The sequence below is a fragment of the Vanellus vanellus genome (assembly GCF_965231255.1).
Source record: "Vanellus vanellus genome assembly, chromosome: 28".
Lineage (NCBI taxonomy): Eukaryota > Metazoa > Chordata > Aves > Charadriiformes > Charadriidae > Vanellus > Vanellus vanellus.
In genome coordinates this window covers 183089-306013 of record NC_138933.1, presented here as the reverse complement: position 1 = coordinate 306013, position 122925 = coordinate 183089, and the positions used below count along the sequence as shown (strand labels likewise).

Here is a 122925-nt window from a genome sequence, read left to right as displayed (position 1 = left end):
CCGACAACAGGAAGGGTGGCTGCTGGCCCTCAATGGCCAGGTGAGCTGTTTCTTGGCTCGCAATGAATTGGTACCACAGCGACTATAGGCTGGGCAGAGGCTGAGTAGGAGGGGGGAGGACTCGGTGCTTGTGCTCAAGAGGAGGTGGGTGCTGGCACAGCCTGTACCATGACTAACGCCAACACTCATGCCTGCCTCTGCCATGTCGCTGCATGGAGGTTTCTCCCCCGTTGGCGGCGCTTCTGCCCATCGGCCCTGCATGATGCACTGAAACGTCTTTATTTGCACGTCTCGCACACCTCCCGGTGCGGTGTGGAGCTCTGTGCAGAGGGAGGACATCTCTGGGTTGGCTTCTTGGTGGCTCACGTTGCTCCGGAGTTGGTCCCTGGATGCCTGGGACTCTCCAGCAAAGTGGTGGAAAACCTCCTGGAGATGGGTTTTGCTGCCCCATGTTGCTTGGGGCTTTCTGGGGAGAGTTGACGTGCAGCAATATCCCTCTGGGGTGCTTTCCCATCTTCCCTGTGGTTTGCCTGGCTTTCTTTTTCATCTCTCATCCTGTTTTTCAACGCGCGGGACCAGGCATTGCTCTGCTTTGTTCTCCAGGTGAACCCAACCTTGTGCTTTTCATGTGAAGTCAGAAACCGCAGCTTTGGGCAAAACACTTAAGGCTGCAAAATACCGTGCAGGTATTTTGGTAGCGGGGTAGCAGGGTAAGAGGGGGTGCGCTTCCAAATTGTGGAGCATTATTGCTTCTCGCTTGGGGCAGAGTGACGGAGGGAGGTGGGGGTGAGCCTTCGCAGGGGGCTGAAGCAAAGAGGTGCCTGAGAAAATTGAGAAAGTCTTTGTTTAATTGCGATATTGCCACTGGGTCTCGCTTCTCCTCAAGCCCCTGGTTCCTTCCCCTGTCTCTGCAATGGCCCAGCAAGCTTGTGTTTGAGGGACATCAACTGATGCGCAAACAGAGCTGCTAAAGCCCTTCCTTAAATAGACTGAGAGCCCTTTGATGTGTAAAAAGAAAAAAGGTTTCTAGATTGTTACAACATGTGAAAATAGTTGGGCTTTTCCTCGCTGCCAGGAGGGAAAAAAAAAAAAAAAAAAAAGAAATTTTTAAAGCTGCGCAGTAATTACTGCTAATGGAAAAGATACTCAGGAATAAGAAATAGTCTGTGAAATCCTCTTAGTGCAAAGAAATTGCTCATAGGCATGTTTAGGAAATAACCGCATCCATTCCCCCCGCCCTCCTTCTTAATTACAGCAAATATGTCCAAGAATTGTATGCTGAGGTGCTTTGCTGTAATAGTTTTACCTGGTGATATAGGTGATAAAATAGGAAAAAAAAAAAATAGCAGATAATACAAAGCTCCAATATAGTTCACTTTTCTAAACCAAAGCCGGGCTGGATGTGCACGGCCGTAGGGAGGTGTGGGATGGGGCTGTGCTGAGACACTGCTCTGACACGGAAACCCCCGTTTTGAGGGAGAAGCTGGGAAAACGAGCGTGGCGCAGCTGTGACTGCGTTATTGTGCGCTACAGGTAAATCTGGTTGGAATGCGCAGGGATTAGATCAGCCCTTGCCGTGGCTGCTGAAATAAAGGTGTTTCTTTTCCTGTGAAATGGCTATTTCTGCTGAGGGAGCATTGAAAGGTTGGTTGGTCAGCGGTAACGACCTCATTAAAAACAGGGTTGGAGAAGCTTGAATGTTTAAAAAATAATTTTCTGTTTGTTTGAAAGCGCTGCTGTTTCTGGGCAGGTGAGAACAGGCAGGAGGACCTCAGGGTTTCCCAGCCCGGACCTGGGCTCCGTCCCGGCAAAGACAAGGTCACGGCGCTTGCTGGATGCCAGGGTTTGGTCGGGATTAAATGCCGTTTCTCTGCCTGGATTAAACACAAACTCTCTGCCTGGATTAAACGCAACACGGACGGGCGAGAAGCTGGCTGGGGAAGGGGTGCTGGGGCTCGTGCTGAGCACCAGACCTCTGCACTGGGTAGGGATGCTGCTGGCCTCGCTGGTGGGCTCCGACCCGCCTTTACCCTGTGGTTTGGGGTCTGCCCCTGCCTGTGCATGGGGGAAGGGGATGAAATGCCAATGTCCCCTCCTTCCCACTGACCCCAGCCCTGCCTGGGACCATCCTGCCCCTGTTTTTGAGGCAGGTCCTGGATGTTCTTTGTGCTGCCGCACAGCTGCTGCCGCAGGATCCTCTGATTCATCCCCAGGGAGGGCTCACACCCAGGCTGGGTTTCTCCTCCTGGCTGTTGATCGTACCGGTGTGGGATGGGCCCCCCCCCATGGGGGTGCTGTGGTGGTCCCCAATTCCCACTATGGGATGGGGTGTGGGACACCCCGGGACTCCTGGACCTCTTCTCTGGTGATCCAGAGAGGGTGGATGGGATTTAGAGCAGCAAAGCAAGGAGGATGCTCAGGGTTCCCTGCTCTGGGGGGAGTCTGAACGCACCTTTGGGTGCATCTGCAGGGTCTACGGGTGCGGTGGAGGGAGACCGGGGGACGAAGCTTTGGGGGATGCTGACCTGCCCCAGCCCTGTGCTTTGCTGCGGGTCGCTCCGAGGGGGCTCTGTGGGATCTGGAGGTGCTTTAATGTTTCCCTGGGACTGGCGGCTGCAGAGCATCTCCTGCGCCACGTGAGCGTGCTGCCCTTTCCCCAGGAGAAAGGGGCTTAATAGTCTTCTCCCTTATGGAAGGGGAAACTGAGGCACGGGAGGATCGTCGCTCTCAGCCCATCCCCGAGGAGGGGTGAGGTGGGAGGGTTAAGGCAGGCTGCAGGGTTGCAAGGGGTTTTCCGCCTCCTTTTTTCCTCCCGCTTGTCACCAACCTCTTCTGTTGACAACCGGAGGGGCAAAGGAAAAGGAGGGAAAAGGCTCTGCTGCTACCCGGGCCCGTGCGGTGCCACAGCCTGGGCTGCAGATCTGCTTCAGAACGCTAAAATGTCGGTGATGACGCTTATCCTCCCTGGCGCCGCCGGGCAACGGCGGCATAACCCGTCTGATGGGGATTGAGCTGCATCCGGGATCGGGGAGCTGCCAGGAGAGCATCTCCCACCCCCTTGGGGGTCCGCACTCAGCAAAAACCTCATCTTTGCGGTGAGAAGAGGGAAGAAGATGGAAGAGGTTTTGCACGGGGCTGGATTTAAGGAGCTGCTAGGATGGTGCCACACACGGTGTCCCTGTGCCTAGGTCAGGAGCGTGGCGCTTTTTGGCAGAGCGTTGTGGCAGAACTGGAAGAGCAGGGCTACGGCAGAAGGTCAGGGCGAAGGTGTGGGTTTGGGGGAGTGTTGTGGGTCAGTTTTTGAGGGCACCTGTGGAGCTGTCTGGGAGAACTGGTATAGCAGAAAGCCGTGCCTGAGTCAAACCGGTGAAGTGTGTGAAGGATCGCCCGCGGGCTCCTCCCAGCTCCCGCCACCCCTGGAGATGGGCTTCAAACCGCCCTGATCCTGGCACCCTGTCATGGGCCACCTCCTGCTCTCGCCCCACTCCACCACTAGTCCCCATTTCTCGTTCTTGGGACTAATGGGCATCGCCTCCCCAACCACCCATGCGTGGTGCCAGCTGCCCTGGGATTTGGGGACCGAGCGCTTGCTCTTGCGCTGGCTTTTTGGGATGGCCCTGCATCCAGCTTCACCCATTTTTTGCTCCTAAAGTCTGACACCCAAACAGATTTGTGCCCCTCACTTTTTTTTTTTTTTAAATTTCCTTTATTCACAATAAATAATATATTACAAAGATCTCAACACAAAATCCAAAAAAAATCATGTCCTTTCTACAGCCACCAATAAATAGGACGCACCAGCTAATGCATGAAAGAGCATCTATGAGCAGCGTGGGCCCTGTGGCGGGGAGAAAGCGGGGGATTTTTGCTGCACCCACCTGCCCGAAGCGGTCATTCTTCTTTGCTGGTATCTACACGGTGGTTCCATCCCCTGGGCCACCAGACGCAGGGGTGAAATCCTGCGTGCGCCACAACGCACGGTCTCGGGCCTCTGAAAATGACGCAAAACTTGCACCTAGGCGGGCAGGGACACGGCTGAGAGGGTGTAAAACCACCGCTGAGGGGCTGCCCTGGGCTGAGACTCCTTCGCTGGGCTTAGCTGGCTGCAGTTAAGCTAGGAGAGGTTCTAGCGCTCGCGCTCACGTAGAGGGATTATATACACAGACACTGCAATACTCCTTTCTTTCTTAGTCACAGATGGTCTTTGAGTTATAAGACTTTTGCTTAAGAGTCTACTGTAGCTGGATGTGTTCATTGTCTGGCTTTGCTGCACACATGAGCCCATGTGTGGGGCTTCTTCCCCTCTTTTTGCTTGTTTTTTCCAACTGTTCCTACGGCGGGGTCAGCTCCATGGACTTCTTCCTCTCCTCTCTGTGCTCTTCCCACTCCTCCTCTGACTCGTAGGTGCCCTTGACGATGGCGACCCTATCTGACATGTTCATGCAGTAGGGGACGAGGATGTAGAAGTACAGCAGAGCGGCCAAGCAAGCCCCAAGGATGGGTCCAACCCAGAACACCTAGAAAGCAACAGGGGAGAAGGTGAGAGCAGGGCTTGGAGGCTGGCGCACCGGGTCTGACCGTCACACTAGCATCCCTCGCTACTCCACATCTCCTAACACATAGAGAGATGCAAATACCAGTTCCGGGACACTTCTTGGGCTGAAATGCCCTCAGCTTTTGCTTGCTGAAGACATTGAGCTCTTCATGAGCGCCGAGATGGGGTGTGCTGGAAAGGAGGCACCAAGCCTGCTCTGCAAGGCTGGGTCTGAGCTTGCAGGCAGCGCTGGGCGAGTGGAAAGCCTAAGCTGGGCTTCTCTCTGGGATTTATAAACCTCAGATGATGCCCTAGCTCAGTGTGCGCCATCGCGTGGGGGGTTTATGCTTGTCCCCTTGCTGGCTCTGTGCCATGGGGCTAACCTGTTCCCCATGCATCGAGGCGGGGACAACCTCCCTCGTTCTCCAGCCCCATTTTATCCTTCCAGGCCTGGGATGGACTCTGAAACACCCAACCCTGTAGTCCCCATGGCAATCGCTGCCCTCTCCCCTCGTTGCCCGCATCTGGCCCTGGTAGCCTCCCGGCCAGTCCGTCCCGGCGCGCTGCCGATGCTCACCCAATGTGCTGGGCTGAACTTCCTCACAATGACCGCGGGCCCGAAGGACCGGGCTGGATTCATGGAGCAGCCGGTGAAGTAGATCTGTCAATATGGAAAGGAGACCAGGTTAAGGCCTATCACGTTGCTTAGTAGATACGAGCAACTCTTCAGAAGCAGGGAACGAAATGGTCCCTGATGCCATCTCTCTTGCAGAGAGGTGCTGATCGCCCCATCACCTTGGAGAAGCCCCAGTATGTCCCGTGTCGGCTCTTCCAATGCAGCTCCCTCTGGGACCAACCGCACAAGAGTATTTTGGGGAGCCCTGTCCTCCTCCCTGGACACTCACCCCCACCAAGTGGCCTACGGCGACGGAGAGGCCGATGGACAGTGCCGGGGAGCCCACGTTGCCGTTCCTCCGGTTGTCCGTGGATGCAAAGATGCATGCAGCCAGCTGGAAGGTGAGGATGATCTCTACCACAAGGGCTTGCCCCGGGGTCGTGTTGTTGTTGAGCTGCGAACCATCGAGAGCGACAATAATTAACCATCCCTGGGGCTCAGCACCACTGGGAGGGCTCTTAGGGGCTTTGCTGGTGGATTTGAGTCGGCAAAGTCATGTGCGACCCTCGGTCCCCTGCCCAGCCCTGGGGCACAAAGTGCTGGGCTGACCACTGTTCGGGCTCGCAGGTCCTTTCCCTCAAAGAGAAGAAATGATCTTTCTTTCTGCTTAATGCTCCAAAAATCTGTCTCTGCCACAAACCCCACCCTTCCCGGGAGCTCTCCACATCTCCCCTTGCTTGTCTCCACAACACTCAGCGCTTTCCAACCAAATCCCACACCAATTTGCCTCTCTTTTCCTGCATTTCTTTCCCCCTTGATCCTTGCAAGCTGTCGTATCCTGACTCTTCTCCCCTCTGCTTTGTGGACCATCTCCCCAGGAGGCTGAGGAGCAGCCGGCAGCCACCACGGAGGGGCACAGGACTAAGGGTGAGGGTTGGGATGAAGGTTGGGGTGCAGTCATGGGGGGTAAGATGGGCTGTTGTCCCAGTGCCTCTGCACCAACCACTGGGGACCGTCAGATGGACTCGACCCCACTGGGCATGGGAAGGGCAAAGCGACTCGAGCCACTGCAGCTTGTTTTTTTAGCTAAAGCTGACTGGGTTTGGATGGGGAGCCTGTGGGAATAAGATGCATTGCAGCACCTCGTCCTAGTGACCGACCCCTCTGCAATGTGTCAGCACTGCTCCGGGGGGTTCCAGAACCTGGCCCTGGTTGGAGCGGTAGCTCCACCGCTCCCATTTCAGGTGGTTTCCCAGCACTGCCCCAAGGGTTTGAGATGTGCTCCTCATCCCTGCTTATCTCAGAGGGCCCCACTGTCTCCCCTCCTCCTCCAAGAGCAGCCCCTGCCACCCACAGCCTCTCCGCACCCTCCCGCGCCTTGCTCCTTCTTCAGCTCTTCTCCACCGCCTCTCTCCATCCACCTCTGTTTCCCAGCTCCCCCAATGCACTGGTTACAGTGGGCTTCTGCTCCCCCTGCCCATACTGGTTTGACTGGTCTCTGCTCCCTGCCCTCCCCTCTCCGTCCTGGCACAGCTCCTATCCCAGCACTAATCTCCAGGTGGAGAGGCTGCAGTCAAGAACATCCCAATGGTGTGGGTGACTCACTCGGGCCCTTAGGATAAAGGAAGCACTTATTAAGGAGGAAAAAACTATGCCATTCATTACCCCGCACAATAAAGCTGTCATGTCAATACTCTGCTGGCTATGCCGGTGTTTGCTTCTATCCCATCCCTGCGCATGCAGGATGATGTGCCGAGACCAACCAACCTTATGGATTTGTCTCTCCGGCTTGGTGCCGGCACCAGCTCCTCGCTCGGAAGGAAAGGAAAGCCCGCACGGCAAGGTGAACTATCTCCAGGTAGGGAGACTTACCGCGTTGATGGCCAAGTTGCCACGGGTATTGACGGGCGTCACACCATAGAGGATACCAGCCCCAGCGATGGCCCCGACCAGTTGGGCGATCACGTAGAAGAGTGTCCGGAGGAAGGAGATCTGGTTCCCGACAAAGAAGGCGATGGTCACCGCCGGGTTGATGTGGGCGCCGCTGATGTGGCCAAACGCCTGCACTAAGGTACCGATGGCCAGGCCGAACGCCAGCGAGATCTGAAGAATGCTGGGGAGGGCGGATGGCCACTTCAGGGCTGAGCCGAGGCCGATGAAGACGAAGATGAGCGTGGAGATGAACTCGACAAAGACGGATCGAGCGAAGGCCAGGGTTAATATTTCCTTCTTCATGGTGGGAGTGGGTGGAGGGCAGCTAGGAAGGAAGAAAGTTGAGGTTTCCTCTGTCTCCAGGCTCTTCTGTCTGCACCCAGTTGTAGGGCCATACCTATCTATATATGCAAGAGCAGCAGGGAGCTGTGTTACAAGGCGGTGGGTGGAGCCAGGGAATTAGCCAGCCCTCCCAAATTATCATGTGAAACTGGAAAAGTTTCCATCTGAAAATAACTTCGGAGCCTCTTGGTGAACCAGTGACTCAGATATTGGTGGCATTTCTTTCTCCTTCCCTCTGCAAACAAAGAGCCCCTATAGGGTGTCTCTGTGGTCGTTAGATAACGCGGTTGCATAACGATGCTGTGCTCCCTCCTCTGATTTTCCCTTTTACTGCCTCTCGCCAGGTGCTGGGTGTTTCGTTAGCAGAGGTGTAGTTAATATTCCCTTCCTCTGTTGTCCTTGCAGACTGGAGAGTGTTTCTGTTTGAGAAGTCCTGTTGCTGGAGGAGCTCTGCCAGGGCAGCGCTCCCACTGCGTTTGATTCGACATGGGATGTCGAAATGTAAAGCAAAGTTAAGGACCTGGAGCTGCTCCCAGGCTGCCAAGACAGCTCCTCTCCAGGAACCAAGTGGCTTACGATGGTCCTGGGAGCAGGGCAGGGTTTGGGGGACGCTTTGCCTGGCCAAGGAGCTGTAGGCAAGACAGGGCTTCTTCGAGACGCCTGGATGGAGGCTGAGCGGGACGGCGTGGCTCGGATAAGGAGGGCTGATCGCTGCAGAGCCCGGCTGGGGACCTCTCTGCTGCCTTCCTGCTTTGCTGCTCTTTACAGAGCACCGGTCGTGGTTTTTGCCAGCGTGGGGGTTGGCGGTCGGAGGGTGCTCGCCCCCTGTGGCGGGGGAGGGTGTCTCCTACCCCTGTCATCTCCGGCCCTTTTCTTTTCTTTTCGCCTTTTAAGCTATTGCTCAACGAGGTCAATGATTTCGCTCTTGGGAATGCCAAGCATAAAGCCACAGGCTTTGCATGGACACGGGCCATGTTTGCATGTCTCCTTTCATGTTCCCGTGGTGCTGCCTTCCATCCTAAATCTGTCCAGCTGCAAACCCTTGGCTGGCAGGGAGCGGAGGGGGGGAGGCTCTCCACACTGGGCAACGCGGAGCTGTCAGGGACTGAGGTTTTGGGGCGGAAAAAGGCTCCAGTGACACTGAACAATGAATTCTTGGTTCCCTCGTAGTCCTTGCAGCCTTGTGCCAGGATTAAATTTATTTTTTTTTAAAAATGGGTTTGGGTGCCAGATCTCCTCTCCTCGCTTGATTGATCACATCTTGCCTTTCTCAAGCGATGCCATCTCTCCATGCCTAACAGGGTGAGCCTGGGTTGGGGTTACCTCGTCTGCCTCTGCAGAAGCGGTCGCACTCCAGCACGCGGTGAGCAAAGCTCTACATGCAGGAGATTGGTAAAATCATTCCAATCCCTCTTCATATTTAAAAAGCTGCATTCACTGCTGCCTTCTGGTGGGTGCAGTCAGACCTGCACGTGCCCTGTGGGGTCAACAGCTGGGAGGGATTCCTCTTCAGAGCAAGAAGAGGGGACTTCTTCTTCCAGAGCCGAAAATAAATGAGCCTTTCTCCTCCAGCCGTACCCAAAGTCCTGAGCTCAGCAAACAGACCCGGAGAGTCTCGAGGGACTGAGGATCCGTTACAGAATTAATTCCTGATAATGGTTTTCTCCTGGTCCTGCTGATCCTGGGGAAGATTGCAGAGTTAAAGACCAGATCTATTATCCTAGAAACACCTGGTCCGTTGGCATGTTTTGGTGAAAGTTTTGCAAGCTGGTATTTCAAGACACCCTGGACAGACTCCAGCTGGAGTAATTGCTTGCCGTTTCCCTTCAGCCCTGCCTGTGGCTCCAGCCAGATAAAACGCGCCTTGTTCCCATCCTCCAAACCCTTTTGTAAGGCGCCCGCCACGGATCTCCCTCCAAGGTGGCCGCGTTTTCCTGGCAGCTCCTCCGCCACACGCCTGGCTTTAGCTGAAAAGCAGCGGTGAGCCAAAAGATGCTCCTCTGGGTTCCCAGCTGCGGGTAACAACCTCCTAGCAAAATCCTCCAGCAGACTAGGAGATATGATCAAATGGGGTCAGAAATTATGGGGAAAACTTCCGGAGAGAAACAAGGTGTTTCTCTAACAACACACCATGCAAAACCTATTTTCCTGAGGCTGTTTGTTAGACTTTCCTCTCCGGGGCATTCCTGCCGGGCTGACCGTGTTGGGCAGGTGTTGGGACGGCTCCTGTTCCTCTCCCCAGCCGCATGCCCTCCAAGGATCTCGTACCAACTGAAAGTGCCTTTGATGTGTCAAATGGAATTGCATTGGGCAAGATGTTAAGCAGGCGTTGCGACGGTGCCTGCTGACAGACGGACACCTACGTGGTGGGGTCACCCACGCCTTGTTTCACCCCTAGGCTTTTGGAGGAAAGCAGGCAAGGAGGCTTTTTGCAAGGAGGACAGGTCCAGCCATCCTCCTCTTCCTCCTCCTCGCTGCCGTCGGCACACAAACGAGACAACCAAAGCCCACCCATGTCTACCGCTCAACTGTGGGGCCGCACGGTTTGGGGGCGATGCGCTGGAGGGGGATAGGGACCCGAGCCCACCGCTGGGTTGGGGTGAAGGATGCCCGGGTGGGAGGAAGGCAGCTGGTGCCTCATCCTCGCCCGGGGCCCTTCCGAGGCTCTGCCTCACCCACGGAGGCGTGTGTTATTAACTGAATACGTGTGTCAGTCCCTGTCGTCCCCAGTTTGCCCGTTTCATTTTCTGAGCCCGCACGGGGCTGCTATTAATTTGTCACTTCCGCGGCAGCCCAGGTTTCTGAAGAGTTCAGCTCTGTGTTGGACCTCAAAGCCTGGCAGATGGTATCGCAGGCGGCCAAATTCAGATTATAAATGCTGCTGAGACCCAGACCAGCCCGGCTTTTGTTTTCTGACCCTCCCCCCGCTTTCACCTGGCTTTGTATCTTGATGAAAACTGGCACAATAATACAAGCACGAATAATAATAGTAACAGCAGACAACTCCTTCCGCTGGAATCTGGGATTAGTTGGGATTAGGTGGCCAGAGGAGAAAGTTTCGTTTAGTTTGCTTTTAAGAGAAAGGGTGTTTCTTGCTGGCTCAGCTTTGGGAGTTTGCAGCAAGGAAAAAAAGGAAAAAAAAAAACCAAACCCAAACAACCTACTGGGAATGAGAAGGAGAGCAAGAAGTGGCAAGCTTCACCCTCCTCGTACTCAGTTCCTGGGGCTGCTCCTTGCTGTGGTGGTAGGGAAAGTGGTGGGATTAGCGCAAAGCCTCGCCGCTTTCTAGTGCAAGGCGATGTCTCTGTACAGGTGTTGCGGAGGGGGTTTTCAAGGATTTCTCGTCCCTAACCCACCTCTCTGCGCTCTCTTCAAGGGTGAGGGATTCCTCTGCCGGCCTGAGGCTGATGGTGTTTCCACCTTCTCCTGCCCTGGAGCAACGAGGCTTTTGCTTCCCCTTACAGCCTGACCCAGCTTTGGCGCACACACCCCCCCCGACCCCGAGACTGATTTTGGGGGTGTCTCCATGTCCCTCGCTGCTGTCCCACCGCTTTGGCTTGAGAAGCCGGTCCTGAAGCTGTCCTCCAGCCCTGGGTGGCTTCTGCGCTGAGCTGGGTGGTCACCGTGACCTTGTAACCCGTGAGTCTGTAAACAGCGATGATGCTATTTAAATGCTGAATAGTGTTCATGTTTAATTACAGCACTGCTCTGCTCTTCGTTTAGAAATTACTTGACGGTCTCTAAGGTGTACAAATGGATGCAAACGCTTTGGAGCCGGTCTGCAAGGGAAATGCCATCACCCTTAATAATTAATTTGCATTGAAATCGTCATTAAATCGTCGCATGGGGATAATAATGTGTAGCAGGGAAAGCAAAGGGCCGGTTATAAAAAAAAAAAAGACCCGTAGGAGATCACAGAGTGGGATAGCCTGGTTTGAAACCCCGGTGTCCTGATTTTCAGGTCTAACCCTTTCCAGCAAAGCCACCTGCATCAGCGACATTAAGAGGCTGCTTTTCTGCTCATCTAGAGAAATACTTTGAATTCTTATGGGCCAGTGGCCATTTACTGGTGTCCGATATCGGCGTTTGCCATGGAAACGTCGTCTTTGCCCATGCAGTCTCCTTTCAGGAGTGCAAAGAGCACATGCGGGCATAAACGCTGCAATGATGCGGGGAGGGAGCTGCCACCGGGAGAGCGATGTCCCCTCTTCGCCTTGGCAATGCCACCCCGCTGTGCGTCTGCTGGGAAGGCAGGGAGCTGGCTGGAGAGACGGGGCCAGCCCTGGGGTGGAGGTGGTTGAGTTGCATCAAGGCAGAGGGGAACTGAAGGCTCAACCAGGCTCCAAAGCACCTATAAACACCATAAATAACATAACAGAGAGGAATCTGGAAGCTCTTAAAAGCTCAAATTCTTGCATAATCACCTGGCTCCGAGAGCCCAAGACTTTGCAAAACAAAATATTGGTGGCAACACGTGGAAAGCTGGTTACCTCGGTGAACAGGAAAATCAGTTTTTCACCCCATTCTGCCTCTGAGACCCAGAGCAAATGCATCAAGAAATCTCTCCAATTAAAAATGTAGATAATATATATTGATAAGGAATTAAAGAGACTGGTGGCGACAGCATCCCTTGTTGCATCAGACCCGGAGCTAAAGACACTTGCACTTGGTGGCCTCTGGAGAAACATTTGATTTTTCTTTAGGTTGTTTGTATTCCTGGAAAATCAGGCTGAAAATTGAAGCAGAGCCTCTGGTCTTGGACCCAGACCCTTCGGCGGAGCCTTGTGAAAGGGGACTCACTGAAAACCTTGAAGATAAAGGAACGAGCTGGGTGTTTGGCTTCCCCTGTGGAACACCAGCCACCTTCTGAGGTCTGTGGTTCTTTCCCAGACCATACCTGGCCATACCTCCTCCTCTTGCTCTCCTGGATGGATTTGGCCTCCTGACGCCTCTCCTCAAGGAAAACATGATTGGGAAATATTTCTACATATATAAATAGATCCATAAAAATAATGATGTGCCCGCATCCTAGGTAGGCCATGCCATGCTGGTCCTTCACAGGATGCTGGTCCCAGTAGCCTCTCCAGATCTCCAGGTCTTGAGACACAGCAGTATTTGGGCTGTGTAGTCTTGGACCCCTGGAGACCCGGTGGGATGAGGAGCTTACCAGAGCTTTCCTCTTAGGGAACCGTGTGACTGTGGCCTGGGTGACAACCCAGTGGTCCAAATGATGTTTCTGTGAAATCACATATTTCTGCTGAAGATGTACAGTATTATGGCATTAAATTGGTATCTTAAAGCAATGGGATGGGCTGAATATGGCAGCCAAGCAGCAAAGTCAAGGAAAGGGATCTGGGTGTTTCCAAAAGCTCTTGAATTTTCACAGCACCCCAAGGATTCTGTAGGGCTTTGCAGAATGACCACCCCAAACCTGCTCATGCTGAGGACCTCCAGAACTCAGAGGTGGGACAATGGGAGGTGAAGGAAAGCCTTGTGGTCTCAAGTGACGGCAGGACGTAAGAAGTAATGTGACCTGAGACACATTGTACAGCGATCTTAATTTTGATTTCATGATCATACCATTTACCCCAGGTCCATGATGAACCCAATAAAGCTTAATGGATGGTGCAATAGATATTGCAGATATTTATTGTGGAAAGTCATGAGCTCATGGGCAGGCATGGCTGGCTGGTTTCAAATCCTGGCTCAAAGCATTCCTGCTGAGGTCTAATATACAAAGTGTTATCAATTTAGTGAGGTTTTAGGTTGGTCTGTGGCAGCTCTGATCTCTGGGTTGCTGATCCTGCCCTTTAATTCGAGTTGTGCCGGTGTAAATCTGGAATGACGGGCTTGGTTTCCTGACGGTGCAAGTTTTGGAAGTGTCATTGAAGGCAATGACGCAACCCTGCAGAGAAGGTGATTTTGCGTTAGGTCGGTCCGGGAGGACTTCAGCTGCTTGAGCCATCCAAAAATCTGGTTTAGTGAGATGGTTTGGTGTTAACGTTGGCGTGCCAAGGGCAGAATCCGGCTGGGGTCAGAAATCGGAGCATCCAAGGGACGCTGAAGCGGGGAGGGTCTTTATTTTGTGGGTCCCTCTTTTGGAGACAGGGGTTGTTCTTTTAATGTCACTTTTGCACATCGAGAGGTTCTTGGCACGAGGCAGCTGCACTCGAAGCTGGACTCGAAGCACTGCACCGGTGGCTGTGGGATTTAGGGTCTGGGAGGTTAATTTATATGAGTGTATATTATATGACCATAAATGTCTCATTATTTGATTCAGATATACTAATTCAGCGGATAGAAGTGAATTGAAAGCACTTTATTTGAAAGAGTACAGTAATTACTAGACATCAAAACTCGTTTTGGGGCCCTGTGCAGTTTATGTGAGCTTTAAACGTTGTCGGGGTAAATAATAAATTAAATGCTTAGATCTGAAGGGGAAGAGGTATGTAATTAACTTGAATGTTGGCACAAAAAAAAAAAAAAGATTCAGCTGTATGGCATTTTATACAGCAGATCTCAGGGACAGCAAATGAGCTCTGGTGCTCTCAGCCTCACTCGGTGCGGTGAAATGAAGACCACGATAACACCTTGTCTGGGTCAGATCAAAGCTTTTTTTTACTCCTTTTCTCTCCAGCAATAGCTGTTAGCACATGTTTGAGGAAGAGCAGAGTGAGGAACAGAGGAAATTATCAATTCAAAAGGAGGAGGAGACTGGTAGAAGCAGAGCACAGTGGATAAAGAGGAAGAGAAGAGCATCATTTGGTGGTAGTTCATGTCAAAAAAGTCAGAGGGAGGAAAATGATCAGTAATGTCCCTTATGATTTGGAACTGGGTCCAATCTTATGGAATATTTCCATTAACAGCCTTAGCAGAAAAAGCCTGGATGTGGTGAGGACATTTTGAGATGGTGCAATGCTGGGGAGCAGCATCAGCTGCAGAAAGAAGCGCTAGGATGTCATGCCAGAAATGTATGGCTTTTAGGCTAAGTAACAGAAACAGGATTAAATTAGTGGTTGAAAGAGCAAAGTTGCATCCCAAAGACAAACCCAAAGTCTTTGACTGAGCTGGAGGCCGTAACCAGGTCCTGACGTAGCAGAAGAAAGGGGTGGGATGGTTAGGAGGCTTTGGTGTGATGCAGCCATGAAAAAGGTCTGGGCTGTAGGAAGCAAGTGATGGAGAAGATCACACCTGAAACGCTTTGTGTTACTCATCTATGAATCAGAGCTGAACAGGAACAGAGGAATGAAAGCAAAAACCAGGGAGAGGTGAAGCATCGAAGATAAAGGACAACACTGGTCCAAGAACAAATGAGCTGTGGATGACTTTGGGATGAAAATCAGGAGGTTTCTCATTGTCACAGGAGAGAGCTGTTGCAAGAGCTCCCCAACGGGGTCAACAGGGACTCAAGGACATGCTTTCAGTCCTGTCTTCTCAGCAAAGCCTCCACGCGAGAGAAGGACATCTGCATCCCATGGGTGGTTGTAAATGGCAGCAGCAAAACTTGCAGTTTGTAAGATACTTGTGGTGGGGAGTGAGCGCTCCTGTGTGCAAACAGCCGAGCAGTGAGAAGAGATGGGAGACAGGTGAGCGGAATTCAACAGCAATGAGGCATCGGGTGGCAACCTCCACACCCAGCAAATGGCTGTAATAACAACTCTCGGCAGTGCCTCGGAGCTCTTCGTGAAGGGCAACAAACTCCACCGAGTGCTAAATTCTGCAAGGGGGACATGGAAGGAACCGGCCCAGGGTAGGAACCCAGTGTCCTTGTTCCTGTTGTTACCCTGGTGGTTTTGATTTAATGACATTTTCCCCCAATATCAGAAAACCGTCGGCCATGGGGAGGGCTGGGTGACAGAAGGTGGGTTGGGTCATCACAGCGCATCTCCCCAGGAGATGAGTCAACATTAGTCCCTCGGCAAAAATGAAGGGAGAGAGGGGAGAGGTGAAATTCTCATCTGAGCACGCACCGTCTCTAAAACGGATGCCAGAGTTTTCCCCAGCTCCTCTTTCAGCCTGGGAGGAGGTTCAGCTACACCTTCTCAGACATCCCCCTCGGCAGGGTCTGTGGGGAGTGAAGCTCCACCGACTGCCGCCGACGGACCTCGCGCTCTGCCCAGTCCTCCTCCGGCTCGAAGCCTTTGAAGATGGCGAGTCTCTCTGAGAAGGTTTTGGCTTGTGGGAAGAGGATGTAATTGTAGATGATGGAGGCTGCTGCTGCCCCAACCAGGGGACCCACCCAGAAGACCTGGGGAAAAGGGAAAGAGAATAGGGTGAGCAAAAACCAGCCTGAGTTTGGAGGACGCAGAGGAACCAGGGTATCTGAAGAGCATTGCAGGGGGCTTATGCTCCTTCCTACCCTGTGCGCACTGGGAGCAAAATGCAGAAGCCAGCTCTGCTTTGGCCATTGATGTTGACCTCAACTCTCATCCATTGCTGTCATGCCTGAATATACCTAACCAACTTTGTCTTTCCTCCTCTGTTGAGAGCTGTGTGATCTTCACTAACGATAGACCCATCATGAGCACATGGAGAAGTGTCTTCCTACCCATTTACACATCACTATGGAGAGGAGGAAGCTACCAGCTTGGGCTGGACACCTCTGATCACGTCAGCCTGAACCACCACAGCTCTGGCTCAGAATGTTCTCTTTGCAGATGGAAATGCCTGGGGGTGTTCCCCAAGGAGCTGGTGGAAAACGTGTGTCCAGATCCAACTGGAACCAGGAAAGGTTCCCAGGACCGGCAAGAAGAGCTCCATGCTCCAATGGTTTTCCTTCTTTTGTTAGGTCATGGTCAACAAATCACACACCCTTTTCCTGTTGTAATGCACCCTGCCTAGATAAGCCAATTAAGCACCCAGCAGCCCCACCTCTTTTTGCTAATCTCTACATCTCTCCTCCAGCTGGGAGGTGGCATGGAAATGCCACGAATCTGGCTGGCTCTGTGGGTTTCTAGGAATATTGGTAATTTTGGGGGGGCTCATTCCACCAAAACACCCCATAGACTCGACTTCTTACCCAGTGGTCACTGAAGTCGCCGACTATCACAGCAGGGGCGAAAGATCTGGCTGGATTCATGGAGCAGCCGGTGTAACGGATCTGCCGAGAAACACCACGCATTGTTAGCGTTAAGCCCTTTTAGCACATTTTAAAAAATCCCGGCGTGTTATTAGCACGATTCATTCACTGAGCTGCTGTTTCACCCTCCAGCATGCCTGTTCCAGGAAAAGGGATGCTAACAGCTCCCAGCACCTGAGTCAACATGGATGAGTTGTCTGTATTAGCACATCTTTGGTGCGAGCACATGTGTCCTGTGCACCGTGCAGCTCAGCTGCAGGCTGGGTGACGTGACCGGGACCGCAGGGACAAGCTCCTGCTGTGCCTCTTCCTGGAGCAAATCACTCCTCCTTGCCACCGAGGATGGGAGAAGAATAGTCCCATAGACACATGTGCTTGCAGATCGTTAAGGATGGAAGATGTGGTGTGAACATCGCTGTTTTCAAGCGTGCATGGGGAGGCTGGGAGGGTCGGGGGCTGCTTTGGTCTGTCACCCAGGAGGGATTTCCCTGGGTGTCCATCCCAGTCTTATCATGGTCTTGACTGCCTCAGTTGCTGACACATTCACTGCAGGATAGAAGACCCTACTGATCCCCAGCAGCTCCCTACGGCTCTCCAGGAGCAGCAGAGCCCAGCAGGTTAAGTTTTTTTCATGCCAAATAAAAGATGAGCTCAGGCTATGGCTCTGTTATGCCTTTGGTGGGATTTTTCTCCTCTATCCGCTGGAAATCCATGGGAACCACATCACCTGTCCACCCTGGAGCACGCGACCAAGCAGGCTTTGGGCATAAAGGCAAAGACAACCTAACAAGAGCTGTGTTTTAGCCTGTTCTACGCACCCCAAGGAGATGTCCCACGGCAACAGAAAGGCCAATGGACAGGGCAGGAGAGCCCAGGTTGTCCTCCCGGCGTTCGTCAGTAGAAGCGAAGATGCACAGGACCAGCTGGAAGGTGAGGAAGAGCTCAACGGTCACCGCCTGCCCCGTCGTTGTCTCGTTGTGCAGCTGGAAGGGGAGAAAAAAAGGTGTCTCAGGGACAGGGAAGTTTGGGGAACTGTGTTGGAAATGTGGAGGGGGAAACCCAAATCAAAGAGAACCAAAAAGGACATAGGAAATAGGTGGGATTTTTGGCACCAATATGAAGAGGAGGAAAAATTTCCCAGGTAAAAGGAAAATTGGGTCAATAGGTAATACTTGACTGACATGGCAGGAAAAGTTTTAGTTGCATTTCTTTGGGTATTTTTTTCCACTCTTCTTTTACCCACCAGGGATTTATTATTTTTTTTTTTCTTTTCCCCAAACTTAAAATGCAAAATGCCTTTTGGAAAAGTTTACAAATTGCATTTTGAAAATGTCAAAAAGAAATGTTTGGACATTTAAAAAAAAAAAAAAATCCCTTCCCACACTTTTTTTAACTGAAAAACCTCCACTCCTTGGTGGTTTTTCATCCAGATCTGGACGGATCTGGCAGCGCTGTCGGCGTAATCTGCAGCTGCAGATGGGAGACCTGCCTGCGGTCTCCCGTCGCTGCCCCTTCCCTCAGCCTGTCCTGGCACATCTCTGCCATTTCTTTCCCTGTGTCACTCCTGGTTTGGACACCGTGCATCCTCCCAAATGCTGATCCCAAGGCCACTTCGCTCGGTGACATCATGAAGGTGGCAGATGTTCTCCTTGCCAAGATCCAGAGGCGGATCATGCTTGCTCTCCTCTCTCTGATATTCCCTCCCCACCCCCACCCCCTTTTTTTTTTTTTTTTTATGGGTAATCTGTGCAGGCAGCTACAAGATGAACAGCCCACGGGGGAAAAAAATATCAAAATCCCTATTCCCTCTTTTAGGTGGTTTAAGCCGCAAAATAACAGAGCTAGGCGTTGCGAAAGTCTCTCTTAAAACTCCTACTTGCTTTGTTGGGTTTATTAAACATCAGCTATTATCGGTCTAAATAGTCTTGTTCAGATTAATCCGCAATCCCTTTTTCAACCCTCTTAATCTCTTTGGCAGCGAAGCCGGGTCCTGGCAGTGCCTCCCTGCTGCAAGAAAGGAGATTTCCATGTGCCGCTTCCTAAAACATGCTGCCCGCCTCCTCCCTCCCCACTCGGCTGTGGTTCGGGTGATGCTGGTCCCAGTCTCTACAGGAGACAGAGCTGCCTGTGTCCGTCTGAAGAGGAGTGGTGGGGCATGGAGGAAAGAGAGGGGATAGTGAACCCTGTGGCTTTTAAATATGTTTTTCCCCTCTTTTTTATTACGTGCCTGCGTGGGGAAGGGGATGTCGGAGGTTGGGATACCACTGCATTCTCCAAGGTTGTTTTTTCCCCCTGCATGTGTGAACCCAGTTTGGAATCCTTGTGATGGTTCTGGCACTGTGCGGTGGCACTGCCCAGGCACCTGTGTGTGGTGGGCATTGGGATGAACCAGCTGGACCTGCTGTGGCCATCCCTTCGCAGCTTGGCGAGCGGTGTATCTAATGAAAAGCTGGGATTTAGATGCCCCATCACCACCACCACCACTCTGGTGCAGCATCTCCGTTGCTGGGAACCTGGCACGGCAGCCTGTAAATAGTGCCATGGTGTAACACAGAGGGGAGAAAAGCCACACCAAGACTGGAAAGTAGGACAACCTTGGGGCAAGAGGAATGGAGAGGTGATGCTTTTGGTTCTGTCCTCCCCTAAATGCCTGGGTCTCCTCCAAATCCATCTCCTCCACAATACAGCCCTGAGATGATGGTGGCTTTGTCTTCTAAGGGTTGTGGCCATCTAAGTTGATGTGGCCACCTGGATCATACCTCTGGTTTTTGCCTTAAAGAGCAGAGGAGCCAGCCTGGACTCCTGCCTTCATCCCTGCTCCTGGAAGGACCCTTCATGCAGCAAGTTCATGGTGCTGGGCTGCAGCTGACAGTGGCTTCCTACCCAACCCGAAATAAAGAGGGGTCCTTGCTGGCCACAAACCCCTTCTTCACATCCCTCAGCCTTCCCAAAAGCCTTGCCCGATCTTGCCTGCTCCCTTCCAAGCCCATCCATGGGCTGAAGTCTTACCTTGTTGATGGCCAAGCCTTCCCGGGAGTCTGCAGGGGTGATCTCGTGTAAGATGGCAGCCCCCACAACACCCCCCAGGAGCTGGGCCACCACGTAGAAGACCGCGCGGAGGAAGGAGACTTGGGAGCCGATGAGGCAAGCCACCGTCACTGCTGGGTTGATGTGGGCTCCACTGATGTGCCCCAGGGCTTGGACAAGCGTGCCGATGGCCAAGCCAAAAGCCAGCGCTATTTGAAGGATGCTGGGGGTGGAAGCTGAGGGCCAGTTCAGAGCAGAGCCCAGGCCAAAGAGGACAAAGACCAAAGTTGCCAGAAATTCTGCAAAGACAGCCCGGGTGAAGGCTACGGATCGCAGTTCCCACATCATGGAGTGGCGGCTGTTGGAGGCTGCAAGGACTGACCCTGCCTGTGGTGCCTTCAGACAATTGCGACCGCGGCTACTGTGTCCATAGAGGGTGACAGGGGGACAACATGTATATATATATGGACGAGGGGGGGCGAAGGATCACCTGCTGAAGGAGGTGGGATTGTGGTCCTAGGAAATCTGATGCTTTTTTTTTTTCATTTGTGTTCCAGCTGAGGGAATATCTGACCCTGCCCCCTCTATTAAAGCTGCGGAATGCAGCATTCGCCACCCTTGGGAGGTCATAAATCAGCCTCGAGCAATGCCATGAAGCACTGCTCCTTTTCTCCTGTCCTCTCTCTTACTCGGAGTCTGATCCCCAGAGGTGCTCGTTGCTCCTCTCTTTGAGCTCCACCACCTGCAGCACGGAGAGGAGAGCAAGGGGGGGTCTGTAGGGCCAGAGATGGAGCTGAGGTGGGGTTGTGTTGAAAAGCAAGATGTGGGCTGTGATTAAATAACCAGGCAAAACCGGATACAAAGGAGTCTCTCAGAGGCACAGAACTCCAAGTGACTTACTACGGCTTAATTCCTCAGAGTACCAGAATTTTACAGCCTGGGCACAGATTTCCTACCCAGAAAAATGGGAACCAGCCCCAAGAAATGACTGTCAGGAAAGAAATTCTACTGTGAAAAAATGACATGTACAGCTGGAGTACCAGCTGTGCTCTAATTATGGGGATTTTGGCCAACTCAGCTTCTTGGTGATAATCTTCGAGAGAAGAACGATATTTTCTTCTCTGGAGCATGGTTCGTCACATCAAACCATCCAACAAGTCCATTTTCCTTTTTCTTCCATTGCTTAGGGCACATTTGCCCATTCCTGGGTGATGTCTGTAAAGACTTTTGCTCCCTGTGTCACTGGGGTGAGTTGGTTTGCTGGAAAGATAGCACGTTTCTTTTTTTCCCCTTGTTAGCAGACTCTGTAGTTTCCCTAAAGCACAGCAAGCTGGGAGGAGCGCTCCCCCAGGGTAGAGCTGGAGTTGAAAGGACCATTTATTTTAGAGGGACGCAGAACACCAGAACTGAGAGTCAATTTTTTGGCTCTGACAAAAGCTGCTGCTGTGGGATAAACCAAATATTTTTCCCTTCCAGAGGAACCGTGAGAGTGTCACCGAACTGATGTGAAATGTTGGTGCAAAATATTCCATATTGCTCAAATCATGTCACAGAATCATAGAATATCTCAAGTTGGAAGGGACTCATAAGGACATGTGAAGGCCTGTTCTTTCCTCCACAAAAGGCGGGTAACAATAAGTGTCAGTTGGACTAGATGATCGCTGTAGGTCCTTTCCAACTGAACTATTCTGCTTCGCTTCTCTCTTCTCTTCTCTTCTCTTCTCTTCTCTTCTCTTCTCTTCTCTTCTCTTCTCTTCTCTTCTCTTCTCTTCTCTTCTCTTCTCTTCTCTTCTCTTCTCTTCTCTTCTCTTCTCTTCTCTTCTCTTCTCTTCTCTTCTCTTCTCTTCTCTTCTCTTCTCTTCTCTTCTCTCCTCTCCTCTCCTCTCCTCTCCTCTCCTCTCCTCTCCTCTCCTCTCCTCTCCTCTCCCTCTCCTCTCCTCTCCTCTCCTCTCCTCTCCTCTCCTCTCCTCTCCTCTCCTCTCCTTTTCTCAAAAAGATGCTTATGGGGACATTGCTTTTAACAAGGGAGAGACTGTGGTGAGAACAAGCCCTGTCTGTGGATGAATCTGGAGCCTGGAAGACTTGTATTCGACTTTTTCCTTTGAAAATCCTTCTCTTGGTCTTCCTCGGGGACTGTGGCCCATCACGGCACCACTCTAACCTCCAGTTTTCCAACAATGAAGCCAATCTCACAAAACAAGTTGTGAGGCTAAATATATTTGGGGTGCTGATGAGCCAGGAAACATGGTCACATCCAGTCTGTAGGCTCTTCTCCTGCCTACCTGGTGCAGATTTGGGAGCTTAGCGTTCCTCAAGAACTAGTTACGTCTGGGACCGATTACGAACGCAGGTTGTTATTAGTGCAGCGAATGACAGAGAACGAATACGGGCAATTAACTGGAGTTGATACCCTACTTGATTAATGGTTATTCATGGCACGCAAGTTGTGATGTATCAGCACTTAACGAAGACTAATTAAAAGGAAAGAGAAGTAAGCAGGATTAGCTCTGAGCAGTTTAATAATCTAACACAGCCTCATGGTCCTCACTTCTATCTGGCAACGCGCACGTTCTTCGCAGCTCTTGTTCACGCTGCGTTTTGAGAGGTTTGTGCTACGGACGGTGGGTTTCTGCTGCGCACGCGATGAAAGGACCGGGGTGGCACCATCTGGCTGAAGGGAGCTCTGCTATCGGGGTCTTTGCCGCAGGGCCAAGCAAATTATTGCTGTGGGATGCTGCTTTCCAGCAAGAGCAATAACACACCACAGCTTTCACCCAGAGACCTCCAGCACTGTGGTTATGGAAATCCTTCTGGTTTTACAGAGAGGGGGTCCATGGCATGACGTTGGTAACACCAGGCAGTGAGTCAGGGGCAGAGCCGTGGCCACGCGTCCTGCCATGTGCCTGGGAACTGGAGAAAGAGGAGACCAAGCAAGCTGAAGAGCTTGGTACTGGGTTGCTGAAGCTCTGCTCAACTCCAGGAGGGGTTCCTGGAGCCTCTGGTGTTGACGGTAACGTGGCTTTACACCTTACGCCGTGTGCTGCAGCTTTGGGAGCACATTGCGGCCCTGTGGCAAAGCCATCTGAGGTGGGAAAGTGTGTTATTTTACATTTTAATCCACAGCCCTCGGAGTGCAAGGACGTTATCAGCCCTCCCCTGGGATCAAATGCAAATGGTCATTAAGAGTGTGTTGGCGCCTGCGGAGGGTTGATACACTGCGCTTCCTCTCGATGGCGGAACATGGCCTGGTAATGTGTTTTTGAAGAACATTTTGCAAGCAAGGGAACCGTGCTTGCACAACAACTTGCTTCTCGAGTGACTTAGATGGCTCAGATATCTTTGCTTCCCTGGCTTTCAGGAAAGTATAAACATCTTTAAGGTATCTCCATTCCATCTAAAATACCTCCAAGCCACAGAGAATAAAAGATTTATTGCATAAACAACAGTGAGTTTTCCTGCTTGGATCCGATCCGTCGCAGGAGGTGTGTGCGCTGCCCAGACCTTGCTGGAAGCTCCGTTTTTTGCTCTTTTCTGTGACTAGAGAGGGCCTGCAGACAGCTCTCCCCTCCTCTCCCGCAGCCGAACAGCCGGCTCGAGCCCATGCTTCACATGGCAGCAAATGCCCTTTTTATTAGACACCAGAGAATCCACAGGAGGACACTAAGTCTTGGGAGAAAACTTTATACAAGCCCAGCTATTACTGGTTCTGCTGTTTGTTGAAATAAATGTTTTCTTTCCAAGAAAGGAGGTGTAAAATTGAAAATGCTACCTCTGAGAGTTCTGTAGGGGAAACCTTTAAAAGAAGCCAAAGGATAAGAAGGAAAAAAAAAAATTAAAAAAAATCTTTATTTTAATATTGTGACTAATCTTCTTGTTTCTCAGTTGAGGTTTTCCGCTTGCCACCCGGATCAATGCGTGTGCCGGTGCATTTGGCCCCATCCACGGCCCCCAGTGGAGTGCAGGGGACGGGAGCCATGGACTGCCAGGATGCGTGAGGAAGCGGAGCAGATGAGAACAAGGGGATGGAGATGTTTGTGCCAGGATCGGCAGGGGCAGAAACACCTCAGCTGACTTTGCACCCAGGAATTGGAGCTTCTGCAGCATTAATTTGGCTCCAGGGACCTTTCCACCCTGAACATCCCGACCCTCGTGGGCATCACCCAGGCAGGTGGGTCGGTGGGTGTGGGTCCCGCTGGCAGGGAGAGGACCAAACACGGGTCCCTCAGCTTCTTCGAGTCTGAGTTTGTTAACCATTGGGTTCCCGCTGCCCATTGCAGCACGGGGCGTACAGAGACGGCTGCTCCCAGGGAGGTGCAAAGCATCGCAGGGGGTGGTTTAAGACCCCTTTTAGCTCCAGGCTGGTTCGTGATGGGACGCAGCAGCACAGCTCCTGCTGCAATGCGAACCCAGGCACGTTTTAAACTGCATTTTGTAAATGTCCCAGGAAAGCCTTACCTCTCCCCCACTGCTGGTGGGAGAACAGAGAGAGCAGAGGATAATGTCTGTATTCCCCACAGCAAGGTGACCATCAGGAAAAATTATACTCTCCCATTGTCATATGACATCAAAAGGACATTCACCCAGAGGAGCAAAATGGAAAAAAAATCAACACCTTTTCCGGCATTTCAGGCCAAATCCTAAATCCCTATTCATGCACAACTTCTGCTGGCTCTTGCGGTGTTTATTGTTCTTGTTTTAATTGAAGCAGAAGGATTAATGCAGCCCTGATTTCCTTCACTGACTTCAATGAATTGAGCTTGAGCACGGGCCAGGAGCCGGGCCCGGTCTTAGGAGAAGGCTTCATTTTATTTTTTTGTCCCATCTCAAGGACTTGCAAGTTGGGTCCTGAATGTTTGCCCAGGGTCTTGCCCAGTCAAGGCAGACGGTGAAACTCTGGCATCGGTGGAGCTGGGCTATGGATCACCTCAGGATCAGCCCACGTTTCTGGTGGCTGTATAAAGCCCTGACATCCATGAAGACCGCGAAACCTTCCACCCCAGCCTGGTCTGGTTCTCTACAGCAACTCGGCAGGGATTTAACTATTTCCTCCTGTGATTTGCAGGAAAATACATTTTTTCTTTTGCTAACAACAGGATAAAGAGACCCAGAGGAATGCCCAGAACCGGGGAGAGGGAGAAACTGTGCTTTCTGCATCTGCAGAGAGACTTAATAGACAAGATTATGGCCAATCCCAACATCCTGCAAGGTCAGGGACAGGGCTGAGGTAGGCGATGACCTCCCTTTAATCACGCCTGAAGGGGCGAAGAAAGGAGAGCGTCATTCCCTTGTTTGAGTGCTGAAGTTAAAGGCCAGGGCACGGCATATTTTGCATAAACATTTATAAGAAAATAATTAATGTTTTTTCCCCTTGATTCCATGAAACAAAGCCAGACACCATGAGATCCATATAGCTAGCAGATTCTGAAGTGAGATAGACCCCGTGGCCTCACCAGGTCTTGTAAGCTCCATGCGACTTACCCAGGCATGAATATTACATTAGTTAAAATCAATCAGGTTGCAACATCGTCCTCAGGTGACAGAACTGAGCGGGAGACCTCAGCTTCACCCTTTGCCGGATACCCAGTGTTATGGTTGCAATACAAATCACATCTAATGAGCCAAACTCCCAGCGGGTGTAAAGTTGGGACGTGGCTTTGACATCACCGCAGTGACATTGACCGAGAGCAGCCACTCTCTGGCCTTTGCACTATTTTCCTCATTTTAATGTAAATCAGAAGTAATCAAGCTGAAGCCCATGAAGGAGAAGTAAAGGAGCTCAATTCAGACGCCTTTCTCTAGGTAATTCTCCTGGATTTAAGAAAACCCCCAAAACGCTAGGTTAGATACTTCCAGGAATTGGTCCTGCTGGTGGCTCTAGAAGCAATGTCCCCTGTCCCCTCCCGTCCCATCTTCTGCAGCCCTGTGGATGGGAGATGGTCATTGCTCTAAGGGATTGCAGAGCCAGGACTGTTGCAATATGTTGTCTATGTACCATAGAATCACAGAATCATAGAATGGTTTAGGTTGGAAAGGACCTTGAAGATCATCGAGCTCCAACCCCCCTGCCATAGGCAGGGACACCTCCCACCAGACCAGGTTGCCCAAGGCCACATCCAGCCTGGCCTTGAACACCTCCAGGGATAGGGCCTCAACAACCTCTCTGGGCAACCTGTCCCAGAGCCACACCACCCTCAAAGTGAAAAATTTCTTCCTAATGTTTAATCTAAACCTGCCCTCTTCCAGTTTGAAGCCATTCCCCCTCGTCCTATCACTACATGCCCCAGTAAAAAGTCCTTCCCCATCAATCTGTGTGCTGACTGCTCACCGGTGCTGCTGGACTTTTTTGGCTGCTATCTCTTGACCTTTGCTGGGAGGGACGCGGGACTGTGTCCAGCAACTTTACTTTCCAGAAGAGGCTGTTGTCCCAGCATCTTTCCCTGGGAGCTGCTGGTGCAGAGTGCTGGTGAGGAGTGAATGGTGCACAGATGAAAGTAGGTTATTGTGAAAATCCCTCTAACCACCAGCTGGGATTGATGGAGAAAGAAAAAAAATGTGCTTAGCTTCTGAAAACAGCATCTTTCATCTGAGACCAAGGTCAGTGCTGTGGTCCTCATTGTACAGATAAGGGGAGTAGTGCAAGAAACTTTGCGGTCACAGGGGGAAAAGAAGGATCACTTTCAGGCTGAAGTGGCAGCAATCACAGAGAGAAAGCCAGATGAGATGTCAGATTACATTAAATCCCTCCCAGCTGTTAAACCGAACAGTCATTTTAAAATCAACTATTGAGTATGAAGCTGCTTCTGCCTCTGCTTTGGTGGAGCACGGAGCTGAGGTCTGGGTATGGAGGCGGGTGGCTGCAACTGCTCAGTGGCGTCTTCAACTCAGAGTCTCAGCACAACGCTAAAAATGTGAAGCCCACCACATGCAATCTCCCTGGCAGCCCAGAGCTGCTGTGTGGTCATGAAGTGGTGCCGTGTGCCCCGTAACTCGCAGAGTTATGGAAGACTCCCAGCTGCGGTGGGCTTGTCCTCCACCCTGGGCTTTCCAGTGCTCAGTGCCCAAAGGCCTGTGGGGTTTGTGCAGAACCAGTTGAACGATTAACAGAGAGTTGGGTTCCCACCCTCGATGGGCTCCAGGGAAAAGCAGTGCAGCAGGTGAATGGGATGGTTGGCCCAGAACCGTGAGGGCAAGAACGGCTGTGTGGGTTAATGGCTTTGCCCAAGGGCCATGGGCATCCACCAGCTTCCCTCTGGCCTGAAATTATCGTTACAGGGGCTTGGAGACTGGCTTGGAAACAATTACTCCATTCTGGGACAGCATCAGGAACAAGGTTAAGACCTTGGTGTAAGTTCCCAGAAGGTCCTCTCCGCCGAGCTGCTAGCAGAGAGCTGCTTTGGTGATGATCATTTTCATATCAAACATAACCTTTATGTTTTTCATGTTTTCCGCATTGGTTCAGGATGTTCCTCCCACCCCAGATGGAGATTTATGTTGAATCCGGGAAGGTGGGAAAAGGAGGGAGAGGAGCAAAACAGTTGAATAGATTGGATACCACTCATGAAAAGGCCTCAAGAGCCTTCACAGCTGGTCCTTGGCCCTTTCCACCATGCTGGACTCTGCAGAGGTCTCCTTTGGTCCATGGGATCAACATATGCTGGGAAACAGCTAGGACAGACTCCAAAACTGCTCCTAAAACTTTTACGTAAGTCATGTAGCTAGGAGAAGATGAAACCTATTTCTTTAAAATTTTAAAGGGTTTCTTCTCTCCTTGTATCCTTTTTCATCTCGGTCTGTCTGTCTATCACCTTTCATCCTCTTTTTCCCCTGTGTGCCTCTTTCTCTCCCTGCGTTATGGTGCTGCCCAGACACCAGCTTCCGCGCCGAGGCTGCGACAGTGAGGCAACCGCAAAGTTGGTTTCATATAAGCCTCTGGCTCTTTCCCACTTCTGAGCATTAAGGTTCAGCGTGGGATATTTTTGTTTGTGGTTAGTTACTTGATTTCTGTGTGGGTTTTTGGGTGCGGCACAGGGATTGGGCTGACAGCAGCGTGAATTGCCATCCTACTTTTGTAGAACAACTTTTTGAGGACTTTTTTTTTTTTTTTTTTTTTAATTCTGGGCTATTGCACTAATTTCCGTTGATGCCCATGTTGATGGGATCTGGCCCTGGGGTGTCAGCACAATTTGCTTCGCTTTCTTGAATTGTATGAAGTGGAGAGGAGCATTGGCAGCTCTTCTGAGACCTCGCCAGCGAAGTCCAGCATGTGGAAGGCATCGCTGTCTCCTGGGTGGGACTGAGCTGCCCAGAGAGTTCTGCCTTTCTTTTTGCTGATCCGATGGAGCACGTAAATTTGTTGCAGTGGGAATCCAAGAGGGGTCAAGTCTCCTTTTGAGGGGTGTGTGGGGGTGAGTGTGGTCATACACCAGAAATCGTGAAAATCACGCTCAACGAGTGCACACCGAGCCTGCAAACCTTCAACCTCGGGTTACTGTGGAGCGCGAGATCCCTCATCTCAGATGGGGACAGCCGACAGGAGGAAACAATAGCGCGAATCAGGTCGCTCGTGATACACAGTGGGAGAGGAATCTGTAGACGGACGGGCAAGTTTGAGGAAAAGAAGGTACTTTCAGCAAGGCAGACGTCAATCTCCTGACCCGGCAAAGTCACATGTGCGGGGATGTTCCGGGAGAGATATGTTTTAAGGACGAAAGGGAAGAAAGAGGCAGCTCCCTGGGAACTCTGAAGCTGCGCAAAGGAGGAACTTAAAGTGTTTGCTCGCTTAGGGACGTAGGCAGATGTCGTGGGTTTGGAGGACAGGGGACACACTACCAGCTATTGCTGGGACATCACTGGGGCAGATGGGAAGCGCCCTCACTTCTAACTTTGAGCTTCCAGGGCAAAGACAGAGGCTCCTTCCAGGATAGCACCACAAATAGTGGATTTTAGGCCAGTTTCAATACTGGAAATTGGGGCTCTGAAAAGCAGCAAAGCTCTTTCCTCCATCTCTGCTCCCTGCGGATGGGTCCCGGCGCGGGGCTGCTGCGTCAGGCCGTGGGTCACTCATTGCACAGGCTCTTAAGAATTTAAAAAATTCCTGCGCACATCCCTGGGCCGTATTATATAAAGTTCCTTCATAATAGTTTAAAGAAGAAACTGCACAGTGGCATGAAGGTGCCACTCGAAGTGTTACTCAAACCTGTTCTGTTCCCCCACTCCCAGTGAGGCGAGTTTGCATACTTGTGCAATTCCTTTCGTTTAACAGCATCAAATGCACACGATGGTGGTAAGAACATGTTCTTCTGGCAGCGATGAGTGAAATGCGCTCCTGAGCAGCTGAACAATTTAATCCTGGGGAGTGCCTCATCTTTATATTTATCTATTTGCTTGGTTGGTGTATGCACATGTGTTGTTGTTACTCTCTGACGTGGTTTGTGGGTATCGCGGATTTTGCTTCCGTTTATTTTTTAACCTCACCACCGGGACCCGTTCCCTGCGATTCACCAAAATCACACACCGCAGCTCTGGAGGCATTTTAACAAAAAAAAAAAAAAAAAAAAAAAAAAAAAGGCAAAGTTTCTCAAAGCACCCAAATCCTGGCACCGTTTAGCCCCACGTCATGGGCAAACAACTGCAAACAACCCAGAAGCTTACTTGGATAATGGTCCCCAGCGGAGTGGCAGCTACTGCCCGCCACTAGGGTTTGAGCCCTCTCTAATTAAAATGTCCTTCTGAGGGCTTAAATGAATTTTAGCCAGCAGCTGGGGGGGCTTTGATCAGGTGTGACAGCTCAGCTGGGCAGGATTTTCTTCCAGGCAATGGAAAACTGATGGTATAAAGGGGGTGATGGAGGTTTGGGTTTCTTCTTTAGGCTCAAGCACCAGCGCTGGCTGTCATGGCCTGCAGGAGCCGGTGAGGAGAACATCCCACCCCAAAGAGTTCTGGCTTGTCCAGCTCCTTACATTGCATGTTAAGGGGACGTTATCTCAGCTCGTCAGGAACAGCTCGGAAGAAAGAAGGGCTATTTCGGCTGAAAGACTCTGTGCAAGAACAAGAAGGTACGAGCTGGCCAGGAAGGGAGATGCTGGCTCTTGGGAGCAGGTTTCCACCTCTCGTGGGGTGGTCTCTCGGGGCTGGGAGGCACTGGGAGCCCCGTGCCTACCCTGTGCTGGGACGCTGGCAGGATGGGAGGTGAGGGTAGGGCTTTGCCCCTCAAGAATAAGGGTGTTTTTCTTTCTTTGACCCTTCCAAACCCCTCTTCTGGCATGCCCTGGTGTTGACAGCTTGCTTGGTAATCTCCCATCTAGGGACCAAGCCTGGTGGCAGGATTTAGCATTAATAATCCATGGATTCAGCAGCTGGAAAGCCTAGCATAAATTCCTGGTTTTTTAATGTTGTTTTTTTTTAAGTCCATGGCAGAACATTCACTGCCAGTGGGGGCTTCTCCCTCTTGGGGATGGGGTAAAGAACATTTACAGAGGGCTCCAGGGTGTGCCATCACGTATGTTGATGCAGCAGATCCCTTAATTATCTCATCAGGTTTGCTTTACCTTGTTTTTGATGTGATTGAGTGTTCAGCAAAGTTGCTTTAATCCCTGTGAAATCCCTTATGGACTTGGCAGGGTGTGGCTTTGGCAGAGGGTTTTTTTTGGTTGGTGGTTTGTTGTTCTTTTTTCCTATTAAAGGTCTGTGTGTGCAGGCGAACGGCCGCCCCACATGGCCCGATGCTGAGCAGGACCAGTGGCTGGTCAGGGAGTTGGATGGGGGATGTTGACCAGTTGCACTGATGCTGTGCACGAGCATCTCAATCTGGAATCCGGCTCTTGTGCACACTTATCCTGCTGCATCTGTGAGATTGGGAAAAGCAAAGATCCAGAGGAAATGACCTTTTTTGGTAGGACTCTGGCACGTTTAAGAGCTTCCAGCTCAAACAGGAAAGCCAAGAACCAGGCTTGGAGCAGCTTTTTTTGGTGGAGGAGGATGGTCTCTGCAAGGGCTGAAGGGCTCTGCTTTTCATCGCTGTCAGCTAGGCAGAGTCATCCTCCTCTTCTCCACGGCAGGGATGAGGCCCGTTTCAAGCCTTGTAGCCCATGGGCTCTCCCAGCTCATTTTCCCGGCTCTGGAGAGACACTGTGGTTTCTCACAGCCCCACGAAAACATTCCCTGTTAGTGCTGGATATGTTTTGGGGCTGGGCGGTGAGGGAAGACCAAGATGCCCTCTGGGAGCTCAGGGGGTGGGAATGGGCCTTGTAGACAACAGGGCGGTGGAGGGGTTTGGTTTCTCTTCCCTGCTGCTTTTTATTTAGAGGGAGGCTGTTGCAGTAGGCAGCGCCATCTGCTTTTCTTTGCTGAGGGTTTTTCCTCTTCCAGACCCAGTATTTTTAACTCTTGGAAGCATCTTCAGCCTGGGATGGAGCACATGGGGTCCCACATCATCCCACCAAGGAATCCGGCTCAGCCAGGGGCTGCAGCTGGGATGAGTCCCTCTGGGGTTGGTGAAGAAAACGGGTGTCTCCTTTCTCGCTGGGATGCCACACATCGCCTGGAGTTTCTGTTCCCAAGCTCTTGACCCCTTGGTTCGTCCCCAGCTCTAAGGGGATCGAGAAGCCAGGTGTGGTTTCCTGGTGGTGGGTGGCAGCAGCTCAAACCCCACCTGCTGGGTTGAGTTTCTCTCCCTCGCTGGGGACCTGCCCAGTTCTCCACCTTCGCTCAGCCTCGAGGAGAATGAAAGCCCTTGAGGAGCTTGTGGTTAACAGGCACTTAATTGATTCTGAATAATCCTGACAAGTTTTTGCAGTCCTTGTGGTAATCGCCTCTCTTTCCAATTGAATAGCTGGGGCTGGGTCTGTGCGGATGCCAGCTGTACATTGCTGGGCTGCATTCTTCCATTTCCAGCTCACGCTTTCCTTTTAACCCTTCCACTGCCAGCTTCTCTGCAGGAGCTGCGAATGTTTGGGGTTTTTTTTGTTTGTTTTTTTTTTTTTTTTTTTTTACAACCTCCTTTCCTTGAAGACAGCCTGTCCTTCACCCCCTCTTCTCCCTGGTGACAAGTGATAGGACGAGAGGAAATGGGTTCAAGTTATGTCAGGCGAGGTTTAGATTGGATATTAGGAAATTTTTTTTTCACTGAAAGGGTTATTAAACATTGGAATAGGCTGCCCAGGGAGGTGGGGGATTCGCCATCTCTGAAGGTGTTTTTAAAAAAGGGTAGACGTGGTACATGGTTTCGAAGTGGTTTTGTCAGGTTGGGTTAATGGTTGGACTTGATGATCTTAAAGGTCCCTTCCAACCTCAGCGATTCTGTGATTCCATGATTCTCAAAGACTGTTGAGGGAGCCTAAAATGTGGCAGGGTTTTTTTTTCATGGCAGTGTAAACAGATAAACTAATTCTTTTTTTTTCTTTTTTTGTCCCTGTCTTATAGACTTGGCAAACTAATTTGAGGTGTGATGCATGCTTCTGGCATGACAAGCAATAAATGACTCAAAGGGGCTGAGGAAGGACCGGAGGGAGGATGTGGGGAGCTGGGACGGAGGGGCACAGCTCCTGGCCCGAGCGTAGCCCCAGCACTGCCCGAAATTGTGCTGTCGCTTTGCGGGAACGCAGTGCAAGTCATGTCTGGTTCGTCACAAGGCTGTCTCTCCGTGTGTTAGGCAGAGGTTGTGCTGTGTTTGCACTGTCTGTCTCTTCCTCTGCCCTGGACAAATTTTCTACCCATGTGAAGCACTTCACTATGTAAAGGGACAATTCCCTCCCCCTCCCCATTGCTGCCTGTGGCCGGGTGGTAAGAGGAGACATCTTCATCCCACTGCGCTCTCCACACTGTAATTCCCTCTCAGACCCTATCATGGGGGGGGAGTAAAACCTCATTCATTTTGCGCCCCTTCCCTTGGACTGGGCTGGGAGCTGGACCCCCCATTCAGCCCCCTCCGTCCTGTGTTTGAATTAATAACACTGTTTTGGGGAGGGGGGCTGCGGGGTGCGCCTGGTCTGCTGCCTGCCCTGGGACGCCTCTGAACCCTCCCTGTGCCCCCCAGCTGGGGCAACGCGTGTGGGGCGAATGAGCCTTACCCTCTCTATCCCCCCTCTCCATGCCAAGCCCGGGAAGGGTCGGGACGGGAGCCAGGGCTGTGTGTGATTCCTCCCTCCTGCTCTCCCGCACACAGCGTGGCTCAGGGCCCTCCCTCTGCCCCAGGGGAGCCTCCAGCCCCCCACCATTGCCCTCCGTGCCATGCCCAGCCACAGCAGGGCCTGTGGAAGCTGCTGCTCCCCAACCGCCGGCGGCAGAGATGCTGCAGCAAAGCATCCTTCATCCTTCACGTCTCCCTCCCCTCTGCAACCCCAGCCCTGAGCTCAGCATCTCTGGGGCGGCCGCTTCCCACCCTGCCAGTGTCGCATCCCTGCATCCTCCCCATTGCTGCGTCCGCGCATCCTCCCCATCGCTGCTGGTGGCTGCTCGACTCCATTTTTAGCTGTTTTTTTCCCGGCTGCCCCCTGTGCTGCAGGCTGGGAATGGTACGGTCCTCCCTCCAGCGCCCGCTTCTCCTGGATGTTGCTAGAAGGTGAAGGCATCGGCGCAGGCTGCGGAAGCTGCGGCGGTTGTCACCAGCCCCAAAACATCCCGGGAGAGGGGTCGGACGGGACCTGGTGAGGAGGTTTGTGCTCAGCTACGGCCCTTTCCCTCCCGCCGCTGCTTGCAGGGTCCGGCAGCATCCTTAGCGAGGAGCCATGACCCAGGGGAAGGTAGGTGGGAGGCCAGCGCTGGGATAATGAGTCGTCCCGCTTGCATAATTACTGCATGTTTGGGGGGGGGGGGGGGGGAAATGGGTTGGAGGGAGGGGATTTAAGGAATTAAACAATGGCTGTGGAGGGGGGACCTGGGTACCAATGCACGGCCCCTGCCATGGGGGTGTCTCCAGCACAGGGAGGGGGTGAAGGGCTGTGTTTTTGTGGGGTTGGGGGCCGTTTGTCCTGGCGCTGCATGTGGAGCTCAGTCTTGCTGTTGGACCGGTGGCTGTTCCCTCCACCCAACCTGGGTGTTGGGGAGCTCAATGGGGTGCTTGTGCTCTCCCATCCATGGCCCCAGCAGTCAGCACTTGGCACCTGCCCTGAGCACCTCCTTCCCGGGCCAGGGAGCTCTGGATTTGGGGGGTTCTCTGATGCTCAGAAACCAGGGGGGCGGGGGGGGGGTTATGCATCCTCTGCCAGCACAGTGCACCATTGCCATGACAACGATGCTTGAGGCTGCCTGGATGCAGGCAGCACCGTCCCTCTTGTATCTCCTTGGATATCTCTAGGGGTCTTCCATGCTATTGGCCACCCTATGCCCGAGGGCTGTGTCATGGAGGACAGGGGGAGGACAGTCCCCATGAGCTGGCAGAGGAGGTGGCACAGTTATCCCGATGCAGCTGGGGCTGCTCGTGGTGCACATCCCAGCCTGGTAGCCCGGCTTTATCTTCAAGGGCCTGTTACACCTTTAATTTAAGACTTCCTTACAAGGACTGTGCTGTCTGTTGCAGTGCGAGTTAGTCCGTCTGCTTCATTTTGGAATTTTGCGGTTCCAGCTCTGCATCCCGGTGATCCACGGGGATCATAGAATCATAGAATGGTTTGGGGTGGAAGGGACCTTTAAAGGCCATCTAGTCCAGCCCCCCTGCAATGAGCAGGGACATCTTCAACTCGATGAGGTTGCCCAGAGCCCTGTCCAACCTGACTTTGAAAGTTTCCAGGGATGGGGCATCTCCCACCCCTTTGGGCAACCTGGGCCAGTGCTTCACAACCCTCATTGTAAAAAATGTCTTCCTTAAATCTAGTTTAAATCTACCATCTTTTAGTTTAAAGTCATTACCCCTTGTCTTATGGCAACAGGCCCTGCAAAAAGAAGTGAAGCACCCCAGTGAAAGAGCAGGAACACAGGGATAGAAGGATGCTCTCCCTGACGCTGAGCTGGCACCCCCTTTGGCAGCGAGGGCAGGCCACCGGGCTCATAACTTATCCCGGGATGGAAAAGATCTAGAAGGTTAAATGGATAATGTTCCCAAGGAGAAGCAAGTTCTCAGATGGCCCGAGGCCGGCTCTTCCCTGGGATTGCATAGTCTGAAGACGTGGGGTCCCGAGTCCCTGAGCCGCATCTTCAGACTGCAGAAAGCAGCAAGGCTGAGCCTCTGCACGGGCAGGGAGGAACGAGCGAGAAGAAAATGTTGGAGGGCCAAACCAAAGCATGTCCTGGGGGCAAGCAGAAACTCCCCCAAATGTGGGTGGAAGTGGAAGTGAAGGAGTTTGGGGTTTTCTGCCCAGTAATTGAAAGCTCATTTTTGAGGGGAAATTTAGAAAGAAGCAGGCTGAAAGGCAGATAATTATTTGGATGCTCTGCAGTGTTACATATGAGCTTGAGGCACCACGGAGGGCCCTGGGCAAGGCTGCCCTTAGACCTGGTTGCCTATAATTTTTCATCCCCTTTAACATGTTGGGAGTTTTCCCACTTCTTTCCTCAGTCCCGTAAGAGGAGGATCCTTCCTGGGGGTGCAGGTGTGGGCCCATTTCCAGCTCACAGGAGTTACTGGGTGTCCTTCCAGTTCCTGGGGTCCAACAGAGAGACCTCCAGACCTCTGTGCACTCTCAGGTTCCCATTGAGGGGCAGTTCTTGTGCTGTTTTTACAGTCTAACATGTCTATTCCTCCCTGCCCTTCGTGCAGCTCTCTGTGAACAACAAACCCCCCAACTCCGAGGGGCAAGGGGAGAAGAAGGACAATGCCACGGCTCCACCAGCTCCTCCGACCTACGAGGAGGCGACAGCAGGAGAAGGGATGAAGTCTGGTGCTTACCCTCCTCCCCCATCGGTCCCGCTCCACCCCAGCTGGGCTTATGTCGACCCCAGTAAGTCCTTCTCTGGCTGTAGCCAGGGTGAGACCCTGCGGGGGGGGAGAGGGGTGCGGAGATCCCCACTACAGGCTTGTAGGAAAAGGGGAACCAGGGATGTGGTGGCCAGCTTGGTCCATGGTAGAGCTCACCCTAGAGCTGCAGCTTTAAGCCATATAAGTCTATATCTATATGTAAAAGCCATTTTGCTCAACCACTGGACCCCACTGTCGTTCTGAGACAGGACTAAACTCCAGTGCTCTGTCCCTGCGTTCCTTCCCAGTACTGGGATGGGAAAAATCTCCTCTCCCGGCTTGGGCAATGCCACCTCCCAGGGCTGGGGAGGGTCCTGGTGCCACACTCCCGGCTCTGCAGGCAGCAGCCCCCCCCCTCCAGCTCCTGCTCAACCCCGGCTTTCAAAGAAGCCGCTGAACTGGCAAATTCAGTGTCGCGGCATCAGTGATGTCTGGCTGCTGTGAGCTGGTGTTCAGAGCCAGCGGAGGCTGACGTGCGGCTGGACTTGAAGGCTGAATTGTTCCAGCATGGCTCTGCGTGGCCGATTCCTCGGCAAACAAACAGCTTTTCTTCCCTGGGTGCTGCGCGCAGCTCCTGCTTGGTCGTGACAAAGCAGATAAAGGCTCGCCTGTGCCCGATGCAGGGGAACGGCTGCGTAGCGGTGAGCTGGGATGGATGCAGTGGCCGGCGAGCAAGTCTGCTGGGGTGGCCAACTGCTCTGTCAGTGTGGCTTGAACTGGAGAGAGCACCGGAGAGACTGGATTTGATGACTCCCAAGTCCTCTCTTTCTGCTCAATCCTATTCCTCTGTTGTGCTTTGCGGGTTGCCTCTTCCATGCAGTGGGGATGGGCGCAGCTGCAGGGATGGAGATGTTTAGGGAAGGGGAATGAGCAAAGTAACCCCCCCGAGATGTGTGTGCCTGCACGCTCCGATGGCTTCACAGACGCTTCCCACTCTTGTTTGCCTCCAGGGGTCAGAAACAGAGGGGATAAATAACCTCCCAGCTTGTTATAACAACCATCTGTGTCTTTCTACTGTCACGACGCATTAGGATGGGTAAAGCCCAAACGGGTTAGGATGCTGGTATTTTGGGTTTCCCGGAGGACTTGTTTAGGTGATGTGTCATCTCTTGTCCCCTCCCTGAAAAGCCTCACAGGATTTCCTCTCTGCAGCTGTGTCGCAGTCCCTGCTGGTGTTTTCCTCTGATTTCACCTCCTTCTCCCCTTTCCCTGCCCTCGGCCATGCTGTGGCTGCCGTCCCAGACATGTGCCGTGGGGCTGTGTCTAACAGCTGATATGGGACTGAGAGAAGCTGGAGAGAAGTGGCGTGTGTTTTGGGTTGCTTTCTTTAATCATGAGCTTGGGACACGCTGTCTTGCTGCCTCAGCTGTGGCCGTGGGTGGGAGGTGACGGGTGCTGGGGACACTAGCCAGGGAGGAGGAAACCCCCTCCATTCCTCCGAGGCGTTTAGGTGCCTAATTTGGTGTTTAGATGCCTTGATTGCTTGGACACAGGAGGCACCAAAGTGTCCCGGGGGTATGGGCCTCGGGTGTTTTCGGCCCTGTGAGGGTGATGACGGATCTCGCAGAAACACAGGGAGGACGCGCTGCAGGAGTTTCACCTCCACTGGGGCGTAGATGAAGGCACGAGAGACTTATTAGGCACAAGGAGAACACAAGGGATTTATTTCCTGCCAGGGGCATCTTTAGGATGAGGCTTCTGCAATAAGAGCCAGCAGCCTCTGACCAGTAAAACAGCAGAAATCCAGGACCAGAGCCTTGAGTTTGGCTTTCCTGGTGCCTGCAGCCTCTCCTCTGAGTTTGAGACAGTTTTTCCTCCATCTGCCTGAAGGATCTGAGTATCACTGAGCTCAAAAGATTTGAGAAGGAGGGGAGGTATCTGTCAAGCAGGCAGGGACGTGTATGTATAGCTGGTGTAATCATATAAGCCTTCATCCCGTAGGAAACCCGGCTGGGGAGACCGTTAGTAAGTGGAAGGGGATATTTGCAAGAGAAGCGATGAGCGCAGGGGAGTGATGTGCTAAGACAACTGAGGTTTCAGTATTTATTTTTTCTTGACCATGAGGTTCAGGAGATGGAGAAGGCTGATTCTGACATCCAGTTTGTGCCGCTGAGCTTCGCAGGGAGAAGCTGCTGCTTTGGGTTTCTCCTTGCAGCCCCGTGCCCTGCAATACCCCCGCTGCTGCCGTCCCCCCTCCCCCGGCTGTCGGCACACACTCCCTGGCAGGCAGAGCTTTTCCGATGTTTCCCTCCATCTCCCTCCACGCTGCAGAGCAAACTGACAGTTTATGGCACAGCCTTCCTCCTTGCCCACCCGCAGGGAAACTCCAGCAACAAGAGCCCGTGTTACGGCAAAGCAGGGCTGGCAGTGTGGCGCAATGGTTTTGGGGGAAGGTACTCTCGGCAGTGGCGTTGGGGTTGTTCCCCCCGTGTTCAGCCTTGCTGCTACGCTGTTCTCTGGCATGGAAATGGGATTCAGGGACGGAGCTGGTGGCAAAGCTGTCTGTAATGAGGCGCCCTCAGAGGAGAGGGCACACCATTGCCATCGGACGCGATGCAGACACGGCCTCAGCTCAGGCAATTACAGAGCAGCGCGGGAATCCTCCTGCGCCAGAGCCTCCCGATGGGAATAACTGAGGTGCTGAGTCACGGCTCCTCTGGGGGATGCTCTAATATTCAGTGAAAGGTGAGCAAGGAGATGATATGAGCCCTCTAATTGCCATTGAAAATCTGGTGTTACCACGGACAGGAATTAACACTGGTGCCCTTGTTGTGATGGAGTTTGCAGAAGTGGTTTCCCCGCTCTGCTCTCGGAGATGGTCCCAGTAAGGTGCAGGAGTGGGAAGGGAGCGGAGTGCATCCCAGCAAGCCTCTGTTTTGCAGTGCAACAGGCAAACCTGGGAATTTGGGGGCTTCTGAGCTGTTGTCAGTCACTGGGGTTTGGCCTGGAGAAGAGGAGGCTGAGGGAAGACCTCATCACTCTCTAAACTACCTGAAAGGAGGGCGTAGAGAGGTGGGGGCTGATCTTTTCTCCCTGGTGACAAGTGATAGGATGAGAGGAAATGGGTTCAAGTCATGCCAGGCGAGGTTTAGATTGGATATTAGGGAAAAAATTTTCACTGAAAGGGCTATTAAACATTGGAACAGGCTGCCCAGGGAGGTGGGGGATTCACCATCCCTGGAGGTGTTTAAAAAAAGGGTAGACGTGGTACTTGGGGACATGGTTTCGAAGTGGTTTTCTCAGGTTGGGTTAATGGTTGGACTTGATTATCTTAAAGGTCCCTTCCAACTTGAACAATTCTATGATTCTATGACTGTTGCAGCTGGGGAGGGAACTGGGTGCCGGGAGCTGATCTGTCTGGCTTCTGCTTCAGGCACCAGCCCGAGCTATGGCAGTGGCGGGTACCCAGGGGACACAGAGATGCTCACCACCTTCAGCTGGGATGACAGGAATGTGCGCAGAGTGTTCATCAGGAAGGTAAGGGGCAAGTGTCTCCAGGCTCAGCCTTCCCCTGCGAAGGCAGGAGACCAGCTCTGAGCCCTTGGAGGGACCTGGGCTTTGCCGGCTTCCCCGGCTGGGTGGGCGGCAGAGACTCTACGGGTCGCCCACAGGCTGCCTCTCATTGCAGGTTTATGCCATCCTGATGGTCCAGCTCTTGGTCACTGTCGTTATTGTGGCTTTCTTCACCTTCTGGTAGGTCTCTTGTGTAGCGGTAACGTTAGCTTTGTCCTGTGCATGACCTGCTCCCGAATTACCTGTTACTCGGGGCTGTTGTCTGTTATGTAGATACCTGAATTTTATTTTTTTTTTCCCACGTGCTCTAATAGAAAAACAAAACTGTGGGAACCCTGAGAGGTCCCTCAGTACTTCTGCTGCCTTTCCCGCATGTCCTCACGATGGTGCATCGTCCGTTCTGCGCGCTATCCCCAGCCAAGAGGCCTGGGCTGCTTGCCCTTGAGTATTAACTGCTGTATTTTTCCTTTGGGAGTTATCGAGGCCATCGGATCCCAGCCGGCCTTGGCGTCAGGGGCCGGGTTACCTCCCCTTGCAGAAGCAGATATCCCGCACCCGAGCAGCGGCTCTCTCTAGCTTGGATGACTGAGCAGTTTGGGCATGTGCAGCTCGTGTTGCCTCCAGAATAAATAATGAATCACTGTCAGCCTGAGAATTTCAGCTCTTTAATCACCTCTCGGAGAAGGCAGCGGCCGTTCCCTGAGCAAGCCCGGCGGTGTAATTGATAACAGCGGGGCCATCTTTCCGACTTGACAGGTTGAATTTCTTTCCAGTTGGTCAGTCTGCCAGGTAGATTCGGCTGCAGGGTTGTGTTTTTTTTTTTCCACATACCCCGTGCTGCATCACCCCATGTGTGTTCCCAGGTTTAATTTAGCAGCAACCTGTGAAGTGATTGGCTTTTTTATGCTTTCTGCTCAGCATCCCTTCTCTCTGTCTTGCAGCGAGCCGGTCAAGGGGTACATTCAGACGCACTCTGCCTGGTACTGGGCGTCCTAGTGAGTATCTGTGTCTTCTCCTATGGCCGTGTATGCTCCAAACAGCTCTTGATGTGACGTGGAGACACTTTCCAAACACTTTTCTATCTTGCATGTGAAAAATTGCTCCCATATGTGTGCAGGGGGAGCTGGGGAAATTCGTGGGTAACTCTGAGGTGAGAAGATAGAAAACCTTGTCTAAATGAGTCCCAGATATGCTGGAGACCTCCAAGTACTTCCAAAAAGATCGCTTGCCTGCTCTGCAAAACAGGCTCAAAGTAAATCTACGAGTATTGCTTGCAGGAAAAAACAGATAAAACCGGGGAGCTTCCAGGAAAACAGTGCAGAAACCCAGATGGGAGAGCTGAAAGGGCGCTTAGGGTACCTTTGAGGCTTAATTTTGGGTTTTCCCCATGGAAAGCAAGGAGCTTGCCGGGGTCTACATTGCATGCCTCGATATGCAACAGACAAGAAGGGAGCAGGCGATGTTGAGGGGAGGGGGGGGATGCACTGGGAGGGACTGGGGTGTTGGCGGGACAGTCATGCTGGCATCTTCATCACAGAGCCGTTCTCGGTGCCCAGAATTTGGGATGCCTTTCGTTAGTCAAGCCTGGTCCGAAAGGTCAGCTGGGAGGTAGCGTAGGCTGCGCTTCCATGCGTTAGTTTATTTGCATTTGTGCTGGTTTCCCGGATGCCGCTTGTGTTAGTGCTGCTAATTAAGCCGGCAGAGTGTGCGATGCAATTGTCTGTGAACAAGGCTCTGTGAACTTGGCTTTAATTAGTTCACACCCAAATCATGAAATGTGTCCAGGCCCGGAGATGAGACACCAGCTTATATAACTTAGAAAAAAAGACCCAAAATAGCAGTAATAGAAGGGAACTGGCATCAGCATGCCTCTTTGACCTTAAAGGAAAACAATGTGCTCCTTCGTGGCCAGTTGGTAGACCAGAGAAGCAGTGCTGCCTCGTAGGGAGACAAGACCAAAGCTCTGCTCAGGTTTCGGCTTTGACCTTTGGGTTCGTCTCCTGTCGCTTACTGGACAGTTAGCATTTATGTCTTTTGGTAGGAGCAAACCCATCTTGAGCCAGCTGGGGGTAGGCTCTGTGCTTCAGGGACTTAAATTTTGTCCGTCCCTTCACCTCCCGGCAAGCCAACCCTTCCCTCCATCCCTGTGGCTCCAGTTGCTTGTCCTGGTCTGGGGCTGGATGTCTTCCATACACAGATACCCCAACTCTATCTCCACAAAGAAGTGGGTGTCCTAAGGTGTTTTCCTACTGCTGGGATGAGGGCTCAGAGGGAATAAAGCAAGAGCAGATGTGCACTGAGGGATGCGATGGAGATGGACAACTGCAAGGGCTCACTTTGCTCCCTACGTGCTTTCTTTCCATCTATTCAGCCGTGTCCACTCCAGCTTTCCTGGTATCCCCGTGGGAGAGCAATGCTCAGGTTTATCTCTGGGGCATTTATCATGGCCCGTGGGTTTTGCCGTCATGTTCATTTATTAGACCCAAGGTGAGTGGCTATCATGCAGCCATCGGCATGCTTGGAACCTGCTTTTCCCCCCAGGCGCTGGGCGAAAGCAAGTAAGCAGGTTCCCACTGTGGCATAACCCATCAGCATTGTGGAAAAACACCCAGTTGGGTGACGTGCAGAGCAGGGGGAGACCATCCCTCAGCTGTTGGTTGGTTGTTTTTTTTTTTTTTGCCTTGCTGAAGGGTCAAGTCATATGAGAGAAATAACTCTCTGGCGAGCCGGGGATGGCTTGTGCAACAGCATATTAGGCTTGGGTTTGCGAGCTTTGCCGACCTCAGAGGATCCTTCTGCTGTTGAACTCTTCCTCGAGCGCTGGTGCAGTAACATGGTACCGGTTCCCTTCTCTGACCCAGACCTTCCCTCTGGCCTTAGGCAAGTCACTTTTACCAGCCCTGTGCATCCCAGTTTAAGTGCTGCTGAAATCCCAGCAGGATGCCCTGATCCCACCAAGCCAGGAGGTGGCTGGAGATGAGGGGCAAAGTCTGGTCACCCCTGTATGAGCGATGCACGCACTGGCGAGGTGTCAACAGCAAACACATCTGGGGGCTCCATCTATCCTGCGCCTGAATGCCTCCCCTGCTCTGCTCTAAAACCTCCCTTTGGGTTTTTTGGGGGTGGTTGTGCTGTCCCACCTTGGAGTGGCACAAGCAAAGTAGGCAGCTGTGGGTAGTTACTGCCGAGCTTCCCACCCAGCTTCAACTTCTGACATGGTGCTTTGCATCTTAAACAGCGCAGCAGAGCACCAAAGTTTCTCAGCTGGAGACTTATCTCCCGCATCAACATATAACGCTTGGTTTTTCCTCCCTAAACTGCTTTTTCTTTTCTTTGCAGTGCTGTTTTCTTTGTGACCTACTTGATTCTTGCTTGCTGCTCCGGACCCAGGTAAAATATTTTCTTTTTCGATTTGAAACGGCCCTGTGAAATGAAGGATGAATATTTTTCCTCTTGGTTCAAGCATGACCAACAAAGTTGCAGAGATGGGATGGGGTCATGCTGACACAGTGACGTAGGGACCAAGGTGGCAGCTGGATTTTCAGGCCTGATGAAGTTGTGGGTTGCTGCAACACAGCATTAAAAGCCGAAGTCAAATCGCGAAGGGAAAGGAAGCTATGTTGCAGCAAAAATTGCATCGCTGCGTGACTCCAAATTCTCATCATCAAATACTGTGGAGGACGGTTGTCTTTGCTCTCAGTGGAGCAGGGCACTGATGGCTCCTTTGCTGGAATATCATGGGGACGTTTGCCCTCTTGGTCCAGGAGGGTCCCGAGTGCTCTCTCATTCTCAGCAGGATGACTGTCCCCTTGCGCCACCCCTGCCACTTGCTGCACGGGCTATTAATTATACGGCACATCTTATGCAACCTGTTGTGCAGCGCTGTGAATTACCTCTGCCCTCTGCATTGCAGGGCTGACCAGCCCCCCTGTCTTCCCTTGCAGGAGGTATTTCCCATGGAATCTGATCCTGCTGAGCATCTTTGTAAGTAGCACATCTGGACAGCATCTGCCCTGCCCCTGCAACCAGCGTGGGTTTCATCATGGCTCCAGGCGGGAGAGACATCACGTCTGGATTCCTGCAGAAAGCAGGAATTTCATCCTTTAATTGCCCTGCACTTGGGCTGAGGAGCTGTAATTGAACTAGAATGTGATAAGCAGGAAATAAGGGAGCCTCTGTTTGGTTTTGTGTGTTTTTTTGGGTTTTGTTTTTTTTTTTTGTTTTAAAACTGTGGGAGTGGTGGGAGCTGGGGTAGGGTGCTGGAGTCCTGTGTAAGACAGGTAGAGGGATGGAGAAGGTGGGACTGCTTTCAGGGTGGTGGCCTGCCCTCACTTTAACCTGCCCTGCGGATATTAGTCACTGGAGGATTAGAAACTATGTAAAAATTGCTTCTCTTGAGCATCCATTTAAGAGGCTTCACTGCCCTTGTCATCATCATAATGGAAATGTTTTACCTGTTGCGTGGCTCTCCTTGGACATGAATGCAGGAGTAATGTGGTTCTCTTTCCCTCCCAGACCCTCTCCATGGCTTATCTCACTGGGATGCTCTCCAGGTAGGCTGAGCACATGGACTCTGGCGGTTTTCTGGTCCTATGTCCCATCTCTTCCTGCAAAAAAAAAACCCCTTCCCTATTTCTGGAATATATGGGCCACCTGACCTCTTTGGAGCTGCTCCAGCAGCCACACAAAGCCTGACTTTCCCTTTTGAAAACACCTTTTAAAGAAACTCTCCAAGACCCATGGTGGCACACCCTTCCCTGTCACGGCTGGGGTGGCACAGCGTAGTTTCTGGCTATGCTAAATCCCACAGCAGAGCACTGGAGAGCCAGGGACAAGGCACAGCGGGCTATAGGGGACTGCCATATACTGTCATCTCACCCTTTCCAGTAAGCAGCACATTAGCAGATGGGGCTGGAGAGAGACAAGGAGGGTTTTTTCCAGCAGTTTCGTGGGTTTTGTAGTCTACAGCCTCCTCCCTTTCGCTTGTGTTTTTACTGTTACAGTCTGCTCACAAGATCAGCCCCGGTTCACGTGGGTCCCTGGTGATGAGGCAGATGAGCCAGTGGGTGTTGATGGATGTGCGCTGGGGACAATGAAAGTAGTGGCTTCAGCAACTCGGGGAAAATACCAGTGATATCACTCCCAAATCAAGCCGAAGGGGAGAGCAGGGACTGGCTTTTCTTAGGGCTGAGCCTGGTGCTGCAATCAAAATCAGGAGTCAGACATACAAAAGAAATTATACTCTAACCCCGCAGTCTCTCCCTGTACAAATCCCTCCTTCCCCGCAGTTTTCCAAGACCCAAAACCCCGTTAACAAGCACATCATTAGCCTAACAGTGGCTGCAGCTTTTGGATTTCTCATTGTCCTGCAATGACATTTGTCATTCTATTTTTGTTACCTGCCAGTTTGAATCCTCCCCCTTCTCCATCTGGCCGTGGACAGATAGATTTTTATAGTAAGTCCCCATCTTAGCTGCTCGTGAGTTCCCAGGAGGCAGACACATGCCCTCCTGCCTACCCTCTTCTATTTAAAGCAAGAGGAAAACCCATCTAGTCTTTTTTTAGTGTTTTCTATCCTTCCCTTTTTACATTAAAGGGGGGATATTGATAATGTCAGCACCGTTTGTGCCCCTAAGACTCATGCTTTCCCTGTACACCTCTGCTAAGCTTCTGCCTGTCTTAATCCCTCTTTCCTGTGGGAAACACCGAAAAAATGGTTTTGCTGTTAATTTTGCAGTTACTACAATACCAAGTCGGTCCTTCTGTGCCTGGGGATCACAGCCCTGGTGTGTCTGTCTGTCACGATCTTCAGCTTCCAGACCAAGGTGAGTTTGTGTTGAGCAGTCCCTCTGGGAGAGGCATCTCCCAGGGGTAAGACGCGAGGTGAGGCAGTGCCGGGGGTGAGGTGTGACGGGGCAGGGCTGTAGGGCTGCGGATGCAGGAGCAACCTGCGGGATGCTGGGCTGTAAAGCGACTGTTACAGCAAGGTTAGGACAGATGCTGGGGCGAGGGATGTGTCAGGGGTATAGATGGGGCTGGAAGATGCTGATGTACAGGGGTAAGGTGGGTTTTTTTTGAGGATTAGGTTGTGGGGCATAGAAGGGCACCGGCACAAACATGTAGGATTAGCTTTTGGCTTTCAGGCATGCGATGGGTACTGAGTTCTTGCCCATGGCAATAAAGGGGATACAGTGAGTGTTTGGCTCTGTGCGCCACACAGAAGGGTGTTGGGCTACAGGACCTGAGATGCAGGTGAAGCAATTGCCACGTGGCAGCAAGACGGGTGTGCTGCTGGAGAGGCCCTCGCTGTGGGCGCAGGGAGGTTTGCCTCCTGTTCCAGCGCTCTGCACTTGTAACGCAATGTTCTTTACCTCCACAGTTTGACTTCACCTCCTACCAGGGCGTCCTCTTCGTGATGCTCATGGTGCTCTTCTTTGGTGGCATCATCTTGGCTGTGATACTGCCCTACCAATATGTGAGTAATGACCTGCGCCTCTCCTTCCTCACCCAGTGCCACCAGTCCCGGTGCAAGGCTGGGAGCTGATCAGCCTAAAGCAGGCAAACTCCAAGGCTTGCCTTAAGAGCAGCGTCCCAGCCCGTGCTCTGAGAATGTGCAGAAACACCAACAGAAAGAAAAGGCAGGACGATGCGGCTGTTGCCTGGTTGTTGTACAATCAGATATCAGGTTGTAGGGCAGCACTGGACTGGGGCTTGAGGAAGTTTTGCTTCTGTTCCTGGAGCAGGTCACATCACCAGCTTGTGCCTCAGTTTCCCCTCCAGTAAAAACCAGGGTAGTGAGCACATTAAAGCGCTGGCCTGTCCCATATGAAATGGGGCTCTTGCCCCAGATTCAGGGCAGGACTTGCACTCTGGACAAGTGCGGTGGGGTACCCACCTGGCCAGACCTGGCTGCATTCACACTATCACCAGGCACCGTTTAAATCTTGGGGCTCAAATTTCTCAGAAATAAGCACTTCTGGAGGGTGATTCGGACCCCAGGGACAAGACCTGATGATGAGTGACCACCTTATCGCTCCTCCAACTGCTGTCAGCCCCTCTTGCGTGGGTCCAGCCGCTTCCTTCGGCCTCCCTTGTCAGAGCTGGCATTGGCCGTGCCTGGCTGAAGTCTCAGAGTGGGTTGTGACCACACCTGATAGAGGGTTTGGCGTGGCAGCACGGAGTGTCTGGTCTTCATTCAAGAGTGTCTCATTAGGTGAGCTGTCTTTCATACAAGAGCCTGACAGACCCTGGGAGATGCTGATGAAAGAGGGAAGGTGTGTGGGGCTGTGCAGCCACCATTAATCACCCTGAATGCCGGCTTGTGCTGGAGACAGAGGCACCTGGCTTTGATCATGGCAGCCTTTAGGTGACCTCCAGACCCTTCGCATCTTACCTGGCTTCTCTGGGAACCTGAGTCATGCTTTAAGGGCCAGACCTGCAGGAGACACTCCCACTGGTACTAGCCCTGCAGTTGTTCTGATGGACAAATGCACAGGCTGGTGTTTCCAAAACCAGGACCTTGGTGTTTTGGTTGTCTTGGTTCGCGATCCAGCTCTCCCTCCCGCAAACGTGAGGGTACAGCAGCTCGCAGCGCCAAGCTGCTGCCATTAAACTGTTGAGACAACTGCACTTTATCTTGCAGCTTGTCAAGATAAGCGTAGCTTGAGGCAGGTTGTAATGAGCTTGTCTATCTGGCAGGCAGGCTGCGATCTCTGGGTTGAATCAGCTCTGCATGTGGGCACCTTCTCCTGCAGTATAGGCAACTTCTCCATCAATGCTGTGTCCTGCTGTGCCACGGCAAGCAGGCGTTGAGGTTTGGTCTTCATTCCAGTGAAGTTCTTGCTGTGACTCCAGCAGATGAACACATTTCAGTTACGCTTGTTAATTTAAGCTGGGTCTGGCCCTTAGAGTTTGGTGCTTCTTCCAGCGGGATTGGCCTTGTCTGGGTAAATAAACACCTAGGGCTGCTGCAAACTGTGTTTCCATCAGCAGAGCGCTGAGACATTTCCACAGAGACAGCAGCTGGGTTGAAGTAGGCTATTTGGAGACACAAGGACCTGATCTAGGAGCTTATAAGCCAAGTAGCCACAAGGGCCACAGTGAGAGGGGAAACTGAGGCAGAGTGACCTGTTCTTTGCTGTGAAAAGCTCAACAACAGAAACTGCATTGGAACTGGAAATGGTGCAAATCCATCCTGGGCTATTAGAGCACTTTCCCTAACTTGTATCCTTCACATGAGAGCTAAGCCTTCTTCCGTGTCAAGTCCTAATTAACCAGTTTTCTCCCAGGCACTGGCTGATGGATTTGTTTCCTTTAGGTCCCTTGGCTCCATGCGATCTATGCTCTGCTCGGTGCCATTATCTTTACTATGGTAAGTGGGTGCTGGTCATGGGGCCTGGGAATGTGCTGGCGGGGAAAAATAAGTAAATAAGCAAGGACTAAATGCTTTAGTCTTGAAGAGCTCTTGAGGAAGAGAGGAGAGCAAGTCACAGCATTGCTGAGAGCTCCACAAACTCAGATGGCTCATGAACAGCAATTATTGCAGTGACCTCAGCCTTGTTCCAAGAAGGTGTTGGTGTACGTGACGGTGCTGGTGAAGAGCATGGTGAGACTGGCAAACCCATGCTGTATGCGCAATACTAGGTGTGAACAGCAGAAAGCATTGTAGGGACAGGGCAAAAAGGCATCTCTGGAGTGGGAAAAGCAGAGATTAAGCTTTGGCACAGCAGTAGGAGCTGGACCGCAGGGCGCAAAGGGAGTCTGGGGATGAAATGAGGCTGCAGAAGTGAGCAAAGTCAAGTTGGGGCCGGTTGAGAGGGAATGAGCCAAGGATTGGGTATGAGTTTCAGTAACAGAGGTACAGAAAGAGAGTGAGAGGCCACGGTTTGGGATTAAGGGGCATTAGGAAGGTTCATTGCAGGCAGGAAAAGCCCTGAAGCTGGGCAGCTCTTCCAAGGAAAGTTGAAAAGGCTTGATTCATTCCTGCTACTGCTCCCCGGCGGTCCCTCCTGTGAGCCTCTTCCCAGAGCAAGTCCCAGCAGTGCCATGCTTGCCATTCAGGTGTGGGAGTTGTCTGGGAAGATGCTTGGCGTTCCCTCGAGGTGGGGGTCAGGTGGAGGGCTGCCTTGGGGTTCAAGGCGGTGCCCATTGGGCATGTTGTGATTAAGAACAGTTGAGCAATTTCATTTATTAACTATAATAAAGTCATTTCAAGTGAGCTCGGGTATTTCTTCTGTGATTCATGACTGAAGAGTGCTCTGTGAAATACAAATAGGCTAAACATCTTATAATTACCCCATAAACTTCAGTCAGAACCTCAGCTGGTGGAGATGATTGTGCCAGGCTTGTCAGCTCAGCCCGACAATGTCTGGGGAGAGATAAGTTGTTATTTATGACTGGGGAAGGCAGAGGTGCCAGGTGACCCCAGGCGATGGCAAAGGTGCCCTGCCAACCCTGAAGAGCTCCACATAAAGGTGTCTGTTGCGGGCTCGGTTAACAGAGGGAGTAAAAGTGAGATGGGAGAAGATATTGAGCTTGAAGTCACGCAACAAGGCAGAGGTTTTCTTGCAGCTGGGCCACCAACCTGCCTTGTAGCCCACGTTCATTCCGGTGAGCGCTGTGTTCCTGCAGGCAGGCTGGGCAGTGGATGCCGACTGTAATGGCTTCGCTTGTAAAATCTGTGTTTGTACCTCAGAAAGGCGTTAGCTCCCCTCTGGGTCTGGCTACCTCTGCTGGCAGCTCTGCAGATGTAGGTGCTGCCCAAGATCTGGGGTTTCTTGCTCTTTATTGCTCTGCTATTGCTGCTGCTGCAATGTCATGTTGGGTCCAGGTCACCTCGTTACCTGGCAGGTGTTTCTGAGCTGGGGGAAGTCTGGGAATAACAGGTCATAGGGACTGGCCGAGGAGGAACAGGGAGAATCACCACAGAGCTGATCCTGGGCCACACTTGGGATTGATGAAGCAATGGGGAGCCTCGGGAAAAAGCGTGAAGGAAGCAGACCTGGAGTAATAGGTTCAGGGTTTGGCTATCAAGAGTGAAATAAAGGAAGGGGAAAGTTGCAGCTTGTTCAGTGCATTGTTCTGAGCTTTTAAATTGCAGTTACAGCCCATAAAAAGTGGTTGCATTTTTGTTCTGGGTACAGTAAAGCAATTGAGAGAACTGCCATTAGAGCATTTCTTGCGTCCCTCTGCCAAATCTCTCTATGTGACTGCCATTGGGTTTCCTCCTCTTTCCTCACAGTTCCTGGCATTTGATACCCAGATGCTGATGGGGAATCGTCGGTACTCGCTGAGCCCGGAGGAATACATCTTTGGAGCCCTCAATATCTATCTGGACATCATCTACATCTTCTCCTTCTTCCTCCAGTTCTTTGGCTCCAGCCAGGAGTGAGTGCAGCAAGGCAGTATCGTATCTTTGCTGGCAAGATGCAAGTGTTTAAAAAAAAAAAAATTAAAAGAAGAGGAAAAGAGGGTTTAAAAAAAAAAAACAAACAAAACAAAACCTACCCTTTCTGGCCCACTAGCAGGCTCCATTCAATCAGCTGAGCAAAGCCCCTGGGTTCCTTATGCAGCTTGTATATATGCTGTTAAGCCTTTGTGACCCAGAAAGCAAAGCAGGGCTTAGGTGTTATGTCTCTTCTGCTCCCTCCACTCCTACTGAGATCAAACCAGTCCAGAGACTGGGAGGCATGAGACCAAGATCTTCTTTTCCCCAGAGGCTATCAGAGTTGCCTGTCTGAGTCCTGCACATCATGGGATGTTGAAGTGCTGAGAACAGCTCTGCAAAAAGAAAATAACATTAAGGGGAGGAGATCCTGCTGGGATCCTGGCAGGAAAGCCAGCTGAAGAAAGGGAAAAGGCTAGGGAAGTCCTTGCCGTCCCCCTGTTTCTCTCCTGCATTCATTTGGAGCCCCATGGCCTCTGCAGAGAGATATTCCTGATAGTATCTGCTTTTAGAAGTGCAGAGCATGGGATCACGTAGTCTGGCTGTCCCAGCAATCAGTCCTGCAGGCATAAGGGAACCTGTTGTTCAGGATGTGCAGCCTCTTTGAGGACATCCCTAATGTCCCTGCAGGAAGAATTCTGTATCCTTTGCATCTGGCCGTGGGGCTGAGTTTGTACTTTCTTCCCTTCCCGGAGTGGGATAGCAGGACCACTGGCTGTGGGCCCACCTACCCACCCAAGGGGGACACGTATGTCAGTTGTCTCTGAAGTGTCGCTCTTCACCCGGGAGGGCTGTGATCCCATGTAAAGATTATTGGCAGAGAGTGGCACAGAAGAGATGAAAGAGGCTGAGTTTCAGAGCCCATGCAAAGCCAGGCACCTCCTGATGTGGGAAATGGGTGGCTGAGATCCTGTGACCCATCATAAGGATCTGATGCCTTCACAGAATGGTCTTGGTGGCTTGGAATTAATGGTGTTAAGTGGTTACTACCCAGAGGCTGAGGTGAGGGTGAATGCCTGTTGCTCAAAACGGGCACTGCTTTGTAGCAAACACCAGTGTCGCCCCTCGCTCTGGCCATTTTCCAGTTTTGCTCTCCCAAACAGGGATGTCAGTGAGGGCGCTGGATGCCTCTGAATGCTCAGGTAACTTTCCATCTTCCCCTTGCTCACATTCCGCTGTTTGGGGATTAGTTGGCTAATTTCTAACTGTAAACCTCCAGGTGGAGATAAGAGGCCTTTTGCTCTTATTTAAAAAGTGATCCTTCCTGCTGATAGAAACCCGTATCTTCAATCTCTTTGGGAATGCCAGGGCAAGTGCGTCACTGAGCTGCCTCTAGCAATCCCTGCGTGTTAGAGAGAGGCTATGCCAAAATGCTCCGTACCGTACATTCCTCCTCTGCTACTGCCCTGGCTTTTACCCTTCACATGGTGTATCCTCCTGCCACACGTGTTCAATGCCCCGAGATGGGCAGAGGAAAGTTACTGTGCAAAGAGTAAAAATGCTTCAGCCCCTCTGTGGCTGCACTGACCTTGTCCATGATCACAACCGCTGCTTTCCACCTTACCTTCCCACTCCCCAAAACCAAACCCACCCCCTCCCCCCTCGACTTTTAAGGAATAAAGGAGATTATTAGATGATGATGGCATAGTTCATGACCCACTGATTTCTGCAGTGCATGACAGAACAGAAATACAGGCCTTGAATGGCCAAGCAGGCAGAATTGGGAGAGGGGACAGTATGGGAAACACCCTAACATTTCATGAAATAGAAGTTTAAAGAGGAATTTTTCTGGCTCAGATCCACACAGGCACTTCTGAAATATCTTAGCAGATATTGGCTGTGCAGTCTTTTTTTACTCACAGCAAAAGGCCTGTAGGTATTTCTGCTTTCCAGCTTTTGAGGAGGGAGTATGGAGTTACATGATGAGTTCTGACTCTGAAATAGTCCTAAAACTCCTCTGGAGGACAATCTAGACCAGAGCACTGCAGCCCTCCTTTCTGTGCTGGGACTCCTCCAAACTGGCCCTGCATGCCTTGGGACCTGGGGAGGAGAACACAGATCTGCAGCCCACTCTGGATCTCTTGCTCTTTTTCCTTCTGGTGTGGAGTAACTTTGCCGCTGCCTGAGCTACTGCTATCTCCTGGCTTTTTGCTCTCATGTGGGAAAAAGCTTGCATGGCACCTTCTCCATCTCCAGGCCACTACAGTGGGGATGGCTTGCTGCCCTGCCATGCACCTTCACAGGGCTCCCTTCTTGCATGTGTCCTGGTCCCTCTTCTGTGCTGACCCATGGCTTGCAGTCCATCCAAGCCAGACCCAGTGAAAGTGCTTGGACTAAGGCAGTGAGTAATATGTACATGCTCAGAGAGGTGGAAGTCTTCATAAGGCTGAGTAACACAGGATTAGGGGTCAGATACAGCTATAGGCATGTTCCTCCTGGGTTCCCTGACCACCTGCACAGAGGAGGTGCAGGACTGCTTCTCTCCCTCTGTGTGGATGTCCTTTATCTGAGGTCTGCATCATTTGGACCCTGGCTTTGTAGCCCCCTGCTTCTTTTGTCCAGCCATTCTTATGATTTCATTGTAAATAGAATTTTGTATTTTCTCTGAACATTGCTAATAAATTGTTGCAAAACTGTTATTGCTGTTGTGAGGTTGCCTTACTGAAGTACAGCTGAAGGAAGGTCTGGTTGCACAGCTTTCTTAAAACAGAAAACATAAACAAGTTTGTGGCATGACGTGGCATGGCCCAAAGTTTTAACATCCTTATGACTAAGGAACACATCCTACACAAAGTAATAAATTCATAGAATCATACACATGATAAATGCCCATGGTTCCAGCATAGGCAGCATGCATGAGAAGTATTGAGAACTGAAGGCCAAAGGGCTCCTTGGGTGAGGATCCTGTTCTCTCTTAGACTTGGTTCAAGTGGCCACAGGATTAAAAAACAACTAAATGGGGGTGAGCAAGTGCTGTAAGCAAGGCACCTGCTCAGAATGCATTTTCTGTAGCTCTGGAGAGCAACCTGACGTATGAAGCTTTCTCCAGCGTCAACAGGAAAAAGAAATGCCTCCAGAGAGCAATTCACCTGACCTAAATTAATGCCTAGGCTGGGAGGTGAAAACTCATCTCTCTCTACATCAGCTCTGAAGGGCTGATTAGTCCAGGCTGTCAGATCTCCCAGGGGAGAGAAATCTCAACTGCAGCACCTTGTTGCAACAGGTCTCTGCTCTTTGGAAGGAGCTGTACCCAAAAGGTGGGTGTGAGATTTGGTTCCTAAAAAGTGTGACTAAACAGCGTGGCACAGCCAGTATGGGCTTTCCTCCCCACAGTGACATTTTCTGCGGAAAGAAAATGTTTTGCCCTGTGTTTTTGCTGGGTAATGCTCTGCTGTGGGACGGCATTTGTGAAAACATAACTGAAGTGGAGCATTTCCATGCAAACAATGAGGTGGCCACCAGCATTTATATGAGGCACCATTAGCTGTTCCTGTAATTACCATGAATGGGATAAAAAGGCTGATGATTCAGTCAAATTTCAACACTTGGCTCTTGAGGAACATGGCAAAAATTCATTCGGCTTAATCAAAGTGGGACCACTCAGCAACAGGACGCAGGGATGCAGGAGAAGGGAGGGGATGGGGAGATTCATCAGGGTGTGAAGGATGCTGGAAAGAGGAAGGGATCGTGCTGTTTCCCATGCCTACAGCAAATGGGACAGGAATTTGGGGGCCCTAAAGACAGCCAGAGAGAGTCAGAGGAGACCTCAAAAAACCTGAATTCCGCTGCCTGGAGAAGGGGGACATTTTTGTTTACTTTTGCACTTCTTTCTGCTGCCTTCCCCTCTGTGCTTGAGGTCTTTCAAGGAAGGATGGACTCTTGATGCCAAGGCCGTGCCACAGTGTGGGGGATCCCTGCCGATCCTCACTTGCATCTTCCATGGCAAGAACCAAAGGCAAGAAGGGCCCCGATTCAGGCAGGAGTTGTTCACCCACATTTCTGAGCTCCTGGCGCCCTCTGCTCTTCACACTGTTGTAAAAAACAAACAAACAAACAAAACCCAGTATAAAATGATATCCAGGTTCCCTGTGTCAACTTGACCCCCAAACCTTCCCCCTCTTTTCCCTCTTTAACTGCAAACTTTGGTTTTCTTCTACTGTAAAACTTCCTGCTGGCTGCCTGCCTATGGGGGCCTGGGCATTCCCAGGGCAAATGCATGTTTAAATGTGATTTAATTAACACTTATATGTGGTTTATATATATATATATATAGGCCGATATACATGTTTAAAGAACATTTTTATAAAAGTTTGTAAAAGTGTTTATAAATAGGGAAAGTGTTGGGTGGACCAGATTCAGGTGAGTTTTCACACCGGTGCCGAGTGAAAGCTGAGATAAAGTTTCTGGCTTTATTTGACACTGGTCTTTGGACATGGGTAGTTTCCCAGGGGGTGGCTGGGCCGGGGAGAGGGGCACCCCAAGATCTCCCCCGAAGGCCTGTGTCCCCTTCGCTAGGCCGCAGCGTCGCCATGGCAACGCCGGGGCAAAGGGCAAAGGGCAAAGGTGGCAGGGCCAAAGGTGGTTGGAGCCTGCCCTGGTGTAGCGCAGTGTTTTACACAAAACTTCTAAGAAACTTTCTTTTCACTCAAATGGACCTGGAAAGGGGGGGGTAGGGGAGCCGGGGCTGTGCGGGTCTGTTGGCAGCGGGAGGGTGGCGTTGTCCCTTGTCCCCGTCCCCGTCAGCCCGCCAAGGCGGCAGGTCCCCCTCCGCGCCACTGCAGCTATGCGCATGCGCCCCCTCCCCGGAACCTTTCTGCCCCGGAACGCTTCTGTTCCCGCCGGTTCCCGACCGGCCCCGCCTCCGGCGCGCGCGGCTTTGAGGGGAAAATGGCGGCGCCCATCAGTGAGGGGTTTCCCGCCTTGGAGCCTGGCGCTGCTCCTTACGGCAACTTCCCCAATTATTCCCGCTTCCACCCGCCCGAGGGCCGAGTCAGCCTCCTGCCTGGCGGGCTCTTGCAGAGCTTGTTCCCCGCGGCGGCCCGCCCGCTGCTGGGGCTGGATGTGGGATGCAACTCGGGGGTAAGGGGGCGTCTCGGCGGGCATCGCGGGGGGGGATAGGCCGCGGGGCAGCAGGCCTGGGGGTTCCTAGGCTGAGGGGAAACGCTGAGGTGGTGGTGGTGGTCTGGGCTGTGGGGAAGGCTGGAAAAGCTTGAGCAGAGGCAGTGTTCTGGAGTATTGGGGGGCTGTGGGAAAGATTGAGGGGAGGCACTGGTCTGCCGTTTTGGGAAGCTGTGAGAAAGACTAGGGGGAGGCACCAGTCTGTGGTATTTGGGGGCAGTGGGGCAGACGGGCAGACTGGGGAGGCAGTTGTCTGGGATGTTGGGAGACAATCTAGCATACAGAAGAGGCTAGGGATGAGGCACTGGTCTAGGGTGGTGGGGGGCAAGGGCCTGGGAGGGGGGTGGTGTGGCAAACTGGGAAGACTGGGAAAGGCAGTGACCCGAGGTAGTGAGGCAAACCTGGGAGACTGGAAGAGGCAGGAGCCTGGAGTGTTAGGGGACAGTGTGGCAGACTGGAAAGGTAGTACTGGGAAGGTACTGGTGTGGAGTGCTGGGGGCATTGGGGCAGAGTGGGGAGGCTGGGGTAGTCAGCGACCTGGGGGGTTGAAGGCAAGACTGGGAAGGTCAGGGGAGGCGCTCCCATGGTATGTTGGGGTGGAATGGGACAAACAGAGAAGACTGGGTGGGGGCAGTGGCCTGGAATCTTGAGGAGCAGTGGGGAGGGCTGGGGGGAACACTGAGCTGGGGAGGAATGAAACAGCCTGGAACAGCCAGGGTCAGGGTAGCAGCATGTGGGATCGGATGAGTCTATGGGAAAGGAGGACTGGGTTGCTGCATGAGACTGGTGGGTCAACGGTGAGTTGGAAGCCCTCTCCACAGGTCTCCTGTGGGAGGAGGGTGAAGGTAGGGGTGGGGTGGGGCTGGTTGTGTTGCTGGAAGTTGGTTTAAGAGGTTGTGTTGATGCATCTATCCTCTTTCCTGCTGAGGCCTGAGCCTGTAATGTTCTGGGCTGCTGTGTGTCCCGAGAGCCGCTATTGTCATGCCCTAAGAGCTGGGGAACTGCACAAGCCTGAAGCTAGAAACCATAATCTGTTGTGTATTGTGTAGTATGATCATTTATCCACGAGACAGAACTTGAAACTAAAACCTTGGTCACAGGCTCTAGAAGATCTTGTGACGGAAGTGGTGAATCTTGTAGAATTTCCCATTTTGAAAGTTCATTCTCTTTCTTTACTTAGTTCTGCTTTTTTTCTCATGGGTTTTCCTCAGTGTGCAGCTTTGCTGTGTTGTAATTCAGAAGTATCTGTGCATCTCTGATGCCCCTCTGATTTTGTTGTTTTCCAGGTGGAAGCTTTATCAATGTATTAACTTAGAAGTATTCATTCAGAATGAAATTGCATTCTGGCTGGGGACAAAAGTACTGCTGTTTCCTTGGCTTCTCTTCCCCCAGCCCCCTGCCAGGAGGTTTGAAAAGCTGCCTAAGGCATTATCTAAAGGACAATTCTAGATCCTATTTCAGGTGAACTTGTAAAACAGGTCAGGTAAAAATGTTCTCAGTCTAGTGCTTTTGAGATTCAGAGACGTTCACCACTAGAGGACACTGTCTGCCTGCTTGTGTGGGCTGTGCGCTCACAGCCGATGTCATTCAGGAACTTCATCGGATCTCCTTTAATGAAAGATTAATATGCTTTCCACTTAGTGGCGCACTCTGTGAAAGGAAATTCGAAGGAAAGCTCTCATGTTAGCTATCTTATGCTACAATCTAATGGTCAGGGAATGTCTTTTACTATAGCAGCAGCAGAAGAAACGTATTACTCTAAATTGGGCATTATAAATAGCTCCGTCACAAGGGAGCTCTGAGGCTCATCTAGGGAAGCCAGTGAAGCTTTCACTCCCACTTTGGATGGAGATATCCAGCAAGATTCCTGTTACTAAAACTCATATTTCATGTAGTTTGGAGCAAAACCCCAAGTGTGGGGTGATACAGGTTTAGTTCCAATCTCTGGTTGTCTTCCCGGTAGTCAGGGCTACCGTGATGCTTTTTGCTACAGAAAGGAAGATTGTCAGTGAGCTTATTGTTCAGAACTTCATCGAGAGAAAGCTCTGAGTTGGCGCTTGTACCTTGCTGCTGAAAGTGGGATCCTATGTGCTTGGCGATGTGTTAACGAAGCAGTGCAGGCCCTGTGAACTGCTCTTGTTTTCCTTTCTGCAGGAGCTAAGTGTGGCTCTGTACAGGCATCTCCTTGGCCTTCAGGAGAGTGAAGGCAACCTGGACCAGCCTGCAGCTGGAAAGGATCTGAATCTTCTGTGCTGTGACATTGATCCAGTGTTGATTGAGAGGGCTCAGCAGTGCAGCCCCTTTCCTGCTTCCATATCCTTTGCCAGCCTGGACATCATGGACTGCAGTGCCAGGGAGCCATTCCTGAGCTCCTACCTGGGCCGTTTTGGCCGTTCCACCTTTGACATTGTTTTTTGCATGTCTGTGACCATGTGGATCCACCTGAATCATGGGGATAGTGGCCTGATGGAGTTCCTGTCCTTCCTCTCCTCTCTGTGCAAGTACCTGCTGATTGAACCTCAGCCGTGGAAGTGCTACAGGGCAGCCGCACGCCGCCTGCGGAAGCTGGGCAGAAATGACTTTGATCACTTCCGATCTCTTGCTATCAATGGGGATATGGTGGAGAGGATAACCCAGATCTTAACGAAGGACTGTGCCATGGAGCTGGTGTGCTGCTTTGGGAGCACCAGCTGGGACAGAAGTCTCTTGCTTTTTAAATCAAGTGGCTCAAATCACGAGGGCAGGGAGTCTTCAGAACAGGAACAGTGACTTTGCTCACATTCATTAATTCATAGGCAAGGAGGTGCTTGCTGTTTACTGAGGCAGATGTAGGAATTCAGAAATCCCTATTGGGACCAGACCTTGTCTTCCCTAGGCAGTTTGAGGCAAGTAATGCCTGTGTGATTATTTTTTTTTTCTCCTCTCCATCTGCAAAATGCAGTGGCAGTTTTAACCTACCTTGTGGGTTCTGAGGTTGCTGTTCCTAGAAAGTGCTCCTGAAATCAAGGTTGCTACATACATACTTCCGATGCGTACGAAGAATATTCCCTGGAAGAAGACAGAACGTGCCTTTTTTTGTCCCTGGAGCTTTTCAGGGAAAGGGAACATTTCTGTTGACTTGTGCGATGTAACGTTTGTTCTGCTTCTCATCATGTTTTCTGTATAAAATGCTCTTGGAAAACATATAACTTGGTTTCTCAGCTATGAGCGAGTTGGATTGTTGCAGAGGGTGTCTGGCAAACAGGTTTCCTAGAGAGAGGGGAGATGGGAGATGCCCCATCCCTGGAAACATTCCAGGTCAGGCTGGACGGGGCTCTGAGCAACCTCTTGTAGTTGAAGATGTCCCAGCTCGTGCTAGGGGCTTGGACTAGATGGCCTTTAACGATCCTTTCCAACCCAAACCGTTCTGTGACATTGGTCAGGCTGTGATCTATGCATCTTTGCAGATGGAGGTTGACAGTGGTGTGATCTTTCTGTGGAGCGAGGGATTTCTATGGTGGGTTGTGTATTTATTTGTGTATGACAGTGAGTGCTTTTTGTAATAATATCCTTGAAATAAAAATAACTTAATTTTGTTTTAAATGCTGTGTTGGGTTTTTTAATCTTTTTGTTCACGTTGTTTTCAACACTTCAGCAGTCCCAGGTAACCGAGTTTATAGTTTTGTTGTGTTTACAGGCTCAAATGAGACTTTGGTACACTTGAAGCTATGTTTGGCTAAGGTTAAAGTATTACAGCTGTCACTGGGTTGGGCATTTGTTTAGTTGGTGGGCTTTTTTTTCATTAAAGTCTAGGAAGAAAGAAAACTTGAGCAAAGTGTCTTATTTTAACTTCATTTTTCTTGTTTTAATATTGCTATTAGCTTTAGTTCACACATAGTGGTTTCATTAGCTTTGATAGTAAGTAGGAGTCATGCTTCCGCGGTGTTGGCTAAACAGATTAAAAACCTCACTTGAGTAGGCTATGACACACAGAAATAGATAACTGATGACTCTTACGGATTTCTAGGTTCTGCTGCTTCCTCACTGTGAGGTGAGAGGGAAGCCCAGGTATGTGCCATAAGCGTCCTGTCAGGAGAGCTCGGTACTAGAGACTGAGGGGAGCGGAGAACATCTCCTCCAGGAGGTGCTCGTGTCTCGCAGGTCTCCTGCCCAGGTCAGCCTCTGTGCAGGGGCAGAGTGAAGCTTTGATTGCATTTTACTTCATGTCCTTACTGGGACTTCCTAATTATTTACTCATGCAGAGATAGCGGGGGGGGGGGGGTAAGCTTTGATTTCCTCCTCAATGAGTTCAGATGAAAGAGCGAAGTGTGTGAGTTCTGCCTGGCTGGCCACAGCCTTCTGGATGAAAAGCTGCTGGGGTCCATGGACAGACGTTTGAAAAAAGCATTTGTGTACATACATGTGTTTAAAGAGACCAAGTAGGGTCACAGAAAGGCTTTGAGGCTCTTCACATAAATCCAGCTTCCACCGTGTTCTGCTATGAAGAAAATATTTAGGAGTCCCACCAGGAGTCCTGAGAGCTCCTCTGATTTTTCAGCTGCAAACAAGTGTGCCCTCCCTCGTGGTGGTGGTTGTTAATTTTCTTAAAGATGACTTTTAACCCTAGGCTGATTTTACTATCCCTGTGAGAGTGAAGGGAAAACCAATTTGTCATGTATTTTCCTGAGGGTTCACTCAAGTGCCTGATCTCTTTCGCAGCTAATTTATATATAACATTTATCACTTTGGTAATTAAGCCCCTCATCTGACATTCATTGTAATCTATGGGTAAGCTCCACTGACTGGAGGGGTGTTGGCTCACCCAATGCTGCGAGGCAGCTCAGCGCCCCTTTCCTTCTGCTGAGCTGCTCTGCCCTGTGTCCTACGGCTGGTGGCACTGGAGTATCGTACAAGCTGCAGCCTTCCCCCCTGGGGTGTTTCTGTTGGGTTGTGTCAATACTAGTTGCTGTTCTCTTTGAACTTTGAAATATTTATAAAATAGACCTGGATTTATCTGTTCAGTGCTCAAGTTTAAAGGGGTGAATAGGGTTTCTTGCTTTCTGTTTTCCTCTGGGGATTTACACACTTGCCTGTGAAAAATTTTATGAAGAGTTGCTAGGAAGGTAGACAACCCGAAGAGTTAAACACAGGAGACATCCTGCACCCATCTAGAATGACCTTCCCTTTCTAAGGGACCCTGTTTTATGTTCCTTGGGCACTGAGTGATAGATCAGTATCTGCCTGGGGATTCTTTTGGGCCGCTGCTTGTTGAAAGACTGTGGGGTTTGTTTGTTTTTTTTTCTTTTTTCCCAGCCTTTATATGCTGGCCATGTGCAGACCTGCAAACCAGCCTGGTGTGTATGTAACAGTATGATGACTTCTTATCTGTCTCTCAAGTCTGGACTATTAAATTGCTAATATCAATATGTCCCACTGTCTCAGAAATGGCTGAGCTCCAAAACTAGCTCTGTTTGGCTTTGGCACAGCAGTGTTTTGTTTCTTGTCCTTTGGATATTGCCACAAATACAGCTCCAAATAACGTCAACACAAATGTCTCTGCAGTTCTTGACATACGAAGGAGCTCAAAATGGAGTTGGTCCTTTAGCAGACAGGAGGGGAAAAAAAAATGTCTTGTCTTTTCAGCTTCTGCTCTCCAGGAAGCTGTCAGGAGACGAGACAGGTGGGAACCCAGTTCCATGACAGAGGAATAGAAGAGAGCCTTTGGATCTCAGCTGCAGCACTTACGTAAGGCTCTGGAGAATTACGGGTTTTATATTCTTTCTGCATTTTGCAATGTGGCTAAATGTGTTCCCAGGTCTCCTGAAGGCAGGACAGAAGGAAAGTAAAGATGAGGGTTAAAACAAACACTTCCGCTCCGTATTGCTGAGAGCACTTTGCAGAGTTGGTTGGTAATTGTTCATTGGACAGCTGGTGAAATAGAGATGCCCCTTGGTTGTGTGAGTCCTGTGAACTTGTAGAGTTCGGGGTACCTGGGTTCCGGGGAGGCGCAGAGGCCTCTGTGCTGAAAGTACTGCTTGCTCGTCTCCTCCCTGCCCAAGGATGGGGCCAACCTGGTGGTGGTTGCTGCTGCCAAAATGAGGGAGATGCAACTTCCCTGTGTATGTAGAGGGAGGGCTGTGCTCCCACTACTCAGCTGGGAGCATGTGGCATCAGCTGTGCTGATGTGTAGGACCATAAGCTTGCTAATTACATGCTCATTATTTGTGTGTGTGTGTGTGTGTGCGTGTGTGTGTGTGTGCGTGTGTGTGTGTGTGCGTGTGTGTGTGTATGTGGCTGTGCATTGGAGGGTTAGTTAAGAGGTCCTGCTTGCTCCTTCCTACGCTTAAAGCTCCAACCCATGGTTGCTTACAGGAGCCTGATAAATTCAACACCTGCACAGAGCACGCATAGCTGAGCATTTCCAGACACATCCAAAATCCTGCACAGCTCTGTGATGGGACTGTCAGACTGCTGCCCTCTTCCATCCCAGTAGCCAGTGAGGAGTTGCCATGCGACTGCCTTGTAAAGTTCCCATGCTCTGTGGTTTGTGATTGTTGCTGGGCTCCATCACACCTTGCCTCAGTTTTTCCATCCACGAAATGAGCTTGATAACCGCCCACTGCTGTGGCGATTTCTGATGTGGAATATTGGCTGTGTGTTTGCACAGCACTTCTGAGAATGAAAAATACCGATGAGCTGAGCTGTATCATCAGCTGTGAGTTATGCCATTGTTCATAATAATCACTGCAGCCACTTCAGATATTAATTAGATGCCATACCTTCAAAGTGTTCTGACAATTAAATCTCACGCCACTGCTGTGTAGCAAGTCACAGCTAATTATCCCCCTTCCTTGGATGGAAAAATCTCGGCAGAAGAGGTGAAGCATCTAGTCCTGCAGAAGCTTGCATCAAAGTTGGGGCTGAGAACTTGGAGGTTCCAGTTTCTGGATGGTTCTGGAGTTGCTTCCAGCTTTTGTGGGAAGTAGAACTTAGATGTAGTCAAAGAGAAGTCCTTTTTTATTATATTTTATTTTTCTTTTGCTTAGGCTATGAGACACTTTGCTGTTTCCTAGGTTCTTGTGCTGGCTGAGTCCAGGGGTGCACTCTGTGGGGAAGAGTTTAGTGCATAAATATGGTGCAACAGCAGCAATTTTATCAATTTAACGTTAACAGCTGTCAGAGCAAATGACTGTTGTAAGCACCTTTCTCCCTGCTGTCTGCTTCCCTTCTTATATATGTATGTATTGACAGGTTTGCAGATGCTGTTCATAAGCATTTCTAAATGGTGACATGGTTTAAAAATGGTTTAATTCAACTTTCCCCACAATGTGTGACCAGCCCAGGAGTGGAGGAATCAAGTTTAGGAACTGAGAGTTGGCAGCAACATGTCTGCTCCTATAAGCAGCTTCCTCTAGCTGGAAACCCAGCAACTCGTCACTACAAGTTTGTATGGCAGAAGCTGCAGACTTTCGGATTTCCTTTGCTCAGCTGAGGGCAAGTTCATTCTTGCTCCTCCTGGCACTTTGCTGCCTGTGAATTAAAGGAGAAAAGTGAGAGGTGTCAACCCATAGAAATATGGGCATCTGTTTCTGGCAGTGTGGAAACGTGAGAACAGAGCAGCCACAAACCAAACACATGATGTCTTTACCAGGTGTGAGCCAGTTCTCTTGAGAAGTTTTCATTTGTTAGCTGAGCTGGTGGTGTGAGGAAACGGAGCCCTTTTGGCAGAGTTGGGGGCACTAGATGGGAAAAGCAACCACAAATCCAAGGTTTGAGTCTGAGGTTCGCTCTGGACACGTGCTGAAGGCTGGTCCTGGTTGGCCTTGTTGCAAATGAGGAGAGCTTGGGAGGTCAGGGGAGGTCAGAGGGGATCAAAAAGATTAGCTGTTCGCTTCCTTGTGCCCTATTGGTTATGGAAATAGATGCGGCTTAGCCATGTACACTGACGTTTGATGCCCAGGCGAGAATAGTCTCTTTGAGTCTCCGAGACTTAGATGCAGCCTCTCTGGACCTAGTGGAGAAGGTGATAGGTAGATAAGTGGCATGGGGGAAGTTTGTCCTGCCACTGGGCTCCTTCGTTAGTCTTCAGGGTGTCATTGCAGACACCTCAGGTTTCTCATTAGATTCACGTGTATTAACATGGGTGGGAGGTTTGGTATCCCACAGCCCTTTGCACAAAAATCCCTTGGAGCATTATGGGCATAAGTCTTGCCACCAATTCTCTTATCAGCTCAGGTTTGAGTTTCTTGGATTTAATTATGTGGGAGTGTGCTTGTTACCTTAGAGCTGGGTCACCCACTAGGACTGGACTCCGAAGGGGTCTTGAGTGCGAAGAAGAAAGCCTGGGGTCATGGTCTGGGGTCGGGATATGCTTATAATGCTCTGACGAGAACTGAAAGTGCTCAAGTCTAAAAGACCTTTGTTGTAGGCTGGGAAATATGGGTTCCTTTCTTAGGCTTGTCACCAGATGACTGCAGAACTTGGGCAAGCTGCTCCTGTCCTTGGACCTGTGATCTTGCACTCGTTATTTCACTGGGAAGCATAACCTGACATCTGGTGTAATAAGTTCTTGAGTGAATACAAAACGCTATGCAGACCTGATCTGTTATGACCAAGCAATCTGAGTTCAATCAGCTGTCGATCAGGCTTATAAAATGCTTATTTTTGGCTGCCTGGATTTTTATCCTGACTTGCAAAAAAACTGCTCCATCCTTGGGTCTTTCACAGAGCAGCTTGACTCTGAGCTAAAGGTTTTATTTTGAGTAATAATGTTTTCAGGGTAGTAGAGCTTTCTAAACTCCTTCACTGTGGTGTGGGGACCTTGTGGTGAGGCAGGGAAGGTAAGGAGGGATCTTACTCATGTTTCCATAGCAGAGCGCACTTTAGATAAGTGCCTTTGTAGTTGAGTAAAACCCCCTTCATCCAGTATTCTATGGTGGGCCAAAGATTAAACATGGCACTGCAGATCCTCTGCTGTTTCCTGGTGTGGAGTGCTTCATGATTCCATAATAATTAATTCTGGTTTATTGTTGCATTAGCAATTTATGCGTCTTGCATGTGAGTGACAAGGATTTAGTTACAGCTGCGTCTGAGGGTGGTGTCTCCTTGGCCTTCTCCGTTCCCCTCCACCCCTGGGGTCAACCCAGAGACTCTGAAGTCTGTGAAACACACAGAAGCTGCTGAAATGCAGCTTTGTTACCCCAGCAGCTGAAATCCAGGAGCAGTCATGCTGCAACAGGCCTGTCCTCCTGCGAGAGAACAAGCTGCAGGGTGACACATCAAAAGAGAAGGGCAGCTCCACGGTGTTCTCTACAGAGATCAAAAGGAAGTAAGCAGGGCGGCTCCTCTCCTGGCTGGCCCTTGAGACTGCTCATGTCTTTGTGTCCCTTTAATCTCAGTTACCTTCTGGAAGATCACTGTTTCAAGCATGTGAGATGGTGGTGGGAAAAGATCATCTGTGAAGTGGCTACTGTGAGGGAAGAGATCCTTGGTTGTGTGTTGGGGAAGAATTCCCTTACCCTTTGTGAAGAAAGCATACAGGAGAGTGAAGGTTTTAACGTACCCTTCTAATACAGCCAGCACCTTCTCGTCCCATCAGGGCAGGTGACACAGCATGAGCATAGAGGGGCACAGGGGAGCTGGGTGCGAGCTGCCCTGTGTGGGGTCTGGTGTCAGTCTCTGCGTAGAGAACATCAATCCCCTTCTGCAGCTGCTGTGCCTCGATGGTGCTGGGGCAGGAGATCTCTGTAGGGCTGCCACGGCGTTATGTCAGGGATTAGGCCTCACTGCTGCTGGTGTGTGGTGGCAAGTGAATTAACAGGGCAGTATTTGAAAGTTGTGAGGGCTTTTCAGGAATTCATATGGTGGCTATTATCTAGGGCTCTTGGATCTGCTGGGACTGAATTGCTGGAGTAACCGCTGCATTCTCTGTCTGGACATTCCCAGCCTGACCAGCGCTGACTCCTGTTGTCCAGGGTGGCTAAGTAGGGCAGATGCTGAATTATTTATTGTCCTCCAGCCCCTAGAGCAGGACCTGCAGTGCATTCCTTACTGACTCAGGTTGAGTTTTAACTCCTCATCTTAACCATTACTTAAACAGGTGTTGCTTAGTCTTTTCCTCAAAATACCTGCAGTTGTTACGCAGGACAAATGCCTGAGAGCTGCTCTTGGTTTGCCCTGGACCATTTCTGAGACCACTGCAGGTCACCTCTTTGGACAACCTTCACCTCTTTGGACAACTTTGTCCTTAGATCAGGGCAGCTGTGGTGACCTGTGAAAGCACCTTTTCTACCTTGCCCCAAACAACTGTGTGGGACTTTCCAAAACGGTGTGGCTTCTTCCATGACATCTTGTACAGAGCTCAGGGCAAGCATTGCCTTCATGGAAAAGCTGTAAGAGAGCAGAGGTGTTGGACCTGAGAGCGCGGGAATGGGTGACAAAGTATTCAGCCTTGAGTGGAAAAGATGCTGTCTGAAACGCTGTGGCTCAGTGAAAGTGAACAGGGACCTCACATGAGTGGTGAGCCTGTAGCAGCTGTGGAGAGGAGGGAGGAAGAAAAGGAGAGCAAATGTGGATGAGACTTGCGAACCAAATTAGGTGTTCCTGGGGTACCTCCTGGCCTTTGTATTTATGAGCTCTTTTCTCCTGAGGATTCTGCTATCGATGCTGAAAGTAGGAATCTCATCTGACCTTGAATAACATCAGTGCAAAACTGATTTGGGGGGAAACCCAAGGCCAAAGGATGCATTTAAAACCTGAACTGTAGGTTGAAGAACAGAGTAATGCAAAGGGAAAAACAGACCTGCGTTAGGCCTTTCTCTCCCCCAGTGCAAGTTTCCCAGGTGACTAGTTAGTGTCCCAAACACTGATCTTTGCCTTCGGGGGAGGTGGAGAGCGGAGAGCTGCTCTGCTTCTCCATGTTCTCTCTTGATCTGCGTTTCTAGCTGGTGCTGTCACCAGCAAATTTGCTCTGCTCTTTGCCAAGGCTGCAGGTCCTGGCTGGTAGCTGTTCCCTGCTCTGTATGTATGTGTCTGCATTTTTTCCGAAGACCAGCTTCAGCTGGTTTGTGTAAAGTGCTGACTTCAGGCATTGTGCAGAGCATGACTCAGAAGGGTAGAGGTTTAGGGAAAAGGGAGGAAAGTCTTTTTAAGGAGTTGTAAGCGATAAAGTACAGTGAACAGTATTGGTAGAGGAGGCCTGGTTCTCTTCCAGGTTCAGAAGGAAGCGTATTAAGGATTTACAAAGAACTGGCACAACTGCAAGGCAAAAAAATGCTTTATTGAGTGTGTAAATGCTCGTAAAGCCACTAATAAACCTTGTAATGTTGTGTATGTGCGGGTGTGTGTGTAGACACTGGGAGGAGAGGAGGGACATACCAAGAAGGTATGTGGAGGTTTCTAGAGGGCCTGATGTTCCTTGTAGAATTAGGTTGATGACGGTCACAGTTGTCATCAGCAGAGCAATGGTTGATGTGGAGCCTGGTTCCCTTCAACTCCCTACTCTGATTTCTGGTCCAAAGCAGGTGGGGCCACTGAGGCCACTGCTGCTGTTGCAGCACTTGTAATATCATCTAAGGGTGCTCTTAAAGACTTCAACTCTTAAAGAGCAGAGAAGCGCAAAGGGGCCATCGGATCTCTTAGGGTGAGGGGAGGGAGAACGGCTCATCCTGGTTCCTCCCTGTGATATGTCTGTGGATATCGTATAACAGAAATACAAATTTGGTTGTGTGATAAGACGGGAGAACGGCCCGTGTTCGCCCATCACAGGAACTGCTTTGCATGTGCACCTGCTGTGGGGCAGAGGCACCTGCGCTGTGGTTGCACGATGGCAAAACAGGAACTGGGGGGCAGTGAAGACGGCAAAGAGCAGGTTGGTCTGGGCCTGAGGGGCTGGGGGAAAGGAAAGGGGCAGCAGATGAGCTGTTCCTGAATATAATGCAGAAGTTGGGCACCTCCTCATGTGAGAGAATCCCCCCCTCACTTCCCTTACGTTGGCATTTCTCTGACAAGACGTCAGGGAAGGCACTTGTCAGACAATTTGCTGATGTGGAAGCTTTGAAGCCTGCAAGATTTGCCTTCTGCGCAAAACCCAGCAAGGGTAGATTGGAGCCGTCTGCCCTGGTTGCAAGCAGTTCCCTCCCCACGGCGATGGACGCCGTAAGATCAGAGCTCAGCAAACGCACAAAGGGAAGCGCCAGGCGGGTCCGACAGCCTGTTCCCTGCTGCAAACAATGCTGACAAAGCCCTCTGGGGCTGGGCGGCCCAGCCTCTGAATTCTTTCCCAGCCAGGTGGAAAAAAGAAGCCTGAGCTGGCTGCATCTCCTGAGGTTCCCCAGCCCAAGGGCCGTCTGCCTGCCCCGATCACTCTCCTAACTTCAGAGCAGTATTTGCATGGACTGGGGGTCACGAATGTGTGCCAGGAGCCTACTTCTACCCCAACATGCCTAGGTAAATCCATCACTGCGCTTTGAGGAGTACCAAAGTACTGGCCCTTATGTCCTTCCCTGCCATGGTTCATGGAGTGTAGTTGGGCACTGTTACTAATTGTAGTCCTGTGAATTCGGGAAAGCTCTTAGCAGTGTCTGAGAGCTGAAAGCAGCTGAAAGGAGCACTGTAGGGCTGCTTCAGACATCTTCACCAGGGTTTGTATCAATGCAGGGTTCCTGGCTCAGCGGTTGAGCTCTGCATCTGAAGACCCACTGAGTTTTGCAGGTTTTGGATTTCAGGTGGAAAGGCTGGAATAGTGCGTTAGAGGAGTAAAGGCTGGTTGTGAAATGTAGATCCACATCTGAAACTAGATTTGGATCTCAATGCAGACTAAACAAATGTGATTCTGCAAGGCTGCTTAGATGATAAACACAGAGAACAGGGGCAGTCATGTACGTATGCATTAGATATGTCTGTTCTGCTTTGCAAGAAGCAGCTGTTTGTTGTGAAAATGTAGAAAGTATTTGAATTTTTTCTTACGGGGTAGGATTTAACTGAAGAATGAAGGAATGTTGTCAGCCTTGGTTCCAACCTCACCTGCAGGAAATGTAAAGCAAGAAAAATAAGGGGGGAAATGTGAATTGGAGCTGAGCTACCACACTAAGATGAGGATCTGCTTTAGTAAAGTTAGTGATGTACACAGGATTAGCTTAACCTCTTGAGAATCTGATGCTAAATACATCTGGTCAGACAGCACAAATTCTGTGTCTTTTAGGGGTTTGTTTTGGTGAGGGGGAATGTTTTTGTCCCTTTTGCTTAACAGCTGGAGGTGCAAAGGGCATTCACTCCAGGCTAGTCAGGGGCCTTTCTGTCCCTCCTTCATGAACCAACAGCCAGGACCTGCCCCAAGCATTCCCCTTTTCTTGCTGCCAGGCCAAGTCTCTCCTCAGATTTCCAGTTAAGTGGTGGCCTTGCGTAGAGTTGAGCTTCACAGCCCATGCAGACACTGGCAGTGGGGTTCAGAGATGCTTCCACACACGTCTGCGCACAGCTGTAGCCTCAGACGCTGTGTTCACCAGCCTGGGCCTGATAGCTGCGCGTATTCACGCTGCTCTGTGCAGTGTTAGCTCCCTGTGCTCTGTTTTCTCTTAAACTCTAGAGAGCTGAAGAAAGCCCCTATGGGCTTTAAGTCCTCCCTCCCTTCCAACCAGCAACTGGTAGGCTGTTTTCTCTTGTTTTTTAATCCTTGGTTCTGTAGTGGAAATCAGTGCTTCTGTGGCAGCTGCCCGTGTCTTTCCTGAGCAGCATTACGTGCATACTCACACTGCTCTGTGCAGTGTTTGCTCCCTGCAGCCTGTTTTCTCTTAAATTACGCTATCTGAATGGTTCTCTGCTTTATGTTCTTGAGAAACAAGAGCACACAGAGAGCATTAAAAGGTGAGCACGGAGGGAGCTGGGTGGGATCTGTAAGTGATCCAAGGCTCCCTGTCAAAACATCCCCACCCCATTCCTTGCATGGTTGGGATGGTTTGCAAAAAGCTCAGACTTCTCAGTAACTTGCAGAGAAACTGGCTCAAAAGTAACTCTCAAAGGGGCCCAGTCCAACTCCCATAAAATCCGCAGGGAATCTAGTCCCACTGTACTGCTGTAGCTAATGCTCACTGAAATTTTGCTTATTCCGCTTAGGTTTAAGCTGGCAGAGAAGGGGCAGATGCCAATGCTTGTTGTTAGCAGCATAAATCAGGAGCAAGGTGATGGTATGGTGTTGAGAACAGTCAGACTGCCGCTTGTGGACAGCAGCATCCTCAATACAGTTGCAAACCGGTCCCAACAGCGCTCTCCTCTTTGTGCTGTCAAGTGCAAACCTAGGGGTATTCTCAGGATTGGCGCTGTGATGATAGCAGGGTCTTAGGACGCTCAGGAGCAACATAAGTCTTTCTGTGCTGACACTGCTTCTTCCTTGTGCAGCTGGATGACTGGATGGACAAGCATTGTCAGGCTGCTATGAGTTGTTTTCTTTCCTAGAGTGAAAAATCGGGGGTCTTTCCTGGTTGGGGTGGCAATAGGATTGGAACAGATCTGCCTGCTTTGGGAAGGGGAGATTGAAATACTGATCCTTCCTAGAACCAAGTGGTGAACAGCAGATACAGCCAAGAGGCAATTTCCAGTTGTGAGCCAGGCTTTTTACCAGTGCAGAGGGCTGGAGCATTGCTGCAGTCAAGGGCTGGCTTATAAATTCAAAGATGTGACCCTCAGTTGCTTCTTACTCTACTTAAGGTCTCATCAAGGACTGAGAAGCTTCCAGCAAGGTGGAAGTTCATATTTCTGGGTTAGAGTCAGGCATTTTGTATTGAAATTCAGCCCTGCCAACCTTGGCCTGACTGGGATCCCCCAGGACCTTGCAAAGTCAGGGTTTTTTTCTCTGGATCCACTTGTCGTTGTTGCCCTAGATAATGTGTGTTGTATAATCTGCAGAGCACACTCCAGATATGTATGTGGGCGAATCCTCCAGGGAGAACTGAATTAGGTGCTCAGGTCAGAACATGTCCCGTAGGTGTTTGTTGCCATGAGTATGAGCTGGCTGTCCGGGAAGCTGCCAGTGAAGCATGGATGGATGGAGTCCTGTTTCATCCAGAGACTCTACACCACCTCGGTGCGCTCAAAACTAGGCTGGAGAAGCACTGACACAGAGGCTGAACAGCGATCCATTTGCGGGAGCAGAGGGCTTGTCTAGTGCTAGCTCAAGTCTGACTCTTAAGAGTGGTAAACATGCTGCGTGCTGTTAAGTTTCAGGTTTCCCCCTGGGCAAATCCAAGGCTAAATGAACTTCAGGATTTTTTAGCACCTTGTGGTCCACTGCTTTAAAAAAAAAAAAAAAGGCATTTGGAGTTTGCCCTCCTTGTCTAGTTTGTAAGTCTTTTGGGGTGCCAGTTTTTGAGTGTTTTCTGTTGTTGGTAGGCTGGAGCTTTGGTTCGAATTAGGAGAGCAGCTGTTTTTCCATGTTGCCCTGACTTCAGGAACGGGGACTTAAAACAGTGTTGCCCACTGGGAGAGCTGGCACTGAGAGGATAAACTGGTGCGGCATCACTGACTTCAGTAAAGTTACACATGCTTCTCTGCAGTGAAGTGCTAAGGGAATGCTGCGTTTCCATCCTGTTGAGGTCAGTGGGACAGGCAGGTGTAAATGTAGAGTGGATCTGTAGCTATGGATCTGAATTGGTGTTATCTTACTCCTCGTGTTGTCTTTCTAACCCCAGCAAACTACTCGAAAGGCTCCAAATTGGCTTGCTTGTGCTAGTAGTGGTTTCTTTCAGCCCTACTGCGCTTACCCTGCACACAGGAGCTGACAGATCACTTTGGCTACATGATAAGGCACTGAAAGAGTTGGAAACCAAGCTCCAGATGTTTTGTGTTCCCTTTTTCAGGTGTGAACTTTTTTCCTCTGTGTGTGTTGGTGGGGCAACTCAAAGGGGCCAACATTTTTTGGGTGGCAGAGATTGCTGGCCAGGGAAGAAGGTCTTGGTCTTGCACTGGGACATTGCCAGCCTGGGAGATGTTTGAGACAAAGGAGATTTTGGGACTCTTGGAGTTGATCTCAGTGCCATAGAGGCAGGTAAAGCTGGGCACATGGGCTTAGGGAGCTGGGAAATGTGCAGGCCAGGTTTGCTAATGCTAAAAAATAGCTGTCCCCGTTTCCATGGGCAGAACTTGGGCCCCAATGGCGATAGCCCCCCCTTGGCACAAGGAGGCTGGATGCTGTGTGAGTCTAGTGGAGGAGTCTTTTGTGCAGAGGGGGCTGCCTTGTCCTTCGGGTTCCCCTTGCAGAACTACAGACAGCCTGTCCTGACCCTCTCCCTGGTGTTCCCAGCCCTGTTTGCTTCCTGCGTCAGAGCCAGAGCCGCTGCCGCCCGCCCTGCCATGAGTCACAATGGGATTCCTCAGCTCTGAAGTGGTTCCTTCTCTCTTTTTTTTTTTTTTTTTCCTTTCTCCCCCTCCTCCCCAGGTGCTGAGCTTTTTTTCCAAAGCCTTGAATTGAAGGGTGTGTCTATGAAATCTCGCAAACACACGCAGGCCCCAGCAGGAATGGGTGAGCACCGTTCCCATTATGTTATGAATACCTGGCCCACTGCCACGGGGATCCTGCCAGGCTGAGCAGCCAATCTCGAGCACCTAGACCTGCTGAGCTCTGGGGTTTCGCTCCTCTCGCTAAGTCATTGCTTTGCAGAGATGGACAGTTTTAATCTCCTCTCAGCAACAGCCATGTTTTTGTACTCGCTTGGCCTCCTGCGATATCCCGGTTCCCACGGTTAGCAACTTCCCAGGGCACTATGCCGGTAGGGGTGGAGAGTTGAGCAGGCAGCTCCGGCAGCTGGACTGCCCATCCTTGTGTGTGACTCATCTTGTCCAACCTGCAATCTCAAATATTTTCTGTTGCCCTGCCCTACACACTGGGCACTGCCCCAGCACACCCAGGCCCCTCCATGGATCTCGACTTGATGTGCTGCATCGGGTTTGGAGACTGCCCCGGTGTATTTGTGCATTGGAGAGGTCTGTTGGGCTGTGAGGGAGCACAGCTGGGTGCTCTGGGCCTGAACCCCCTCCATTTCCTGAGGGTGGACGTGTGCTCTGTGTCAGGCTTCTTCCACCTCCTCAAATGCACCATGAGCACTTGGTTGTTCCTAACGAGGATGTTGAGGAATACGTGGTGTTTAAGTAGCCATGTTTAAAGCTAGCAGAGAGGGTGCAGTAGCTGAGACTTCAGCATGATCTCTCAAATAGCCAACAAACTCTGAACCCCAGTTACAAGCTCTGGTTGCTAATGTCTACAAAGGCCCAGGGGAGCAGGCCTTCAGTGCTAGCAGTGTCCCCTAGCAAGGGTAAGCCGCCAGTGAAGATCTGCAGTCCATGCTGTGATGCACTGTTGGGCTCCACAGTTGAAACCTCTCTTAGACTCGGTTTACGTCTGTGCAGAGAGAAGATGATGGGTGTGAGGTGGTAAATGGGCCATACTGAGCCTGGGTCATAGGAAACCCAGTACAGACAGACCCTGATCTGAGCTGCAAAGTCTCAGTCCTGATCACTAGTAATAATTTGACCTGACCTTCTTTCTGTTTTCCTTTGTTTGCTCAGCAAAATGCACACCGGCTCCTGCACATCTGTCCTTGGCATGATGACTGCACTCTGGACAGGCTGGTCTCCCCAAGCGCTGATGAACTTTCCACGCTGGAAAGAGGAACATCCCCATCTCTGCTGAGACCTGATGGAGGTTAGCATGGGCCACAATCCACACACCCCTCCTGCCAGGCAGGGACAGTCTTGTTCGCGTCCTCATTTGTGGGCAGAGCTGCTGCTTTTCCCAGTGCCCCTTTGCTTTTTGCCCTGGATTCCCAAAGACTCCCACTGCCACCGGGTGATGTTGCTGTGTAGCATAAATGGTGTGTGTGTAGAGGGGAGAGCAGGTCAGGAGGTACTGGGAAATATTGTTTTGACTCATGCCTTCCAGGGAATGAAACGTTGCCCTCCCACACATACTGGTTCCCACCCTTTTTGCCCCCACGCCAGGGCTCTGTCCTCCTGGAGGGCTGTGCAGGATTAAATATGGGCAAACATCAAATGGCCACCTTTATTGCCATTTTGTTGCAGGTGAGGCTTCCTCCAGGCCTGTGACGGCCTTGTGGATAGGCAGGAATTTGGGCTGGGTGGGGAGTGTGTCGAAGCAGCAGATGCTGCTGCCTCGCTGCATGTGCGAGTCCCTGGCATGCCCGGAGGCGGAGGTGTGGGACCTGTTGGCACTCCCACCCTGTAAGCCCAAGGGCAGCGAGCTGACACAACTCTCCTGGAATCTGTCCCGCTCTAACCAGGATTGTTGGTAGGCAGGTACTGAATCTTGGCAGCACAACAAGGGAACGCTGGTTTCTCTGAAATTCTTGGGCTCGTTTGGTCAGGGCGCTGGCATGTGGAGTCATGGCAGAGTTGGCGTGGCATCACTGCGGCAGAGGCGGGCGGTGGGGCCTAGAGACAGGACTGTGGGGCTGGGGGCCTGCTGGTGCCAGCTCAGGGTCTCTCTTATGACCCTCCTGGCTGGTAGCAGCTTGGATCTATTTTTTTTCTTCCCTAATCTGTGTGCACCAAGTGATGGGCCAACCTTGTCCTTCGTTCCTCCTCTCAGATTGGGCTGAGGCAGTGAGATGCAGTACCAGGACTGTGAGCCACTGGGCTAGAAGGCTGTGAGCCCTGTTGTGCACTGGTTTTGGTACCACTGGGAGTCCCAGCGGTGACAGGGCAATGCATGGAGTCCCCCTGTGATCCAGTTACCCTGAACCAAAGCCAGGCTGAGGACATCTCAAAGGTGAAGCTCCCTTAGCAGGTCTGTGCAGGCTCCTGTCTCCTGGGCACTGTCTGAGAGGTAAAGACCCCAGGGCTGCCCTGAGCCAGCCAGGCGCAGCTGGAGGTGGGAACTAAGCGACAGGGATGGCTGCAGGACAAAAGAGGAGGTTTTTCACATGTCTGGGATGGCGAATAACTGGAAATAGTTGAAAGAAAGGGGCAACCCAGCCTTGCAGCAGACACCCTGAGCTCAGTGTGGGCACCCTGAGGAGTCTGAAGGGCTGCAGGAAAGGAAAGCCCCGACTGAGCCCACTCTCCCCAGTGATGTATTCACGCAGGGCAGAATTTCCCCCCTGTTTTTTGCCAGCTTCGGAGTGGGCTGCGTGGAGGCGGCCTCCCCTCCCCTGCTGCAGGTAGAGCTCTGCACACCTGGCAGAGGAGGCAGGGTGTGGGCAGGGGAGGATGGGCCCTGGCAAACCGGGCATGGCTCAGGTGTTCGCATTCCTCCCCGGATTGGCCACGGAGAGAAAAACCTGGCCTTTTATGGTCAAAAAAGCCAGTGCCGGCTGCTCCTCCTCCTCCCTGTGAAGGGACGAGTGGAGAGGTGTGGATGAGCTGATGGGGTCGGGCATGTTTTCCTCCACCCTTCCCTGCTCTCCCCTCCCTTTTCCAGCTGCCCTGGAGACAATTAAGGCATTGGCTTTGTAGACAGCCTGGCTGATTTCTGGGGCGTGCAAAGAGGCTGGTTCCCCCCAGCGAGTGCGGCTGGTTTTGTGTCCCCCAAGAGCCAGGGAGGTGATGGGTGGGCAGTCAAAGGTGCCCCTTGGTTGTGGCTGGAAACTCTTCAAGCTCAGGTCGACAGTAGGGACAGTACAAAGCACTGCCTGCCTGATGGTTTAGTCTCTTTCCTGCTTGTTAAACTCCCTGCTCTCTGTCCTGGGCTGGAGCATTTGGTTAAGAAAACTAAATTATGCCCCTCTCAACTTGATCCCATCTTAGGCTGAAAGGAAAAATGAATAGGAGTCACTGAGGCACAGTTTTGTCCAATGTTATGCAGAGAAAGGAAATGAAACTCTTCTCTTTGCCCAAGTCTGGGGGAGTTCCTTTTCCCACCATCTGATTTCTTGGGGTAAGCTGCTTGAATCCCTGGAAACGCCTGTGCCAGGCAGCAGGCCTGGGATATGAGCCTGGAGGATCCATCTTTCTCCTTCTGCCTTTTGCCATGTCTCTTGGAGTCGCTCCAGACATGAGCTGGAACCAGGGGGAGCAGCTATGGGTGAAGTGGGACTGGCAGATTAAACTGGGTTGGAAGTTGGAGTGGGCTTGAGGGTATTTTTGGAAGAGCACAATTGTACTCAGTGGGACTAGGTGCAGCGGAAAGTCTCTAGAGCTCTAGGCCATCCTTTCTCCACCCCAGGAACACATTTCCATCTCACTTCCCACACATTTAACAACATGGAACATGTGGAGGGATTTTTTCCCCCCTCCAGTACAGAGCATGAACTCAGCCTGTGCCAGATTTCCCCAGTCTAAATTTACTTGTCTCTGTGAGCCTGGCTGCTCTGTGCCCTGGGGAGGACTAGAACATAGGCTGTCTGCTTCGAGGCCAGGTCTGTGACCTGTTTTAACTGGAGCCTGCTGGGCACTCTCTACTTCTGTCCAAAGGAGCATCCCTACATCTGGTGGGAAAGGAGAGGTAGAAGAAGAACCAGAAATTCTCCCACGTGCAGCTGGGTAGCTGTTTCCTGGGGAGCAGATGGGCTGAAGGCTGAGTTTCCAAAGGAAAATGTAGTTTGGTTCTTTATAAAATTATTTTTAGTGTTTACTTGCAGGATTTAGCCCTGAAAGGACAAAGAAGTGATGTCTCTGCAGGTCAGAAAGGGTCCATGGCCTTTTTCACAATGGTGCTGGCAGCACAGCCCCAGCCAGAGCTTTGGGTCAAGCCAGAGCTTCGTCACCAAAGCCAGACACTGAGGAGGGGAAGCTGACAAGCTGATTCCCTGGGCTGGTGGGATCTGATCGAGGGAGGTGTTTCTCGGTCTTGGTAACTCTGCTGGGAACTGATTTGCCTTCCCCAAGCAGATCCTCAGACTGATTCGAAAGTCTGTGTGGGCTGCAAAGGAATGAGATCTCAGTCTGTGTGCAGTGAAACGAATTGGGGCCAGCCAGGCTGGGTTATGGGCATGATTTCCACCAGGACGTGAGTTCTTGGTGGATGAGGAACACGCTTTGGGATGGGGCAAACCTCTGTGCCTCACTCCCTTTGTGGCCACTGTTGTATGCTCCTGAAGCATCGAGGAAAAGATCTCGACCACACTTTGGTGTCCTCTTTCTGACTGCCTGGGAGCTGTTTTCCCTTTCTCCTGGGAGGCTGGGCTTGCTGGAAGGAAGGAGATGTTTGGGATGTGGCAGCTCATGATTCAGGGCTTGGAGGCCTCTGAGCCTCCTCTTTGGAGGCGTTTGCAATAGTGTCACCTGCCCAGGAGAGGGAGCCTGGAGCTCACACTTGAGTGCTCCCCACCCTGGGAGGCAGCAGCCCAGGTATGCGATGCCCTTAGATGTGGTCTGAGGCTCAGACTCTCCCTGCTTGGAAGAGAGCAGAGGAGCCCTGCCGCTTCCCTCTGTCTGCTTTGGCTTGTCTTCTGGACTCCAGCCCAGTTGCTGTTGTGCAGACGTGAATGTTTCCCTGGTAATCTTCCCTGCCAGAGTCTGCCCCACCACAATCGGCTCTGCCCCCTGCATTCAGCACGTGTATTTATCTGTCCCTGGGTTTTGTCTTGCAACTGGGCCATGTCCTGGACATCTCATGTCTCCTTTCCCCACGCTTGGGCAGACGCTCCAATTTTTGGCTCCAGACAGGGTTTGAGGTCCTCTTTGGGAAGTCTCTTGCAGCTGAAACTGATACGGCTTTCCCTGGAGATGGCTGTGCTTTGGATTGCACAGATGTAGCTCACCAGATAACATGGATGAGCTTGCCTTTATTCCACCGATCCCCTTAGCAGCAGTTAGATCTATTGGCTGCTGTATTGATTACTCTGCTAGCTCAGCATCTCTGCCCTCGTAGGACTGTTCCCCAGCACCCCAAAGGGGATTCTGAGATCCTGAGTTGATAGTACTGCCTGGTATTTCTCAAGGGGGCAAAGGGTGTGATGCCCTTCGCTGGACAAAGAAAAAAGGTACAAGACTTCCCCAGTGAATTGAACAGCTGGGTTTAGGGCTGGCTGTGTCTCTGGTGTAAGAATAGGTACAGAAATTAGCCCTGAGGAAGGGGCTGATCCTTCAGATGAAGTCAGTGCTTATGGGGTAGGATGGTGGAGGGGGAAGGTCAGGTGCGTGGGCAGATATGGGTGTCCCAAAGCAATGTGACTACCTCAGGCATAGCTCAGCTCCCATCAATGGAGTTCAGGAATTACTCTGCTGCATAAACTCATTGCCCTGGTATGATGTGGCTCGATAGACAGCTTTCCAACTGTCAGTGGGGAAACTGAGGCAGTGAAGTGACTGAGACAGTGAAATAGCGAGTTGGGTCCTTCTCTCCTGGGTCCCAGAACAGTGAACTGGATGCAGATTAGCTTCCCAGTCCCGTGCTGTGGCCTTAGGGCTCTCTCCCAGTCCCCCAGGCGGTGAAGGCGCCTGTGCAACCTTCTTTCTTTGAAGAAACAGGAATAAAAAAAAAAATCCCACAAAAACATATGGCAGGGAGGGAAAACAGCTAAAAACTTTCTTCTTGCAGGACTGGGCTGCTTTTGAGCTACTGCCCTTTCCAGAGCACACATCTCTGACCGCTCTGTCCTCCAGTTCCCCCAGATTGAATGTTCAGGGCTCCTAAGCACTCTCTGTGCATTCAGGTTTCATTCCGGGCAACACTAGCTCTGTGTTCTTCCTTCCCCACCTTGCTGGCAGAGCCTCAGCTCCACCCTGCCATACAAGGATGCCGGGTGGTTCAGAGCACTCATTCATCTTCTGGGCCTCTTGCACCTTTGGTGTTGCGCAGCCTTGCACAAACCCGGCATTGTTCCCCCAGTTGGAAGGGCTTTCGTCCAAGGGCTCTGCTGGGTCCTGCCTCCAGGGGAAGCTCTGAGCTAAAGTGCGGTGAGCTGGGAGCAGCTTCTACAACTGGCAGCTTGCTCACAGCTCCCCCCTTTCCCGTCCCAGCCAGTTTGAGAAACCAGATTCACAGCTGAGGGCTCTTTCTGCTGGCCTGGACTGTCCTCCCCTCCTCTGCCCATGTATGCCTTGAGCTGACCCGGAAAGTTCAGTGTTTCTCTCAGGTGGGCAGCAAACAGCAGAGCAGAGATGCTTGCCATCTCGGGTCCTCTAGCACCTCTGGGGCCTTGTCTGTTTTGGATCTCCCAGGTAGGTCCCTTAGAGGAGGGTGTTTTTGAGCAAGGAGCACCAAGAAAACCCCTGTGCTCTGGAAAGGCGCCTCTGAAATGAGGGGCTGCATGGAAGTGTGGTTCCCCAGGCTGGATCTGGGTCTCAGGCGCACAGGCGGTCTCCTTTGCAGAGGTGCAGGGGGAATTTAGCAAGGAGAAGCTCTGTGTAGATGAGTACGGTGGTGGGAGTGTGGTGGCCTGTGCAATAACCCTTCATCTCCGGAAACATGCTTGAGCTGCTCTTTGATTCAAAGCCACATGGAAGGCTGGTGGCAGAACAGCGAGGAGCTCCCCAAAGCCTTGGCTGCTGGCTCCACGTCTGCCCCTCCAGCCCTGTGTGCTTCTCCCCAGGGATAGGGACCAAACAAGTTACCTGGGAAGCAATTTCAGCTTCGTTTGGCTGCCAGGGTTTAGCCAGAGCCCTCAGCTGAGACCTGCTGGCAACTGGGAAAGGAATTGTGGTTTCAGGTGGGCTGTGGTAAGAAAATTTGGAAAAAAAAAAATACAAGGCTTTTGCATGTGGCACTCAATACTTTATTATAACAGCCATAACCCTGGAGAGCAGGCGTTCTGGGTACATAGACGTTATGGTAGTTGTCTATCCTACAGAAACGCAGAAATACTGTGATGCGCTCAATGGAAACAAGCATAGAGACTATGAACAACTCCTCCTGTGAACTCAAAATCTGGGAACTCAAGCAGGGCTGCGTGGCAGTGGCTGAGGCCAGAGGCTGGCCTCGTAAAGGAAAATACTGCAGGGCACTGTCTGTGTTAGTTTGTGCAAGAGGGCCACGGTAATGCCTGTGGCGAGGCCAGAGCATTCCCCCCACCTTGCTCGCAGGGGGACGTGGCATCTACAGAGTTGGCTGTAGTAGCTGCGGTGTGATGTGGCTGGTGTCAGCCAGGGAAGGTAAAAGCTGCAATGTAAATTCAATAAATACAAAGCGAAGTCCTTCTCGTTGAGGTTAAATGGGAACCAATATCCCACTTGTAGGGCCTAGCACCGCTGCATGCGGAGTCTGCAGTGCCTTTAGGTGAGAGAGGTGGAGATGCTCTCTGCTAGAGAGATGGCTTATGAAAAGAAAAGTTTTAAAGAGTTTTAGCTTTGGTGGCATGGGAAGGAATGAGGAGCCACCCAAAAGGCAGTAAAATCAGTTAAATACTCTGAAGTGGCCAAGGATCCCCCAGTATAACCAGCATGTTTGTCACCAGATATGCAAATCCAGATGTTGCAAAGCCACCTGGCTCAGGTTGTTTATCTGCATCTCCCCAGCAGCTCCGTCTGGAAAGCTCGGGGCTGCCTTCCTTGAAAAGCCTCATCAGGGAATGCCTCTCAGACACGCACAGAGCGGGGACAGAGCCAAGAGAATGATTTTGTAATACTGGTAAAATGGCTGGGTTGATGGCTTCTGGCTGCTGAGTTAAAAGCTCGTGTAATGATACTTGCCCTCCCTCCCTCACCCCCCACCAAGTTTTCTGCAGGTGGATCTCGAAGGCTGTGAATGGAAATCCTCTGGGGAAACAGACCTAGAGAGGAGGATGGTGTGGGTATCTGAATGGGAGAGTCTCTAAAATCCTGAGACGGATTCTGCTTGTAACTGGTAACGGAGATGTTAACTGGGATGTTGTAAAGACAAAAGAGACAGCCTGGAGTGAATTCGCATCCTTTGTCCCTCGGACATTGGCTTGAGTTCAGGAGAAAGTGCTTTGGCCTCGTTTGGCTACAGATGCCAACAGGTCTTGTGTTCATGCTGTGGGGCTCCGTTTCCCTTAGCATTCTTTGTCGGGCAGGGAACTGAGCTTTGGCCGGGCACCGCTGGTGAAGGCATCTGCTTCAGGCATCGCTGAGCTGTCGCTGTGGCTTCTAGAGGGCAGCGTCTTTGTGCTGCCACCATTTGGCTTCATCTCGCCATTGGTGCTGCCTGTTCCTCTTGCAAACAGCTTGGAGTTTCTCAAGGTGCTGGCAGAAACTGGGGGGAATGAAAGGGAGGAGGTTAGAAACATTTCATTCACACTCTGCTTCACCAAAGTGTACAACTAAAACCACTTACGGTGCTTTGGCTTGGAGTGGACGGCGCTGATGACTGTGGGTATTGGTTGCTCCATGCTGTGAACACAAGGATAGTGCGTGAGGACACATATTAATCTCTGCTGTGCTGGGGAGGCCTTAGAGCCCCTTGCAGTCCCTAAAGGGGTTCCAGGAAAGCTGGGGAGGGACTCTTGATTAGAGAGGGGAGTGATGGGACAGGGGAGGAATGGTTTTACACTGAAAGAGGGGAGATTGAGATGAGATATCAGGGAGAAATTGTTGAGTGTGAGGGCGGTGAGCCCCTGGCGCAGGTTGCCCCAAGAAGCTGTGGGTGCCCCATCCCTGGAGGTGTTCAAGGCCAGGTTGGACGGGGCTGGGAGCAACCTGGGCTGGTGGGAGGTGTCCCTGCCCAGGGCAGGGGGGTTGGAACTGGATGGTCTTCGAGGTCCCTCCCAAGCCAAACTGTTCCATGATTCTATGATCCGTTCCCCTCTTCAGGCCCAAGGAAGCCCAGCTTACCTGCTCTCCTCCCCTTCCATCAGCTTCCTGTAAGTGAGGATCTCCACATCCAGTGCCAGCTTGATGTTCATCAGCTCCTGATACTCTTTCACAAGGTGAGCCATGTCCTCCTTGCTCTTCTGCAGGGCTTCTTCTAGCTTGACTAGTTTGGCTTTGGCATCCTTGAGGGCCATCTCGCCATGCTCTCCTGCTTCTTTGATATGCTCCTCTAAGTACAGGCACTGGTGTTGCAAAGGGAAAAGGGCGGTGGAGGCATTAGGTGTGTTGTAGTTTGAGACCTGTATGTCAGAGTTTTGTCACCCACCCCAGGACACACCTGGCTCTTTTGAGACACAATGCAGGACCTCAGCTTCTGGATCTGTATGTTCAGGTCTGCGATCTCCCGTCGGCTGTCAAGGAGGTGACCCCCATAGGTGCCTGACTGGGTGCTTCCTTCATTCAGCTGTAGGAGAGATGGAAGAGCGGGTTATCTGCGTGCCTCCTCTGCTGTAGCAAAGGAATCTGCGAGGATTCCCACTGCCCTTGAGGAGAAACACCTAACTGGGGAAAAATAGTGGGTGTGTGGAAGGATTTAGAGCTCATTTTCATATCCTCTTCTGGCTGAAGCTGTGCCAGGTGTAGGGCACACTGTCTCTTGGGGTTAATCACATTCTTTCTTGCTCTGTTTGGAGGAGCACCAGTGGAAGGTCATTTGCATCTTAGGTGGCCAAGCTGCCACTGGGAAATGTCCTTACCTTTCTACACTGATGGTGTGGAGAGCCTAGAGCAAGGAAACCCCTAATTCACTCACTTGAGTGAGGAGTTGATCTGAGTTACTACCCTGTCCCACCCTCCATTCCTAGGTGTAGTCTGTCCCTCCATGGCTTGCTGATTCCTGCAGTTTCTAGGCTGATCTCTCTTCCTCTTCTTTCCCTGCCCCTCTCCCCAGTATAAATCAGATAAGGAGACAAATACCTTTCTCCTGGTAAGTGCTTCAGCCTCCTCCCAGCTCCGGAGAGCCAGGGCTTCATACTGGGCCCTCACTTCTTCCACAATTCTGCTCAGATCAAGTTTGCATGCGTTGTCAATTCCCAGCACAACAGAAATGTCCTTAATTTCTGTCAGCAGCTCCTCGAGTTCCTGAAGAGCAAAGAGAGAATAGGACCAAGGAGTCAACAAAGCTACAAGCCAGGAGAGAGCTGAACCCTGGCACATATGCTGCACTTAGCTAGGCAAAGCATCTTCCATATTTAGTGTGCAGGTGGTGAGATTTCCTGGGTTTTCAGTCTCTGAAGTTTGGAAGCTGGTATTTTCCCCATAAAATCGGGACTCAGGCTAGGGTGTTGGTTTGGGACCTTTGGATATAGTCTGTTACGAGTCTGATGAAATAGCGCATCTGTAGTGCGTCAAGAGCTGCTTAATTGAACTTTTGATCGCGTTTCAATACCTACCAATAGTCAGATGGTGGGCATGTATGTCTTGGGCAAGAAACAGGGCAGTGTGACTCGTTCTGCAGGCTGGTGGAGCTGGAAAGATATCTTTGCCCAGCTCTGCTTCGGGGTCTAGAGAGGCTGTGGCTGCCGCTTCTGGTGTTACAGTCTGTTTTGTGTCTGGTAAAAGCAAGGAGGAACAGGACCCTACTCTGAACACATCCATCGTTAGCAGACCTGTTCCACTCCCCAGAGCTGCTCTCATACGCTGGGGAAACTCAAGCCAGCGTGGGGGAAGCAGGAACGTGCACACACAAGCTGCAGTATCACTGACTGGGATATTTGCTCTTGATAAGTGACTCGGTCACAGCTTTAGGAGAAGGAGCCAAACAATGATGAATGCGGACTCCCCTCAGTGAACCTAAAAGGGACCCTTAATCCATGCCTGCAAATAGCACTCCTGGGTGGTTTGTATCCAGGCAAGACGTGACTTGATGTTGAGCAGATGGTGTACACATTCACTTGGCAGCTCCCCCCCAGCCCAGACTGCTCTTGCTGGTGTGTCGCTCTTACCGGTATCTCTGCAGTTGCTTCTGATTTACACCGGTGTTAAGAGAGCAGTGTACCTCTCTCCCCATCTCTTACCTTTCATCTTGATGGCTTTGTGCTTACCTTTTGTGCTGAGGGCTCTAATCGCTTTAGAGAAGCATTTGTATACCTTGTTTGCCTTGCCTTCCCCTGACTGGGGAAACAAAGGGCACCCTGACGTGGTGATTCATGAATAACAGAAAAATACCCCACTACTCTTCCAAAAAACAGGATTATCGGTGTAGTTTTTCCCACTGGTGTTTAGACTTGAGGCTCTTTGTTAATCTTTGAGCAGGTTATTAGCTATAGGAGAAAATGTTTATTGCAAATACTTGAGCATCCTCTGCCGGGGAGGAAAACAAAAAGAACCTGGTGGTTTATTAATGAAGATTGAGGGTGGGATTTTCTTCTGACTCATACCAACATGCTGTGAGAAAAGCCATCAAGCAAAATTTTCCTCATTTGCCCTTTCACTGGGTATGTGTGCCTATACATTGATGTCAGTCAAATCAACAGGTACAGGTGAGAAAATCATAAACTTATAGAATGCCTTAGGGTGGAAGAGACCTTGAAGACCATTGAGTTCCAACCCCCCTGCCCTGGGCAGGGACACCTTCCCCCAGCCCAGGTTGCTCCCAGCCCCGTCCAACCTGGCCTTGAACACCTCCAGGGATGGGGCAGCCACAGCTTCTCGGGGCAACCTGTGCCAGGGGCTCACTGCCCTCACAGCCAAGAACTTTTTCCCAATATCTCATCTCAGTCTCCCCTCTTTCAGTGTAAAACCGTTCTTCCTCATCCCATCGCCTCCCTCCCTGATCAAGAGTCCCTCCCCAGCTTTCCTGGAGCCCCTTTAGGGACTGGAAGGGGCTCTAAGGTCTCCCTGGAGCCTTCTCTTCTCCAGGCTGACCTCCCCCCCTCCCTACCCCCAACTCTCCCAGCCTGTCCTCCCAGCAGAGGGGCTCCAGCCCTCTAACTGAAACCTGACTGAACCTGAAACCTGCCTCTAACCTGACAACAAGCTATTGAGCGGAGAGGGCAGAGAGAGGCAGAGGGTCATTTCTTTGCATGAAGCATAAGTTAAAAAAAAAAAAATAATGCGGCCTTCTGCCAGGATGGCCATGTGGGACCTGGAGGAGATCAGCTCAAGAATAAGATCCTCACAGTAGAATCTGATTTCCAGCTACCCCTGTGAATTGCCTTGCACCTGGAATAACCTTATCATTTTAGAGAAAGTAAGGCTTCATGGTTAGCTGCAGGCAGGGTAGGTATTCTAATGCAGTTCTGATATTATGCAGGTTGTCCTGTCTCTCTGTGCCTCAGTTTCCCCACAAAGGGTGATAACATGCTCTTGTCAAGCATTTTAGTTGTTTGTATTGGTAGAATTTAGACAAATCATTAGTATTCCTGAGACACTGCCGAGCCTGCTTGGTGACATTTTACAGGCTCTGAGTAAGTGGCTGTAATCACTTCACCCTGTTTGAGTAGCTACAGGCGCACTGCAGCCTTTGGGTTTGTCTGAAGGGCTGCAGACTGTGTCCTTCCTCCCTTGGTGAAACCATTCCTGACTATGCACTTATTGTTTTAAGTGGAAATGGAGTATGTTGAATTGTGTTAAAAAGCATCCAGCACCTCACCCAGGTTGACCAGGGCTTGTCCTGTTTTGTTGGGAGCCCTTCCGCTGAATCTGAATAGAATAATCTTCAGCTCAGTCGTGACTTGAGGCACTCGGTCTCAAGGCAAACGCTGGGAGCTGAGTTCAAGACCAGCCAGCTCGGGAGATGGATGGGGGTTCCTGCCTGATAGGGGGGAGACCTGCTGGAGCAGCCTCCCTGTGGTAGCTGTGGGGCAGAAGGAACCTCCTGATCAAACTGAAAATGGAGCTGGTTTAGTTAAGGGAAGGGGATTAGCTCATGAGACCCTGCCTTAAGCCATCTAATAGTTGTCTGCAACACCATGCAACTCCCCTGGATAAGCTTTTGGTGTAAATCTGGAATGATGCCATCTCTGTAGTGGAACTGTCCACAAAAATGCCACTTTTTTTTTTCATGGCAGCTTGTGTGTGTGCCAGTGCCATTCCCCCGATTGCATTTTTTACCTGCTGGTAGATGGCTTTCTTCAAATCCAGCAGCTCTTGGAGCCCATTGAGTTTTACCTCCAGCTCAGTCCTGTGCAAGGAGCTGACATCTAAATCCTACAGGAGATGGAAAGTGTATTAATTGACAGTCTGTCTTTGAGGTTGTAGCAAGAACTCTTTCCCACTGCCACCTCTCCCCCAGCAAGTGCCCTGCGTGCTATTTATGGGCAGGTACTCGTGAAACTGCTCTACAAGTAGAGAGGCTCCTTTGTGGACCTTTTTCTTCTGCAGGTTGGTTTTCTTTTTTTGCTTTTTTTTTGGGTGAGTGCTTCGGTGGAAGTCTCAAATGAGGCAGGGTGGAGAAGGAAACAGCAGAGCTGATCCATAGCCACTCATCTTTTGTTCACCACAAAAAGCACAGGTTATTGAAAACTCTGATGCCATCCACAAAAGTCACCAGAACTGCCCTTACTGCCTGATGAGTGTGTCGGGGAAAACATGTAATTAGCCGTAATGATCATTTGTGGAGAACATTTCCTCTGTCTAATAATACCCTGCATTCCTGCATCTTGGATTATTTAATTTTTTTTGATGTAAAGGCTGTGCACAAAGCCTCCCATTTCAGCTGATACTCAAGTGCAGCCACTTGTGGGGCAGGATGTTTAAAGAGGGTGTGGCTGTACTGCAGGAAAGAAAAGCAAACACATTTATCAATTTCCAGCCTTTCCCAAGCGGTGATGTCATTCTGAGAGCAAACGGTGCAAGGGAGGAGCGGTGTTGCCCGGCGGGGTCCTGGGGTGCAGCCCCCTCCAGGCCAGGGCTGGCCAACGCAATTGCCACGTGGGTTGGGTGCAGGTATGGTCTGACCCCCCCTCAGGTGCTTCCACCAAGGGCTGTGGGGCTTTTCTGTAACCACAATTAGCCCAGATGCACTCATACTTTTCATATTGAAATAGTGACTGTGTTCACCGCTCTGCTGTCCTCCGCAGGACCGTATTACCCCACAAAACATCTGTGGTACCAGGACCAGGCTGAGCGAGGTCTTCGCTGAGCCTGGACTATCTTCCCTCTCCAGGCTCTTCTGTGGCTATGCAGAGCTGCCGTTGAGCCTGTCTGCGTGAAAAGCTTCTCTTCCCACTGACCTTTTTGAGCTCCATGAAGGTGTATTCCATGCCACTGCAGAGGCGAATTTCGTCCTCGTATCTAAGGAGAGTGAAAAAAGCAGTAAGAAATTGCACATGGTGAAAGACGCTGGGGTGCTTAAGGTTGTCTTGCTGGCCCCAAAAAGTGTCGGTATCAAAGCTTTCTGCTTTTACTGTGATGTCCCACCTCCTTGACGTACACTAGACAGCAAGGAGAGATATCTCTTAGGTGTGGGCATCTTGGACAGGTGAGAGGATAACAAGCTGCCACATGCCGGCTGCTCTGTAGTAACACCATGAGCACTTACAGTCTGAAGAGCCCCAGAGTAGAGAGGAGGTAGCTTTAGCCCTCAAATTAAATTAGAATTAAGCAACCTCAGGTTACCTCCCGTTTGCCACAGAAAGAGAGAGTAGGCATGGAGAAGTGGGGTGTGGCGAGTTATCCTCTGTGAAACCCACATGCCCAAAGACTCCTAAATTTTCACCCTAAGCCTTCCTTTTCTGTTTCTTTCAGGTATCCCCAGCATTTAATTTCCAGAGTCTGAGAGTCTTCTCAAGGGAGAAAACTTTGGCTTGTGAAAATTCTGAGAATACTGGCCTGGTGTCATAATGTGACGGAGTGCTCCTAGTGCAATTTGTGAAGTAACACAGGACCTGGAAAAGCAATTCAGGGAAAACAGTGCCTACCAAGCAGAAGGTAACAAAAACCAGACAGGATAGGGTGGAGTCCTAATGGCTAAATATCCAGCAGAGGAACCAACCCCGCAGGTGTTTAAAAACAGGTTTGATAAGGTAGGACCAGGATAGCAAAGACTGAGTCCAAGGGGCAAATGCATTTCTTGATGGCCAGCAGCAAACACGAGAGGGTAGCTTAGGGAATACGCCAGCCCTTGTTGGCTCTTGGGACGAGCACGTGGGTCGCCCCGGTGTTGCTCAAAGCAGCTCTCTGACCAGGAAGCCACAGGGTCTCTTTTGGGCATGGCATGTGACCAGTAACGGTTGGTTCGTTTGCCGTGCAAGAACGTTATGTGATGGGTGTTTGGAATCTCATGCTGGACACGCTTTGGGAGTGCTGGCTCTTCTGCTGGGAGTGGAGCAGGTTGTGCTCTCAGGGAGGTCATCGCTGCTCTGCTCTTCCATGATACCTCAGGCTCCTCTTATCCTAATGTGCACACAGCGTTTCCAGGCTGTGAATTAAACCTTTCAGTGCTACTTATAGATGTCACCACATTGATATGGGGAAGGCTGAGACCTTTGGGAATGAGGTAAAATGTCATGTCCTAACAGAGTGGCGATGATAAAAGTGGGAATGACAGCCATATTCTGTTGTTTGGTGGTCTGGTTACACTCGAGAGACTTCGCTGCTGTTGCACAAACCTTTAGGGGAAAGAGGAGCTGCGCCGAGGAGCAAAAACAGGAGAAGGTATTGGGAACACAGCACGGGGGATCACGTTGCAGGGCAAGGGGGTAAGTCGTCATGCTCAGGAGCTGACCTGAAATATCAAAAACGGCTCCCTGGAGGTGTTGCTCCCTCGACAGAGGGAACAGCGAGGGGATCTGACAGTCACAGGCTCTACAGTTGGGTGCTTCTGAGGTTCCTCTTGAGTACCCCCATGGTGTTAAATTCACCCTCTCCTTGCCTGCTTTTATAAGGCCAGGTAGCATGGCTAACGAGGTCTACCTGACTGGTTTCTCTGCTCTTTAGCTGGAATGTTAGCCATGCTGCCAGCAACTATGTACTGAGCTTAATTACAGCCTGCCACTCTTCCTTCATCCTCATTGCATCTCAGCCCAATCCCAGTCTGTCCCAGCCTGCCGAAGCAGCTTCACACATTGCCGGGCGCTGACATAATCTTGCATATTGAACAAACAACACTCCTGACTGAAAGAGAGCAAGCCCAGCCAGCCAAACGTGCTCACCGCACGGCTCCGGAGGGACCTGGCGGCCGGGAGATGACTCACATGGGGATGGAGTATTCCACAAACACATTACAGCATTTATCTCCTTAGAGATAATCCTCAAGCAGTCATGCATTAAGGCGTAAATCCATCCCATCTCGATTCATGCACTTAAGACACACTTGAGACAGGTGTCTGGTTGCCTTGGGCTCCGTCCATAGGCAGTGAAACAAAATCAGAGGTGAACCAAATCTCAGGCAGGCTACGTTCCTCTCTGGATATGTCTTCAAGATTACTTTAGGGTGAAGATCTAGTGGTGGGATGGATCTGAGCCTGGTGACATGAAATTAAGTGAGTCTTCCTCTTGTGGAGCAAGGAAACAGGGCAGGAAGCAGCTGAAAAGTGACTGCAGAGGTTGAAGATAGAGGGGGGTCTTCTGGTGGCAAGATTTTGCTAACACAGTCCCCAGATCTCAGAAATGGATCCTCTAAAGGAGGATATTTTCCTGCGGTATCTCCCCAGTGCCACACCAGAGTGGGTCTGCACATGCAAAAATTCCCTGCTTTCTCATTCAAATGGGTCTTTGCATGTGCAAATCATATGTGTGGGGAGCTGAAGCAGAGTTGTGCAGATGTGCACCTCTGGGCAGTCATCCCTATTCGGGTGTGTTTCAGTATTGGATTTTTAGCTTGACTTCCTAAAGAAGCAGGGTTTGAGATCCTGTGCCAGCCTCCAACCTGCTTCCCTGTCCCCTCTCCCTTCTTCTCTGTGTTTGGAATTGCTGCTCAATGGCAACCTGATTTGAGAAGGTATATGTGTCCGGGCTAGTTAAATCTTCTGTATGGTTTTTGGAAAGCAGTCCCTGGACAGAGAAGACAGACAAATTAGGGCCTTACAGAGGGGCACTGAGAGGCAGATTTCACATCTGAAGCGATCTGTTGGGCAGCAGCCTGCTTGGGCAGTCACCGTGTGCATGGTGTGTTTTGTCTGGAGTGCTGCAGCTTGGATGAGAGTGTAACCAGTTAAATTTGCTGGTGAGGTTATTACCTTTTCCTCCCCCAAAAAATTTCCCTTGGGAAAAGAAACCTCCAGAGGAGTGGGAAGCCTCCAAAATTTGCATGGTTTAGACAGACCATTTGGTCCAGAAAAACAACTGGGCTGAGGCCGCCTTCTCGAAGGCGGCGTGCAGGACTCGACGGAGCCGGTGTGGGTTAGGACGGGGTTGGATCGCTGCCTGGAGAACGCTCAGCAGAAGCAGCAGTTCTCTCCTCGTGAATCACTAACCGCTGGGAGCAGCATGGGGGATTGTCACCAACACAGAAATCCACCTGTGCTGGCTTTGGGTGTTGACAGCGCCCAATGACAGGGTGGGTTTTGCCTGTTCGCTGCTTAGGTCACCCCTGGCGGGGCTTGTGCCTTGCAGCTCCCAAATGGGAGAAAGCAGGAGAGGAAGGCTCCGCAAATGAAGGAGAAGCGCTTTGAGGAGCAGTGTCATTTCTGAAAGCTGTTTTGCCATGACTGCGTAGTCCCGCAAAGCGGGAATGCTTCTCAAGACCGATAGTTGGGCTAGTCATACGCTGGTGCTCATTGTGGATTCTCCGCTGTCTAATACTGCGCACGTGCTGTGTCCTTGCCCTCTGTGTGTGCTGGGTGTAGGGTGGTCCTGTTCCTCTAGTCAGTCTCTGGGTTTAATTTTGAGGGATGTAGCATCCCTATCATGTCTATCCTGTTGTCCAACTAGGTAATAACTGTCCGAGAAAATCAAAAGGTAAGGGGAAACACACAGCCTGTTTGTGTAAACACCTTTATCCTTCAGAAATCAGGCTGGAAAAAAAGAATGAAGTGCCAGGCATAGGCAATTAATGAGGCAATTAATGAGTACAAATATGAGTACAAACTGTGAGAGCAGATGTGGGTGACTGATCTGACATTCTCCACCAGCCCAACCATTTTCCTATCTGGGTTTTCCTGACTGTCAGGGAATAAGCCAAGAAGCATCTTTTATAACTGCAGGGCCACGGAGCAGGTGCTTCCTCAGGGAAGCGCAAGGAAGACCAAGTGCTCTAGAGAGGGATGACAGGTCTTAATCTTTTTAGGGCAGTGAGGAAATGGCACACTCCATATTGTGGCTTTGGTCCAAGCTCAGGGTTGCTACCTGGCAGCAAAGCAAGCGTCAGCGAGCCCAAGTCTTGTAGCGAAACCAGCATCCAAATAAAGAGCAGACAGACATTCACCATAAGGAATTTAGGGTTTCCTGGGCACCTGGGTATCAGTGTGTCACTTCTTGAAGGATGCTGAGCATGATGATGTCAGCTTAAGGTCAAGAACCAAACTCTTAGCTCCTATTCCTGCTCCGCCACCAGCTCACTCTGTGTCTCTGTTAATAATGTCTGTAAAGTGGAGGTATTGGTCCTTCCCCTAATTTGCAGACATGCTTGCAGTCTGCAAAGAGCTTTAAGATCCTTGGGCTAAATTCTCTGGAGAGGGCACTGTTATTATTTATGCATCACTTCTTACATCAGGAACAGGTTTGGGCTATTACTACGGTGATGTCTATCAGTGCCAGCGGAGGGTAGTCCCTTGGCATCGCTGTTCTGGTTTGACAGTGCCCATACATGGCTCTTTGCTGCAAATCAGCATGGAAGACTCCAGAGATCTTGTGTAGGCAGATGGGTGTAACTGTAGGGGAAAGTATCTAATTGTGGATTCATCTGTGGTATGCAAATGACACCGATAATAAGAAAAGCATTGTCTTCTTGAATGAGCCATGGCACATCTCAAATGCTGTTATCTGAGGATCTTAAAGCTCTTGGCAAAAGCAGCGATAAGCACGTGGCAGCTGGTCCTCCCTTAAACTTCCAGCTGCCTCAATATTTTCTGTCAAGAGGTTTTCTGGGTAAAAGTCTGACTTTTTGGTCAAAGCAGAATTTTGTGTTAAATAGTGTGGTGCGAGGGGGGAAAGGAAGGGGTGTTTGTTAATACTAAGCAGCCTAGATCCATAAAACGTTTTGGGGAGAAAGTTCTGGCTTGTGATAATGGTGCGGAGAATAAATATTTCTCTGTTTTAGTGGCTGTCATTCCTGATAAGACTGTTCCCCAGAGCTGTGCTCTGGCCTGAGGCATTTTCAGATGCCCTGCACTCTTTGGTATTTCGTTTTTTTATGGGTTTCCTTTCATCTCTAGTTAATCGGGAAGAGTCTGACATGATAACTTCTCAAATACAGTTCTGTGCGCAGCAAACTAGGAATTTGTTTCTGGGAATAACAGGCTGGCTGTGCGCAGTCAATCCCCCGCCACTCTATGCACAGCGCTGAACCGAGACCTTTGAAACACATTCCCCCTCGTAATACCCAGTTAGGCTGGACACCTACTTGCTTCGAAAGTTATCCATGGTGCTCAGGACCTTTGTCAGCTCCAACTCAAGATTTTCCTGCTCGTAGTTGAGCGCCTTCATCTCTTGATTCATTTTGCTCATGTACTGATCATAGATGGCCTTGATGTCCGACTCAGAGTGGGAATTGTCTTGATCCTTCAGGAAGTTCCACCTTGTTGTCAGGACCTTGTTCTGTTGCTCCAAGCACTGGACCTGCAGAAGAGGTTTCAGAGACGTTAGTAACACCGACAGCCAAAAGCAAAGCTGGCTGTTCCTGGCAGGGCAGGAGACAGTGACCTGGAGACCTTCAGAGCAGTGAGAAGCTGCTGGAATCAGCAGAGATCTCCAGGTAAGAACGAGAAATCCCCTGAATATCAGGCCTGAGGGTGGAAGGTTATAAGGACTTTTAGGGGTTATACACATTGCCTGCTTATTAATTTCTTGACAGAACATGTTCACATCAAAATGAATGAGCATCTCTTATTAAGTTACTGAAAAATAAGAACTGCTCAATACTGGTCCCCTTTGCCTCTGGATATATTGAAGTAAAGGCTGAACATCCACCACAGGTCATGCACATCTGTCCAGGGTGAATGGAAGTCTGATTTACTGCCTGCGAGTGTCATGAACAAAGGTAACTCCTCTCAGATCGGTAGGATTACACCATGGTGAAGTTTAAGTAATGAATCAGAGTCCTGGTTTGTATTGCAAAGCAACTTAGACAAGGCCTATGGGAACTCTGGAGAATAAGCAAAATAATTACAGACTCCACGTGAGGTCTATGTGCGTGTGCGCCTGTCTGCTTGAGAGAGGATACTCTGCATTTTCATCCACCCACCGTCTGATGAATTTGGCACTCTTCTTTCCTAATATTCACAATCTTAACAGTAATGCTCAGTGTTTAACAGTTTTCATCTTCAAAGCTCTTGGCTAACTTCAATTAATTATCTAATTGCTACCTCTCTCTCTTATTGCTCTGTGAACAAAACCAAACTCCTTCAGTCACATTTGGGCTGGTGATTTGTTAGTTGCCTCTGACAGCGTCCTCCCCTCTATCGTGGAGAAGATTCAGCCCTGTGTGGTGTGAGCAGTGGGGTGCAGATGCTGACCTTCTGCTTGGCCTTCAGCTTTGACTTTTTCTTTAGCTTTCTGTGGCCCCAAGCAGCATCAGTGCATTGAAGAGAGAGTTTCCAGCTGCTGAGCGCTGCACAGGTGCACGTGGTGAGAAACAGCACCTTTTTGGGCAAGAAATCTGTCTGAGCAGAGAGAAGCGGGAACAGAGAGCACTGTAGCAGAACAAAAGCTCTCGGATGCGCACAGTTTTCAGCAGAAGGGGCACAAGTGTTGGGATCTTCAGGTCTCGCTGTTAGAGACCTGATCCTTTCTTCCTGATATCTTAACATCACCATAGACATCCCATCAGTAGCCCAATCCTCTGACTGGCTGCTTTGTCCTGACACAAAACCAGCGTGGCACACTGCGTGTGCACACGTGAGACTGAGAACCAGAGGACGAGGCTGCAGCAGAGCCAGAAAGGGACAGTGCAAGCGGCACAAGTAAGTGGCCTCTGGGTCTACCAGGAGCCAATTGGGCCACTTGCTCCCTCCATCTGAGGCATCTCCAGGGTTTTGACAGAGCATCCCTCAGCAGGGCTGGGGTGAACCTGTAGGGAACAGCCTCTCATTTTAAGGCAGCTTCGCCATTTGCTGCTGGGACAGTAGATGACTGAATGCGTTGGCTGCTGTTCTGAGTCTGTCTTTGACCCTCAACTCAAATCTCAGTTCCTGACTTCACTCCTAATCCTTGATTGCTCTTTTTTCCCCCCTTACTAACTCTTCAGTTTCTTTCCTGTTCCCAGACTGTACCCATCCACTGGGCTGAACTGCTTACACCTTGGCTTCTCACACAGCATCCCTCTTAGCAGAAATTCGTCCTTGCAAAGTCTTTTAATGTGAGTTTTGCAGCAGAAGGATCACCCAGATCTGGCGACGTTTCCTGGAAGGTCATGCCCGAACATAGAAGTGACTAAAGCTTGGTCCTCAGAGGCCTCTACCTCTGTGCTGCTGAGGTTAAGGTAGGGCTTCGAACAGGGGCTCCATCACTTGGCTGTTCCCTGTCTTCCACCTGGACATATCTGGATGTAAAATAAATACTAGCAGATCTGGAATAGCCTGCTGGAAAGCCATCAGCGGCAAACTCCTGAAGTTAGTGTGGTCAATTATCCGAGGAATTAGCACTCAGGCTTGAGACCATCTGAATTCCTGATTTAAAAAGACAAGTTCTCTTTGACAAGGAAGTGTCATTACCTTCCTCTGGAATGAGGGCCTGAGGCAGATGGCTGAAGTTTGCCACTTGATGTACCACTTGAAGTTACAGCCTTCAAAGCCGAATGCATAAGCTGCTAGCACTAAAGTCAAAGCCACCCAGCTAAGGTGGGATGTTTGTATCTCCTGTCCATCGGGGCCTGTAACACACACTTATCAGCAGGCCACCAGATTGGGTATATCGGGAAACCTGGAGGCTCTCTCACTTCTTCCATCTCTATTTGCAAGGAACCAGCTGGTGGACGTGCTCTGGCTCACCTACACCTTGTCACGGCATGGTCTCATGTCCCCTACTCCCATCCTTTCTGCTGAGGTCTGGTTTCTGAGCAGGGCTAACATCCACATGAACCCTGACCTCGATCTGGATAGTCAAAGGACCAGTCCTGCAGCACGATCAACACAACCCACCTGGGTGATTTCCAAACCAGGGGGTCTGGCCCAGATCCGTGCTTGGAAAAGCCCCGACGTGAAGGTTGCTGTGCCCCTCCAGCCAGGGTCAGCCCCCTGGTACCGCCGCACGCCTGTTTGCACATGTAGGGTGGTTGGTTCACAGCTATTCAGTTTGGATAGGTGCTATGGGAGATGGTTCCCCCACCCTTCTCCTTCCCAGTGTGAATTCAGGCCCTCTTAGAGGTAGAGTTGAAACAACAAAAAAAAAAAGTAATCCCAAGCCATAGTAGCTTGGCATTGAGTGCCTGTACTGTAGATGCAGTGAAGCAATCCTCCTAGGAGATTACCATCTGTTTACAGAGCACCAGGGCTTTGCAGAAACCTGCCTCGGCTGGATGAGTTGTTTTCCTTTGAGAAAACCTTCTGCCTTCTCATGGATCTTAAGAGATGAAAGCGACACTTTCTTGGCTAAGCGCACAACCCTTCACAATAAAAACCGCAGAGGGGGGAGGTGGGTGGGGGGTCTCCCTTGCCCACCGCATTGCTATGGAGGTGAATCTCCAGCTCTTTAGCTGTTGGAGAAGAATTTGAGCTGCCGCCTTAACCGGCGTCACTGCCCATGGCTGTTTGTCCACCACGGGAGCCAAGGCCTGTTCTGTCCGGCGCTGTGCCTCCATGGCCCAACCTCAGGTGCTCAGGCAGGGTAGTGTCCCCGAGGGCAGAGCCGCCTGTCCTCCCCAGGGACCCACGGAGTGACGGGCGTAGCAGAGGACATGCACGGGCTGCCTGATGCCGCTGACCACGGACGCAGCCCAGCTTCACCTAGAGATGATGCTGGCCCTTGTTAAAACAGATAGCACTGAAGGAATAACTAATTGGGTAATTGGCCTAATATTCAGAGCCTGGCAATGGTTAGCTGAAGGCCTCAATAAGTCTCTTGAGAGACTGGTTAGTGTTTGCTTCCCCACCACCATCCTTGACCCCATGCTGCATCGTGGTCCTCAGTAGCTCACCTTACCTTCTCAATGAGGGTCACGAACTGGTTGTTGAGCAACTTGATGTCCTCTTTCTCCTGCTGCCGTGTGGCTTGGAACTCTGTGTCGATGTCGAGGTGCACAGGGGCCAGGAGTCTCCCATCGATGGAGAAGGAAGGGTAAGAGGAGCATCGGTATCCGCCATCTCCGTGGAGGCTGAGCGAGCTGTAGCCGTTGCTGGCCACCTCGTTGGGACTGCAGCGGCCCAGGCGATCCGGGGACGTGCTGGCTGCTTTTCCTCTGTTCATCTTCCCTGACACCTCCCAAGAGGAGAGGGAGCCACTGGTGAAGGCTTTGCAAGGGTTAGTCATGCTCAGCTTGTGGCTCTGCCGCTCGAGGGGAGGGGAAGGGAGGGAAAGGGGGAGAAAAAAAAGAGATGAAGTTTTCTTGGTGCTGCTGCTGCCTCAAAGGGAAGGAGAGTAGTGGCACGCTGAGGAGTTTGGTCGGCTTAATTCCTGTCTCCTCAGCTCGTGGGTTGGCTAATGAATTACAAGCACCTGTTCTCCTATGTTCATTAAACGGAGGAGGGTGTAACCGTTGATGTAATCCAGATCAACCTGTTGGCTTTTTATTTTTTTTTTTTTCTTTTCCTTCCCTCCTCTCTCTGTACCCTCCTTTTTTCAGGAGCTTGTTTGTGTGGTGAGGGCATAGGCACTCGCAGCAAAAACAAATCACTCGCAGGTAATTCGCTGGGCCCCAAGCGGCTGCTTTCCTCATCCTTAAATGGTGAAGGAAAGCAGTCAAAGGTGCTGGGCTGCAGCAGGCTTGGGGAGGAAGCTCCCAGCACGGCTGCTGCACTGGTACTTGGCACATGGAGCCTGGGCTCAGCCCCTGGCTGCTTTCCAGCCAAAATCTGCAGGAAGGCATTGGGATTTTTATTATTTTTTTTTTCTAATTTTGTGGGGGAGTGTTTAAAATCATAAAGAAAGAGTCTGTATTGGCAAGGGGAGGAGTTTGGAAACGCATCTCAAGTTCATTATGATCTAGAGGTGCTCGTGGTCTTCCTTTAACCACACGGGTACATCACAGAAGGTCCTGGTGCTTGGAGTGTTTTGGGGATGATAGGTCTGGTTTTGAGACCCCTGGGTGTGGGGACCAAGAGTCCTGAGGTTGTTCAGTCATCTGGTCTGGCAGCAACGGAGACCTTCGAAACCTCTAGACACCACGTTGGATCTCAAAAGTGCCCAAGTCCATCCAGCGCTGCCGCTCCTTGAAAGCCCTTTAAAACTGGCACTGGAGACACCAAAACCTACGGTCTTTTAATGAATTCTAGGCTGCTCGGGTGGCACGTCCTTAAATACCTGTTCGGACCTAGGTATAAATCAGTGTTGGACATGGCTTTCTTGAAAGCATTTTCCTGCTTTAACTCAGTTTCTCCTGTGAAAAATCAGGACAGAAGAGCGCCCGTTTCTGCCTCTTGTTGTCTACTGCATTGCAGTGTTCTCAGGAAAGGGGATGGTCTTCTCTGGCCAAAATTGAGAATTTCCGTTTTTTTGGGAAAGCTGCTCTTTTACAGGCTGGTTCTGCCCTATGTTGGAAGACGAGCTGGGAACTTCCCTGCCAAGTGAAGAAGTGGGAGAAAGCTTGGATCTGTCGCAGACCTTCTTCAACGAGAACCATCTCTGATGATGTAGTAGTTTCTGTTTTAAGGACTTCAGAAGAAAGATGACCTGTTCCAGTATGGTTAACCTTTTCTTTCAGTATATTGCCAAGAACAGTGTGCTTTCACGTGACGCGCCCATCTTACCAAAACACCCTTTCCAGGGAAAATGTTTCCCCTGATGCTCCATTTGAATACCAAGTCCCTCACTCAACGGATCCTTGGTGGGACTTCTCAGTTTAATCCTTACAGTTCATTTTAAGGATTAAAACAAAATTTATAGCTGGGAGATGACAAAGCTCGTGGCTCTTGCAAGGTGAGATGAGATTATCTATCTCATCGTGCGCTGCTCGTTTGTGGCTTTGCGGTTGAAGGCACATCAGTGTTCCTGATTAGCATCAGGTCATGGGGTCACCTGGCAGGTTTTTTGCCTCATCTGGTACTGAGGGCAGTTGTGATGGCTCCGGAGGAAAGAGCCCTCCGAGGGAAGGAGATCGAGGTAAAATTAGGGTAGTTCAGTTTAATAGTGGCTGGGAGCGGTGTTCCGCACAGAGCGAGACGGGATATCACGCGATTGTGTTTTGCAAGATCCCGGGAAGCGCTGCTGCAGAGAAAGCACCGCTGGTCACCGCGTCGGCAGCCACATCTGCCTGAGCATCGGTGCCTGCTCCTTTCCTCTAAGTATCAATTCTTCCCCACTCCTGTCCTGATTTGAGATAAAACAGGACCAATTTTGTTCAGTAACTTTGCTCCTTAGCCGTGTCTCTTCTAACTACTGAAATCAACAGCATATTGCACAGACACCGTTCGCTCTCAGGGTGATAAGACCCATGTTTATAGCTGATGCCACGGCATGGGATGCGGAGAGGCTCTTGCTTATACTTACTGCTATCGCTTTGTAGGGGGAGGAATCTTTCGGTCCCATCTATGGTGCCACACGTCCCGAGAAGCTGATTCAGCCTAAACCACGACAACCCCCCCCTCTTTTTTTTTTTTTTTTTTTTTTTTTTTGTCTTCTTGAAATGAAATTTCTACAACTGGATCCAGCCTGTGAGGGTGTCCAGTTTGGCTGAAATGGTGTCTCCCGGTGCAGAATGGCACAAAAAAACTCTCCTGGTGATCAGATCTAATTGTAATATGTTGCTTGGTGCATTTTGAGTCTTGGCTCCTGTATAGCGTCATGTACTATATCCCACACCCTCTCTATTAGGTGCTGAAGCAGGTGCTGGATCATTCTGCCACAGAAAAATGCAGAAAGATGATGGTTTAGGATTAAAGCTGCTTTTAACGCTGGGGAAAGGCAGGCTGGAAAGCCATTTTCCAATGGGAGCATTGGGGCCACTCTACTCTGAGATGAGCAAGGCTTTTCAGAGTCCTGCCTCCTTCCAGAAGGATGGGTATGATTTGCAATAACTCTCTACAAGAAGTGTTTGCAAGCGGTCATCTCTGCCGGCAGGTGATGTGAGGATGAGTGGGAAGAGCGTGCAGAGGGAGGATTAACCTGCTTTCTAACCTCTCCTTTCTGGGTGCCAAGGGCTCCTGTTGTCCACCTGCTGGGCAGAGGGCCGAGGTGGGGATCCGAGCTCGCCCTGTGAAGGGCAGACACTGCTGCTCATGGTGCTGGGTCCTGGTGGGACCCCCTTTTTGGTTTGGGCAGGGCATTGCTCTGTGGCAATGCCCAACGGCCCGATGCCGAAATGATACTGCTCTTTGGTATCATTGGTACACTTAGTGCAGAAACCCGTCGCCCCGTGCTGTCTTTTCAAGGATGGGGAAGGGAGGGCTGCTTTACACGGCAGCAGCCAAAGCCTTGCTGCGTGTTTCTCTCCCTTGCTGTCTTCCCTGCCCTGTGGGAGAGGCAGTGCTGAGTCAGGGTGTTTCTTCCCTTCCTGCCAGTGTTCTCGATGCTCCTCCTTGGCCAGGTATTTGGTTCAATTTGGAGTGGGCTGGTCTCCAAAATCAGGCTTTAAGATTTGGCGCCAGCCTGCTTGGCTACATGGCAAAACAAACTAAAAAAGGATGGGGACATAAGGAAGGTGGTGACAGGGTGGAGAAGGCTCTGGAGGATGCGATGAAGGGTCCAGTCACCTCCAGCTAAACTCCTGTGTCCTCCTGCTCCCATAGCATTGCTGCCTGTGTCCTTGCAGCTTGGTCTAGCTTGTCTCCTGATCCATTTGGATGTAGTCATCACCATCCAAAGATGCAGAGTGATCCCAGGATCTCCTATTCTGGATATGTCTGGAGCAAGGCAACGTATTGCTTTGGGTTTGGAGTGCGGTGGTTTGGTAGGTTGAGGTTTGGGGATGGGCACAGGGTGGCTTGAGGGTACTTCAACCTTTGCAGACAAACCTAGAGAGTCTTGTCACCCTTCCCTCGATACACGGAGATTTATCCCGGCCATCTGGAAAATCCCCTTTTAGGGTTATTGGCTCAATATGTATACGCATAGTAGAATAATTTATTTATCAAGGTTCCATAAGTAATTGCTGTTTATTAAGTATGGGTAATGTATGAAACATAAACAACGCATCAGCGTTTGCCCCAAGGAATCTGAATGATTAAGGTTAAGCAAGACAGAGAGAGGGCTGAGGGATTCAGAGAGCCGCGGAGGTAATGAGTGGGTCAGCAGGACTTATTTAAGCCTCGTCAGTCACGCGAGGAGCGTCTGGAGTGGGAACTGTGCGTGTTAAGCCAAATGACACATTGCAGGGGAATGGCTGATACTGTGGCCAGAGGTAGGACCAGGCAGAGCAGCTGCAAGTTCCTGGTTCCAGAGAACCAGGTTCAATTCACCGAGTTCACTTCCAGTTTTAAAAAAAGAAGAGGAAGAGAGCCCATTTTGTTAAATGTTTGCTTTGCTTTTGTTAAATTTGGCTGCTGGCCCTCCTCCCGTGACAGGAGAGGCATTTGCCTGCTCTGGGGCGTAGGCTGGAGGTAGGTTGGTTATAGGGGGTCCGCGGTCAGCACCGCTGCCCAGAGCTGGGCTTGTGGTGAGGGGCTTCGGTTGCAGAGACACCCGAGCTCATGACTGTTTCTCAGCCTGTCTCTGCAGTGCCCAGCGGAGAAGGGAAGGTGTCGGGCTGGGCTGGAGGCATGCCCGGGCCAGCACTGTGGTAGGACAGCCAGGGACACGCCGGTGACCACAGGGCTGCATGCTCATTTGGGCACGCATGTGGTTTGCCATTACTCTCCTTGTCTGACCCTTCCCAGCCCCGGGGAACAGTGGATGGGCACTGAGGGAAGCGCTGTAGCCGCCCTGCCCACGCTAGGGAGGGCAGGGCATCTGGGGACAGGAGAACTTCACCCCAGACTGTGGGTCTTTGTGGACCCTAGTTCGGGGGATGGTTGGGGATAGCTCTGCAGCCTTCCTAAGCTCCACATCATCCCCGCTCTTTCCTTCTCTCTCGCTTATTCCTTCTTTCCATGCTCATCCACCCTTTTAGTGTCACATTTCCATTCTTGCCTCCTCCTTTTGTTCCTTTATGTGCCTGTCCAGAGCCGTCCGCGTCCCTTCCCCCTGCCAGCCCCCTTCCCGCCGTCCCTCCTTTTTGATTTCTGGGTGAAACAGTGAGGAGCTAAAATTCTGCCGTCTAAATTGCTTCCCCCAAAATAGACGTCACTTGCAAAGAATTTATAGAAGGGTTTGGAAGGCAGGATGGGACGTGTCCACATCTGCTTCATGCTCAGGAAGGTTTCCAACTCATCTGCTGCGCTTTTGCTCACGTAGTTTCCAGGAAATTTCAGGTATTGAAAAAAAAAAAAAAAAGGGAAAAAAAAAAAAAAACAGGTAGGACTAATTAGTGGTGGTGACATCACTTGTTTCTGCCGGGGTGCCGCAGGCTCTTCCCTTCCCGCTGTACCAAGAGACTGGGTGATACCGGCCCTGCCTCGGGCTGGGGAAGCAGCTGCCGAGCGCTGGATCTCCCCTAGGCAACTGCGTTGTGTCATCTCCCAAATAAAAGGACTCGGCTTCATCTTAGAAACCGCTGCTTTATTTTCTCAGTTGAAGGCTGTCCCAAAACCCGTGCATCTCCATGTGTTCCGGGCTCTCCATTGTCCCTACCTGTCCTTGCATCACCCCCTCTTTGAGTCCGCTCTTTCGAGCTGTGCTGGGGAGCCTGAAGGTTGCCAATTCCCTTCCTAGTAACCTGTCCTGTTACTTTGGCAAATGGCTTCTCCTTTCCCAACGTCCTCGCTTATAAAAAGAACATAAATGAGACGCGCAATGTGAGGATTTACTGCTTAGTGTTTCTCAATCCACACTTGAGCAAATGACTTCATTCCTTTTAGGCAGCACCCAGTATCCACCACTCTGATTACAATCTGGCTCTGTGCTCTTGTGTCACTTTTAATTAGGCATTTTGTTTCTCCATTGTGTGTCATTCTCACATGGTTTGCAGCATAAATAATGATGTATTGTGTTTCAGTGGGTACTGCGAACCTTTAGCTCTTAATGAGGTTGCATGGATATTTATGAGACCATCTACCTGTTTTGCAACACGCAGGTTCTGAGGCTAAAATGCACTGAGATCTCTTTTTTGGGGGGGGCAACCTAAGACATCAAAGTAATAGCCAGAAGGTGGACGTTTGCATTGGGAATTGCAGAAACAGATCACTTTGCCCCAAGGTGGGGACTGGTGGCCGATCAGAGCAATCCCAGCAGCTTCTCTCCTAAAATTAGTGTAGCGGGAGTGAGCCCAGAAATTTAAGGGGTGGCACATGAGGTTAGATGTCTTTGGATGTATTTTTTTTCTCTGTGACGACAGGGATTTGGGCTCCTGCTGCGTTTGTCATCAGGTGGGAGCCACAAGCTGGGAGCAGGGACATGGTGAGGGTGGGAATGGGAGAAGGGGATGGTGTCACTGCTTGATGCTGTGTTAGGACAAACAGAGGGATGATTTGCTATGGGATCCCCCAAAGCTCAGGGTAGGAGCTCCTTGTGCTGGAGAACCAGTGCCTACGTTTTTCAGAGGCCACGTGCCCAAATTATCAGGCAAAAGATGAGTTTATCTTTTTTTCCTGGCCACTTAAGTGAATTGGATCTGTCTCCCAGTTTTTTCCACCTTGTGCCACCAACACCTTTCTGGAATAACTGTGAAGCGGGCGTTTGGCCATGCCTACACCTCACCGCAGCTTTCCTGGGGCGGTTTTATCGTGCTGCATACTTCCCAAATGATGCAACCCAACCCCTCCACAGCACGGGCAGAGAGGTGCAGGGCTCGCTCTGCTCCTGGCCAGTGCTCGAATTACTGCAACGGGACATTTGCTGCATGCGTGGTTTTGGTGCTGGGTTACCCCTGGGGGCCAGTGGGCTCCTGGAGCCTCCTCTATAGCAGCGCAGTGTGCGGTCAGGAGCCTCTTGCAGTCCCGACGTGTCTGCAAGGGAAAATTTGGCACCAAACGGTGTGCCCTGTAGCGTAGCTCAACAGGTTCATAGCGTGTGCGCGGCACGGGCATGGGCCCAAGTCAGCACCTTGAGGCAGAGGGAGGAATCGCCCACTTGCTTCGCTCCTTCTTGCCTTTGCGAGGACGGTAATGACGTGGCACGGCTGTGCTGCGTGTGCCCGTGCGACGGTCCCACGCAACCCCACGTGTGTGCATGTGTCAGGGCCACGCCGGCACTAAGCCCAGGAGCGAGTCTGTAATCCCTCTTAAATCTGGTACCAGATCTGATTCACCCTGATTTTTTTTAACTCCTGGGGTCAAATTCTGCGCAACTGATTCATGCCTGGTGCACGCCTGGCAAACGCAGTAAAACTCAGTGCTGCCTCGAAGGGCCATAACGCCTCTTTTCATACCGGGTGATGCTCTTCCCCTGCACCACGGGGCTGTGCAGCCCACGGGATGCGGGGAGGAATCATCCTCAGCATCATGGAGAGCTGTCCTCACTATTGGCGCTGTTTTTCCCCTCTTCTTTTCCTGCCGAGCCTCTCTCCTCCTGTGCTGTCCTCGTGTTAACACGGAAACCCGCTGCAAGCGGAGGTGATGGCCGGAGGTGGCTCTGGGGTGCTGGCGGGCGTAGGGAGGAGGCGGTTGGGTGCTGGGGCTGGAGAAGGTTTCTTGGAGCAGCCCGCACGGCCGTGGGTAACCCCAGCTCCACGCGACGCCGGACCTGATCTTCCCTCCCCTCCCACAGACCTGGGAAGAGTCATTCGTGTCATAGGCAATGTGGGCAGGTGCAAGATAACTCTAATTATAATTATTATTCTCATCGTCAAGTGTATTGATTAAGATGGTGCCTGACACAGACCTACCACACCCTCTGCTGCCATCAGCAGCCAGGGCTCGGCGCCCTGGCGGGTCCAAGGCTGCAATCTCGCCCTTTGCTCGAACTGTACAACCCGATACAAAGTCCCAAGCTGGGAGAAGACCAGAGGAAAGAAGGGGTCGCGCCTTCCTTTTGCTTTTCATTTGGAAGCTGCCAAATCTGTCACATTGGGGTTAAAAGGTGGGTGCTGGAGCAGTGTGCCTTGCTGGTGGCAGTATAAACGCTGAGATAAAGTCCCTGGCTGGTGTGACAGCAGATGGGGGGGAAGTACTGAAGCCCTGGTCTTGGGAATGCCATTCTCCTTCTTTTTGTATTTCCCGTGTTTGCAATTGTAGGAAAAAAACTCCTCATCTCTCTGAGAGCTATCTCCTCTGTAAGCAGAGATAACCATCTCAGCTTGGTGATTATAGCCGTAATAACATACTCGTAACAAATTAATCATTTGTGTTTTGTTTTGTTTTGTTTTTTTCCTTTTCTCCTTCTGACTGTGACTCATCTGTGAGAAGGTCCTACACCTCTTTGGTTTAGCCCCTCTGCCTTTCACAAAATTGTTCGTGTCTTCACAGGTTGAGCTGTTTTGGGAAGATCCTGCAAGTTCCCAATTTTACAGGCTGAATGTATTAAATTCCTGCAGTTGCACATGGAAAACATCCCTGCTGTGGGCACCCCCGGTGCCTGTCCAGGAGAAACTGTCTCTGGAAAGCCTGGCTGGTACAATCCACCCTCTCTAGCAGGGGGACAGTTCACGCTGCATCTGATGGAGTTTTTGCAATCCAGTGGCCTGAATATTCAAGTGAATATTCGCAGCCACACGTTTGGTAACATATCGCTCCGTGCGGAGGGAGTGGAGGGAGGTGATACGGGTTTTCCTCCTGCGCCTCCCACGTATTTCCTGCCTGCGGGACAGTTTATCTCTAAAACACCACATATAGCTCTCTGTTTTTCTTTGTTGTTTTTCTTCCTTAGGAGCATTTATTGGGCAACAGATCTGTTTGGACAGCTTTGATTTTGCAAAAGATCTTGGAATTTGTAATTGGGGCCAGAGCTTGTGGAGCAGCTTTGTTCCCGTGGAGTCACCAGGGTGAAGATGTTTGTGTTGTGGTGGCTATTAAGAAACCCAGTCGTTGTCCACAATTATGGTGCGCCAAGGGCTGTACAAACACTGGCGAAATTAGGATGGCTGCCGGCTTGGGTGCTTAGTATTTTGGGGGAAGTAAGACCTTAATCCTCCCTGGACTTGGAGATGAAGGATGAGTTGGTGTAAAGTGCTGTCATGCCGTTGACTCTGCCCAAGCTGGGTCAGATGAGACAAGATTTTGATAAGAGCATTTCTCATTGATGACTGTGCTAGGTCGTTTTTCTCCATTCACTTTGCGGCGTTATTCTTTAACCTAGGTATGAATCAGGCCCACAAACTCCTGTAATAGTGCTGCGGACTGTTGCATTAGTTTTATTTCAGCTCTTGTAAACTGGTGGTGTTCCCTTGACTGCAGCAAAATGACCTCACGGTTTCCATCTGCTCTGAATGGGGCACATTAGTTTGCCATTGAGTTAATTAAAACGGGCACACAGGAGGATCTTCTCACGCCACGTGCAATCTCATTGCCGCGGGCTGTAGCGAGCAGGGATGAGTTTAACCGATAATGGGGAGAGAGGACCAGCAGCAGCGGTTAAACATGCTGGTCAAGGTGCAGCTTTCAACTGGGGAAGGGTTAAAGAGCTGGAGGACTATGGCCAGAGGAAGGATCACTTTATAATTGCTCTGGGTTTTGGGGCTGGCCAGCGTGTATTACTGGCTTGAGATAGATGGACTCTGACGGGACCCGGCTTGCCTGCTCTGCACCGTGTGCGTATCACATCAGAGCAGCCGTTGGGAACTTGCACAGACCAACAGATTCAACAGGTTGGACTCAAAAGTCACGTGTGATTTTTGTGGGGACAGAACATGGATTTTTTCATTCTCTTCCAAGACGTGCTGTTTCCAGAAAACCTGAGCCCGGCGTTACCGCGGCTGGCAATTTCACCTCGGCTCTGAGAATTGTAGTGTTTTAATTTGTTTGTTTGTTTGTTTCTCCTTAAGGCTTTAGCCGTGGGAGTGACTCTCAACTTTCATGTAAAAATTACCCATGTAATTATGATTATACATAATTATAACTATATTTATAGTTATTCCTTCATGATTTCTTGTAATCATAAGATCTTGTAATTTGGGGGAGAGGGGGAAAAAAAAAAAAAAAAACAACCAGCTTTAGGTGCATGTAAAATAGGCTGGAGGGGGAAGAAAGTCCATAGCTTGAATGTGTCCACCGTGCGTCAGGCACAGCGAACGTCTCTGATGAGCTGGTGCTGCGGTGGACACCGTGTCCCCGGGAAGGATCCCTGCGGCCTGGCTGGCTTTGCGTGTTTGTCCTGGAGCTCGTGGCACCGTGCAGCAGCGGCGGCGTGGGGTGTGAACGCTCCTTGTGCAAACAGGACAAGGAGGCACGTGGGGCTCCGTCCCACATCACTCTGCTCAGCAGCTGGAAAATGCTGCAGGGGAGGACGGTCCAGTGGCAGCAACTCCTTTGGGGGAGGCCAAGGTGTTCCTGGATGTCACGGACAAGGTTTTGATTTGGCAGCAGTTCAAAACTTTTATTAATAAGGATTTGAGGCAGATGAAGAGGTGAAATTTTAGCAGCGCTCATTAACCAATTTAAGGGCTTACAAGGTGATTTAACAAAATAATTGAACAGCAACTTAATTACAGACTTGAAAATGACAAGATTCACGCTAACTTACTGTAAGGTATCCAAATCAATATATTGGTATAAACACCAAAATGTATAAACACTCATCATAGAAGGACACACACCACCCGAGTCTTTAACTGCGAGGACCGAGGTCCCTGTGCAGCAGGTGACTCTAGTGAGTCGTGCCCCTTTTCCTAAATCAATATATATGTGTATGAACACAAAAACGTATAAACACACAGACAAGGAGACAGAAAATATTTGGATCCAGTAAAATATATGAACATCTACACTCATAAAAGCCAATGCGCAAATTGGAAACGGAGACAGATAGAGGTGGATGGGAGGGGCCAGCCTATAGTTGAAATTTCGCTTTTCTTGAGTTTAGAGTAAATGCTCACGGTGCATCTGTGCATGGGCATTCCTCAGCAGGCAATTATTGGGACGATAGAAGGTTGACTCACCCTGGCGCTTTAACCCTCAAGGTGTCAGCCTGAGAGTCCCAGCTCAGGGGAGACGCCGGTCACAGCCCGCTGCAATCCGGGAGAGCTCAAAGGGTCTCGCGAGACGCTATAGTTATAGGGTCTGAGATAATTGACTTTTCGTCAGGCACTTGTCCACTCCAGCCCGACTCGGACCATGGGATATTCTATTACTATGAGGACAGGCTGAGAGAGTTGGAGGTGTTCAGCCTGGAGAAGAGAAGGCTCCAGGGAGACCTTAGAGCCGCTTCCAGTCCCTAAAGGGGCTATAGGAGAGCTGGGGAGGGACTTTTGACAAGAGCACGTAGTGACAGGATGAAGGGCAGGGGGGTGGGACTGGATGATCTTCAAGGTCCCTTCCAACCCAAACCATTCTATGCTTCTGGTACGTTCCACCAGTTGCACAAGCCCAGAATTTGCTACATCCTGAGGTTCTGCTGTTGCCCCCCCTCCTTTGGGCCATGATCCAGGTACTGTCGGGGTAGTCAATTATGGAGACTGTTTCCAAGCGATAGGGGATGCGGGAATGAGGTGCGCTAAGGGGTTGCCATAATGTTCTGGTCCATTGTCCTTTGCATCCTTTCCTGTTTTATGTTGGGTTATTACATGGTCCAGGTGGGGGGAAATCACACCAAGCCCCAAGTGGCCTAAGGGGGCCGGGGGGGTTGCACCACCACACTGGAGGTGCCGGCGAGTGGTTTTGTGCTGTTATCTAGATACCTTGGGGTTTAGACTGACACTTTCTTTGGGTTTCAGCTAGCAGAACAAGCGTGACCAATTCTGAGTTCAAGGAGATGTTTCGCAGCAGTGGAGCACATGACCAGCAGCAGGCAGCTTCCCAGGAGCCAGCAGGCAGCAAGGAGCCGAGCCGAGGGCTTCCCAGCCTCAGCAGAGCGGGCAGAAGGAGGAGGAAAGGTAAGACACAGCTCCTGGAGGGACAGGAGCTCGCTGAACGCCTTGTTGGGAACACGAGCTGGCTCTGGCATAGAGCAGCTGGCTCTGTCAGCCCAGGAGAGCTGCCGCCAGCCGGTCCTGCTGGTGCCGTGGTGACCCCTTTGATAGAATCATAGAATGGTTTGGGTTGGAAGGGACATTGAAGATCATCCAGTGCCACGCCCTGCCCTGGGCAGGGACACCTCCCACCAGCCCAGGTTGCTCCCAGCCCCGTCCAACCTGGCCTTGAACACCTCCAGGGATGGGGCAGCCACAGCTTCTCAGGGCAACCTGCGCCAGGGGCTCACCACCCGCACAGCCAAGAACTTCTTCCCAATATCTCATCTCAATCTCCCCTCTTTCAGTGTAAAACTGTTCTTCCTCATCCCATTGCCTCCCTCCCTCCCTGATCAAGAGTCCCTCCCCACCTCTCCTGTAGCCTCTTTAGGGACTGGAAGGGGCTCTGAGGTCTCCCCAGAGCTTTCTCTTCTCCAGGCTGAACCCCCCTAACTCTCCCCGCCTGTCCTCCCAGCAGAGGGGCTCCAGCCCTCCCAGCATCTCCGGGGCCTCCTCTGGCCCCGCTCCAACAGGTCCGTGTCCTCTGATGTTGGGGGCTCCAGAGCTGGAGGCAGTACTCCAGGTGGGGTCTCCCCAGAGTAGAGTAGAGGGGCAGAATCCCCTCCCTCGCCCTGCTGGCCCCACTTCTGATACTGAGGCTGCTCTGCTTTGTGGCAAAAAAGGAGAGGTGTAGCAGGAAGAGAAGGTGTAGTTTAGGTGAGACCCATCGTACCTGCCTCTGGCACTCATTAGGACCTGGGGCTGTTACAGCCGCGGGGCCGCCAGAGTGGAGAGCAACATGCGGTTTCCATGTGCAAAGCTGCACAGAGTTGCAGTGCGAACAATACCGCCGCGTGTGCCAAGGGCAGTGGAGCAGAGAGGGGCCACAGAATGGATTTCAAGTCCTCAGAAAAAGCCACTTGTTTCTGAAAGGTGGGAGGATTTCAACCTGATTCCGTTTATCCATTGTAAGACTAAGAGGGTGGTGACTTAACATTTAGGGGGAATCATACCCAGTTCAAGAGAGCCATTTAAGTGCTTCGGAAGTGGGCAGTGGCAGAAAACTAAAGCCACCAAGTAAATAACTTCTAATTAGAGGTAAGGCCCCAGGTTATAGCAGGAGGGTTCCTGTTGCAAGGCAGTGAACTGTACCGAGGTACCAACCTTTGGAACAAATGAATTCTTCAAATCAGCCGGTCATCGCCTTTCTGGAAAAGCCACTTTCCTGTCGTTGAGATACTGGGCTGAAGAGCTGCGTCATATTGAGCTTTATAGCCCGAGTGACACAGGAAGTAGGACTAAACAAATCAATAAAACTTTGTGATGGATAGCCACCTCATCCTAATGTGGCTCCTTTGTGCCTCAGACTGTTGACATACGGTGTCTCCGTTTGGGACAGTAAGATAACGAGTTCCCTCTGGAGCAATCTCTATATTCGCTGAAATTATTGATGAGCTGGAAGCTTTTACTAATGAGACTACTTAGATCCTGAAAGGGGGAGCTGTGATCGCAGCGTGGGGGAGATCTTCAGCACGGGGGTTTTATAGCTGCAGGTGTCAGTGCGAGGGCCACTGTGTTGGCATTGCTTTTGGGTGTTGTTAACAAGAATAACAGCTTGACAGTGTCATTTTGACGGCCCCATGAGTGCCCCCTCGTGCTCTTGCAATACCCCAATCAGGAGACCACCAAAACATTGCTTGTTGTTAGGACACTAATTAATTTATGACTCACCGCCGAAGCACTTTGGAGCAGTAATCACAAACTAGGACTGCACTGTGCAAACACAGAACCTAAGGGCGCTCCCTACTCTTGAAAGCTTTCAATCCAAACATTGCATTCTGAGCACACAACGAGAGATAGCCCAGGGGGTGTCAGCAGAAGATGTGGAAACAACAGACCAACATCGATCAGCATAAGAACATGCTCTTAACACAGATTTGCTCGCTGGCAAAAATTTCTTCCTCTTCCATTAGGATGTGACTTTTTTACCTTCCCCCCTCCCCCCTCTCCACTTTCTGGGCTGGAATTGAGAGCTTGGTTCATTTTCCCAAGGGTTTACGGAGGGAGGACTGGAGTCCCTCTGCTGGGAGGACAGGCTGGGAGAGTTGGGGGGGGTCAGCCTGGAGAAGAGAAGGCTCCGGGGAGACCTCAGAGCCCCTTCCAGTCCCTAAAGGGGCTATAGGAGAGGTGGGGAGGGACTCTTGATCAGGGAGGGGAGCCATGGGATGAGGGGAACGGTTTTACACTGAAAGAGGGGAGACTTAGATGAGATATTAAGAAGAAATTTTTCCGTGTGCGGGTGGTGAGCCCCTGGCGCAGGTTGCCCCGAGAAGCTGTGGCTGCCCCATCCCTGGAGGTGTTCAAGGCCAGGTTGGACGGGGCTGGGAGCACCCTGGGCTGGGGGGAGGTGTCCCTGCCCGGGGCAGGGGGGTGGGACTGGATGAGCTTCAAGGTCCCTTCCAACCCAAACCATTCTGTGATTTGTGACTCTGTCGGTTTTGTGAGCGTCGGCGTGTGGGGACCGGGATGCGTTATTGTGACACCAAGCACAGCAGTCCCAACATCAAAGCATTCACTTTCCCAAGAGGGTGTTTAACCAGTCAATACAGTGTCTTCTGTGTTACTGAACCTGAATCTCTGGGGGTCACTCGCGTGGGCTTGGAAGTATTTACCCGTTGGTGCGGTTGTGAAACTGTGCATGGCATCCCAACAACACAAGCAAACTCTGCTCGTGACACCTTTGGGTCACCGGATCGTGCTGTGACTTAACCTGACTTGAAACCAGATTTAAACGGGGAACATTCCCTCTGCCGCCTGGGCTGTAAAAAGCGCAAGGAATCTAAACTGGCTAGCTGCGACACCGGGAGCTGGGCAGCGTATAGCACCAAGGTAAACGAGGCTTTCCTGAGCCTTTCCTGTGTTGGTGGGTTGCTCATGGTATGGAAAAGAAAGCTTGAACATTCAGTGGAAGACAGACTCATCCTTACCTAAAATTAATGATGCTGCATGGCGGTAATTAAGATTAGAAAATAGTTTTTCATTGATCCGATCCTTGTTAGTGCAAACCAGGGTGAAGTTCAGTTCTCTTACTGCTGAACTGGTGTTTCTGCCGAGGCTGCTGAGAACAGCTTCGCCTTTATGATCGTTTATCTGTCGGCAGGCTTGTATTTTACCTGGCTGGATTGCTTTCTGATTTGTGTGGTGTTGTGCAAAAAAAACCCTGTCTGCTGATACGAAGGAGTTGAGGCTGGAATGCAACTTGATAAAATCCAGCAGCCGGGGCTTGCTTTCATGGGATTTATCCTTGCTTGCCTATAGGACTCTAAATCACACCTTCTGATTCAAACCCTGTCTTCTCGAGACAACCCAGAGCTGTTGGAAGGGAGCAGTCTGTCCCTCTCAACTTGGAAGGACCCGGAGCTACGTAAAAAAGCTGGAGGCTGCAGCCTTGCTGCTAGCTGTGTACGGACGAAGTGAACCCTCGCCTGTCTACACCAGCCATCGGGTCAAGCACAGCTGGGTGTGTGCAACGCACAAGTTTGCTTTACATTCAATGGATTTTTTTTATTTCTTTTTTTGCTGGTGAAAGCTGAGCCAGCTTGCCGGGCAGGGAGGAATCTTCCCTCGTATGTCTCTGTCTGGCTCAATCTCCCCCTTTCCCTCCTTCAAAAAGAGAATTTCCTTTTAGTAGCTGGGATTTCCAGCTAACTTCTATTCTTCCCGCGAAGAAGGAAGTACATATTTTGAGTAGGCTGTGGCCAGAACACGTAGCCAGCGCTATATTGCTGTCCTGATAAAGGGGAAGAGCTGAAGGGTGACACATTCAGGTCAGACACTGAAATCTCATGGAGGATTTACAACCTTAGAGTAGAGACATCTGTCCCTTCAAGGCTGTTTTAAACTGCAGAAAGGGAATAAAGCTGTTTTTTCTCTCTGCCTCTTTTGTATAGGAACCCAGAAATTTAAGCAGAAACTTATCCTGTCTCCTTTTGAGTGTGGAGTAACACGTTGGGTATTTCCACGCGCAGAGTGCAACTCACCTAAACTGCCTTTATTTTAGTGCTAACAGGAGAGAGAGGGCAAACCCACGGTGACCAGGGATAACTGCGGCATCTCTCCTCTGCCGTCCTCATTCCCTCGCATGGCGCAGACTCGATGGGTACTGCTGGCGGAGCACAGCGCCTGTGCCGGGGCTGCGGCTGCCTTTGGGTTGCATTAAACTAGGCTGGACCTAGTGCTACGCTGAAGCCCCCTATCTTTTATAGAGTTAAAAACTAATGAGTGCTCCCTCTCTTCTCATTTCAACATCTATTTAGGCAAGCGGGGAGGAACAGAGGAGCCTTGAGGAAATGGGAACCGGACCTGTCCTGTTGTAACCCTCTGCCAAGGGAGCCCAGAAGAGCCTGTGCTTCACGTCCCCCTGCTGCCCGGGCGGCGGAGGCGAAGGGAGGTGCAGGACAAAGCTGGGTCCGAGCGCGGGGACACGGCGCCAGGTGTGTCCTGGCCCTTCCCTGGCCCTTCCCTTCTCGCCTGCTCCAATTCAGCAGGTTGACGGAGGGTGGGAAGGCAGCCAGGCACACCCAGCTCTCCGAGGCAGTAAAATGATCCCTCTTTTGCCCTTGGGCCAAGCCCAGCTTTTCTAACGGATAAAAGGAGAAGCAGTCAGGAGAACTCGCTCACTTCCCTGGTCTCCAGCACAGCTTCCCTGAGGTTTTGAAGGGTGAGAGATAGTGAAGACACCCTCGGAGCAGCCATGTCCCGGTCCGTGAGTTTCAGCTCTCGCTCTGTGGCCGTGCCAGGGGTCAGCCAAGTGCGGGTCAGCAGCGTCTCCTCGACCCGTGGACTAGGAGGGGGTGCCAGCTTAGGCAGGACCGGTGGCTTTGGCAGCTCCAGCCTCTACAACCTCGGCTCCACCAACAAGCGGATCTCCCTTGGAGGTGGCAGCTCCTACAGCATTCGCTCTGGATTCGGCTATGGAGGTATGGGATTCGGTGGGGCACTCAGCCCTGGGGGTATTCAGGAGGTCACCATCAACCAGAGCCTCCTGACACCCCTGAATCTGGAGATTGACCCCAATATCCAGCGGGTGCGCAAGGAAGAGAAGGAGCAAATCAAGACGCTCAACAACAAATTCGCCTCCTTCATTGACAAGGTGAGGTGTTGGAAAGACTGACAGGTCTGTGGATGCTGCTTAAAAGCAGGTCTGACCCAAAGCTCGCTTAACCCAGTGGGGGACTCACAAATGGGCTCAGGATCAGGTCCTCAAGAGCATGGTGTGGTTTGCCTACTGCGATCCAATAACTCTTATTAAAGCCCTGCTTGCATTGCTGTCAGTGAAGGGTTTTGCCCCACTTAGGCCAGCTTGGTACCCCGTTTATTTAACTGGTATTGCCCATAGTGTGGGTGCAGGCTTTAAAGATCAAATCTGCACCTGAGCACACCACCACTGAATTCAGGGAGGAGGGGGCCTCTTGGAGGGGATCTTGATGTAAGTCAGAGCTTGCTGTGTTTGTTTGCACTGCCTGGTGCCCCTGTGGCTTTACTGTCTTGCACTAATTGATCGTATGTCTTGTGTAAACTTCGGCTCTGGCATCCTCAAAATGCAAGGAATCCAGACCTGGAGTTTGCAGAACTGGCTGACTTTGAGGTCTGCGGATGGCTTCTGTCAAGTGTCAGGCACGCAGAACCTGCTTATCTTTAATTCATACAAAGCCTTAAAGTCATAAGGCAAGCCCCATCGTCGCAGTGCTCCCTCATGGTCTTTATCACCCTCCAGGGTTTAGGTGCTTCCTACGAGCAATCTAAATTCTTCAGATACCATCCGAGGCCTGTCCTTCCCGCGGGATCCAAACTCTGTAGTGTCAGCTCCCCCTTCCTCCCGTTTTCACAAATGACCCTTTGGTTGCTTTCCAGGTGCGGTTCCTGGAGCAGCAAAACAAAATGCTCGAGACCAAATGGAGCCTCCTCCAGGATCAGAAGACCGCCCGGAGTAACATTGCTCCCATGTTTGAGACATACATCAGCAACCTGCGACGGCAGCTGGATGGGTTGTTGAATGACAAAGGGCGTTTGGAGGGCGAACTGAAGAACATGCAGGATCTTGTTGAGGATTTCAAGACCAAGTAAAGTATAATCTTCCCATCTAACGGTGTAGTTGAGCTGGCAGGTCGGTCAGCAGTTTGGCAGAGATGTCCCCAGCTTTTCTGCTAGGGAAGGAGATTTTTTTCCAGCTATGAGTTAGGTGTCTACTCCAGGGAAGGTGCCTGGAGGGCTGGAGCCCTTCTGCTGGGAGGACAGGCTGAGAGAGTTTGGGGTGTTCAGCCTGGAGAAGAGAAGGCTCCAGGGAGACCTTAGAGCCCCTTCTAGTCCCTAAAGGTAAAGGAGAGATGGGAAAGGACTTTTTACAAGGGCATGTAGTGATAGACTGAGGGGGAATGGCTTCAAACTGGAAGAAGGGAGATTTAGATGAGATATGAGGAAGAAATTGTTGCCTGTGAGGGCGGTGAGCCCCTGGCGCAGGGTGCCCCGAGAAGCTGTGGCTGCCCCATCCCTGGAGGTGTTCAAGGCCAGGCTGGACAGGGCTTGGAGCAACCTGGGCTGGGGGGAGGTGTCCCTGCCCAGGGCAGGGGGTGGGACTGGATGATCTTCAAGGTCCTTTCCAACCTAACCCATTCTATGATTCTTCTTGCCTGGATCACTCGTTGTTCCTGGCGCTTTGTTCCCACGTGGTCTCCAGTGGCTTCGTCCTCCTGGCTTTGCTCTGGGGCCTCCTCAGGGATGGCTTCGTACTTTGGGTTGGATGTGCCCGTTGGGGTCTAGAGGAGCCCCGTGGGAGCTTGGCAGGTTGGCAGGCGGAGGGGGAACTGCTGCCTGTTTTGTGGGGAGGTGATGGAACAGGAGACCCGCGATTTTTAAGTGAGTTTTCAGTCCAACTTGTGTTGCTTGGGAGGAGTCCCGTGAAGAAAGTAGCCTTTGTCCCAGCCTGTGCCCAACCCAACTGTGCGTTAAATGCCTTTAATAAAAAAAAAAAAAAAAAAAAAAAAAGAATTAAAAAAAGAAAAGGAAAGAGGGAGCTGGCAAACTGGATCAAGCAGGAACTGAAAACAAACACATGATAATCCCCGGGTTGTGTTTAGGAAAAGTCAATAGGCGGTGATTCCCAAAGAGGTGCATGGGAATGAAGTTTCCCCCAACCCTGCTCGGTTATTTGTACCCTGTGGTTGTCCACAGTTGGACTTTGCATCTCTGCCAGGCAGCAGCAAGGAGCTGGTTTGCACCCAGAGGAATTATAGCCCTGGTTTTCGTTGCATGTCACACAAATGCAGGGTGCACAGGTGCATGTTTATTCCTCCAGCTTACGGGTCCATGGAAACCCAAACCCTGTATGTGGTAGGAGAAGGGAAGCAGGAATTAGGGAAGATGCTACCGCAGCAGAGGGAGTGAGGATGCAGTAACTGGAGTTCAGAACCTGCTTCTCCCTGGTTTTGTGAAGAGAATCCCATCTTCTAAGTAGAATCCCTAAACATGAGTAGCTCTTTATGTGTCTTTTGCCTCTTTTTCATGTGTCCAATTTACGCAGCAATTCTCAGTTTACATCTGGGGTAGGGGAGGAGATTTATACGCGTGAGGCTCCAGGGGATGAGATTTGGTCCCTTATTCAGTAACTGCGTTGAGCGGGAGTGTGGTTCAGGGTAAGACTCTGCTCACGCTGTCTACGTGGCTCGGTGCAGGGCATGCCAAGGTGTGATAGTGCACTGGGCTTCCCGAGGTGCCGCAGGAGTCAGTGAAGAATATAGAATGATTTGTCCATTTGTTGAGCAGCTTGGTGGAGTTTCCCCCAGGAAACGAGGAATTTGACAAACCGTTCTAGAATAATTCAGTCTTTTTACCTCTCTCAGGTTATCCAGGCTGCGCTGCAGGCTGGGCGTACGCAGCACGCTTACGTAACGTCCAGGTCGTATATTATTCTGCAATAGCAACGGGTACGGTTCATTGATCTCAAAAGGGACAACGTCCATTTTGTGCCAGTGTGGATGGGCAAGCTTCCAGCGCAGAGTCGAAGGGAAGGCGCATGAAGGCTGTTCAAAGTGAAGTAGCTCACGCTTTGGAAGGCAAATGACAGCGCTAGCCACGCAGGGACTGCATAAATGGACAGAGCGGTGTTCTAACTTTGGCAACGGCAGTTCCAAAACAGCCAGAGAAAGTGGTTCCTGCGCTGCCCCTTGAATGACTTTCAGGATTCACACAGCAGCTTCTTGCTGTTCGTTTCGGCAGGTTGCCTTACGTAGAACAGTGTAATTCAGGCTCTGGATCCACACTTGCAAATGGTACAAATGTGAACTCCCATAAAGTTAATTTTTATCTGCTGAGGATCTAGCTTATTACATGTAAGGGTGAACGCCTAAGGAAGGGATGTAGGCAATATCAGAAGTTTGTGTGACTTTGAAGTGTAGTCGCTTTGTGCAGAATGAGAATAATTATACTTGGCTCTTACCAGGACGGTGGCATGTGATTACACCTGCGAAAAGTTCTCAGATGCCTGTGATAAAGAACTGCACAGTGAAAGCAGTGTCAGAGGGTGCTTCGATCAGCATAGAGGAATTTGTTGAGTCTGCTTGCATCTCTTCTGCGTTTGTATTTGCTCTCTCAAGGGGCAAGTGACAAAGCTGACACCCTTAGGACGTAGACTGCCATCCCGCAGCTGCCCCTGACTGAGCATAAGGAGCAGAAATCTTCTGAAGTGCAGTGAATTTTGATGAATGTGGGGAGGGAAGCATGGGGGAGGAATGCTTTCCAGGTTAGTGGTCATGGCGGTGTGAACCAGAACAGCTTTCAGGTATCGACTCATCCAAACAGTACCCTGTAACTGTGGCACACAGCTGGTACCTCTTGTGCAAACAATACCCGTGCTGCAGTGGTACGGCAAACCTCTGGCTGCGGCTGCCTTGCTCGGGGAAGGCAGAGGCTTTCTGAGGTGGCTCACAAGGAGAGAAATGGAAGGAGAGAGCAGAGAAGTGGGGTAACTCTTCACTGGGACGTTTTTCCCTTTTACCCAGGCTCTAACTTCACACCAATCCCTTTTTTTTTCTGGCAGATATGAAGATGAGATCAACAGGCGCACGGCAGCAGAGAACGAGTTTGTGGTGCTCAAAAAGGTGCGTGCCATGGATATTAGCAGGTGAAGAATTATAGCTCTCATTTCTGACTAAAGGCCATCTCGGTGTAGGCACTGAAGTCTCTGTAGGAAGCTGGGAAGGAGTCCCAGATCCCATGGATATCACAGATTTTGGCTGTATCTTTCTTTGGGATGTTTCCTAAGACCTTCCCTGACTGTCCAAACTGACAGCAGACTTGCAAACACAGGTTCAGGGCACTCTACAGAACATGTGGGATCACCATCAATGTTTACACCAGCAATGTTTAGTACACCCTTAGATAATTTTTAGGATATGGTGGGTCACTGGGCATGAAGCGCAGACGGCTTGGGGAACTTGATGGGCTCATGGCTGCTTTTGAAGCCATCAAAGGCTGAGTGGACGTAGTCATCAAAGCTATGGCAATCTCAATGGATTATCGCTCTTTTTTAGGATGTGGATGCCGCCTACATGAACAAAGTGGAGCTGGAGGCCAAGGTGGATGCGCTGACAGATGAGATTAACTTCCTGAGGTCTCTCTATGAAGCGGTAAGGTCCTTTCTGCTTATTGCGGCTGCTGCGGTGTAGCACCACCAGTGGGTGAAGAGCAGCGAGTGGCAACTGAGAAAATTAATGTGCTGTTTCCAGAGACAAGAAAGGTGATGGAGACATGGAGTCTTCCATTGCATGAGCAGAAATAAGCCTGCAAGTGAAGTGCACATCCTGTGACTTGTCACAGTGGTTTCTTCGTCTGGGATGTGAGATGCATTTACTGCAAACATAGCCAGGATGTGCATTATTTTTTGATGTTGTTAGTGCAAAAACAAGGAAAAACAGTGTCTTATAGCCGGTGCTGTAGTGCTGGTGTGTGCTGTGTGAGAGAAAGAAAGGAAAGCTCCTTGTCCCAGCCACCTTTATCTTAGCCATGATTCTGACTGCATCCTTGGGTTCGGTGGTGGAATTTGGCCCTCGCTTTGTTGTGAAGCTGGTGCTCAAGCTTCTGGGACTCACATTTCATGCTGGGTTCTTATCTCAGGAGTAAGGGAAACTAACCTCACTGTTGAAACGCGGGTGATAAGAATTAGCTCCCTTTCTGCTGTTGTTACTTTGTGTTTTGCAAGGTTAATGTGATTCGGTTGGTTTCCTTCTAATTAATGAATGTTTTGATTGAATTCTTTTTATCTGCCTCCCTTTCCCTTTTCTGCTCAGATTCCCTCTTTAATTGGCTTCCAAAAGAGAGGCCCTTAAGTCAGTGATTAATGGTATTGTTTTTAATGTAACTGGCAGGAACTTCATGAGCTGCAGGCCCAGATCTCCGACACCTCTGTGGTGCTGTCCATGGATAACAGTCGAAACCTGGACCTGGACAGCATCATCGCGGAGGTCAAAGCACAGTACGAGGAGATTGCCAACAGGAGCCGGGCGGAGGCCGAGTCCTGGTACCAGAGCAAGGTGAGTGATGGGGGAGATAAAGGCGGTTACAGCTTCTGTTAGTTCATGTATCCTGTCATGAGTGGGAGAGATTTTAGCCAGCTAATTGATGGCCAGCCTGACTCCCATCATTTCTCTTACACTGTTTTATGTCACAGTACGAGGCCCTGCAGATCACTGCTGGGAAACACGGAGATGACCTCCGCAACACGAAGAATGAGATCACGGAGATAAACCGCATGATCCAGAGGCTGCAGAGTGAAATCGAAAACGCGAAGGCCCAGGTGAGGAGCTGCCCTTGTTCTCCGGCTGCAGAGCAGTGTGTTTGGCAGCAACAAGAGCGTCAGGGGTCTGGGTGTAATGCAACATCTGTAGAAGCAGTTTGGGGGTGGCTGCAATGTTCACCTCAAAAGATGTCAGTTCTGCTGGAGGGAGAAGTTGCGTTGTGAGCAATGTAATGCCGAGAGGCAGCTGAACTCTAGGTGAGAACAAGTCCTCCAGCGAGCTGGGAGCGCAGGAGGGGAGGGATGCGGAGCTGTTTCCAAAGGACAAGGCTGCGTGTGGCCTCCCTCCCAGCCACATGCATTCCTTGTACCCTCCTGTTTCTGGGATCTTTGTCCACTCCCTTTTTGCAGAAGGGAATACCATGTTTGGGCATATAAAAGAATTTTTCAGCTGTATGGGAGTTCTGTTTGCTTTCTCCAGGGGCTGTTATCGCTTTATCAAACGGCTGGTGAAATCCAGACCAATGAGTGGTTCAGACCATGTTCGGGGCTGAAAACTGGCTGTAAATAACCAGAGTGCACAAAGCTGGAGATAAGCCATTGTGATTCATCCATTTGTGTTTATTTGCTTTCAGGGCAGGGAGGCTTCAGCACACACTTGCAAGCAAAGAGCTGACCCAGTGCAGCTCCTTTGAATAACGAATGAGAGTATAAAGCCCATGTGTTCATTGTGAGCCCTTCCTGCCAAACATGGGGTGTTTTTGGAGGTGCAGGGGGCACAGTTGAGGGTGGGTTAGACTGCCAGCTTGATGTGGCCCCACAGGGACTCTTTTGGGGTAGGTCTTCATTGTTTGTTAACTGCAGGTCTGCTCGAGTCCACGCTTGCCTCACATCAAAGCTTGCTGGAGACCAACTGGCTCTGAACAAGCTCTGGGGCATAACAGGAGAGAAAACCTGAGCTTGCATTAACCTTAAGTGTTGTGCTGTTGTGTGCGGTGTGGGTGGGCTGAGAAGCTGAGGATCTCCTAAAGAAAGTCTTCCAAAAATGTAGCCAGTGGAGAGAAATCGGGCCTGTCCTTTGGAAGAACGTATCTTGGGATGAGATGAGCTTCCTTTGCAGGCTGATCTCCATCCAGTGCCCCCAAAAAAATAGAGGCGTGAACTTCTAAAGATCTAAGTTGAGCAAATGGCTCCAGGGCTCTGCAGATACCGAGAGATGGTCTGGCCAGTAGATGCCAGAAGTCCATGGGCAGTAGTGCCCTCCACGAAGGAGGTGGGATGCCCACTCACCTGCTCTGCTTCATCCCTGCAGCGTGCCAAGATGGAAGCAGCCATTGCTGAAGCCGAGGAACGTGGGGAGCTGGCAATCAAAGATGCCAAGGCAAAGCTGGAGGAGCTGGAGGCAGCTCTGCAGAAGGCGAAGCAGGACATGGCCCGGCAGCTCCGCGAGTACCAGGAGCTGATGAACGTCAAGCTGGCCCTGGACATTGAGATCGCGACCTACAGGAAGCTGCTGGAGGGCGAGGAGAGCAGGTGGGAGCAACCTGTGGGTTTTATGTGAGGAAGGGTCCAGCCCTTTTCTCACTTTGCTTGGGGACATGATGAGGGCCGGATTCCAATTTCTGCAGGGAAATACAGAAGAGAAAACTTTGCATTTTAAACGGAGTTTTGGTCCTGAAAATGCTTTGGCTGAAGAGCCAAACTGGCAAGTCCTGGGGAAAAGTTGATACTTTTGGTGAAAATATGCAGAGGCAAAAAGTTTTCCATCAGTTGTTCAGGGCTGTGGCAGAAAATTTCCAAGTGGCTCAAATCCCCATGGAATTAGGACAGAGCTTCTGTGCTCTTTCAGCCCCCCCAGGTGATAACAGAGCTTGTAAACGTAGGGCCAGAACAAAGCACTGGATGGCACACTTATCTTGTCTGAATTATTTACAACAGCAGTAATAACTCACTGCCATTGTCTATCCTCAGCGCTGGGGCCCCGGGGGAACACTGAGTAATGCCGAGTCTAACCCGTCCTCTTCCTTTGTGTTTTTCTTCTCCAACAGGTTGGCTGGTGATGGAGTTGGCAACGTCAACATCTGTGAGTTGATTTTATAATTTATAATCGTTACACATAGCTGTATGCCTATAGAAAACACAGGTGGGGACTAATTGGGTCTGCATGCAGGAGCCTCACAGTGCCCTGCCGCAGCTTCTGCCACCCAGTTAGCCCCATTCTTAAATGGGAGCCCCCCTGAGACAGAAGTCTGTAGTATTGTTGGCTCCATGGCAGACCTCAGCTCTAACTCATCTGAATGAAATTTAACTTGGGGGAATATTGATCCTTCTTTCCTCCCGTTTTTGTACGGAGAAAAATGTACAAATGAGAACAGGCATTGCCTGGATTGGAAGGTAGTGCAGAGGTGATGTTGGAAGGTGTTTTTCCAGCTTGGGATGCGTTGCATACTCCCCTTGCTGGGACATTGGAGAGATGCTGGTGTCTTGGAGACACTGTCTAAACCAGCGACTCTACTTTTCATCCACTTAATTGCCGCTGAGAGCTGGTGAACCACACGCCCACATCCTCTTTAGTGCTCCAAGAGGTGAGCTGAACGTTTGTGATATGGGGACTGAGTGATGGAGAAAGGAGATCACAGACTGATCAGGGATGGAAGGGCCCTCTGGAGCTCATCCAGTCCAATCCCCTGCCAGAGCAGGGTCACCTCCAGCAGGTTACACAGGACAGCATCCAGGCAGGGTTTGAATGTGGGCTGCTCAACCCTCACGTGCATCTGCCTTAGCACTGAGAATAAATGCTCTGGGCCAAAACGTGACAAGAGATTAGTGTGCTGGGCCCTGTGTTTTGCAGGAGATCGTAGAGAGTTTTCATCTGGTTGCTGCAATTCAGAAATGCCCTTTTTGTGAGGGTGCCAGACTGGGTTCAAAGTTCCCTGGTGCTCACGTTTGGTTTGCTTCTCTCTGTGCCGCAGCCATGGTCAGCTCCAGCAGTGGAGGTGGCTATGCCAGTTCCAGTGGATTTCTGGGAGGAGGAATCGGAGGAGGCCTTAGCCTGGGAGCAGGCATGGGCAGCGGGGCGCTCGGCTTCTCCTCTGGGGGTGGCTCCAAAACCTACAGCATCACCACAACCTCGTCCAGCAGGAGAAGCTTCAGGAAGTAACTACAGGAACGGAGACCGGCGGTACCCATTCCATGGGAGGAGGGAAACCATAGAAAGAAAAGTCGTGTTGCCTTTTATAGGACAAATTGGCTGCAAAATTTCTGGAATTAGACATACCAGAGTACCTGACCCTGCCACGTCGCACCTAAGGCTTGATCCTGCACTGTTGAGCTCGGTGGGAGCCGTTCCGCTGAGGGCAGGTTCAAGCCTGTAGGGTGAAATTCACCCAGCGAAGCAGGCGGTGCAACGCTTCTGTTACTCGTGGGCTCGGTACCCCCTGCTCAGGGCTGGGTTTCACCCTTTGAAGGGCAAAGCAATCATTTGAGTGGCAAGCTAGTCCACATTTCTGCTGTGGTTTCGCAAAAGAGACCTGAAGATTATCTCCCTCTTAATGTGATTTGGAAGACTTTATTCCCTTAGGCTCCTCAGAAAATGCCAACCCTTGGTAAGAGTTCAGTCTGGGTTTGTTTTCTTAAAGTATACGAAGAAGAAAACAGTGAAACTGTTCCGGGTTTCTCTTTATTTTCTTTGGAAATGGGCTCAGAATTCAACAGTTCTCCTCTGAATGAAGCTGATTTCTTACCGAAGGCAATGCAGATTTACTTTCAGGTTCTTTACAGTGTAGTAACTCACAAAAAAGCTCCCCCACCCGTTCCCTCCCCTTAAAAGAAGCCCAAAGCATAAAGGATATGAAGTTGCTTAAAATTACAAGTAGCACACTAAAATGGGAGATAACATTCCCCATCCCTGGGTGTCTCTGTTTACCGCCCTGTATTTCAAAGCATATCTAGTGATATCTGGTGTCTTTACCACAGCCAGGGAAAAAAGCGTGTTTTGTTGATGCATCATTACAATACTTACTTGATCCTGCCAAAATGTGTCTTCAACTTAAACATGCCGGAGAAAACAGGTCGTTACTGCAGTAGGAAGAATTGTTAGATAAATAACTCGAAGAAACCGCGCAGAATTGTTGTATTGCATGCTCAGCCATGTCCTAGCAGTGTATCTTTGGTTGACATTTTATGCCTGTACGGTCTGAGACCTTGTCATGAGGCCGTTAATAAAGTTTCCCTATCGCGTGCTTCTTCAGTCCCAGCTGAGTTCCTCTTCTGTGCTGCCCTGGATGCTCAGGGGCTCTGGAAAACATCCAGTGTTATCACCCCGCTCCTGGCTGCGTCCCCCGGAGTGGTGCCATGCGGTGGTCAGGGGCAGGATTTAGGGTTTGTCATTCCTGGATGAATTTTTACCTGCCAAGCCTGGCCAGTGGGATGGATGACGGGACTGGTTTTGTTCAAGCACAGCCCCTCATCAGGACTGAAACTGCCTGAGACCAATCCATCTCCGAGCACTGTCTTCCTCCGCTCAGCCGAGAGGAGCTAAAGGCCGGAGGAAACACTTGGCTTGTGGATGGCCAGAGCTTGGAGGGGTGAATCTGGGCCTTGCTGCATGAGGACAACTCCTTCCTGCTCCTTTTGGGGTAGCATGAGGTGAGAAGGGCTCACCCCGGGTGATTTGGGCTCCCTCCCACCCTTCTCGCAGGGCTGTGGCGTGGACGCGCTGTGAGTCCTTCCTGGAGCTGCTGTCGCACGAGGTGTCACCCCCGCAGGGACAGGGATTTTGTAGTCACTGAGAAAAGCCATTTCCTCCAGGGTGAGGATGGCGATGAGGCTGCCGGGGCCTTGAAGGATGCTTTACCCCCCCCCATGCATTACCTGGACCCCATCGGTGCAGTGCCCGGTACCTCCTGCTGGAGCAAGCGCTGTGCTGAGCCTGGTGGGGTTTTACTACACGTATGGCACTGATGGCAGGGAGGGGGGAACCCGGGGGGCCCAGTAGAGCCCCGTTAGCAGCAGCCCAGCACAGCTGGCTCACGGCTTTTACATCATAGCCAAAAAATCAAAATTAAGCTGGAGCCCCTCTGCTGGGAGAACAGGCTGGGAGAGGTGGGGGGGGTCAGCCTGGAGAAGAGAAGGCTCTGGGGAGACCTTAGAGCCCCTTCCAGTCCCTAAAGGGGCTATAGGAGAGGTGGGGAGGGACTCGTGATCAGGGAGGGGAGTGATGGGATGAGGGGGAAAGGTTTTACACTGAAAGAGGGGAGACTTAGATGAGTTACGAGGAAGAAATTCTTTGCTGTGCGGGTGGTGAGCCCCTGGCGCAGGTTGCCCCGAGAAGCTGTGGCTGCCCCATCCCTGGAGGTGTTCAAGGCCAGGTTGGACGGGGCTGGGAGCAAACTGGGCTGGTGGGAGGTGTCCCTGCCCAGGGCAGGGGGTGGCACTGGATGAGCTTTAAGGTCCCTTCCAACCTAAAGCATTCTAGGATTCTATGAAAATCCCCTGAGGTTAATTGACATGAAGAGCTCAAAGACAGACACTGCCCGGATGTTTTTGGCTGGGGGTGCTGCAGTTTGCTGTCGTTGCGTAGCTTTGTGATACTTAGTGAGGAATTCTGGGCCTCTCTTGGCATTACAAGACATGAGCAGGGATCCATCGCTGCTCCTTGGATTTGTGGGTGTCAGGATTGTGTC

General features: G+C 51.0%; 6 protein-coding genes across 6 annotated transcripts; 3 read left to right on the top strand and 3 right to left on the bottom strand.

Moving 5' to 3' along the window:
* Positions 1 to 4331: 4331 nt before the first annotated feature.
* AQP5 (aquaporin 5) lies at positions 4332 to 7385 on the bottom strand (the record flags this gene model as incomplete). The annotated part of the gene is made up of 4 exons (XM_082496440.1): positions 4332 to 4517; positions 5112 to 5195; positions 5440 to 5604; positions 7023 to 7385. 4 exons carry the CDS (start codon positions 7383 to 7385, stop codon positions 4332 to 4334), a joined length of 798 nt encoding a protein of 265 aa, XP_082352566.1.
* An 8071-nt stretch (positions 7386 to 15456) lies between these two features.
* On the bottom strand, positions 15457 to 19878 carry AQP2 (aquaporin 2; the record flags this gene model as incomplete). The annotated part of the gene is made up of 4 exons (XM_082496439.1): positions 15457 to 15672; positions 16444 to 16524; positions 17322 to 17486; positions 19513 to 19878. The coding sequence occupies 4 exons, from the start codon at positions 19876 to 19878 to the stop codon at positions 15457 to 15459; spliced, it is 828 nt and encodes a 275-aa protein (XP_082352565.1).
* Positions 19879 to 33254: 13376 nt separating this feature from the next.
* FAIM2 (Fas apoptotic inhibitory molecule 2) lies at positions 33255 to 49460 on the top strand (the record flags this gene model as incomplete). The annotated part of the gene is made up of 12 exons (XM_082496441.1): positions 33255 to 33269; positions 35222 to 35402; positions 38793 to 38896; positions 39048 to 39112; positions 39874 to 39927; positions 42272 to 42322; positions 42877 to 42916; positions 43448 to 43485; positions 44670 to 44757; positions 45312 to 45407; positions 47250 to 47303; positions 49173 to 49460. 12 exons carry the CDS (start codon positions 33255 to 33257, stop codon positions 49320 to 49322), a joined length of 936 nt encoding a protein of 311 aa, XP_082352567.1. The 3' UTR covers positions 49323 to 49460.
* Positions 49461 to 54263: 4803 nt separating this feature from the next.
* Positions 54264 to 57349, top strand: LOC309682358 (RNA 5'-monophosphate methyltransferase-like; the record flags this gene model as incomplete). The annotated part of the gene is made up of 2 exons (XM_082496438.1): positions 54264 to 54455; positions 56649 to 57349. The coding sequence occupies 2 exons, from the start codon at positions 54264 to 54266 to the stop codon at positions 57261 to 57263; spliced, it is 807 nt and encodes a 268-aa protein (XP_082352564.1). The 3' UTR covers positions 57264 to 57349.
* Positions 57350 to 79372: 22023 nt separating this feature from the next.
* On the bottom strand, positions 79373 to 94694 carry LOC309682390 (keratin, type II cytoskeletal 80-like; the record flags this gene model as incomplete). Its single annotated transcript, XM_082496473.1, has 9 exons — positions 79373 to 79572; positions 79654 to 79709; positions 80151 to 80371; positions 80467 to 80592; positions 81105 to 81269; positions 84243 to 84338; positions 85364 to 85424; positions 90634 to 90848; positions 94368 to 94694. The coding sequence occupies 9 exons, from the start codon at positions 94692 to 94694 to the stop codon at positions 79373 to 79375; spliced, it is 1467 nt and encodes a 488-aa protein (XP_082352599.1).
* A 14461-nt stretch (positions 94695 to 109155) lies between these two features.
* Positions 109156 to 121490, top strand: LOC309682350 (keratin, type II cytoskeletal cochleal). Its single transcript, XM_082496431.1, has 13 exons — positions 109156 to 109341; positions 109771 to 109972; positions 110513 to 110611; positions 110769 to 110945; positions 111148 to 111604; positions 112366 to 112574; positions 115547 to 115607; positions 116040 to 116135; positions 116874 to 117038; positions 117176 to 117301; positions 118554 to 118774; positions 119290 to 119324; positions 120214 to 121490. Exons 5-13 carry the CDS (start codon positions 111206 to 111208, stop codon positions 120399 to 120401), a joined length of 1500 nt encoding a protein of 499 aa, XP_082352557.1. The 5' UTR covers positions 109156 to 109341; positions 109771 to 109972; positions 110513 to 110611; positions 110769 to 110945; positions 111148 to 111205; the 3' UTR covers positions 120402 to 121490.
* The last annotated feature ends 1435 nt before the right edge of the window (positions 121491 to 122925 follow it).

Coding starts and splice junctions, on each gene's coding strand:
- LOC309682350 (XM_082496431.1), top strand. CDS start 111,206: ATGTCCCGGTCCGTGAGTTTCAGCTCTCGCTCTGTGGCCGTGCCAGGG. Junction 117,039..117,175: donor AGTCCTGGTACCAGAGCAAG/GTGAGTGATGGG, acceptor TTTATGTCACAG/TACGAGGCCCTGCAGATCAC. Junction 117,302..118,553: donor TCGAAAACGCGAAGGCCCAG/GTGAGGAGCTGC, acceptor TCATCCCTGCAG/CGTGCCAAGATGGAAGCAGC.